The 144,179-nt window shown below is 42.9% G+C and overlaps 5 protein-coding genes across 6 annotated transcripts; 3 read left to right on the forward strand and 2 right to left on the reverse strand.

Annotated features, from left to right (window-relative positions):
- The first annotated feature begins 14,375 nt into the window (after positions 1-14,375).
- Positions 14,376-57,305, forward strand: C5H6orf132 (chromosome 5 C6orf132 homolog). The gene is made up of 5 exons (XM_028734479.2): positions 14,376-14,913; positions 30,503-30,618; positions 45,565-45,640; positions 49,026-52,050; positions 53,202-57,305. The coding sequence occupies exons 1-5, from the start codon at positions 14,766-14,768 to the stop codon at positions 53,305-53,307; spliced, it is 3,471 nt and encodes a 1,156-aa protein (XP_028590312.2). The 5' UTR covers positions 14,376-14,765; the 3' UTR covers positions 53,308-57,305.
- A 6,221-nt stretch (positions 57,306-63,526) lies between these two features.
- Positions 63,527-71,305, reverse strand: WDR77 (WD repeat domain 77). Of its 2 annotated transcripts, XM_028734480.2 has the most exons (10): positions 71,072-71,301; positions 69,868-70,053; positions 68,889-69,030; positions 68,755-68,804; positions 67,506-67,576; positions 67,202-67,256; positions 66,421-66,492; positions 66,220-66,328; positions 65,911-65,979; positions 63,527-64,896 (listed from the first exon to the last, which is right to left on the reverse strand). In XM_028734480.2, exons 1-10 carry the CDS (start codon positions 71,208-71,210, stop codon positions 64,737-64,739), a joined length of 1,053 nt encoding a protein of 350 aa, XP_028590313.2. In that variant the 5' UTR covers positions 71,211-71,301; the 3' UTR covers positions 63,527-64,736. The 2 variants fall into 2 exon arrangements, with proteins under 2 accessions (XP_028590313.2, XP_077785183.1); XM_077929057.1 differs by lacking the exon at positions 66,421-66,492 and having other exon boundaries at positions 71,072-71,305.
- A 952-nt stretch (positions 71,306-72,257) lies between these two features.
- On the forward strand, positions 72,258-81,347 carry ATP5PB (ATP synthase peripheral stalk-membrane subunit b). Its single transcript, XM_028734481.2, has 7 exons — positions 72,258-72,409; positions 72,499-72,544; positions 75,715-75,860; positions 76,554-76,717; positions 77,961-78,086; positions 80,318-80,497; positions 81,216-81,347. Exons 1-7 carry the CDS (start codon positions 72,379-72,381, stop codon positions 81,285-81,287), a joined length of 765 nt encoding a protein of 254 aa, XP_028590314.2. The 5' UTR covers positions 72,258-72,378; the 3' UTR covers positions 81,288-81,347.
- A 4,834-nt stretch (positions 81,348-86,181) lies between these two features.
- On the reverse strand, positions 86,182-90,892 carry LOC114599925 (adenosine receptor A3-like). Its single transcript, XM_028735765.2, has 2 exons — positions 90,564-90,892; positions 86,182-86,800 (listed from the first exon to the last, which is right to left on the reverse strand). The coding sequence occupies exons 1-2, from the start codon at positions 90,890-90,892 to the stop codon at positions 86,200-86,202; spliced, it is 930 nt and encodes a 309-aa protein (XP_028591598.2). The 3' UTR covers positions 86,182-86,199.
- Positions 90,893-97,148: 6,256 nt separating this feature from the next.
- Positions 97,149-100,505, forward strand: LOC114599363 (adenosine receptor A3-like). Its single transcript, XM_028734483.2, has 2 exons — positions 97,149-98,317; positions 98,533-100,505. Exons 1-2 carry the CDS (start codon positions 97,989-97,991, stop codon positions 99,155-99,157), a joined length of 954 nt encoding a protein of 317 aa, XP_028590316.2. The 5' UTR covers positions 97,149-97,988; the 3' UTR covers positions 99,158-100,505.
- Positions 100,506-144,179: the final 43,674 nt, after the last annotated feature.

A 144,179-nucleotide genomic window follows, 5' to 3' on the forward strand; every position in this document is an offset into this window, starting at 1 on the left:
GATCTGTAGAAAAGACTTTACAACCTGAAAAAGGAGAAGATGCACATACTTCTGTATTACCAAGAAAATCTTTAATATTTTTTTTTAAAAAAAATAAAAAATAGCATACTCCCTCCTAAAAGTTTATTAAGGTTGCTGGGAATCATAGTTTGGGGGTAAACAATAGTTACCATGATTTTCTTTTTGGTCAAAGCAACCCATATGTAGTCCTAAGAAGTTTTGTGTGCTATTCAGAAACATTGTAAGAGCCGATCAGCATAGTACTTTACAGCCAAATCATCTGTGCACTGTTTTAATTACTGTCAGTGCCACACAAATACATTACCGTATTTTTTGCTCTATAAGACTCACTTTTTCCCTCCTAAAAAGTAAGGGGAAATGTGTGTGCATCTTATGGTGCGAATGCAGGCTGCACAGCTGTCACAGAAGCCAGAACAGCAAGGGGGATTGCTGCTTTCACTGCTTAGCAATCCCTCTTGCTGTTCTGGCTTCTGAGATTCAGAATATTTTTTTTCTTGTTTTCCTCCTCCAAAAACTAGGTGTGTCTTGTGGTCTGGTGCGTCTTATAGAGCGAAAAATACAGTAATTAATATGTGGCTGCCAGGAAGTTTGCATAAACTTAAAAATAAGCTTTGTGTTGGGTTTGTTCCCCAAACAAGTCCTACACACTTGAGAAGTCACTGCTGTATAATTGTACCCTGGCTGTTGATGGAGTGCTATATAAATCATTTTGCTTCTTGCTTGCTTGGCTGTGACAGTCGTATCATTCTTAAAAATCTGAAGAATCTTAGAATGGGGACTACACCCTCTGGGTATGCACCATTTTTGTGCATACGCATAGCTGAGTTTCATGTGAGTTAGCGGCATGAATAACTTGCGTCATGTCATAACAAATACTTGCAGGAAAGGGAGTGTCCTGCTATTATGCAACCTCCGTGCTATATTTCTATCCATTTTGCAAATGATCAGTCCTAGAGACCATGACCTGCTTATTATAAGCATTGTGGCTGTCGCTGACTATATAGATCTGTGGAGGATGGGCACGTATAGGTATCATGCACCTATATTTGAGCAGCTTGCATTGTGTTTTCCAGAACCAATTGCATCTCACTAACTTCCAAGACACTTGAATACAGTTCCAGGGTTCTTCATTTCTTGAACAAGTATCACGTGTCACTGATTTAATACCCCCCTTTTTTACGTGTCTCCCCCTCCCCAATTACCTTTGCAATTTCTCCCCCACCACAACTCCTAGGGATCATTGTGGCAGAACTAGCCCTGAGCGTGATGTAGGGCTGGTTCCATCAACAACTTGTCGTGTTCTTCCCCTCCCTTTCATAACATGTAGTTATACTTAACTCACAACCTGATATCATCACATTGTAAGTTTCTCCACCCTGTTCCATTCTGCCATCTGCCAAGCATGTAACTGGATGAAGGATTGAAGACTAAAATAGGATGATCTTCAAACAGAGTAGGGTTGCACTGTGTTGTTCTGGATCCAAATATATATATCTCATTGTTTTCCACAGCAAACTACAGAAAAGTTCTGGAAGTCACAGTCCTATCACCAGACGTATGCAGGAGAATTCTGTTGCACGACTGCTCTTAGGGGATACCGCGTATGCACGAAGCATGGAGAATTCAGACAGATCTAATTTTAAAGATCCATTTTTTAAAATGGAGTTTTAATTCCAAGTAACAAAACATACCCATACAAAGAATACAGAGCTTAGCAGTTGTGCAGAAAAGAAAGAAAACTAGTGGCTGATGGTTGTAGTTTTAGATGTGCCAAGAAAGGCTGTCAAATGAAAGTGTCTCCATCAGTTTCCATGAGTTGATAAAGGGTTAACAAATGTTCAATTGTCTTAACAAGGTCATTTAAAGGATACCATGTCATTTAGAAGGTGTGAGTCTCTCCCCCTCCAACTCCAATCAATATTCTTTTTGTCAAATGGTTAATTTGTGATATGTAAGTACAATGTCCCATACTTGCAAAATTCAGGCTACAAAAAGATTTGCAATTAAAGTTTTCCAGTGTTTTGCAATCAAAAATTTAACTGCAGCTAATAAAAGGAGGATCATTTGATTGTTCAAAAAACGGAATAATTTGGGGGCAAAGCTACCACATGTGTTCTAGAGAGCCAGGTAAATTGCATTGCTGTCAGCAAAGGTTGGATGTGTTACGATTAATTCTACATAATCTGCCTGGGCACATTTACCAGCAATGTGGTGTCTTTAAAGCATTTTCTCACGCTCTAATTGAGATGGATCCAAATGGTAGTTTATTCCAAATTTGTTCCCAGTGTTCTTCCTCTAATACGTCTCCAAAATCTTTCCCCCATTTTTAATAAAGTGAGAGGAAGGGTAGCCAGTTGTGTGGGGATTTTATATACATGGGAGATGATTCCCTTTCCCAGTGTGTTGCTTGAGTTGAGTAGCTGCTCAAAACGATTTAAGCTGCATAATGCTTGAATCATTATATCTGGCTGATTTGGAAAATGTATGATCTGCTATATCTCTAACCAGCCGCATGGTATATCTCCCACTATAAAATTTATTTCTGGAAGTGAAATAGGTTTTTGATTAGTGTAGAAGTATCAGAGTTTAGTTTCCTACCTAGCATATAAGCCTGATTTGGCTGTTGTGCAAAAGGAAGAAAGCTGAGTTATTAGGACCCTCCTGTGGGGGGGGGGGGGGGATAAGTCACATTGGTGCCTGCTCATTGCTAGCCCATTGCAAACTGATTTGCATGAAACACCCTAATCATTTCTATTAGTCAAAACCAGTGCCGAATTTACGTATAAGCTAAACAAGCTATAGCTTAGGGCCCCACTCTCTTGGAGACTCCCCAAAAATATACTTCTTCTTAATTGTATTTCACTATTAATATACTTCTTAATTGTATTTCAGTTCAACAATTACTTTGATAAAATACATATTTTGTTATGTGCAAATGGCTTTAGATACCTATTACATCCATAAATTACCATATAGCATATATTCAACACAAAAAACAGCGGAAAAAACATTGTCCAAAAAACACTGACATCCATAGTATTAAACAGTTGGTGAAAATTGGAGCAACCCTTGATTAGTACCAAATTCTAATGTTCCCTTTTTGTCAGTGCAATATTAAATGCAATATTAATTGCACAGTGCCTAAGAAACCCAGCCTCTGGCAGGTGCTGTCAGAGAAGCACCTCATGACAAACTCTAGCTGTTCAACAAGGGGAAATGTCAATCAGTAGAATATCAACAGGCAACACCTCAAAGAATGGCAAGGTAACATCATTCCCTCCCATTTGAGTAACTGACAAGAAACTTAAATGCCAAGCTGTGCACTGTGAAGATCTGATACATATTTTTCTTTTGCACAGATTCATGAAAACTGTTAAATGTGTTTACTCATTATTACTGTTGGCTATATTCTGCTTAGATTTTCTAGCTCACAACTCTCATTGTTCAGCGTGTTCCAATTCGCCGCCGTGGTGCTGGTACCAACTGTGTTTTGACTGTTGTTGTATAAAACAAAGGTGTTTATTTCCACACCATAAAATGGGCAAGGAGCAAAGCACTCTCACACCTTGTGTTTGGTTAAACTAATATTCCCACTGCTGGTTTTTTTATTATTATTATCAAGATTTGATAATATGTTTGCATTTTCAACAAGCAGGGGTAGAAAAATACAAGGTCTGAACAATGTTATCACATAAAGAGAGCACAATGGCTTCTGAAGAAGTGAGAATAGATAGAGATGTGCACATACAACTAAATATATAAATTGCTGATGTTATGAGCAGGGGCAGAGAAACGGGGGTGTGGTGGGGGTGGTCTGTCCCGGTTGTCACCACTGAGGGGGGTGACAAAATGCCGGGTGGCACTCACCGCGGGGCCTGCAGCGCGCCCGAGCTACGCATCTCTCCTGGGACTGACGCAGTGGCTTGGGTACCCACAGGCTCTGCACTGCCCCAAACAGTCTGCCCGCTGCCTCCCCTTCAACTGTAGGACGGTTGAGTGGGAGGAGGCAGGCAGACTTCTTGGAGGCCTCCCGGAGTGCCCTGCCCTGCCCTACGGGCGGCTGGCCCCACCCCTAGGCACAGGGCGCACGCACCACCCCAGGTGCCCGATCGGCTTGCTCAGCTGCTGGTTATGAGTTGGGGAGGGGAGGAAGCAGGCTGTATGTGAGATCCTTCTGACTCCTGGATCCAGCAAATGTTAAAATATAAGCCAGACTAGCCTCCTGTGTTGAGGTGATCGCTTGGGTGATGGGCCATTAAGGGATACAAAGGAAAGGGGCTCTGTGGGAGATGGCAGATGGGTAGGGCTCCTCCCCATCTCAAGGTTAGTTAGAAGGATGAAGCAGAATTTAGAGTTGAGTTGCAGTGATGTGAGCCAGATGGAAAGCAGCAAGTTGGAAGACAGAGCAATGTTTGATGTCTCTTTGAATCCAAGCCTGTGGCTATGGAAGAAGCAAAACCTTTTTGGGGTGTTGATGCTGTGCAGAGCTGTCTTTCCCATTGGGCTTAGTGGCGCGTTGCGCCAGGGCACTGGCTTCTCAGGGGTGCCCCAGCGAGTAGGGGAGCTGCGCGGCTTTGCTGGCGGCCTCCCCTTTCCCTGCACGCCCACCAGCTGCGCCCCGTCAACCATATGGTTGAAGAGTGTGCAGCTTCCCTCCCAAGCCTCCGCGGGAGGAGAGTGATTCCCGCAGGGGCTTGGGAAAAGATTGACAACTCTGGGAAACGGGAGCAGGCGGAGGGATCTTTGCACCATGGTGCTGGATATGCTTAAGACGGCCCTGATGCTGTGAACCCCCCATCGTAGGCTCAGGTTGTATATATGTAAATAAACCATATATCCTAAAGACACCACAGTCTCCGCTGAGCCTCATTCCAAAAGGAAACATGAACCCTGGGCAAGTAGCTGGAACTCCTGCAATCTCACACTGCTTGGTGTGCAATACTATTTTTCGTTAACCCAAATTTGGCTGACTTTTGGGTTGTGTCAGGCACAACCGAAGAGTTGGTTAGATTTGGCATGAACAAAGTTTCCATCGGGGTTAATGTCAATTTGAAACCAGGTAATATGTATTGGGCCTGTGCAGTTGGTGTTGGAGACCTTTGGAGATCTGTATGAGAATGGTATGTTTTAAAATGAGAAAATTACCTACTTCAATTTACCTTAGTTCAAACTTGAGTGGTTTTATTTATCCATTAGATTTATATCCCACCCTTCATCCAAGGATCTCAGGGTTAAACGCCCGGCTTTATCCTCACATCAACCCCATGAAGTAGGTTAGGTTCAGAAAGAGTTACTTGCCCCAGGTCCCCCTGTGAATTTCACCCAGTGAGTACCCACGCTTCCCATGGCCCTACAGGCTCATGCAATTTGGTGAAGCATTATGTCCCATTGTTAATGTCTAAAAGGAAAAGTACACTGGCATTCCAGCATGTTTGGAAACTGCACCATCTGATATGGAAGCTCTGTTTCTAAACCCATGTGTGGAAAGGGATATAAAAATACTTTCTGTGTGTGCTCAGATGAACAGTTATCAAAATCACCTCTTCATGAGTTTGGGGGCTGAGCCTTAGCTTTAAAACAAAACAAAACAACATGATCTAAGCACTGGCAAGTCCTGGCTAATATTTTTTAAATCTTTTTGGAAGCTGCTGACCATGGTCAGATATTGTTATATGTATCTTGCTTCTTAGTTGTAAGTTGCCTTGGTTCAAAGGTTCATCCCTGCAGGGCAGGGTTGAACCTGGTTGCACAAATATATACATGTACCAAGCTGGCCTCCATGGATGAGATGCAAATAACCACAAAGCATCACATTTGATATATTTGTCTGCACACTTCAGGAATGTTCATCAGATATTTAAATACAGAGGGAGCGAGAAGACCTAAAAAAACAATGGAAGCTAAATTGAGTTCATTTATCTTTGGGGGTGTCCCAGTCTTAACATAATCAAACATGCTGAAATCTACAATGTGCTTTTAAGGGCAGGTTACAAAGCAGATTTCATGTACCTGGCTGGGTTTGCCCAGATGGAATGTGGCAAAATATCACTTGAACATGCAAGTTGTGTCACTCACGATATGCCCATGCACCAAGAGTTGGAAGCAAGAAGGGCTGACTGCATAGTGTATGCCATGGTGGAAAATTGGTGGGGGACCATTGTAGGTGAAAATGGATCTGGGCTCTGAGCACTGGTGGGATTTGGAAGCAATTTATGAGTGCTTAAGTCCTTTTCATAAGTGCCAGGCACGAACACATCCCCTACTCAGAGATCTAGCTGGCGGAGATGGTAGTATAGTACTATTACTGTGATTCCCATGCAGTTAGCCAATATGATTTGAGAGCTGAAAATAGTGCAGTTCTCTTTATATAGTTCTCTTTAAATAAATAGTGATGTTACTTATTAACTATGTTTCATCATTTCAGATAGATAGCATAATCACATAACATAGCTACAGTATGCAAGGCACATGCACAGACACATGGAAATAAAATAATAAAAGTGATTCTTACCAAGTCAGTTTCTTTCTCTTTGTTTAACTTTTTTACTTTCTTTTTTAATTGCAGACAGTACATTAAAACAAACAAATATAAAACGATCAAAGCATTTCAAAGATCACGTTGAAAGAGAAAAAGTGCAAGTGAATCGTGCATCTTCATTACACATTTTGGAAAAAATGTATCTACAAATGCCAAATACATAGCATGTTTTACAATAGCAGATTTGCAAAGTTAACAACAACCACCTTTAAACCTTAGAGAGAGCCGGTGATGTGATACCTAAATGAAAAATTTATCTCTGATTATGTTGCCTCTGACTACTCTGCAATGTTGTGTTAGTTTGTCTGCAAGCAAAACCTTCCAAACCCTATCATACCAGTTTTGCATAGTTAACAAATGATCACTTCTCCGTAAGAATGCAATCTCTGTCCAGGCTGCTACCAGGAAATCGGGTCCTCCCTTAAAGAGGGCACGTATTATGGTGAGACCTGAAAACTGACACCCTGTGTTGTGGGTGGGTATGATTGGTCAGCCACAACACCCGATTGGTAGGTCCCTAGTAGCTGGGTGCAATCTGGCCAATGGGATGCAGTCCAAATGGTTCGAGGGACCTATTAATGCCCATGCACGTGACCCAGAGCTTCCTCTTTCGGCGTGTGCATTCGGAACACCCGCCCACCTCTCCCTACTTTTAGGGCTTTGCGCTTGACCTTGCTATGCCGCTGTGTGTCGTCTGTCGTTGGGACAGGGGCATGGCAGGAATTTTCCCCACTTGGCTGGCTGGCTGTTGCCATTTGGGTTTCACCTGCCACGTATTAAATTGTCACAACTTGTAAGGTTGCGGATAGGCTCTGGTTCAGGTGATAGGGGTGGGAGAATGCTCTCGCCATCCCTATGCGAAGGCTATTTCGTTAAAGGAATCCAGGGACTCGATGGTTTGGTCAAACCCTGAGAGGGGGTTGTGCCCGTGCCTGAGTCCAGGGAGACATTTGGGTGGCGGAGATAGCCTGTTCCTGGCTTTCCGCTTATCCAGGTGCTCACCCTTGGCTGACTTATGCTGGAACCCTGGGTCAGCGCCACCTGCAACGGTTCAGGAAGCTAGTCGAACCAGAGCCTCTTTAATCAATAAAGTTGTGGCCTAAATTCTGCCACAAACCAAAACCAAAATTTGAGTCAAGTGTGAATTTATTTAGGGGGGAGGTTTCTGGGTCTGAACATGCAAATAGTTTATTAATGGCTTAAAGAAAATATATCCATTTGCTCCTCAAAATAACAATAGCAAGGCCAGACCTGGGTCTTTAACCACTGTACTCTTCAGAATTGTAGAAATCATGTGGAACAAAACATCCCCTAAACTTGCTTACAGCCTGACATTCCCACCATAAGTGAATAGAAGTCCCATTAGTAGAGCACCCCCACCAAGAAAGAGAGGAAATCAAGCCACAAATACAATGTCGGCACACTGGCTAATTTAAGTGCAAATATTCAGAAACCTCCAGTTTCTGAAAGCACCTGCAAAGATACCCACTTAAGGTATGTCCTATTTAAGGATGTTTGTAGGTTTCATGTTAGCAAAGACTAGTTATCCCGGGTCCAAACACCAGTACAGTGGTACCTCGGGTTAAGTACTTACCTCGTTCCGGAGGTCTGTTCTTAACCTGAAACTGTTCTTAATCTGAAGCACCACTTTAGCTAATGGGGCCTCCTGTTGCCGCCACACCGCCAGAGCCCGATTTCTGTTCTTATCCTGAAGCAAAGTTCTTAACCTGAAGCATTATTTCCGGGTTAGCGGAGTGTGTAACCTGAAGCGTATGTAACCTGAAGCGTATGTAACCCAAGGTACCACTGAATTTCAGACTCTTCGACTGCAGATGAACAGTATGTGTTCTTCCACTATTCCCACAATGCATTTGTACAATAATTTCCCCATTGTGACTTTTGAACAATGGTCAAAATGTGTCATGTAAATGGACTGCTGGGCCCTATGTGATTGTGTGTAAATATATAACTATAGTTCATTGTATCACCTGATTTAGATTAACAAGAAAGGGCCCACAATTATGCTCACCTGGAAGTATAAGTCATTAATGTGGAAGTGGTAAAAATTAACTTCTATTGATTTGAATGTCGTTGCAATATTCATGCATGGTTAACTGCAGAGAAAAATGGCGACAAATCACATGCTGAGGAGTACCAAGATGATATTGTACATAAACAGTGTACTAAGAAGTTTAGAAAACCAGTATACCTATAAAAGACATTCATATTCTACAACTTCCTAGCACAGCCAAAAATGGGATGGAAAGAGAAATGCCTTTTTGTTTGTTTGGGTGCTTGCATGCAGAACGGTCCCCCTCCAAACTTGGGGGTTCTTATTTGGTGCACCCAAGACAGGCAAGCCGTAGAAAGCACGCACCAAACATTTGGATTCTGTGCATGTTGGAATGACAGAATCTTGCTTTGGAAGTGCAGCCTACAGTATATAGGAAAGCCCATTGGTGGCCACTAAGTATAATGGTTGCATATTACTTTCAGTATCTTTTCCCTCCCCACTTTATTGTATGATGTATTGATCTACACTTTGGATGGAAGTGGATAGCTGAAAATGTTTAGTTATTTTATTGCTGGGTTTTACGGATCTGTTTTATAGATGAGTTGAGAGACATTTTTGCCTAAAAAGTGGCCCAAAAGTCAAATGAAAAGTCAAATAAAAGTCACAAAGGCACCTCCGCCAGCCACATCTTATTTTTAATGGGATAATCTTATCATAACTGAAAGGAACCATAGTTAGATCTTTTGGAAAATGCAAACAGAGCTAAGACTGGCTGGGCTGGCATCCATTCTTTGGATGATTAATGAGCAAATGATATTCACTTGTATTTGATATGAAAATTGGTTCAGGGGATCAATCGGAAAATTACAACTTTATGTTTATTGCTAGTTTGGGCTGGCTGTAACCCAGGGGCTTTCTACAATGACACACTCATTGCTCAGTGAAACCAAATCATGCACACTGTCTCTGGGCATGTACAGAATTCCAGATGAACTAAGCTACTCTGTAACAATTCTCATTTTAAATACTCTTTCAGATGGAAGGGTTTGCAAGTGCATCGGGATTCTGTGAGCTGATCACTGTTAATCCAAATAGGTAGGCATGGCTGACACAGCAGCTATGGTGAACAGTCAACCAAAACAGTGCCACCCCCACAAGGTTAATTTTCACCTTTCCCCCTTTTCTTTCCTGTTTTGGTAGCATAGCTACAGTGGAAGCTGCCATCTGAAAGCACCCTGATTTGCTTATCAGTTTTCCTTGGCATGCGGGAGGATCAACCAGGGACAGTGTGGGTGCTTGCAAAAGGCCCACAACAGACTCTCCCCGAAACCTTCCTGATGAAAGCCTTGCAGATTCTGATCAGCTGAACTGAACTGAATTTCTGAAATGATGGAGAGAGCTTAACCACAAGCCCAGGTCCAGATGTCACACTAAGCCAAAACTTGGTTTAGCTCAGCATGGTTTGGGAGTAAAAATAACCAAGGAGAAGGAAAGCAGCAACAGTGGTTGCTGACACTGTCCACTTGCTTCCAGTAAGACATAGTTTGGCTTAGTATGTCATGTGAACCAGGCCTCTCTCTCTCTTTCATCTTTGTCTTATTTGCTCAAATGTGCAAATATTTGCTTAGAACTCTCATAAATATCAGTGGAATTTGCTTCCAAATAACTGATACGGATCACTGCCTGAGGTACCCAGATGTACCCTGTGGTGCCCTCTTGTTACTTCCTCAGTCTTGCTGGAACGTTGTGATCAGCTTGTAGCAGGTGATAAAATGTGTCATGAACTTTCTGTGTTGGATCAGACCAGGACTGATTTGAGATAGTGTGAATGTGCTGTAAAACAATGGGTGGGGAGAAGGTGGATTGAGATCTGCTGTTGGAACTCCAGGAGTTTCTGATTCCCAGGAAGTCCTGAGTTCAAATCTATTTTTGACACAGCCACAAACACATTTAAGAAGCATTAGATAAGACAAGTGCCTGATTTATGTATAAGCTAAACAAGCTATAGCTTAGGGCCCCACTCCCTTGAGGACCCCCAAAAAATATACTTCTTCTTAATTGTATTTCACTATTCATATACTACTTCTTAATTGTATTTCAGTTCAACAATTACTTTGATAAAATACATATTCTGTTATGTGCAAATGGCTTTAGATACCTATTAGGTCCATAAATTACCATATAGCATATATTCAACACAAAAAACAGTGACAACTTGTTGTTGACAAAGGACAACTGGACACATAAAGGGCCCCATTACCTTCAGGAGCTTAGGGCCTCATCAAACCTAAATCCAGCTCTGGATAAGACACCATTCTCCCTGCCACTGACACTCATCTGTAACTTGGGGATAATGATTCTAGACTACCTTACAGGGCTGTTGTAAGGATTACTGTGATAATGCATGGGAAAGCCTGAAGCATGTTAGTGGTATTAGTGTTGCATTGAGGTTGGTTTTTTAAAATCATTTTTATTGGGGGGTTTTTTAAAAAAATATCTGTAATCATTACATTACTTTCAAATTTCAATTTCCCCCTTCCCCACTGACTTCCCTCAACTTCCATCCCTGGTTTATTACATCTCATATTACATTCTGTTGTTTATATATACTTCTATCTTGTCCTACTATGAGCTTTCTTATTTTTTATAAGTAAAATTGCAAATGTTTATTTAAGTCCTACCAATGACTATTTTTTTTGTTATTTCTGCAAATTTGATGTAAAAGGTTCCCATTCTTTTTCAAAATCACTATTGTCTTTTTCACACAGTTTATCAGTTAACTTTGCCAACTCTGCATAGTTCATCAACTTCTCTTGCCATTGTTCCTTTGATGGTATATCTGTGCTATCAGAATTCTTGCCGCTGTCATCACATACATAAATAATGTCTGTTTTTCTTTTGGCAGTTGACCTAAAATTCCTATCAAAAAAGCTTCTGGTTTTTTAATAAATGTCATTTTAAATATTTTTTTCAATTCATTATATATCATTTCCCAAAAGATTTGAATATTCTTACACTCCCACCACATATGGTAAAAGGTACCTTCCCCTTCTTTACATCTCCAACAATTATTTGTTCTGTTTTATACATTCTTGCCAATTTTGTTGGTGTAACATACCACCTGTACATCATCTTCATATAATTCTCTTGTAACAATATACAATCCGTAAACGTCAAGTCCACTTTCCAAAGTTTTGTCCAGTCATCAAATTGTATATTATGCCCAATATCCTGTGCCCATTTAATCATTACTGATTTAACTTCCTCATTTTTAGTTTCTCATTCCAGAAGTATGCCATATGCCTTTTTTAACAGTTTAGAGTTATCATCTATAACATCCCTTTGGAATTTGGAAACTGAATAGGCAAATCCTTTTTTATTATCCTCTTTAAAAATTTCATTCAGTTGTCTATGGTGCAACCAACTCTGTAGATATTCCTTTATTTTGTCATGCTCTTTCAATTTTAATTTCACTTCCTGTTCAATTAATAGTTCTCTATATGTTGGCCATATTCCTTTCTTTGAGGACATTTTGAGTGACAATGCTGCAACAGGTGATATCCACCACAGAGTTTTAGGTTCCAGTAACTCTTTATATTTTTCCCAGACCTTTAATAGGGACCTTCTTATGATGTGATTGTGGAATCCTTTATGTACCTTGTTGAAATTGCACTTGCTGGCCAATAGCCTACCAATGGAGCGCTATCCGTCCACCCCTGGATTAAGAGACAGAAATATAGTGTTAAAGTTAGGGGGAGGAAATTCTTATGGTAAAAGCTGCCTCATTGCCATAATATTTTCTTCAGTCTGTATTCCTTCACGAGCTTGTGGATTGTTGGGTTTCTCCAATTTACAAAAAGTGAATTGGAATTTTGAAATAATAAAGAAGAAAAAGCCTTTTGCTTGTTCTAAGTGTGATGAGTTCAAATGTGAAAAGATTCCCACATGTATTCTCATCTTTTTAATTTGGCCCAATTGACACAATGAAGCAACCATAACAGCTGGTACCTGCGGTGGAACTGTGGAAAAGATGTTAACATGTTTAGCTGAACTCGTCAGTAGAATTTTTTAGAACAGGGCCAAAATTTATCCAAATATATTTTTCTGAGGAAAACTTTATTTTTCTCACTCTCAACTCTTAGAAAAAAAAAAGTTGTTTTGCCAAACATTTTCTGAATATTCATTACCATTTTTTTGTGGTGGTCACAATTCCTCACCACCATCACAATGTCCTGGAATGATCCCAGGTCCAGCTCACTGTGAAGAGAACATAACGGTGGCCAGGCTGCCAGTGGAGTTACCACAACAGCAGCAAAACAAACCTTAGAAAAAAGAAGGAAAGAAACTGTGCTACTGCCACCACAAAGATCAAACTTCACCCACAAAGAAAGTGGAAAATTCCTCCTCCTCTGACAGAATATTTGGTGAAGTGATTCCCATCATCGCACACAATTTTGACACTGGCAAATAAGGTGGAGAATTTCAGGACAGCCTTTCCACTCTGCTTTATAATTTTTCTGCTGAAGTAAGTGAAGATGCACCAAAATGTGAGTTTCAGGATTAAAAATTTGAGTTTGAAATTCAAATGAAGAAACTGGATTCCAAACACTGCAATGCAGATTGTGCTCTACTTCTGGTTTTTAAATATTAATTTGCAGATTCACAGTGCTCAGTACTAACAATCTGGAGACTTTGTAGAGACATAAAAAGGTAAAGGTAAAGGACCCCGACGGTTAAGTCCAGTCACGAACAACTCATCTCACTTTATTGGCTGAGGGAGCCAGTGTACAGCTTCCTGTACGCTGGTCATGTGGCCAGCATGACAAAACCGCTTCTGGCAAAACCAGAGCAGTGCACAGAAACGCCATTTACCTTCCCGCCAGAGCAGTACCTATTTATCCACTTGCACTTTGACATGCTTTTGAACTGCTAGGTTGGCAGGAGCTGGGACCAAGCAACGGGAGCTCACCCCATCACAGGGATTCGAACTGGTGACCTTACGATCCACAAGCCCTAGACTCAGTAGTTTAGACCACAGCGTTACCCGCCATGCTTTGTAGAGACACAGAAGCTCCTAAATGGAGTGACTACACTAATACACATTTCAGAAGCCACAGGAGATCTTCTGATTTACTTCCCCCAAACACCTCCTGTTGGTTACTTGTCTCTGATGCTATAATTTAATGTACAAAAACTAGTAAATATGCCCTTCATAATTTCATGGGGGGACATCACAGCACATTTCCTGGGGGAGGCTCATGTAGACAGGGAAATGGCCATGTGATGAGGAAATAGCAGGTGTTGACATGTGTTAAACATGATGGAGGGGATGGAGATGAGTCTTCGTGAAGAGAGCATTTCCGTAGACCTCTTTCACCTCTCTCATTGTGAAAGCAACCTTTTCAATGTTCCCTCTGAAAGTCAATTAAAAAAAAAAAAAGATATTTTGCAAGGAGAGAATTTTCTAGTTGTTTCCTAGCCTTGGGGAGGTTGACCAAAGCCTTAGCTCAAACTTCTATAGAGTTTACAAAAGGAGAAATGCAGTGACTGTGGATAAGTAGGAAGTTCTTACAGTTGTATATTTTATATCTTTATTTAAAAATAATATTCATCTGACTGTAGCTGTAGATCACACACACACACACACACACTCACACACACACACACACAGCTTTAGAAACGTAACTTTCTCTGAGACTTACCAAACAGGAAAAGTGATAATCCTAAATCAATATTGGTGTGGTCAGTCGGAGAATTCATGTGTTTGAGACCAATGCTTTTTATTTATTTGGCTTTGTTTCTAAAAACCTGGGAGGCATTCTGGATTTTGCTGCGTTTTGTTTTTTAAACCAGGAAACATCGTAAACCTTTCAGTCCCCGTTGGACATGGCAATGCCTTAGGGAAGACCTCTACGAGCTCCCAGGCTTAAGAGCTGCCTTGGGTGTAACAATGGCTTATTGTAGCAGCACGGAAAGAATGTGAGCAAAGGAGCTGCTACGGGGTGTGGCCAGGTGAGAGCAGCCAGCCCTCTCTACCTGCTCAGGTGGCTTAGCTTTTAAAGAAGCTGAAAAGTTAGCTCAGCAGACGAGCACCTGCTGGAGCTCTGTGTGCTGGGTGGTAGCTGAGCAAAGTGGAAATATGTTTTGCTAGAGGGAGCGTTTGTAGACACGCCGGAGAAGGCAGCAGTCAGGATGAAGAAGAATCACTCTGTGCAGGGGACTATTAGCAGGCTCTTCGGGAAAAAACATGCCAGCAATAATTCCACCACTTCCCTCTACGTCACCAACCCCCCTTGGATCTTCACACAGGAGGTCACCACTGACAACCTGGCGAGAACTGGTCAGTATGGCTTCTCTTTTGTTTTGAGCTTTCAGGGAGAGGACTCGGAGGAGCCTGTTTGCCATTCCACTATCCACCCCCCCCCAATCAGGCTTCAGTTTGTAGGATATTCAACTGTGGGGGGCTACCGGCACACTCAGAGGTGGGGTGCGCAGTTTTGATGTTGCTCTGGATACTTCCATCAGGGCCTTGAGACAGCTTTATTAATAAACCGTGCTGTCGGAAAACAGCCTTTGGTAGGAATGACTGGATTAAGGAGAAACTTGTTGGAACCTGCAAAACTAAATTAGCAGCCTGTGATCCACTCTCTTTTTTTAAAAAAAAAAACAACCCCAAGAAGAATGTGCAGATTTCAGCAAGTCTCCTGTAGAGCAGGAATATGGGTGTAATGGAGCGTAAGACAAGTAGCAGATCCACCAGGCAGTTGTAAATAAATCTCTGACATATTTTTATGCGGGAGAGCATAACTGAAACCCAAAGACAGCTTTTACAGGGATATCTGGTAGGTCTCTCTGGTGTTGACAGCAGCAGATGTGTTTATTCTGCATATTGTATTTATTCTCTTGAAGTTTGTAATTGTGGAACAGCAAACTGGAGGCTCAGATGGGTGGGTGCCAACTCTGAATAGTGTCTGAACAGGCTGAGTGTCAGAAATCCCACACAAGAGCTGTTGGAACAAATGGAGGGTGTGCAGCCGAGTTCTTCATAGATGGCTCCTTTGGAGGCCACCAGTGTTGCGAAACTTGTAGCTGTGTGTGGTTCGCGCTAGGCAGTGGCACTGACTTTGTCGCAGTGTCCAGGACTGACATTTCAGAAGAAAGGGAGACCCAAGTAATAATAAGGGAGAATCAAATTCTCTGGGATGAAATGAAATGTGAAGCTTTGCCCTTTGGCTTGCTTCTAGTTCAAAGAATGAGTCACTTCTTTGCTGTGGGGGAAAAAAAGTTACTCAGTGTTTAATTAATAAGTTGTGCTCCAAGTCTGAGGCAGTATCTGCCAACACTGGAGCTCTTATAGGTGCTAAAGCTTCTTTCTGGTATCTGATCTTATAGGATGCTTTGCAGAATCGCAGAGCTCTGGGTCCAGGATTTCCCATGCGGTGGGCAAAGACTGAACGATAATGATAATATTGCACCCTCAGGATTTATCTGTTGCTCTTCTTCCTGTTCTCTGCTGCTGTTCTTGTTTCCCGTCCATGCACGCTTCCTTTTTCTGGGCTGTGGGTGTCCTTTGGGTTACGTAATAAACATGCAGAAACCTAAATATTGTTGAATCAAGATAGGCCTTCTTACACAAGGCAATGAGAAGCTGTCATTTCAGGCAGCATTTCCCCAAGTTCCATCTGTGTGACAAATGTCATTCTAAAATAAGTTCTAGGATGGAGAGGGGGATGGACCAGTTGGCCCAACAATAACTGCAAAAAACAAGAAGTGTGGTGTGGTTCTGTCTCTATTGGATCAAGAAGCCTCAGTTAGGGTATACAGTGTCAATCCTGAAAGAAAGAAGACCATGTGAGTAGGTTAAAAACTGTGTACATTCATCATTAGTTTAATAGCAAAAGCAATGAAGTAGGAGCAATTTTGGGAAGGGCTGCAGTTCAGTGATAGAGCATTGGCTTTGTAAGAAGAAGATCCAAAGTTCAATCTCCAGACAGGGCTGGGAATGTCCCCTCTCTTAAATGCTGGAGAGCCACTGCCACTCCGTGCAGACAGTATTGAGCCAGATGAATCTCACTCAGGAGAAGACACCTTCCTATGCTCCTATGACAGTTGTTTTAAATTGTTTTTAATATTGTGTTTTAAAGTTGTAACCTGCCCTGGGACCTTAGAGTGAAGGGCAGGAAACAAGCAAACAAACAAAACATTGGGCCCCCTTAGTAAATGGCTTAGAAGGCATTATTTTAGCTCACTTGATTTTGGATGGTCTGAGTTCACCTTCCTCATCCTGCTGCCATTCATGTGTTTTGGACTCCAGGCAATGCAAGGCAGCATGGCCAAGGATGTGGGATAATGGGAAATGTAGTCAAAAATCTTCTGAAGGCCACCAGGTGAGGGGAGTCTGCCCTGAGTGTTATCTTTGTGTTGTCCTCCATGCCCTTGGAGAACGTGTTGGTAAGCTTGCCATATGGTCAGTTCAAATAAGAAATGTGGCTTTCTCCCACCTTCCCTGGAGTCCATCTCATGAAGAACATTGTACAAAAAAATATTTGCTCCAGATGGACTGTGTGTGGACACATTCTGCAGTGGCCAACAGTCTCCCCACCACCATCCCGCCATCTCAACAGCTGCCAAAAGTTTCTACCACCCTGCCATTATGAAAATGGCTGCTAGTCACAATGGACTATATCAATGCAGTTTGATATGCAAGATTGCGTTGGGGGAATAAACTGTCAGAACCCGTTTGGATCAACCAGCCTACAGGTATATCCCCAAATCCAATCACCAACATATTCAAAGCCAAGCAGTCAACTGCTGGAATATTAACAAATGGTCCCACTTTGTGCCAACAGACTCACTCTGTGGCTTTTGAGTAACTTAACACCTTTCGCCCCCACTCTCAAACAAATTTGTGCTCTCACTCCAAGTGGTTTGAATGGTTGCCAACACCCACCCAGAGCAAGAAACCCCCACCCCTTATCCAGTCAAAACAGAGCAAAACATGCATATAAAAAGGAGGGGGGTGTCTGTGAGGATGGCTCTGGCCAGCGGCCACCTGTGATTTGCTGTGGAGCACTGTGGGAAAGTTATGCAGAGCTGTCCCAAGTCTGTACCGACTTCTACTGAGATAACTTGAAGAAGCTCCCAATTTGAGGAGCACCAGTGGGTCAAGATAACAGTGAGGTTACCCTAGGCCTGTGTTATACAACCACCTTAAATGTTTGCTGCATGCTTTTCATGCTGCATGGGCTAAAAGAGATTGAATGCTTTAATCCCCACCTTAGTTTGTGTCTGATGAGTTGCAAAGTAAACACAGGTTACCCAACCGGAGATGGGTGTGGGCTTGTGTGTGTCACTGACTCAGAGATTCCTGAATCTAGTCCCTGGCCCCGCCCTCTCTGCTACACCTCCCTTAAAGCTATGGATGCAATTGGCATAAAGAGAAAGCTACACCTCGCATGAGCAATGCAGCAAATCATAGAGTTGGAAGGGTCATATAGTCCAGTGTTCTGCAACACAGGAATCTTTTGCCCAACATGGGGCTCAACTCCACAACCCTGAGATTAAGAGTGTCATGTTCTACCAACTAAGCTATACTGACACAACATAGATGTGTCTTAGAAATAGTTCCAAACAACTATATATATATATATAAGATTATCTGAGAGGGTCAAGTTCAGGCAGAGGATTCTATTGAACTGGATTATGCCCCTTGGGCAAATGTAACCAGAAAACTAGAAACTTATCCATTATTTCACCATTTTTTCTTTATATCCTCAACAAGCATAACTGTTTGTTACCTTCTCTCTCCAAGTAAAAAATTGGGCATTATGGATGTTTATTGCTGAGGATGCTGCTCAAATGTTCCTTTTAGGGCCCAAAACATTTACTCTTTCATTTTTAACCAGGACTGTATGGGGAAGGGCAATTTTAGAGTTTTCAGAATGACTAGAAGCACACTTGGGGGGTGGGTGGAATCAGGCATTTAGGTAATAGTGACAGTTCAGTGGCTTTGTGTGGACACTGAGTGGGGGGGGGGCGAATGCAAGACTGAGGAGAACCCAATACACAATAAACAGCTGTTTGCAAACAAACTAGGAAATAGTGAAAGAGTAGATGTGAATCCCACTTTCCTAACAAGGTCGATTAGCATTTTCTACTGGTGCTGTGCAACTTCTCTGGCTGGATCACAAACCAATTTGGGCTGATTTGAGTTGACCCATGATTTGGTCAGAGTGGATTGAAGAAGCTCCGGGTTGGATCCTTTCTGTCATGAAAAAGCTAAAGCATTGTATCAGCTTTTGCAGCTGTGAAAGGAATGGACTGATGCATCTGAGCTTCAGCCACTTCCTTCTCCCCCACTCAACTACATATTTAATCGGTTGAAAAATGTGCCAGGCCCCCTATCTAGCTCAGGACCCAGATCTGGGTTGGGCCTGGACCATTCCAAATCAGATCAGGTCCCAAATAGGATCAGAGGGCCATGCACAGCCCTACCCTCTTAGTTTCAATAATTTTGAAATAATGTTGGCAATGACAGTGTGGGGTAAAAATAACTTGTTTTTTCTTGCTTCAGAGGGTAGGAATAGAATGAGTGGAATGGAAAAGAAAAGGGACTAGATTTTGGGTGCACTTCAGGAGAAACAGCGTGCGCACGCGCGCACACACACACACACACACACAGACACACAGAAACAGCCATGTAAAAATATGTAATAACCAGTATTTTCATTGGAGTTTCTTCCCGCTAAATAGTGCCATTTACCACTCCTATAGATAAAAACTCAGCCACCCTTGCAGTTACTTCCAGGTTAATGTCAGACAGATAGAATGTGATATTTTCTTTGTGCCGTGATGTTAGACTACCCAAAAAAGGGGATAGCACATGTTTGCGTAGCTGGTTGTACAATGGACCATAGAAAAGAATATGTTCTACTGTGGCCGGCGCATTCAAAGAACATCCGCAATGTCTATAATTTCTGGGGATGTTTAAATATCTGATGTTGGGCTGTCCTTTGTTGCATATATTTAAGCAGAGGCTGGCTGGCTATCAGTCAGGGATGCTATCATAGCAAGATTCCTACACAGGCAAGCGGTTAGACAGGATGATTTCCAAGGTCCCTACTCTAAAAAAAACAATTCCATGATTCTAAATAAATGTGTCCTGTCCTCTGTGTTCAGGGTTTATGCATAAAACTGGAATGTGAGGAATAGTTAGTGAAATAGGGTCCTACCAAATGGTCATACTAATGAACTGAGAGCACAGGGCATATTCACTTATTTATTTATATCTGAAAGAGATATGCCCACACTTTTAATGACAATCACCATTCCTAGTGAAACTACCAAAGTCATTGTGGCAGGGGGTGGGGCTAAAAAAAGCTAGCAAAGGTGCAGGTCCTCCCTGACCCTTCAACAGACTCTATTTTCGATTTATTTTACTGAACCAGGAAATAGTAGACATGTAGGCTGTACTGTATGTATTTACCAGTATGTGGATTGATTCAACTGAAGACCATTTTTCCTTTTTGGGGGCTGTTTACACTCTTCTCTGAGAGCATTCACTGATCTCATGCCCTGAACCCCCTCTTTGTTTGACTTCTCCCATGATGAGATATGAAACTAAAGTGACAGCAGTTGCCCATTGTGCCTGACAGTTTTCTTTGTCAGTCTCCGGAAGGCTTTGTCGTGTTTTCCTGACTCAAGGTGGCTTAGTTTGCAAAGTCGCATGTTAACTGAGGTTGTTTCCAGACAACCTGTTTACTTAGCGCTCATTCTGATCTGCTTACGGGGAGATTAGACAATATTGGTCGTTTATTGAGCATTAATTATGATTTGTTTACGGGGAGACTAGACAACATTGCATCAAGGAAATGTTATCGCACACTTTCCAGAGCATTTATTTTCCCATCCTTTCTCTTACTGCAAAAAGGCAGGTTTCCGAGGCAAGTTTTTTGTGCAAGAGTTCCAAATCAATTTTAACCACACAACCAGAATTTGCCAGTATTTGATTGAATCCCACCTGAAAATAGGGCCAATGGGGAAGCACCCCGAGGTTGTATGGTTCTGCATTAAGTGGAACTGGACAAATGCAAGCCACAGTGATGTTCTTCTGTACTGTCTCTTGCACAGCTTATTTTCACTTCTCTGCACCCTCCACAAGAGACTTTTTGCTTTAAAAACCAGCAAAAGGTGCTTGTGGTATCTTTTAAAGACTAACAGATTTATCATGGCAAAAGCTTTTGTAGACCATAGCCCATTTCACCAGTTGCAACTCCTTGTTGATTCTGCTTTCAGTAGATTTTGGGTCTTTTTTTATTTCTAAAGGGATTGTTGTCATCATAGTTTATTTGTATGCCACTTTTCCATGATAAATCGTGCTCAAAGCATCTAATAACACCAACAACATTATAATAAGAGAATGCACTAACAAGTACAGTCATATGAACAACAGACTAAGGAAAACTTCTCCTATCAATCAATATACAATAAAATTAAACAATCCACTGATCATTCATCATAAGGTCTACCAATAAAAATACAAGAGCATAATGCAGATAACAGCAAAAAATAATACATCTCTGAAGCTAAAGCTTGACCCCAACAATAACCCCTAAATAATACCCCTGTCGGGGTCTGCACACACCATACATTTGGAGCACATTCCTCACCCCAAGAACCCTGGAAACTAGTTCACTCCTCCCAGGTAACTCCTAACAATTCCCAGCATCCTTAACAAACTACAGTTCCTAGGATTCTTTTTTGCAGGGGCTGCTTTAAATTTATGGTATGTATGGAACCCATATCTTTAAGCACCAGGAGCAACAGAGGCAGCCTTCAGTGCTGAACTTGGTCAGGGCTCAGATGAAAAAGGTCAGACTTAAGAGCAGGGATCAGTTCTTGCAGGACTTCCAGGGAGATGGTCTCTGGCACTTTCTGCAGCAGCCTTTGTAGCTGGAGTCAGCCAGGACCCCAGCTTCCTGTATAAGACTGAAGCCAGTTCTGTGGTGCCCTCATATCAAGTGGACAAACCTGTTGGAATCTAAAATTTGAGGTTGCACTAGCAGAGCAAAGATTGACAGGGACTCTTGCTTCTTTTCAGTCCCTGCAGGACTTTGGCAGTTCTTACTGCCTTGGGCAGGGATGGCGTGAGGATCTGTGGACTGTCAACGATCTTGGAGGCGTAGACCTTGGCCAAATATACCAAAATCTGGAGAAAGCCAGCTGAGTTCTGTCATGTTATTCAAGTTGGTTTTTGCAGCTGACTCACATGCTGAACAGACATGCCCATACGGGTGTCAGTACGGGTATCATAGCTTTTGGTTCACAGGAGTGCCCTGTCTCTCCAATGTTCAGCCTCCTTCTCATTCCAGGCCAGCTGCTTGGCACAGGTTTTGCTCATGAGGATTTGTCCAGAGAGCTTAACACAGTAAATGATCTAAAGTAAAGGGTGTATTTAGCCTAGCAAAGGGAATAGGGGTAGACAGACTCCCAAAGACTTCTTTGGAGTTCAGTTCCTCTCCAATATGGGAGTCATTTTCTGCCTCCTATTTTCCCACTCTGTCTCCCCACCTCCAGTGTCAAATGCATTTTGTCCCCTTTTTAACCCCTTGGTGGAAGACACTGGAGGGAATTTAGAGCCAAGAAATGATGGGACGTGAAAGGGTTAAGCATAGTGTTGCCATATTTCAAAAAGTAGAATTCCTGACACCTGCAAATCCGGACGTATGGCAAGCCTAGTTAAGCATTCACTACCAGCTTAGGGTTGCCATATTTCAAAAAGTGAAGAAGATCTGGACACAAAAGTTGTTGAGCCTTTTTTGGCCAAAGTTATTCTGGCTATGTCTGGGAAATTCAAGACGTATGGCAACCCTATACTAACTGTTTCACAAAGTGAGCTGCATATATATTTAGTCCTTAAAACCACCTTAATTCTGTACTTATCTCTTTGTTGTTATTTCACTGGCCATTCCTTAAGTACCAGATGAGCTGAAGCAGATGACATGTTTGCTGAGCATTCAACCTCATTTGTTTGCAGAGAGATTAAATTATTTTGGCTATTGAATGAACTTTACTTTCCTTGAATGCAGGGAGGTTGCATGATGTTGCATCAAAGCAAGTGGTATCCCACACCTTTGAGTGCATTTCCCCATTGCTTTTCTTATTACAAAAAGTCGAATCTTCTGGGAAAGTGAGTTTGTTGGGCAAGACCTCCCAATCCACTATAATTGCACAACTTGAATTTGCCAGTATGTGATTGAATAGTGGCAGTCTGGAAGCACCCTTGCTGTTTGCATAGGGACATTTTCTGCACAGGGACATTTCTGCACCAGATCATTTCTTGGCACCTTTGTTTTTTTTGTTTTTGAAAGGTTTGTATAGATGCAGTTTTTCAGCAAACAACTTCCTACTAGAAGGCTATAGATGCAATTCATCTCACACATCCTTAAAAACTGGATACAATGCTGCATCAAAGTTTCTTAAGGCACCTGGTCTCCAGGTAAGGGCATTGAATGAAAGATGGGGACAGGTTGGTGGATACTGCAGCTGCCTGGTTTTCCCACGGCACCCTAAACCTGCCTTTGGCAAGCTGTTGCAACATAGGAAAGGCAGACGAGCCACCTGAATAGAGTCTGTGTGGGCAGAGACTGCACTGCTGTATAGGTAAAGAGAGCAGCTCACAGAGAACCTTTTTGTGAGTTTGTGAAAACATTGGAGCCTCTAGATTGCACAGGCATGAGATAAGAAATACGGGCTGTACATGGTACATATAATTCTCATGCATTATGATACAAGGCCAGTGCAATTTAGTAAGCGAAGAATGAAACTGATTTAGAAGATGTAGACTGTACAGCAGACTATTCCTAGGTAAGTGTGCACAGGATTCTAACCACGTGGCACAATCCTATACATGGTTACTCAGTCATAAATGCCATTCCATTCAATGGTCCTTACTCCCTAATAAGCATTTTAAGAATTTGATTAATAACATGAACATAACACTTGGGGAATATATGGGACAGGTTCCCATGTAGTGTGGTCTGCTCTCCAAGAAATGTTTGCTCTCAAATTGCAGTTCCCCTCCCTTTTACTAACTAGGTAATCTTTAAGGAAGTTTTTAATGTTTGATGTCTTACTGTGTTTTGATTTGTTGGAAACTGCCCAGAGTAGCTGGGGTAACCCAGTCAGATGGGTGTCATATAATTTATTTTTATTATTTTTATTCCCATTTAAACCGTCATTTTTGGCATGACCAACACAACAGGAATTAAACTAGTCATGTGACTGGTACAATATTACCTCATATGTACCATTTGGTGTACCTTGGATGTGATCCAACTGCAACAAACAGACATCCAAATTATAATTTGCCACCTTTTCAGAAAAGGTTCTAAAAATGGATGGAAGAAGTGATGAGCTGCAGTTTGGAGATGCGTTGAAAACATCACGCCAACTTGTTTATTGCCGTCAGCTTGGGTTGGTTTCCTTCTCTCATACAGTCGATTTAGAGGAAACCTTCTTTATGAAGATGTGTTGAATCAATGTTATGATGAGGTTATTTGTAGCAGGCAGGAACTTCACCCAGACTGCTAACTTCAAGGTTAACCTGATTATCTGCTCCCTTTTTAAAGCTTAATTTGGCCATCTAGAAAGGAAGCCAGGCAAAAGAGTCATAGACTTTGGGTGTCAGTAACCTCTAATATCATGACAGCCCAGACAACCAAGTATCTGAAGAATTTCGGCTTCAAGCAAGTGAGTAAGGCAAAAATAAATAGAAACAGGTATCGCCTTGAGAAGCATATGCCCAGTTTTTCTTCTTGCAATAGCGAGAAATGTGTGCTGCAATTTCTACACAAATGTCCATTGCTAGGAAAAGTGGCTAGAAGCTGTCTCAGCCTTTGGTTGAACACTGTGTGTATGTATACCTTTGCTGACTTAATCCTTTCTTGGAGGGGTAGGGAACTATTATATTCATCCACACTTATGTTATCCCCGCTCTTCCTGAGTGCTTTTGCCTGGCTGTCCTTGAACAGTGATAAGGCCTCTTGTTTGTCTGCCTGGAGAAAAGTGTGTGTGTGTGTGTGTGTGTGTGTGTGTGTGTGTGTGTGTGTGTGTGTGAAAGCTCTGACTTCTGCATGGTTGAAATGTTTCTTGTTGTATAATCACATCTGTTGTTCTGTCCACTTTGCCTCTCACCCAGTGCCGAATTTACATATAAGCTAAACAAGCTATAGCTTAGGGCCCCACTCTCTTGAGGGCCCCAAAAAAATTTAAAGGGAAAAAAAACCTGGATGTACATTTCCAAAATATAAGATAAGAAACAAATAAAATAAAACCTATATACAGCAACAGTGTTTTGTGTTCTGTAGGCTCCTATGATGTAAGTAATGGGCCCCGCTTGCTAGCCTGCTCCCTAAAATATCACTGGTTTCCTCATTTCTGTATGTAGGGTGCCTTCATTCTGCATGTGCAAATGGCTTTAGATACCTATTAGGTCCTATTAGCATGTACCGTATTCAACACAAAAAACAGCGACAAGTTGTTGTTGACAAAGGACAGCTGGACATATAAAGGGTCCCATTACCTTCAGTAGCTTAAGGCCTCATCAAGCCTAAATCTGGCCCTGCTTCGTGCTCTTACCCTGTCCACTGCTGCCATGTGGCCTCAGGGGATGTGGCACTCTGGCTGATAATGAAATTATCTTTCCACTCTCCCTCTCAGTCTTTCTAAGGCTGAATCAGCAATGAAATGTAATTGATAGGGTTGGGTGTGGGCCTTTCTTTCCATGTGGCAATCCATCCTGCTTTGTGGCTGATGGCGCATATTCTGCACGTTGCACCTTCCTCTCTGCTTGACTTTAACACATTCACTTTCTCAGTAGCAAAGTGCTGCAGAGCAGCCCTTTAAGCAGAGGTGGGGTTTATAGAAGCGGAGTGTCTCTGCTGATCATACCTGTTAATTCATAATGTTCAGCTGAGAACCTTATTAAAGTAAATTACAGGTTGTGGTGCTCATTACTAGAAAGAACAGCTCAGAGAGGTGTGGTCCCAAGGCAAGTGCTTAAGGATGGAAGCTAGGAAGTCCCCAAGATCTATTCTCAGCTCTGACACCAATTCCGTCATCAGGTTTCCTCCCCTGTCAGCTTTACAAGGGGAATAGTTACAATTAACATAATGTTTAGGAAGGATGTCTGTGCCCACAGAAGAGATCAGATACTTCAAATAGTTTCTCTTTCCAACAGGACTGGCTCCAGCGGCTATTACCATCAGGTATTTGCTGAGACTCAAGGACTCCAGAAATGCTTTTGTTTAAACATGACAGGGACCTCACAATAAACATTGCATATAGACTCTGTTTCCTCCAGATTGGGGGTATACCAAAACCTTGGAGTCATGGGCATTCAAATCATCATCATAAAATTCATAACCACTTAATGGTCAGAAGCCTCGGTTTACAAAATATTAAGGAGAAAATTATAATTATTATAATTGTTATTTTTTCAGTATATATCTTGCCTTTCATCCCAAAGGATTACAAAAACCTTTTAATGAAACATGATTCTTTATTATTTCCTCTTTTTTTTAAAGGCTGGATATTTCAGTGATTTTGCAAATGCAACATGACAGCAGAAATAGCGTTGACAGTATCTACACTGCACATTCTTTGTTTTGTTGACTTCGTTATTTTTTAATTCTGTGGTTTTATTTCTTTTCTATTTAGTGATCATTTGTTCATGTGGTGTTTTTGTAACCCACCATGGGCTCATTTGGTGAAGGGCAGACTATAAATTGTTTACCTCTGTTAGGAAGTGACGTTTTGGTGACTGCAGTTCCCATAATACAGCTGCATGCACAAAAATTGAGTAAACATCAGATCAGGAAGCTAGACGGAGGGCAGACTAGAGGTAGCAAAGGCCCTTCCTACAAAGGAATAAAAGGAAAGTGTTTTGTGTTCAGATTGCATTTCTTAACTGGTCTTCAGCAAAAGATTCTAGGGCAGCGCACAAAAAGTATTAATGCAACAGATGAATACAATTTCCAAAAAGAAGATAAAGGCAAACTAAAAATGTAAAACTGGGGAACAGAGAAGGTAGTTCTAACTGAAATATAACCCAGAGCCCCATTGACTTAAAATAGGACTTGCAGTGCAACTCTATACATCTCTATTCAGAATTAAGTCCTGTTAAGCTCAGTGAAGTGTATACAGAATTGCAACTTTGCTTATTTTTGAGTAGACATGTATAGGACTGTGCTCTTAATATGTTATACAGGTTTTATTAAGTTTGCCTTCACACCTACCTTGTATGGTTAGTCACTATTACTATAGGTGGAAAATGGAAACTGAGAGGGAGAATGTAGTTGACCTGAACTCTGGTTCATGAGCTATTTAAAATGATATATGTGTCTCTTGTGGAAAGGACATGGATTTAGGAAATAGATAGCATACCATCCTATGTCAATCAGTGATGGCTACATGAAAATCTGTTGCACAGTACATACTACAGAGGTGTAATTGGAAGGTCTCAAAAGTTGTGGTTATGCAGTAACATCGTCCCATACAATGACACAAGAGACCTGTATTGCCCTTAGCACCCATCTACACATGATTTTCATGCCTTTTCCTATGTGAAAATGCTTCCATGAAATTAATGTGTAATGGTTGAAGCACTCCTCAGTGTATTCAACCACTGAACTACACTGCTAGCAGTGTGTTGGGAGGATATAATATATAAGAATTTAATATATTAGATAACCAAGTAAAGGCTCCTCCACATTCCCAATGGTAATGTGCTGTCCCTTCAGCACTATTTTGGGTTGGGAATGGCAACTGGGATCTTCCAGTGGCAACTATATTTTGTGGTTGTCCCCTGTCTTTGGAATACTGTTTCTTAAGAGGCCAATCTTATAAGCCTTTTTTAAAGGGGGTGCAGGCTATTTGGAAGCTGTGTGGTGCACTGACTGAGTTTACTTGAAGGTTGACTTGACTTTAGCCTGCCGCCGCCACTGTTATCAAGAAATTTGATGTTGCTGGTTTTAAAGTGTTTTGTTCCAATGTCTTTTAATAGAAGTGAAATTTTGAATGAGTTAATCTATCAACATGTTTATTTGGGAGTTCTGCAGATTTTGATGGGATTTATTCCTGAATATGTGTGCGTAGCCTTAAAAAATTATACAGTAATGGATTAAAACTATACCCCAATTAATCTGGCAGCATTTTTAAAAAAGGAGTATTCTTAGTAAATATTATTGGGAAAACTTAATATTGAAAGTGGAATTTTGTGTTCACTTTCACAGATGAGGGGACCCTTCTGTGTCCTCCATTCTGCTCATATGTGGCAATCATCCACAAACATAAAGTATGCTTCTTGTTTTAGAAGTTTTCTTACATACAAATATTTGGAGGGAAATCAACTGATTTAATCAACTAAGTAGCTAAAACTCATACCAATCCAATTGGTTAAAATCTTACAGCTCTTTTATCTGTTTCCATATCTCTTGTGATATTAGCCAAAGTCCCTTAAGCTGGGACCCATAAGTCAGATAATAAAATGCAAAAGCAAACACCTTTCTAGTACTAACAGAGCGATAATGTGATAGTTTGATGCACCTGAATGGAGGAGCCAAGTTGTGCCCTAGGGCTGTCCCTACATTTAGGCACAGAAGGGTGACCTGCCTTGAGGACCAGATTTGGGGTAACATTAAATGACAGCCATTTGTCAACGATTGCTACCTTGTTTATTATCTTCTTGCCACCCTCTCAGTTTTCTGCCCCAGGCACCAAAACGTCTCAACCATCTGCATTCTGCACCCTCTGAATTGTTTCCTGTTCCTGGCTTTATGTGTACCTCCTCTGTATCCCTCTCTTACCTTGCCTGGCTGCAGCAGTGGCATGAGGAAGAGCCACTGCAGCTATTTGTCTTGTCTAACCTGGGGCTGGTGCCCAGTGGATGATGCTCTGTTTGCCCAACGAGTGGGCTGTGCAGAAACATTTCTACTGGTAATTATGAAGGGCGTAGGTGTCACCACGTGCATAGTTTCCTAATTCTTTCCATTCCTCATTGCCGTTCTTAGGAAAGAATGAAGCAGCCAGGCAAAGAAAACCCCGGCAGTTTCATGCAAAGCCTCACCCTGTACCTCCTACTGTGTACTCTATTAAATTCACTGAATGGAGAATTCACTTGTCTGAGAAGAATTCACTTGCTGTGTTTGGTGTTTGTTGCAAAGGCACCAGACAAAAGGCATTGCGGGTGCTGGCTGCAAAGCTGAAAGCAGTGATATTCTCAAGCAACACTGGGGACTTATTGTCCCTCTGTGGCCTGTGCCTGAATGATAAAGTAACCCAAGGCGCTTGTGTATTGAAAACAGACTCCCTGCCCATGGGGGTGTGCAGCAGCGGGGATGGTGTGGTTAGCGACACATTGCTTGCGCTCTGGCACAACAGTCCCATCCCTTCTCCTGCCAAAGCCTGTCAGCCAAAGGCCACCATTTGAGGGCCACTGAGAGCAGAAGCTGGTCTATCAGCTAAATCAGCCATCTGCTTTATATGCTAGAAATTGAATGGGGGAAATAAATGAAAAGTATTTTTTACCAAATTTTCACCAGATTCCTTGTTCTCATACTTAAAAAAAAAAAAAGTGGGGTGTTCTGGAGCTTGGCTCTCAGAACTCCTTTTTCTGCTGCTTTTTGTGCATACATGAGACCCAGCACAGCATATAGAATAATAAGAGTACAGTATTTTATTTCAGCAGAAGGTACCTTGGTGAGAATCCTCCTTCACAATGTTGTGTGTGTGAATGTGAATGTGAATGAACCTGTGATTCTAAATATTGTTGGACTGCAACTCCCATCATCCATGGCTATTCCCCATGCTGGCTGAGGCTGATGGGAGTTGGAGTCCTACAACATCCAGAGGTCCACAGGTCCCTGCACTAAGTGACCTTCAGGAAGCCACTACCTCTCATCCTAACCTCCCTCACAAGAGTTGCTTAATGAGTTAACTTAAGCTGCTTGAAGGAAAAGCTAAATGCTAACAGGATACCTGAGAACAGCAACAACATATGAAAACAGCACCATTTATGAATGATAGAAGTCATACATGCATATTTAGAGATTGTGGCTACCTTCAGTAATATACATGGGTGGACTGCCAATAGTATGCAACCATTAGTCACAATTTATACCAGTGCAAGCCATTCATAGGTGACTGTTGAATTTGAACCATTATATATTTTAGGAATGTAGCTGAGAATATGCTTTTTAAAGTGTTTTTTTAAAGATTACATTTTTAAAATGTCATATTTTTTTGGATAGCACTTTTATTATTTTGCTGTATGTATTCTTGCTGGCATGGATATGCCAGCAACACATTTGCAAGCACATGTCATCTATCTATCTATTCTATGGAGAGCTCAGTTGATGGCAGCTCTAGGTTTACATTTAGTAGCAAACTCCTATTTGCTTCTGCATAGTGTGTCAAATGGCCCTTAGGTCTTCTGCAAAAACCTATGAAGAGACCCTCAGCTCCAAGGGATTCTGTAAATCTCAGGTGCTTCTGAATTGTTGGTGCCCTGATGTGCCTGTTATTCTAACAGTCAGTTCGTCTGAGATACTTGCTTTCCATGCAAGCAAACCCTGAACATCCTTGGGCACTCTGTCAAACATAACAAGCAGGATCCGTTTGCAGGGGACAAACAAAAGTGGCTCCAATATGGAGCAATGCAGAAGAAATTACAGGCTTGACCAACTTAAATTGTCGTCTTGATAGCTATCTGATCCAAGATACCCATTTAAACTGTGACTCATGGATTTTTACATAAACTCATGGAGTTCTGCCCATTACCCTCAAGGTGATGGGGTTCGCGACCACGCCTTCAAAACAATGTGCGGTTTGTTTGCCTTTTGTTGCTAACTTGCTTCTCTTTCTTGTTTCAGGTGAAGTGGATGGCATTTATTATGGGGATAATCGCTTTGCTTCAGTGACAGATTCTGGAACAGCAACACTTAAGCCACGTCCAAGAGTCCGACCTTTGTTGACTTTCTTACCTCTTGTGAGTATTTGCTATGTGTAGCAGGTTGGTTTGGCTTTAGTTTGTATGGTATATATGGAACGCAGTTGCCATTTTGCTTCTATATAATGAGACGCAATGTAAGACAGAGGCGGGCAGAAGGTAGATTGGGATCCATTGCTAGTTTGGGGGTGACTTGCAGTAGATCTTCTGATGGGGCACTTTGAGTGGTGCCCCGTGCCCCTGAGGTTTGGTCAGCAGGCCCACACTAAAATAGAGAAGGGACAACCATATACAACACCTTGAGCTCCTTAGCTGTGTGGTAAACATTTTTGAGTAGGATGCAGTCAACCAGCTTACTAGGTGCTTACATGTACACTGTGGAAAAGTTACCACTTATTAAATGATTGCTGTGTCTACGTATGCTCACCAGCACACTGATCCAGTAAAAGCTGTTACTTAATGTTCTGCTTCAGATGGTAGGACATGGGCTTAAAAGGCTATCATGAGTGGAGAAATTTAAGCCACTGCAAACGACGTAGTATCCATACTTTCCTAACTTATCTCGCAAAAGAGAGAGAGAGAAAACACAAATGAAAAGTAGAACTGATGGAGAACTTCCTGGTGATGGTGCCCAAGGCAGAAAAGGCTTAGATGAGGTACAGGGAACATTCTCAGCATACATTCAACTGGTTCTCAACTTGGTTGACTGGATCTGCACCTTTCATGCAAATGCAATGGAAATCATTCTGGGCCTTGTGCTTTGTATGCGTGTTGAAGTTTTCCCTGTTGGTTGTGTCACAGCTTGGTAATCTTGACTTCAGTGACGCCTCAAATTAATCAAATGAATGACTAATAGACGTGGGGTGGGGGGAGAAGGAAAAAGCATAGAAGAAGGAGGAAGTGTGAGCAGGGATACTAATTTTGTAGATGAAGTGGCAAAATGAACATGAAAACTGTAGCCCTGTTCAGGTTTTCTTAAGCTGGACCTGTGGAGACAGTCCCACCACCTCCTTCAACTTTGACCTTCTCGCGTTGAGTGGGAAGGTCTGAAGGAGGATTATATGTATGTTCTGCTGAACACCATTACAATCCTCCACGACTCCATGAATACAATTTAAGAACTGTAGTCATCCCTCAATTTGAGTAATGATCATGCAGTGCATATGCTGGATGTTTCCTAAGGAGTAAGAGTGCTACTCTCTGAAGTTTACTTTTATCCAAGTGTGGCATGGAGAAACTTTATGGACTATATGGATTCTATGATTCTTCTCCAGTGCAAATGTAAATTCAGAACTTGGCACTGGGTGCAGAATTTGGTGTGCTTTCCCTTTTGAAACCCCCCCCCCCATTTTTTCTTAATTTTCATAATTTATACAGGTCTTGACATTATAGTTCCTTTATGCTGAATGCTATATTTTTTTAATATGCAAACTGCACAGCCTACGTGATTAATTGGCTGTTCCACTTCATTTGCTCTTTTTAACAATACTTTTGGGAACACAATCCCAGGGGTTCCTTGGTTTGTATTGTACTCATTTAATTTGTGTTGGGCACCAGCATTAGATTTGCTGCTTCTGGAACCATGACAACAAGAAGAAGCTGGAAATAGCATACAGTATCTTATTTCAGAGACAAATATTTAAGATAAATCAAGCAGAAATGCTGTGTGGTACTAAGTTTGCTATAGTTAAGTTGGCTGTTGGAGGGAGCAGACCAACAAATGCATTTTCCTAGTGAAATTTTAGTCTCATTTCCCTCTTTAGCTAACCAACCAGACAGACGTGGGTATCAGAAAGGGTTAGTGAGTGCTGGAGACCATTTAATTCTTGAGTGACTTATCCCTCTGAGACCCATTAATTCCACTTGTCTTCAAAGACCACATTAATACCACACTTTAAAGCACTATGATACTGTTTTAAATATTCATGGCTTCACCCAAAGAATTCTAGGAACTGTAGTTTAAGGGTGTTGAGAGTTGTTAAAGGTAAAGGTAAAGGTACCCCTGCCCGTACGGGCCAGTCTTGACAGACTCTAGGGTTGTGCGCCCATCTCACTCAAGAGGCCGGGGGCCAGCGCTGTCCGGAGACACTTCCGGGTCACGTGGCCAGCGTGACAAAGCTGCATCTGGCGAGCCAGCGCAGCACACGGAAACGCCGTTTACCTTCCCGCCAGTAAGCGGTCCCTATTTATCTACTTGCACCCGGGGGTGCTTTTGAACTGCTAGGTTGGCAGGCGCTGGGACCGAGCAACGGGAGCGCACCCTGCCACGGGGATTCGAACCGCCGACCTTTCGATCGGCAAGCCCTAGGCACTGAGGCTTTTACCCACAGCGCCACCCGCGTCCAGATTGAGAGTTGTTAGGAGGCCCCTATTCTCCTCCCAGAGCTACAATTTCCAGAGCTCCCTAGGAGGAGTGAAATCACTCTGTGAACTGTAGCTCTGTGAGAGGTGTAGGGTCTAAGAACTCTCAGCACCTTTAAGAAACCACAGCTTCCAGAATTCTTCGGGGGAAACCCTGACTAATTAATGTAGTATCACAGTGCTTTAAATGCATGGTGAGAATGTGGCCTAAGATGAGACCCATTAATTCCCCTTGCCCCTCTAAGATGAGACCCATTAACTGTTGACATTCTAAAAGCTCAGAGACAGCAAGAGAGTTTCCAGCTGCTGCAAAGCCTCCTGCCCTTTTGCTCAAGCAGTCCCTTCTCCCACCCTTCTCTTCAGTTCTGCTGACTACAGCAAGTACAAGAGAAGAGGCTGGGAAAGCACCACTTCTGCATATTATCCTGATAACACCAGTTTTTAAAACTGGTAGGCAAATAGCATGTTTATGATAAGAAAGTCTGTGCCTGTGTGGCTTTGCAGTTATAGACAGAAGGCCAAAATGGATCAGATAATTTTGTGTGTACGTGTGTGTATCAGATTTATCAACTGTTTGCCAGCCAGAAGCTGTTGATAAAATAAAATGGCATAAAGTACCAATGATTCAGACTCGAAAAACAAGATTAAACGCAAAAATACAGACTCTAAGACTGAGCAAATCTTGGAAATAGTTTTATTGTTTTATAACTATTTTAAGATTTGCTCAATTAATATTCCATAAATGACTAGGTAAAGGAAAACCAGCATAAACTCCTTCGGGAGTTGGCTAAAATAACAAGATACTAGCTGCCTGTATAATTTCTTCTAGACTAGAGGAGATTCCCATGATTTTGGAAAGTTCATGTCTGGGGGGAAATGAATCCTAAGCTAAATTGGGGTGGCTTCACATGCAATTTTGAATTTCTTATGCTCTATGCAGTGCTTATCTCCATGCAGAGAGGCACACATACTAAGCAGAATTCCACACCTGTTTTTCATTATGTGATTTGCCAGTGTCATCTTCAGCTGTGCTCTGCTAAAAACAAACCTGATATCCTGCATCACATATGGGCCTCTTGAAGTAGTGGGAGCGGCATTTCTCTGGAATTGTTATCCAGAATTGCTCTTAATCCAGTGCAAAGGCAATCTCTACTAAGAGCTGGTGGATCCCAAATGCATGTCCATCACTTGATAACTGCAGCATGTGTGAAAGGCCTGGCAAAGATCAAACGCCCCCAGTTGGACAGCCATAATGCTTTTCCATGGAGTCAGTTTGCACATCCAGCTGCAAGTCAACAAGTCGTGTGTTTTGTGATATGAAGACAGGATGCCTTGAATGTTCACTTCCAGTTCCTAATGCCTACCAGACAGACATGTGTTCAGCTGGATTCTGTTCCTTCTTGTGTTTCTTTAACTGAATTGTCCATTGAATAACTGCAATACCAAGAAGTGGTGCTGACTAGAGAAATGGCATGGGAGGGCATTATTAGAAGTCAGTGACGTTGAACAGATGGCTCCAAAGGCATCATTAAGTGGGAGGGAATATCATGGCTCAGGTGTCATTTAGGAAATAAAAGAATGAACTCTGAGGATGCCTCACATAATGCTGCTGAATGAAATGGAAATATTTCTGCATACATTTTGGGGTGAATTCATGCATGCATTTCACTTGGGGACTGCCCACTTGTTTACACTGTTGTGGAGAGAAACCACAACTGTTTCCCTTACAAGCATTGTCATGAAATAGATCCATGTTTGCTACATCAGAACTTACACTTTGACTACAGACACTTGAAGTTAAAGTGATAAAGAAATTAGGCGACCTATTTTTTTGGTAGAAGACCACTGGATTTTGAATCACATAGGTTTGACTAATTGTTTTGATTTGGGGGGGCAGTCTCTGAGCTCTAAACTGCATCAACACAATTCCTTTCCCGCTTCCTGCAGTCTTTAGCTAGTTGGGTGGGAAGCTTCAGGGTCACACATCAATGCAAAGGTGGGGATGACAAGAACCATTTGTTCTTTCTGGGCTTCCTGTGGAACCCTGAAAAGGTGGTATGCATCTTCCCCCAACAGTGAAATCTGCAGGCAAGTGCATATAACAAATCTTCATTTTAAAAAAGCAAAGAAAAACAGCCAGGAAATGATCCAGTTTTGCCTACAGGAGTGGCAGAGGGAAGGAGTGCTTAGCTCCTGCCCTGCTGTCCATTTCTCTACCCAAAAGCTCCCTGCCCAACTATACTGCTCCCCACTACCTGGGAGGGATCTAGATATGTTTCGATAAAGGTAGGAAAGCAAATGGGGGGTTTTGAACAGGAAGATGAGTGGTAGGAAGCAGCTAAGCTTGCTGCTACTTTACTCAAACCGTTTCCCCAGGCTACTTTCCACTTTAAAAATAAAATAAAAAATGCTGGGGCTTCATTATGTATATTTTAATATACATTGTTTGCCCTTGAAGCTCAATTTATCTCACTCTGGGAAAGATGTGAGCTGAGAACATTTCTGACCTATTCACCCTGGTGTGGAACAAAATAGCAGCCTCCTCCCATTGGGCCCAGAGATATGGGAGTGATGAGAAACACTCCAGCAGCTCCCGTGCTGATGAGGTAACATAAAATTATCCTAGTGTGGTTGCTTGAAGGCAAAGAGGACATCATCCTCAATTAACTAGGAAGCTTATGTGTAATGTGCACGCCCAGCGTAATTTGAAAACACTTTTCCACCACCGTTGCCAGAAGACAAGGTGGCCAACCAAGTGTTTCGGTGAGGAGGACAAGTGTGGCGGGCATGAGACTATTCATCCTGGGCAGCAGAAAAGACTAAGACTGGCTTTGCTCAGGAGGAATGACAATGCCTCCCTTTCTCCATATGCCAAACCCTGCATTTTTATCTTGTGGGATAGGTTAGGGTGAAAGAGGGTGACTGTCCCAGGGGAACTGTAGTGTAATTCTATGCATGTTTACTCAAAAGTCACTGTGTTCAGTCACTGGTAAGTGTGTTTAGGATTGCAGCTGTAGTAAATAAGCTACACAAATAAATAATAAGACCTGTGCCCCACTGCTTTCCCTTGGAAAACTCGCTCTTTAGCAATAAATCAGACCAAATGGCAATCCACAGAAAACCTGATTTGTTCCAACTTTGTGGTAAAGAGTGGGTTTCCGTGAGGAAAAGTGACAGTGGAAGTATGGATAAGCTGTAAGCAGATGGTGCTGTCAGGCAGTGCCACCGCCTGGGTTGGCTGTAAGTAAGAAGGCCTGCAAGTGAGCACTGGCTGAGAGCAAACTGAGGTTGGTGGAGCAGTGCCCCATTCACTCTAATGGACCAGTTCACATTGGTTTCAGGCAGATGCTATTCTTGTGAGCATGTATCTCGAACACCACAAAGATTAAAATAGTGGCGAAAGGAAGGGGAAATCCCACAGAGACATATTTGATGCATCTGTCCTCAAACTCACCCTTCCAGAAGATGCTTTTGTTTACAAAGAATGGCCACGTAGCTTCATTTCATGCATTTTTATGTAATGTGCAGTTAGGCTCTTCAGCATTGGGTTAAAGGGATAAGTGAGCCTAAAAAATGAAGTACGTGAGCCCAAGCCCATGTCTCCAGCCATGTATAAATTTGAAGCTTTCAAAGCTCCAAGCCCTTCCTTTAGACAGACATTGAGAGCTGTGCAATTCTGTCTCAGAAAGGAATGAGGGTTTGTCCAGCTGCCATGGATGTAGGTATGAGTCAATATTTGAACTGGCTTAAGAACTGTGTACACCCATCATTGGATAGAAGCCCATCCATATTCCTTTGCTTTGAAAATAACCCCCTGTAAAACTAAAACTTCCTTGCCACGCCCTGTATTGAACTTGGCATGTGTCTTGCGTCTGCCAAGTCTCTCACCTGTCTCACACATGCAGAGTGAAGCATCCAGGAAGCTTTTTTTTTCATATTTTTGTGAGAAATGAATTGTGTTCTAAGCAATGTTTGCCGGAGCATGTCTTGGCCAGCATCTGTAGCTGCAGATTTGCACAGGGCCAGTCTGCTTCTCTTGGGTCCCCTTGTGCATATCAGTTTGACTCATCTGTGCTCTGCCATCTCCTATGCCTGTCCCACCCCCCACAGTGCCAACCTCTGCTCTGTAAATCAGGTTAGGTGAAACCTGCTGACACATTGATTATTATTTAAATCTGCTCTCTTTTTTTTATAGAAGCAACAGCAACATCCTGCTAGTCGTTTGAAAATTTACTTGGGGCTTTTCACTGTCACTTTTGTGCCCTTTTAATATTGTTTTTAATAAAGCTTGAAAATGGGACTGTTTTTATAATTTCATTTTAAACTTTTTTGCCTTTGAGCCTTTCTGTTGAAGAATACCCTAGGTATAAATAACAAAATTAAGAACAACCCCTTGTCCCACTTTCTGCATATCCAGAGTTTCTCCTTCTACCACTTTGCTCCAATTGAAGGAGGAAGAGTATATGTAAGAGGAAGCAATGATATAAAAACTAGATTGGAACTTGCCAGATTCTTTTTCCAAAAAGAAATAAGAGAAGGTAGTTACTTGCATTACAATTAAGTAAAATAAGATGGGAAGAATGATGCTGCAATAAGCCTAAGCCATAAAACATTTAGAAACATTAAAAACAATGGAGCTAAAACCATAAAAACTTAACTAAAAGCTGGAGGGTTTGATTAATGCTGCCATCTTGTTTCTCCTCCCAGTTACTTGCATTAAGAATCTGGAAGCAGGGGGCCTCATGGGTCTGCCTAGTTCAGTATTGCCTTCCATGACTAGCAGTTCTTCTGTGTTTCAGGGAGGGAACATTCCCAGCTCTAGCTGAGTGAGGTTTTCTGCACGCAGGGCATGTGTTCTACCACCCATGATACTTTGGCTCTTCCCCTTTAGCGTAGTGATGGCCAAACATTAGAAGCAACCAAAAAGATGGGTTTCAGTGGCACCAGTGAAACTATGTGTGATCCAAGAATTGTGGCCTAGCATCCTTGAGTGCATGCCTTGGGTTGTATGCCACAGTTACATGGAACAGCAAGGTGTCTTTAGGCCCGTCTTGACACTTACGTTTGCGGGCCACGTGTTTGTTTTGTTGATTTCTGTCTCATTTTCCTTTACAAAATGGCCCAAAGCAGCTGTGAATATTGCCTCTGAAACTTCATTCAGCAGTGAACGTTACACTCTCTCAATAATAGTAAAACAAGACATCCAGTTCAAAAGACATCCCAAAGACACAATGGAATAAATATGTATCACTGCCCACCAAAATGGCAGATGGAGATGGAGCCAGGCAGGCAACATTTGGACAAGGGGAAGATTCAGCTGTCTTGGTCCATGACAGAATGGGCCCTGCCTCTTTTACACAGCCACCATACTTCCACAGAAAGAGGGGATGCAGAGAATGCCTCTGATGGTACATATGTGACAACGAGGGTCTTGTCTTATCCCGGTCCAAGGTGTATTCTACTCCCGAACATCCATCACGTAGCTTTTCAGTATTGCTATTAGACTTGTCCCACAGCGGATGGTTGATGCATTGAATTGCTCATGATTTACATTCTCCAAGCTTGAAAAGCTGGTTTTAAGTCGCCCTGTGTTGTGAAAGTGACCCTTGATGAGTCAGATAAATGTAAGGGTAAGGCTGCTCCTGCTACTACTGCTGACTCTTTATTCCACAGCACTCTCTAAAATATGAAGGTGACAAAGGGCTTACAAGACATATCCATGAGGAAATGACCAAATGATGAAGGAGGTGTATTTCTCAGTGGTCCCTAGAGAGCAGCTCAGTGCCAGGGATCATACTTTTCAGTTGAATTACCTAAAACCCAATTATTTTTTTTTAAGCTTTTCATGGTGATCACTTGCTCTGTTGTTGCTGGGTGGCTCTTTCTTTCTTTCTTTCTTTCTTTCTTTCTTTCTTTCTTTCTTTGGCACTTCCAGACTGTTGGGATTGAGTTTCATCATGGAAGAAAGGTAGTCTAAATTAATAAAACAAATAAAAGCACTCAATATGCGGTGAACAGCCTTCCTTGGCACAGCCCACAATGTTTTAATGGAGCCAAGTTTAACTGTTCCCATTGCGGGGGGGACGGGACCCATCAAACAAACCTCAACCTTGGCCTGGAATAATGCTTGTTAAATATTAACAGAATCTCTTAAGGTTAGCTTGAGAATTTGAAGTATTTTTGTGTTCAAATGTGTGTGCGTGTGCAACACTTGGAATTGTGAAATCAAGGGTCATATTTCACTGTACAATCAATAACCTTTTGTATGGGACTGCAGGTTATTTTTCAGCAAACTTTTATTTATTGTACTCTTGCAGACTTGTGGTTTGTATCATAACTTTCCTGTACTTTGAAGTGAAAAGAAACTTAATTCCTGAGTAGCCAGAGTTTCTTTCTTTTTAAAGAGAAATCCAAGGAATTTTTCAGAGCTATGGTGGTTTGGATTAAAGTGACATCCATGGTTTACAATAACAGTATTAGTTCTTGGAGCATCTTAAAGACTAACAAATATTTTGAAGTATAAACATTCATGGGCCAGAGGCCACTTCATCAGGTGCATGCAGTGGCGTAGCGTGGGGGGTGCAGGGGGTGCCGGCCGCACCGGGCGCAAATCTGGGGGTTAGGGTTAGGGGGCGCAAATCCACGGGTTAGGGGGTGCAATTTACTTGCCTTGCCCTGGGTGCTGACAACCCACACTACGCCACTGGGTGCATGTTGGTCTCTATAATGTTGGATAGAGACAATGTGATGTTCTAGAATAAAAGTTAACCCTTTGAAATAATGCACATGCGACACCTGTGCTTAATCCAAACAGCTTTGTCATGTTTCTATTCCCCATGGTTGCTGAAATTAGAAATGTGGTAGAATTATACACGTGCAAAGCAACAATTCCTAAATACAGGCATAATTTTACAGCATAAAAAGGAATCCAGATAGAAGGTCCTAGTGTAATAATAGATAACAAAGGAGAAGAGACTAAAGCATGGATGCCAGCGGAATTTTTTTCAGTTCAACGCTATAAACAATCAGTCATAACTAGCACCACAGCATGTCTACTATTTCTGGTAGATCTGGTGACTGAACAGCGTTGAGACCTGGGTAGACCTGGCCTCTGAGAAACATGTACCATTTCAGGTCTATCATCTTTCTTGTTTCTCAACAGTTAGACATGCTGTCCATCCATGAGTCTATCTGACATCCAGATGATGCCTTTCCATTCACAGCTGAAACTCTCAGTTCTTTTCCTCCTTCCCCTCAGCCCTTCCAGCCTTTAATTAATTGTCCAGTTAATACAATCAACTGCACTACATTACCCTTTTTTAAAAAAACCACACCAGAATTTAAAATAATAATAATACTGGATTACACTTCAGGGCTTTTACACACTGCACTTCTCTCTCTTCTCCTTCAAGCAGAATTAGTATAATAACACTGGATTACTTTGCAAGGCTGGCACAATAATCCACATTCTCTCTGACACAGCTCCACTTTCTGTAATATGGGTAAAATAATCATGGATTTTGAAGTGGTTTGCCCATTGTTGTAAGCCAGAGTTATGCTGGCATGTTATACTGGCTCCTGCAAAGGAGCTCACACTCACATAGCTCCTCACCAGGCTAAAAAGCACACGATAGCAGCAACTATGTCAAGAACTGGCTTAGTGGTCCATCTGAACCCAGGATCATCATCAAGGTCTCTCTTCTTTAACAACAACAACAACCTGCAACCATAAGACAGATCCGTGTGTTTGTGCTTGGTCATGGTTTGGCTAAGCATTGTATGTATCTGTATTGGTAAAATCGTTTTATAAAAAAATGTTTACAAACTCAGTGATGGGAAACCTTTCTCTCTTTTTTACATTTCATTTGGCATGAAATAAGACTTAGATTAGAAATATGGTTCCTTTCCTGCTACCTTCTGCTTTGGGAAGGAACCACAACCTTCCAGTCACAGCTTCTTTTATCATTTTCAGTGCATTATTATTATTAAAATCTATACCTCACCCTTTCCCTCTAAGGAGCTGAAGGTGGCAACATGGTTCTCCTTCTCCCCATTTTATTCTCACAACAGCCCTGTAAGGTAGGACTTGAATCCTGGTCGCCCAGGTCCTAGTGGCTTATGCTAACCACTACACCACATTGATTCTCTTCAATGAGGAAGCACTTCAACCCATAAGGTGCCAACTAGAGCAAAGGGCTGGCTGATGCTTTACTTCTTAATTTCAGTGGTGCCACACTCACCACACTGAACGTGTGTGTGTGTGTGTTTGTGTGTGTGTTTGTGTGTGTGTGTATATTAGCACTGCAGCAGCCAGCATAATAGAGATCATCAGCATCCCCATATCTGAAGAAGTGTGCATGCACACGAAAGCTCATACCAGTAACAAACTTAGTTGGCTTCTAAAGTGCTACTGGAAGGATTTTTTTTATTTTGTTTCAACTACGGCAGACCAACACGGCTACCTACCTGTAACTAGCATCCCCATGTTGGTGTAAGATGTTCCGATTTGGTGTGTCTGACACTTGCAAACAACTTTACATGAGAATTGACTGACTGAAGCAGGAAGTGTAGTGTTGGTTTTGGGGCGAGAATGGAAGAGGATCAAAGCATCATTGGGCACTTGGTTGAGAGGCATACCTTATACAATCGACTCTGCTAACAGCTCCAGACTCTTCCCAACTTTGAAGCCAGAGGCATTTCAGAGCTGCAGGATTTCCTTAAAGTAGGGAAGTAATGCTTCTCAAGCCCGCTAGTCACTGCAAGCTGAACCCAATCCTGCTATTCGTGTTCCTCTGTCCCAAAAAAATGTATAGCATGGGCCTAAGCAGGTTAGACATGCGGGTGAGACAGGTTTGGAGGTGTGTGCCAAGTGAATCAACTTTAGGCTTAATAATAGTTTCAGGTACATGAATACAGAAATGGTAGGTAGCCTTAAAATATAATGAAAGACAGAGGGTTGGCTTTGGTCTGTGACAGGCATGTGGGGAATGAGGGCAAAAGCTGAAATTGGTGTGAAAGATTTGTAAGAAGAGATAATTTCAGAAGAGGGTGGTTCCACAGCAGAGAGCAGGGCAATGGGAATGAGGAATTATGTGCACATTTTCGTAACGCCTAAGACATTGAAATTACTAACTTTTTAAAATGATAAAACAAACAAACATTTTCAAGTTTTATTTACAAAACTAGTAAAGTTTAAAAATATGCACATTTTCATAGCATGCAGTTAACACTGTGAAATTGAGACTACCAGATTAGATTTAAAAACAAAACTTGCCACAATTTATTACTGGCAAATGTTTTCATTCTGCTTCCACATTATTTGCAGGCCTACATAGGTTAGAAGGAAAGCTTTCCTCAGTTCAAGTTCTTTGGCCACACAGCTATTTCATTGGTTAGTAGGTTGTGGCCACTGCAAGGCAGGATACCATGACGTTTGTTCTGGTCTTCATCAACTGGTATAGCTCATTGCTTTACCAAAAAAGAAAGAGAGGGAAGGGAGGTTGTCACAATTTATCTGCTCTTTGACGTTCTGGTTTGAGTTGTATAGGGTGGTGTGTCTTTGGTTGCAGTCTCCTTGAATGATGAAAACTGCTCAGTGAAAAGCACAGATTTTTGGCTTAATAATTATCAGAGGGTGTATGCCTAGCAGAGCAGTTAAAAGCCCTTGAAACGAAGCAGAGCATTTTAATGCCACCAGTAAGAATTCCCATTTCCTCATTATTTGTAAGAACACCCAGTGTTAAAAGAATGCATGAGATGATGTAGAGTAAAAGCATTTTAGTGAAAAGCATCATAAGAGCACTTCTTGTTTTCCTTGAAACCGGTGCATTGCACTTAAGATGTCCAAAAAAGAGGACAGAACAATACAAAGATTTGCATAGTGTTTACATGTTAATTCATAGGTGCACATTTAGAAATAATTACTATAATTTAAATTCAAATAAAATACACCTCATCATAGAGACATGGTGACCCATGTTCTTGCTGGGGCTTCTGTCTGGGTGCTAAATGTTGATGGGCATCATCAAGACCTCTGCTGCTCTCTCTTCTTAGAGTTCTCGGTCTTTCAACAGGACTTTGATCAGACAGTCCCTCAAATAGAGAACATCCTCAAATAGAGGCCTTCTGCCAGCCTTTCACATAGACATTGATCTTCTGTAAAGAAGGACACAGGGCTTTTTTCAGCTGGAACTTACCAGGACTCAATTCCAGCACCTCTTAGGTGAGCACCATTGCCATTATAAGAGAACAAGGGAGGGGTTCATGGTGCATTCCGGACCTCGTTTTCTAGAAGGACATGTGGCCACCCCATATAATGCTTCTATCTAGTGGTCCCTCTCTGGTTCACACCAATGACCAGGGAACATGGTAGGATGAAGCGGCAGCTTGTGCGACATGCAAAGGTGGACTTTCTATGATGAGCACAAGTGTCTCCAAGAGGGAAAGGCACCTGCATTCTCCAGGCACACTTCTGGCATTTTCAGCTGTGTAACTGTGCTGAACTTGCTGCACTGGAAGCTACATTACGTATGTGTCTTAAAAATAGTGTGGGTGCTTAAAGATTTTCCAAATTATGTTTGCACCTGGGACTGCTTCATTTCTGATATGATGATCTGAGCTGTGCCTGTGTAGTAAAATAACAACTCTTGCCTTGATCAACTCATGTTTGCAGACACTGTGGAGTGTGTTGCCCCATGACTAGTAGTGGGGCAACTATAATACAGGGGTAGGGAACCCATGGTCCTCTAGATGTTGTCATACTGCAGCCCCCATCATCAGTGATTGTTGGCCATTCTGGCTGTGGGTGATGGGAGTGGGAATCCAACAACATCTTCAGGGTCCCAATTCCAGATGTGAATTAAACTGCTGAAGGAATGGTGTTGATGCAGGTTCATTGCACTTGGGTGGGGCAGAAACTCAGTGCTACTAAATAAGTCACTGTCCCCAAAAGAAGGAAGCATGACTTCAACTCCCGACACTGACCTCCTTGTAATTTAGATGCATTAGTGTAGGCTCAGAGAGTAGCAGAAGCATTAAATGCCTTTTTTTGTGGAATGATGGCAATAGTGAATCACCAGTGGAGAGGCGAGTTGAGTCCAATTCCATGGGGCTGGATTCCAGCAGAATCCCTTGTTCAGCGTTCTGGGCTGCTAAGACTGCTTTCTGGGAAAGAGCAGAGGAATTCATCCAGTATAGCCCAATATTATCTTGACATTTTCACAAGCATTGCAGACAATCTAGGTGATCAGGCTTAGCATCCTGATCCAAGCCAAGCTGCTGTGCAGGGAGGTTCGCCTGACACCTTCATTATATGCCTTTAGGCACCAGGCAATAATGTTCCACTTTGGTTGGTTGACATTCAATGCCCTTTTAAAATGTGTTGGGACAGGGGTTATTGGGTTGTTTTTGTTTTTATTTTAATTATATATTTTGTGTTTTTATCCTGTGAACTGCCCTGAGACCTGCGGGTATAGGGCAGTAAATTTATTATTATTATTATTAATCATAGTCATAAAGATCAGAGGGCAAAGCCCAGGCCAACTGCGAACTCTGCTTTGAGCTTTGCAAGGGAGCAGCCTACAAAGAGGGAACATGGCCAGGGGGGGTTTGCACTATCATGAAAACCATTTTGTAAAAGGGGGACCTTTTGACTTGTGAACAGAGCACATCTGGGAACCAACTTAGCATATTTCAGATCAATACATGAATCTGTTCATTTTGGACTAGTGTTGGAGAACCTGTGGGCCAGATCAGGCTGCCAACCAGGGGTCAGCAAACTTTTTCAGCAGGGGGCTGGTCCACTGTCCCTCAGACCTTGTGAGGGGCCGAACTATATATTTGGGGGGGGGGGGATGAACGAATTCCTATGCCCCACAAATAACCCAGAGATGCATTTTAAATAAAAGCACACATTCTACTCATGTAAAAACATGCTGATTCCCGGACCGTCCACGAGCCAGATTTAGAAGGCGATTGGGCCGGATCCGGCCCCCAGGCCTTAGTTTGCCTAAGTTTGCACACCAGTCTCAGACCTGAATTTCTTTTTTCTCTGATGGGAAACTTGAAAAGACTTTCTGAGATTAGAGCAGGGGAATTCAAAAGGGTTTGCTCCCAGCTGGGAAACTGGGAGACAGATTGCTTCCTGTACCCATGTGCTGTATGTATGTAGCTGGGCTGAGCATGTGAGCCATATGTATGTCTGCATGAGCATATATGTACTGTGTGCCATGAGAGGGATTCAGCCCTCTGAGGGATATCTATCCTGCAATGTGGTCCTTCAGCTGAGAAAGTTTAGCCACCCCTCCTTCAGGTCCTTTTCTTCAGAATTTTGTCATGTTGCTTAACGCTTAGCAATACACCAATAAGCAATTTACAAATATTTGCAGTGCAAAATCAATAAATAGCAAATGCCAAATAAATAACGAATTGCCAAAAGCCAGAGAACCATACATCAATGGAATTGACTCCTGTAATGCCAGGAGATGATAGATGTAGATAAATAGATTCTGGTTTGCTTTGAAACTGAAGCCTGTTGTTTGCCATGTGCTTAAATCTCTGAATGTTTCTGCCTTCCACCACTTGTTGTTTATGGTCTTTGAAGTCTGTTTTCCCAACGTTTTTCAGAATGCTCAAGAGCCTCATGGAGTGGCTGTGCCAACGCCATCAGTACCAGAAGGCTTTGAGGAAAAACCAGCTCTAGGTAAGATGACAGTTGTTAAGATGACAGTTGTTAAATCAGCAACTCTTGCTTTGCACATGTACACCATTGAATTCAGCTTGTCCCAGACCTTTGTACTGATGATCTTTTGACATCACTATTGACTTCCTTACAACGGCAGCACAATGACACACACTGTGGTACCGCACAGTCATAGGGACACAGAAGCTGGAGTCAGGTGATTGGTCCACCCACCTCAGTTTTCCCAGTACTGTATTGATGTATGGAAGTGAGAGCTGGACCATAAAGAAGGCTGATCGCCAAAGAATTGATGCTTTTGAATTATGGTGCTGGAGGAGGCTCTTGAGAGTCCCATGGACTGCAAGAAGAACAAACCTATCCATTCTGAAGGAAATCAGCCCTGAGTGCTCACTGGAAGGACAGATCCTGAAGCTGAGGCTCGGGAGGCAGTGGAAGACAGGAGTGCCTGGCGTGCTCTGGTCCATGGGGTCACGAAGAGTCGGACACGACTAAATGACTAAACAACAAACAACCTCAGTGTTATTGTCAACAAAGACTTGCAGTGACTTTGCAGGATTTCAAGCAGGGTTCTCTCTCAGCCCTACCTGGAGATGCTGGGGATTGAACCTGCAAAGCGAATGAGATACCAAAGCAATAATGAGCATTTAAATGTGGCATCCTGTTATTTTTTATAGCAGGACATTTTTAATGATCAATTAAAAACAAACCAGAAAGCACTTTACATTTATTTTAAAATATTCACCATTAGTTCAGTAGTTTCTGTTAGAACACGTTCCAGCTTGAGAACTTGTAGAAATCTATGCTGAACCTAAGTCCGACTCAGAGTAGACTCACTGAAAGCAATGGACTTAAGTTACTCATGATGACTAACTTTCGCCCATTTGTTTCCATAGGCCTACCTGGAGTATCACTTGGTTGGATATCACCCAAAATATTTAGTGTTGCTAACAGGAAGACAGCTTGGCACCGAGTTAAGGGCAGCTATCATAAAGCTGAATCAACCTCTTCAAGAGCACGTTCAGCTAGTTCCTGCAGTCAGGCAGCCATGGCAATTATCAGACATATTTAAAAATATAAAGTTACTTCCCTGTTAATAAGTCAGTCTTGTTTGCTACAGCCGCATATTCACTAGGAAACGGGAAAGTATTTGTCCTGCTTGTTTTGATATCAGCCCAGGAAAAAGCTGCCAGTCTTGCAGGCTCCAGTATCTGTTCCTGCATTGGGAGGAACATTTCCTGGACACCAGCTATGTGGAGTGCTGAATGTAGTTTCACAGAGCAGCTATTAGAAAAAAACCATTAGATTCCCATCGAGATTGCTTTGCTGGTTGTTCTAGAAAATCCAAATGTAGCTGTTACAGTGGTAGATGAATGTTTCTGTTGGGTCACCACCCAGCCTACACAAATGGTATGTTGGGGGCTGTTTAAACCAGAGCATCGACAGATGTGCCAGTCACCTGTGCCAGTCACCCTAAAATTAAAGCAGCGATGTTTCAAATCGGAAGGTGATCCAGCACCGGCAGCAAAAGAGCTGAGAAGAAGCAGTTTCAGGAGAAAACTGGTCATTCAAATGACTCCTGGGTTTCCATAATGTGTGGTTTTGCTCTGTAGCTCTAAACTAGATGTGACTTGCTCAGTGCATATTTGCATTTACTGTACAGGTTTTTAAAACTGCAGATAGCACTAGCTGGGCAAGGGTACTCCAAAGCAAACAGCATATTTCGTGGAAGGATCTTCCCCAAAACTGCAGCAGGGGACGATAGACTTCAACTCCCTCTCCTCACCTTTTGCGGTCCCAATAATCAGCTCCCACCCCCTACAGCTGATCTTGTTTTCATTTGTAAAAACCTGCTCAATTAGATGTAAATGTCCATTTAATGAACTACATCTTGTTTGGCCCTTACTCTGCCTCAGCAAAAGAAACAAGGCAGTTATCTAATTATCTGGGAGGTTGCATAGCTCAGTTGGTTACAGCGTGGCGCTGATAACACCATGGCTGCAGGTTTAATCCTCATATGGGGCAGCTGCATATTTCTGCATTGCAAGAGGTTGGACTAGATGATCCTCAGGGTCCCTTCCAACTCTATGATTCTATGGTTTTTTGATCCAGATGATTGAGCTCCCTCCAGTTACCTGCATAGACCTCCTTCGCATGCACAGGAGATTCTGAACCACATGTGAGCACACATGGTTCTCTGGAATGAGACAAGAACTGCTGTGTGGTTGCCATGTTACTGATAAAGTTTCCCTTTTGCATCTCCAATTTGTATCAGTTTCAGAATCTGAAAGAGTTTCTGAAAACTGATAAAAGCTATTTAGTTAGAAAAAACTGTCAGGGACCAAAGCAGCCTTCTCAGTTTCATGGAATTCCAAAACTTATCCAGTGCCCTCCATCAGCACAAGAATTATCACTTGCATAACAGAACTCAGCCCCCTCTCCTCTCCCTGCACACACCCTGCATCAGGGGTGCCAACATGAATAAAATATTGTGGGGGCCCCACCCCACATACTCAATCATATGGCATAGTGTACACACACCATTTGAATGGGAATGCCTATCAACTTTGTGCGTGCTTGGCCCCCTCAAATATTTTATTGTGGAGGCCAAAGCCCCAAGGGCCCCTAGGAGTTGGCTCCTATACCCTGCACCTTCCCCAAATTTGCTCCAAAGGGTTGGGGGGAACCCCTCCCCCCCGAGGGGTGGGGGAAGGGAGATCCAGTACGCAATTGCCAATCCTTGCGCTGACAGAATGAACGCTCACTCCTCCGATTGTGGGTGCCCTTTGCAGGACCGCGTTTAGCACCCCCGAGCCATGTGAGACTTGCCAGCTGGTTGTGCTGGCCCACCCCTCTGATGTCGCAGTTGTTGGGGGTTCCCACCAAACTCCGGTTCAAATAATCCAATCAGCGGCTTTGGTGGAGGTGGGGCCAGCCGAGCAGACCGCGAGTGAGCAGACTTCACTCCGGTCCGCTCAAGGTGAATAAAAGGGGGGCGGACAGAATGTGTTACTTAGAATGGAAGGATGGATGGAAACCAAAAGTAGAAACTATTATGAATGGACTTGTATGATTTTATGTCTGTTTCTTCACTTTTCAGTGAAAGGGGGCCATGTTTAGGGAAGCTTTTAATGTTTAATAGGTTATTGTATTTTAGTGTTTTATTGGAAGCTGTCCAGAGTGGCTGGGGAAACCCAGCCAGATGGGCGGGGTATAAATAATAAATTATTATTATTATTATTATTATTATTATTATTATTATTATTATCCCCGCCTACCCATCTTATGAGTCTCTCAGCATTGCCTAAAAGAAAATGTTTGCCTGCCTTAATGTTGACTAAAATGAGAGGCCACCTTAACACCACTGTCTGTGTTGTTTTCTCCCCAGGACTAGCTTCTCAGATCAATGGCAATTACAGAAAGTACAATTCGGTTCTTGATCTGAGGCCCAAGGCATTTGAAGAGAACTACTTGGATGATGAATACATTCCACCACCACCACCTGTTCCCCCTCCTCCACCACCAACGGTTGACGTACCACCACCTCCGATGGAAGTTCCACCTCCACCTCCCATGGAAGCTCCACCTCCACCTCCCATGGAAGCTCCACCTCCACCTTCTGTGGAACCCCCACCCCCACCAATGGTGCCTCCACCCCCGCCACCTCTTCCAGGAATGCCAGCGCCATCTCCTTCATCCCTGGCTCCACCTTCATTCTCATATTCCAATTTGTCTTCCCCCAGTACTCCATCCCCACCAGACTTCATTCCTCCTACTCCTCCGCCTCTGGCTTTTAGGGATGGCAAAGCCCCTCGTATGCCTCCCATTTCACCAGCGCTTCACACTCCACCATTCTCCAATGGTGTGTCCAAATGGAAATCTGAGACTGTTCTGAACCTGAGGCAGCCCGAAACCATTTCCCCCAATCCGAACCTTGCTTCTCCAAGCACTCCCACCCATAAGGCGTCACTATTGCCACAATCCAGCCCAGAGCCTCACCTTACCTTTCCCAGGTCATTAAAAGTACCTCCCCCAACTCCCGTGAGAACGTCCTCTATATCCTCGGCAGAAAAAGAATCCAGTCCAAGAGATGAGCAGCTCCCCAAGTTGACTCCTCATAGCCGACCTGCCCTGCCATCTAACTTTACTGTACGAAGTGCAGCCACGGTTCACCCAGAGGGAGAAGTTGCAGGGAAAGCCACCGTGGAAAAGCCTTCCATGTTAACCACAGAGGCTGGAAGTTCAAAACGGACATCAGATTCTAATGGCTCCTCTGCCTCCCTGCTGAAGCATGAGACACCACCAGGCAAAGAAACAGATTCTTCGGACTGGGCGTCCTCTGATGATGAAGACTGGAAGGAACGCAGCAACCTGGACAAGCTTAAGCATGAATTGTCTGCCCTGCTGTCCTCTTCGTGCAGAAAGGAAGACAGGCCACTAGACAGAACTGTATCTCCCAAGACTAAAGCCAACGTTACCAACAGCAACCAAGTTGTTCCAGATGAACCAAAACAAGCTAGGCCTGCCGTGACAAGCCCCAAATCACCAGCGGTTACAGAAAGCGAAAGGAAAGGAATCAGGCCTGCTAATACACCTTCCATGGGCAAAGCATCCCCCAGTGATGCTTCCTCAACACTAGACAACAAATCCACCTCTGTGCAAGCAAACAGTGTTTTGAAATTCAAAGATGAACTGGAAGCCTTGTTGTCACCAACCAAGGACGGGGGGCCACCTTTGGCTTTTGCAAACCTAAGACATACTCCCGAACCAAAGAAGCAAGTTACTCTTCAGTTTGGTGGCAGCCAGACCAATAGCAGCGAGCCCGGGCTTCCAAAACCCACAGCAAGTCCGAATACACCAACGAAGGAAGTGACAGAGAAAGAGCCTAAGATTTCTAGCACCTCTGCTGGCCACTCAGCACCTGACAACACTTGTAAACCCCCAGCCTCTCCTCTGAAACCAAAGAATGAACTCTTGGTTCCATCTGCGCCTTCACCAGCCTCTTCTGGCACGGCCTCACCTCTACTAAATGCATCTCCTAACACGGATTTCTCTCTTTTCCAATACAAGATGCATAGGACGAGGTTCGGTTCCATTGACAGCCTGGCTTCTGCGAGTTCTTCCCAAACGACAGAAGACGGAACCACCAGCACAAATAATAATGAAAACCAAAGAGACTCAGCTGAGCGCAGGCCCTCAGAGACATCCACATCCTCTTGGAAGACAGAGAAAATGAATAGTGAAGTTTTGGTTCACCCTGTTACAGGAGAAAAAGTAGAGAGGGGATCCCCAATGGCTCTCCTCTTAGCTGCACAACAGAGGGCCCAAAGAGGTAGATCTTCTGCCTCTGCCTCCCGACAGAACAGCTATTTGTCAGAGAGGCCCCAGTTCAAGTTATCAGAGAAGTTGCACAGCAACAGCCAGTCAGAGACTGGGTCACCCACTATTTACTACAGTGACTCCAAGCCCAACTCTGTCACGATTGTACCAAAGTCTCCTCAAAAGGAATCACTTGCAGCCTCCGAAAACAAGCAGCGTAATGGAGCAGGTATACCTGACAGCAGCAGCTTGGGCTTGTCAGAGGGGCAGAGGGATCAGAAGCCTCAGACATTTTCCAGTGCCTCAGAACAATGTGGGAATGCGCAGAAGGTCAAGGAGATGAATGTCTCCCAGAATCTTCCCTCATCAAACAGGCATGGGACTTCCATGTTAGTTCAAGGCCTCCTAAGTCACAGCAGGCAGGAAGCTCCCTTGCACTCTCTCACAGCACCCCAAAACCATGCCAAAGACAACAACGATGAGGTGGAAGAGGGTTTTGATTATGAGATCATTCCCCCTCCACCCGAGTTCAGCAACGATGCTCAAGTGGTCCCAGACGATTCTTCAAAAGGGGAGGAGAACCACAAAGCCTTTAATATCCCAGGTGGCAACCAGGCCTCAAATAAGCAACTTAATTCCAACCCTTCAAGCTATAACTACAGTAACAGTTATTCCCTGACATCCAAATCAATTCTGGAAAACAGCATGAGGCCCAGTGGATACAGTCACCATTACCCAGGTGGGAGCTACTCCTCTAGCTACCTCAGTTCCTATGACAACAGCCGTCCTCTGATCAAGAAGCGCCTTTATGTGACAGAGACGGATAGGTCGTATAGCCGGCCCACCATGTCTTCTCGCAGCATGAGCACACCCACCTCCTCCTACGGCCACAGTACAATGTCATACAACTCTCAGGCTGCGGAAGGGATGCGCAGGGCCAACTCCACTCACAGGAATGGTCCAAACAGCGCACAAGGGCGAAGGGTGTCCCTGGAATTACCTGGGAAGATGGTGACTTACAGTAATGCTGCCAGTGAAGCCATGTATAAAGGCCAGAACGGAGAGTACACTGCCAACACAGCAGCCGCTGGCAGGTATGTTCCGCTTGCCGTAAATGCAGGAATTGTGATGTGATCTGGGAGCTTCAAGGAAAGTGTTGCTGGCAAAGTGTAGGCAAGCAGGCGACAACTATAAAATCTTCCAGTACACACTGTCTAGTATGGGGGTGGGGAAATCTTTTTCAAGCCAGGGGCTCCATTCGCTTGCGGTGGGCAACCTTCCAGGGACCACCTGCCAGTAGTGGGTGGGGGCAAGGGATATGACTTCTATGTTTGTACTGTTGGCTCCACTCCAGCCGTGCAAAACTTAGAAGTGCTTATGTATGGCTCTCTGGACCCGAGGCTCTCCACCCCCGACCTAGTAGATCCAGTCCTTTCCCTCTCTCTAGAGAAGAGTAGAGAATCCCTGACGGGCCATTTTTTATCACAACATTCTTCTCAGTACCCCACATATATTTCTGCAATTCTCAGTACTCAATAAACACACAAGACGTAACAGGCTGTACTTTTGAATAAATAAGGTATACTATCCATTGTTTCAAATTGTAGATTTCAACGGAAGTCTCATAAAGTTCAATGAAAAAAGCAGAAGACCCAGTGGATCAGTTCATTTTATATTCCGTTCATGCATCAGGTCCATACATGTATAAGTGTCTATTCTACCTGTCAGTTCCTAGAGTCCAATAATCCACATGAAGGGTTGTTACAGTTCCACAGAATCCTTTCACAGAGTCTAAGACAAGGACTTCTGGAATATTAGCCTTGTTTCGCTAGCTGACTTATACAGAAGTGCAGTACCACTGCAAGCCCCAGCTCAACTTCTTTTCCGAGCTTGGCGGTGGCAGCACCTGGGGGGGGGGGGCAGGACATTCTGGGATCAAAGTAATTCTGGGATGTCCCAGGAAAATCATAACTCTTGAAGGGTATGTAGTCACAATACCAGATTTAGATAAAGAGCAAGGAAAACTGCACATGTGAAGCACTTTCCCTCTTAAAATCAGCATGTCTGTTTGGCAAGGTTATTGACTGCATAGAAAACATTCAAAATACGTTGAGCTGGGGCTGAGCAAAGATCATTTTCTTACTTTCCCACCCCATATTGCTTCTCAGGACTTTGCATTATATTGTATGATTAATTATTTCTATTCATGCGGTGACATTTTTGTTTTTCTCCCTTCCCTCTTCAGAGCCTCTCATGGAAATCAACAATATAGTGGAACTGCAAATACATTTACCGTCAGGCCTGGAGCACGACAACCCATTTCTTATTCGTACCAAGGAGGTCTTCGATAAGGCATGTACGAGGAAGCTGTATCGCCTTGCACCAGCTTTGGCCAAGTTATAGGCCTCGTCCTCTCTGCTTTGTTCTGGCTCTTCCTTTGATAGCTGTAAAATGAGGCACAAGAGGCTGTCCTAGACTGAAAGTAGTCCAAGCGTCCGCTTGTAAATAGACTGTTTGTAAGTTATTAGGGACAAGGTAAGAATGAGTTCTAAGGGCTTCTGTGCAAAATGGATAAGGGGGCAAATTATGCCACATAGTCACTCAGCAACCTTTGCTTAAAGCATTTAAGTAATTACATAGACTTCCTAGTGACTAGTGCCAGCTTGGCCTGTAGAAGATTATATCTAGACTAGCAGTTTATGGAAGAAATTTTCAGCACCATCTTCCTTCTTGAATGTGCATCTGACACTTCGAAGCAGCAAAGAAAGGATGGATGCCTTCATCCTAGCGGGAGGCAAGGAACAGAAGGGGAATCTAGCTGCAGAAAAGGAGAGCAGGAGCCAAGGTTAAGAGGGGGAGTTGAATGGCAGTGGCCCCAATATCTATGTGGGGCCAAGAATTGAAATTTGAAGAGCCTAGTGGTTGGAAGAAGATGGTATAGTAGTACGGAAGGGGAAGAAGGTTTAGAGGGATAAAGCAGAAGAAAGGAAGTAGATGAGAGGGACTAGGATTACTTACTTTTTCTGGTAGCTGTGGCTTTAACACAGGGATGGAGAACCTGTGGTCCTCCTGGTCATGTTGGACTTCAGTTTCCATCATCTCTTACCATTGTGGCTGAAGCTGATGGGAGTTGGAAGTCAACAACCTCTGGAAGGCCATTAGTTCTCGGTCCCTGCTTTAATAACTCCACAGAAAGAGAAAATTAAGCTGCAAGGATTTTTTTTTCATCACTGCATCTCCGTGTCAGAAAAAGCCAAACTTACTGGATTTCCATTTGTCATGCAAGTACAAAAGACACAGGAACCTTGAGAGAAATCTGCTAGCCTAGAAGGCATTGTCAGACACAGGTGTTATTGAATCCATTGGAAATAGTTGAGATTGCACCTTCTTCAGACAATTCTACAGGTCAATTTTTAGACTAGGAAGTTTAGCGTTTTGTATGAATCACCTCTAGAGAAAAGAATGAGACTTCACAGCATTCACTAATACCCATACAATACCCATACAGAATATTAAGAGTATTACTGTCACTTTAAAATGCAACTTGTTAATTGAATTTTGGGGAGAGGTTTTAATTAAGAAACTGCACCAGGATAAAATGAGTTGAAATGCCATATTTGCCAGAATGCAGTCTGGAGATCCTGTTTGTCTTAAAAGAACACATTCACTGTGACCCCTGACCTGTGCCTCCTTTGGTCCTTTCACCTTTGCCTTGCCTACTGTGGTGGAAAACTAATCACAGCAAGCAACAGGATATGGGCAGAAGAACAGAATGGGAGGCGTAAAAGGCTGTATCTTTCTTCTACTGTCCTGGAAATTTTTTAAGGAGATTGGACCCATCTCCTTCGCAGTCTGAACATCTTACATACAAAGTGACAAAAGATGTCAAAGTGGGCACCAAAAAATTTGGTTTTAAGGTGTGTGTGTTTTAACATTATGGGGCATTAAAAACTTTAGGTGCTGGCACCTATAAAAATTAAAGCCAAGTTATATATTGATGTATATCAAGGAAGCAATGCAGGTTTAAAGTTCAGCTCTGTAGATGTGAGCCTTGCAGCCTGATCCTTTGAGTAAGTTTTATTGAGTCAATGAGATTTACTTCCAAAAAGCTAAGTATGGGATTGTATTAATCCACCTTGGCTTGTTTGCCCATTTATGAGAGCTGTTCATTCTATGTGTTGAATTTGTTGGTCTGGTCTCTGTTTAATGACTGACAAGTGTCATGTTTTTGTCAGTGATTACATGATAAACCTGGGTAGCTTATTCCTAAATTAGCCCCATGTTGACACATGCAGCAGCAAAAAACCAAAAACACCCCACCTGGCAAAAAAATTTCTGTGGATTTTGCAAGAAAACTATTACATACCCAATTATTATTTATTGAAGTTACATCTCACCCTTCCTCTTGAATAGCTTTTCACACTTGTAGATAATACTGTAAACAATAAAATGTGCAGGATGGCTAACTTAAGACTATTGAATTCTGTGACTCTATTCAAAGTCTGACTTAGCTGGATACCACTCATATAAATCTTGCTGATTTGGCCTGAAAACAAACACTCTTTCCTGTCTCATTTAGTCTCGGCTCTGGTCCATTTATTTTGTTGTTGTTGATGACATCTGTCTGTCTCGGGAGACAATAGAAGAGTGCTCCTTTGGGGACAAAGTCAAACTCTCAGAGAGTTACAGCACCTGCTGTAGCTGTAGAAACCAATGCAGGAGAGACATGTTTTGTTGCAGCTGGAGCAGATGAAGACATCCAGTTGTGCTGCTGCAGATGCACCACTGTATTTCTTCTCTCTGCACTCCTCCCAGTGGCCATTCCTCCTCTGGTCACTTCAATTTATTTAGGTGGTTGGTATTACTCTGTTCCCTAGGACTGCTTCATACATACAGTGGCCAAGTACCACACAGGAAAGGGTTCCTGTACCTTTGAGTCCTGTATTTTAAGGGATTTTAGCTTGCCATGTCATGCTGCTACAGTTGCCTTTTTCATGCATTACTGCCCTGCCTCTGGCACTTGTTCTCTGCACATGAACCCATAAGCTTGGATCCAAGCCTAAGTTTTCTTAAAATATGTTCATAGAAGGAACGTTTCCCACCCTGTCCTTTCGCATGGTGTCCTATGCACTCACACATACCCAAATTCTCTCTGGAGGGTTGTTGGGGCCCTCTGAACAATATGGGATGAGTTGTGGGTGGGAAGGAAAGGATGGGAAACTTTATTTCCATGAGCTTCCTTAAGTTAACTTATATCAAGACCTGAACCATTATGTTTAGAAGCTGCAAAGCTCTCTCCATTATGCACACAAGTCCCTCGAGTGTCTTCCAAACATTATAGCCCCCCCGCCCGCCCCCCAATGTACAGCAGTGTTGGGGAAACGTAACATGAAACAGTCTCAATGCCTTATACTTGCATGCATTGTTTGCCTGTATTATTGATTTGGAGGCTGCCTTTTCCAGACATGCAATGTTCTAAATTAGTTGCTGCTAAGGGAATATCCATATGAGATAGGGGAACAAGCGACTTGTATTCTCAGCCCTTATCGAGGATTTTTCAATTCATTTCAGATTGCCAACACTTGTAAAAGATCACCCTACTTTCAAAAGTTATAAAGCTGAAACAAGCTCGTGTAGTAGTTTGCCATCATAAGGCAATGTAAAGAACTGTAAAATAGATGTAAAACATGTAGAGAATAAATTGTATTATGGAAAAATAAAGCACTTTGAGACAAGCATAGGGTTGCCATACCTCTGGAATTTCCCAGACATATCCGGAATACTGCAGTTGGCAGCAGTCCAGGCAGAAATCGGCTAAATGTCCGGGGAACACCCCCCCAACCCCAACCCCCCCCCCAATTCAACAACTTTGCCAAAAAGAGCTCAACAACTTTTCCTTCCAGAATTTCACTGTTTGGAATATGGCAACCCTAGACAAGCGTATTGAATGCACTTTTTAATTTTCCTCCATATGCAGCATCTCTTTAGTTCACTAACAGTGCAATCCTCTACAGGTTTACTCAGAAGTAAGTCTTGTGCAAGTTCAGTGGGGCTTGTTCCTAGGGAAGTGTGTATGGAATTGCATCCATACACCTTTCCAGATAATGTGTGTACACGTGTGGAAATAATTATATGTAAATTTCACGCAATATTCTAATGCCTTAAAATTAAGAATGATTCTCGACTATAGTCACTTAAAAAACAATTTTACAATAAGTGTGTGTACTTGTAGAAGCCATAGTGTGTTTATTTGCCATATATTATATGAACAATCATTTTTGATAGTGATAATATTCGATAAAAATGCAATAAATTCCAAACTACTTTTCTGCTCTGAGTAAAACAAGAATGCAAAAGTTACTGTTAGTGGCTATAATCAACAGTGAGTTGTGCATGAACAAAGTTCATAGAAACAACTACGCAGAGTACTAAACAAGCTGTAATACTGGCAGCCGTCACATCTATGTTGGACGCATTAATCCATGAAGGTGCATGATTCTGCGCATCATTATGCATGCTTCTTGTGTGATAGTGTGAAAAGAGCACAGCATGATATAGTTCATTGAAGAGCTTTGCACAGAAATGGTGAGCAATATCAATGCAAAATTAATACTCCCAACACTGAATATTTTGCCTCCCCTCCTTCAAATTGTGTCGGTGTTCTATGAACCACAGAACTCGGGATCAAAGCCTGACCGTTCCGTGGCATCCTATTGTTAACAGCACATGTCATCAGTAAACCCCGTTTTCAGAAGGTCTTCCTCTTAGATAAGACAGCATAGGATTCTAATCCACATATCCATATATTAAACATTTAAGTAGTACTGCCAAAGATTGGTACCCAATGCAACTGCTGTAGCAAAGAATATATTATAGTTATTTTTAAACATTAATGAACACCAAAGGAATCAGTAACTTACCACTTGTAAATTATTGCCAAAGCCTGCGAAGGGCTTCTGGTTTGCAGTACCTAGCCTATGAGAAATATTGGAAGCTTCATTTGTGGAAGAACAAATGTAATTTTGACTGCAATTGTGTAAAATGTCTGCTCTGACAAAAGTCCCATTGACAAGAGGTGATTTTGAAATTATTGGTTTTCTTTCATCCTGTGAGGCAACAAATTGAAATAAAAAGTTGAACTCCAAAGCTTAATTTTAAAAGTCAAGCTCCGGGGAGAACATCCCTGGAATCAAAGGAGAAATTGGATTTCTTCCAGAATCTGATGTCAGATGCCCCTGGCTCCATTGCTGTGGAATTTTTTGTGGTCATGGCCCTTTTCGGTACAGCCAAAAAAATGATGTACTGGGGATGGTTTGCAGCTGCATTCGGCTCCACCCCCCCCGGCTCCTCTTGATGTCCTGGCATTGAATGTATGACCAGCTCCCCCAATCACCCCCGCAAGCTGGCACATCTGGTCTTGGAGTGACTAGGATAAAATATATGGCTCCCGAAGGATCCAACTCCTTCCTAAACAGCCTAACAGCCCTCCAAACCCATAACAAATTTAAGCCATGACAGGAGATTGTTTCAAATGGGACGGAAAATACTTTCCTTGGGCAGGGACCCTGATAAAGAAAGAGGGAAGATTGCAGGAGCGCTCCTCCAACCTCATTTCCAACCCTGCTTGGACAGGCGCTACTGCCTTTGGTTGCCACCACACCCTACCATAGGATTGTACAGTAACTGTTCAACTAATAAATAATAATAAAAGGTTGTCTTCAATTGGAACACCCAAAACCAAAGCAATGTATTAAACCAAATTCAGCAAAACTATATCCATCGTTTCACTGCAGGTACTGCTTTGTATGCTGCAACATTACCAAGCCTTTGGATTAGAAGAAAATGCAACATAACCTAGTGGGTTGTTTCTTTTAAGATATGCATGGAATAAGGTGGCTTTTGTCAATGGTTTTTTTTTTTTTTTGGCCAGAGCTTATTGGACTCAGACTTTGTGTACATAAGCTTTGCTTCAAAGAATTTGGCTTACAGCTCTAGCCTGCAGCCCTCCTCGTTTTCATTCCAGAAAGCAGACAAAAATCTCCACATGATGCAGTGCAAGCACCGTACATGAAATGTACAGTACGTATAGCCTTGAAGTATTGCTTTCAGTTTTTAAAAAAGTAAAGCTATAATCCTTGCAGCTGTGCAGACATGCTTGTGGGAGAAGAATCATAAACTGGGAAGGGGAGGGGCACATAAAACTCTCTCATATTTTAAGCAGCCTGGTCTACGAGCTGTGCTGGATCAGGCCAATCTAGCCCAGCTTCCTGTTCTCACACTGGCCAACTAGATGCCTGTGGAAACCCTGTAAACAGATGAGCACAACACTCTCCCTACCAGTGCTCCCCAGTAGCTGGTGTTCAGAGGCATACCACTGCCATGCCAAGTTTGTTGCCATGCAGGTTGACAGAAAAAAGCATCAGGTTCAAAAGCATAGCTTTCAACTTACAGATTCGAAAATAAGGGATCAGCAGCCTCAAAAATAAGGGAACAGCAGCCAAAATAAGGGATTTTCCTAGCACAGGTAGCACAACTTCTGAGCCCCTCCGAGCCAAAGGCAGAAAGCCCAGCCAGCAGCCAAACAAAGCCTCAAGCAGTGGTTCCCACAGCACAGCAACCCAGCAAAGGGGATGCAGCAAGGAAAACCACCGTCACCTCTCCGCTGGGAAGCACTGAGCAAAGGCGAGTCCCCAGGCAACGCGGCCGATTTGATCGGCACAAGGCATGCAAGCTCCACCCCCCCAGTCGTTCTTAGACTCCTTATTGGGTGAGCAATGCAAGCAACACAGCTGGAGCCTCCCTCTTCTCTGGCCAGCAAGGAGGGAGGGAGAGGAGCTGCTTCCTTTGAAACCCGGGAAATTTAAGGGACATCATCAATAAGGGACAGCAGCGGGACATGGCGCTGGGATAAGGGACTTTCCCGCCAAATAAGGGACGGTTGACAGCTATGTTCGAATGATGCTGAATTTCAGCTGCCTTCCTTTTCAAACGACTCAAAACTTTCCTGCCCCAAACATCCTATGAAGCCAGACATGGGAAAGGGGTGTGCAGTTTACCCTGAACAGGCCTAATTAGGCCCACAAATTAATGCTTCCTACCACTGCTTTAGATACCATCTCATTCTGGTAGTGTACACAAACTCTGCTTTTGTAGGCAACTGGGGATAGGTTTTTGGCTTCCAGATAGATGATCCATATTAATCCAGCCTCCACCTCCCTCGCTGTTGTCTTTAATATCAAGACCAGATGAGTCATCTTAAGTAGAGATGCACATCTGATGGGGCAACATGAGCAGAAAAGCTTGTTCTGCTGCTTACGAAGACTCAAGCTATAAATAGAAAACACATGTCTTCAAAGCTGCCCATACAACTACTTTCAGCAAGCCCTAACAGGAGAGTCTTTTGAAATGGCGAATACTTGCATTAATCCTCTCAGAGGCACAAAACAAAACTCTCTGAAACTTAAAAAAACACCACAACCATCCTTAATTTTGTATAATGGGCATCTTAAGTGTACAAGTGTGTTCATGTCGTTTTAAAATGGCGGCAAAGGCACCGTAAGATCCCAGGAAGTTAGCAAAGAAAAGAGGCAGAATTTGACCAAACATGTTTGGGAAGCAACTTTTGGGATACTAAGCCGAGACCCAAACCTGACTCTCATCTGAAGCCTTGTGCCCAGAACACTATTAGATTCCACGCTCTACTGAAAACTGTCTATTTAAAAATCTTTGGAATCGATATTTCCCTTCTTCTGCACACAGCCAGGGAGCGTATTCATAACTGCTGAAAGAATTACTGAAAAAAATATTAGTAAAAACAATTAAAAGCAACTATTTAAAAGGTTTTTTTTAAATAAAAAAAATCAGCTATAGACTAAAAATAAATTAAAACACATGCCAGCATTTTGCATATGTAGGTAAGTTTGTCTAAACAAGAATGTGCTTAGCAGGTGCCGAAAAGCACAAAAAAAGCCCCTGCCCGGGGTCAAGTAGGCAGGGAGATCCACATTAAAATACCGATTTCTTACAAATGCAGAATGATTATTATGGGGTGTAAGTTTCACAGACTGAAGTGACTGACTGGGCAAATATGGGGCAAGGTTATAATGGAGGCAGACTGGTCCCAAGCTGTTAAGGGCTATATATATTAATAGTAACACTTTTTGAGCTTGGCCTGGTAGCAAATCAGAGCAGTTTTCTGCTCACAGATGTTATATGGTGACAAGGTCTCAGTCCATTCTGCACTAAGCGCAGCTTCCAGATCAAACTTCAGGGAAGTCCCACACATTGTAGGTCCGTCTGACAATCTTGCCAAAAGGGTTTCTACTCACAAGTGAGCAGCTGGGCCGGTCATAAACTACCCAATTAGGCTACTTACCTGCAATTCAAAAGATAGCAGAAAGGTTAAACCTTTTCTACAAAGGGCTGATCTTTGCTGTGTAATTTTCCACACTTTCAGAAAGCTGCAACGTTACTGTTCAAGCTAATTCTATCAACTAGCTCATACAGCAAACCCAACAAAGAATCTTGTGATGGGCAGCCCACCTGGTACCCTCCAGGTATTTTGGGCTACAGCTCTCACCATCCCTGACCAGGGGTCAAGCTGCCGGAGACTAATGGGAGTTGTAGACCAACAACCTCTGGAAGGCATTAGATTGGCTTCCCCTGCCCTAAAGACTAACAGGTTTATTGTGGTCTAAGTGTTTGCTAGATCTGAGGAAGTCGACTCATCTACAGTCTTTCAGGCACCTGTTGCAGTTTCTTTAGCAGGATTCATCAGAATGGAAGAGACAATGTGAGATAAAGTCACACATCAATATAAGTTTCCTCACCAAACTTTTCAGGTTATACTTACATGGGAATCTCACATTCAGCAAGGGAAACCTTTGACCATTTTAGACTAAGAAATAAGCAACAGCTGCCACCTTGTGGTACAGATAAAAACGCAGTATAGAAAAATGTACAAAGCTATCAAGGCAGAGTTCAGATACTAGGCAGGCACAGCAGGATGTGGCGGTGCTGTTTTGAGGTGCAGGATTCGAGACAACCCCTCCGCCACACTGAAGTGACATCGGTGATATATGTGGAGGCTCACATTTGCAAGACCTTTATTCCTTCCCATTTTTTAAAAGGGAAAATTGTGATGAAACACAAGTGGAACATGTGCACCACCTACCAGTGACTCATTACTCACACTGCAATTTGTGTACGTCGGAGGCCTGCCCTAATTTCTTGCTGAAAACTACCCACTCCACATGGACATAGGCCCTGAGGTTGATAGAAGCCCAGGCCACTTCCAGCTTTTGAAGCCTCTAACCATAATAAGAATAAAACATTACAACACCTGAACACAACATAAGGCACCAAAAGCAAAGCAGGGTACATTCAGCTAATGCTTTTCTAGCCGAGGTGCGTCACATTTTGGCCTGATGGGCATAAAAAAAGGTTGAGAATCATGTCCCCTGAATTAACAAGTGTCTAAATTTGAGACCCCCTTTGAGATTGAGCCCCTGGACCGAGTGGGTATCCTGCCCCACCCCCCGAATTGGCCCTGGTGAGAGGACAATATGGATTGAGGACCTGCTGTTTATTTCCTTAAAAAGTGGCTAATTTATGCTCCTCTCAAAATGGTGACTAGTGAAACATTTAGTTTAGTTCTTAGATACATAGGAGAAACACAGCTCATCAGACTGCAGTCATGGCCAGTGAATGTCTGAAACTGCCTCAGAATTAAAATGGAAAGAGCGTGGGGAGAAACATTTAGGACAAGTGTTAACCTGAAATTACAAAATGTTTGGTTTAGTGCTCCTCTCAGACTTAACAAGGTTTGTAATTTTTTTTTTTAAATGTAAAATTGTTTTCTCACAGGTTTTTCCTCCAGAAAATCTGGAAAATGTATTTTTCTTTCGCAAGAAAATACCATATAAGCTTCCGTTTAGAACATAAGGGAGGCCAGAAGAGCTCAGTCACATTCAGAAGACACTGTGGGGTAATTCATGGTCTTTATGTTGACATGTGGCCTTTATGTTGTTCAGAATCCACAGGAAACAGTACATCTTGTGAATGCAGACAACAGCTTAAGGATATACTTGCTTGACCTTGTGGGTGGGGTTTTTAAAGCTGTGCTTTGAGACTCAGGTCCAGTCATCCTGAGTGACAAGGTGCTACTGTAGGGTTATGGGGAGCTGAGGAACAGGACACAAGAGTACTATGCATGCCTTCTAGCCAACAGGCAACTTCAGGGTTACCTAAGAAAGCAATGGCTGAGCAATGGTCCAGGTCAAGAGGCCACTGAAACGAACAGGAATCATTTCCCCTCCAAGTCACTCTGGATGAATTGCAATTATGTGTGCATCTGAAGCCACTTAATATTTAATTATTTGAGTTCAGTGATGTTTTTAGGGAGGAAAGCTTTACAACTGAGCAAAAACAGGATCTGAAGTTTTATGGCCACGTAAGTGAGCACCTGACATCTTGAAATATCACTGCAAAGAGTGCAAAGTTCCATTTAGAAGAGGATTCGAAATAAGAGGCATAAGAGGACACTGTCAAATAAAACAGAAAATTGGCTCATTTAAAAATGAAAAGGGATTTATTTCAAAAACTGCCTTCCCTTTTGCGTGCGATCATCTCTATCCATTTCATGTCACAATCATCCTGGAGTAGTGCTTGCTGCCGACATCAAATAAGCAGTTTGTCTTCCTTTGCTCCAGAAAATCACGGAAGACAAGGGGATGCCTCCCAGCAGTTCTCCCATTACAAAACCATGATGTGTCACATCAGCATGCGCACCTTACATCTTCTACTCCACCATGGGACACGGGTGTGAATACATTAAACAAAACAAAATGTACAACATATGAGCCTTCCTGCTTGGAAACTGGCTGTAGACGCACAACAACAGTTGGGATTTCACATAACTACATAGATTTGCAAACACCAACGTTGTCAGTTTCTAATTCTGAGGGGGGGAAATGGCTTCATATCAGCTTATCTGCTTTGCTCTACATAATGTAACCTGAGAGCTGGGAGCAAGTAGGTCCGCAGGCTTCAGAAGCTGTAGAGCGGTGTGGTACCCACCCCATCCCAATCTTGCACACAATTCTCTGCAGCTCAGTTCAAACCCAATGTTCTACAAGAATGCTTTGTTGTCCCCGCTTCCAAGGACACAACCTAAAAACTAAGCCTTAGTTCAAACTTTCCACTGGTGGGGCTTATGAGCTCAATCTCACCCATTGCCTGGCTACACATATAGCATGCTTTCATGTCTATATCTACATAACTTTATCCCAGATGAGATTCCATATCACAATACACTGCATCCTCAAGATGGGACAATTTAGACCACTTTTGGCAGGATTACCTCACAGTCTCTCAAAGTCATAATTAAAACCCCAATGCAAGGCTGCCTCCCCCCAAAAAAGCCTACAAATTCCTGAAAGGTTGTATTAATTCCCCATTCAAAAAAGGGCTACACACACACACTTCTCTACAACTTTGGAGGTTCTAAAAAAATAGAACTAAATCAAAATGAACCCAATTCTTTATGATTTTGTACTGTGCTGTCACCATCAATCAGACTTCTGATGCTCAAAGAATCTCATTGGCTGCAACAGTGGTTGAAATGAGCTAGTGCTCACCTAACATGAAATTGCTACAGGACTTTTCTTCATCGCTGCAAAGGCCATATTCATCCCCAGGACTCGACCAAAACAAAAACAAAAAACCGAAAGCAAAAAAGATGCTATTCCAGGGAGAATGACCCCAAATGGAACACACAGATCTATGAAGTTATGTTGTTTTTTCCAGAAGGATGGTTATTCTGCGTCGGGACTGTATGATGGAGAACCTGATGGTCCCATCCAACCGTCGTCAGTGAGGCTTTGTTTAATGGTGACCACGATAAGCCTTTCACAAAGTCTCGATGGGACCGGTTTCTAAAACTGGGAAAGGTATAAAACATTAGTTCTGCTACCCCAGACACTTATCACTACAGCTCCAAATAATGAACAAACCTCCCCGAGCTGGCATTGTTTCTTGCAATTTATTAGAAATAGAAAATAATTGGACTCAAATGCGAATGCAAAATGAGATTGCAGATTCTAATGGCTTAAAAAAATAAAAATAGACAAAATAACTGCTCTAACAGCAGGATTGGGGTGAGGAATCTGTGACCCTCCAGATGTTGTTGGACTTCACCTTCCATCAGTCCCAAGCTAGCACAGCCCACGATCAGGAATGATGGGAGCTGGAGTCCAGCATCATCTAGTAGTTCCCTAGTCAAGCTGGAACATCAGTATCTCCAGGTTGAAGGTGCAAGAAACAATGCTCTGTAAGTGTCAATTCCTGGTTTCTATCTCTTCCTGGCTACAGTGTGGCTGATAAGAGAGGAAAGCCAATGTACATGGACAGCAGAGTAGGTACTGAACATGGTCCCCAACACCCATAATGGAAGACAATTTGCAAGGTAGCAAGATGGGCAGTGTTATTGCCTCACCCTTTTGCCTCAATTTAGTCTGTCTCTGCTATACAAAGATATACCAAGCTCAGTAAACCCAGTCCCTAATTCCCTTTCTTTATCTGACACTGCTGACCCGGGGGACGAGACCAAAAGGGTAAGGAAGCCCTCATTTCACTTCAACTCCTCAGCCACCTTCCAAGCAACTATCTCCACAGGGTAAGGAACCATCCCTCCTCCTTAGCCAGTGATGACAGCTTTGGTGGCCTTTGGCACTGACCAATGACTTCAGACATATTGCTAGTTATACATTTGTAATGGACCAAACGGATGCAGGAATTCATTTACGGTGCCGTTTTGGATTTGTCCAAGTGCATGCAGCTGCCACACCAGGTATTTCGCAGGATTGTGGCCAGTTTGTTGAAAATGTAACTGAGCCCAGAAGGAGGATACTGAGAAGAGAGCAGGGGAAGGATCGATGGGACGGTCTTGTACTCACACTTCTGAGAAGCTCGAGTCAAGAACAACTACTGAGCAGTCTTCACTGATGGAAGCCAACAGGGGTGAGCTAGAAGAGAAATGAAAAGTTTATGTTTACACATTTATTTATTTTTAGCTCCAATATGCCAAGCAAAATAAAAATGCATTCACTAGGAAAATTTGACCTTTCCCTAAGTCCTGTAGATGTGAACAAGCATTTCAGGAATTTACAGAGCTGCCAATCAAGAAACAATAATGTCTATTCAGTTCCCTGCCCCTGGCCAGGAAACCAATGCATGTATCTAGAAACTGATACTGCAGATCATACCTATGTGCAGAAAAAGCAAATCCGGTGACGCTTCGGGAGTGCACAGGTGAGCTTAGGGCAGAGTCTGTGTTCTTTGTGTCCACAAGGACAACAGTCCCACTTTCTTCACCTTCAAAACAGTAACATAGAGCAGCATTATTAGAGAGACACAAACATTTTCTTGCCCCGTCTGGAAAACAAGCATCAATAAATACTCCTTACCCAATACAAAAGTGTCCGTTCGATGTGGATGCCACACCAGGGAGGTAGGGAGGTTACTAAAGGCACTGCAGGCTACACAGGGAAGGGGGAAAAGGGAAATTCTGGTCAGTCTCAAAGTTCTCTAAAAGCTGACAGACTGTAGGGTTGGACTTAAAAGGGTGGGGATAGAAAGGAAAGACAGAAACTGCTCTTCCCACCAATTCCAGACAGCTCAATATTTATGGAATTCTGTAATAGAAGTATGTCTGCAAACCATGATTCTGAGCTCTGGAAGTATTCAACCATATAATTCTACTTGCATAAAAAGTACCACAAGCACAATGAGACTTCCACAACTGCATCATCCCCAAATCTGTTCAGGGAGTTGGGGGGAAATCCCAGAACAGAGACTTAGGGGGCATGCAGTGGGAGAGGGGGACCATTCCAAAGAACTAGAAGAAATCTTTGCAGTGACTAAACCATTTGCTTAGTGCTACACAGACTATAACTCTTAGTCCTAACTGTGTGTAAACTGGGGATAAAGGGAACTGTGAAAGGAGTGTGCAAACTCTCAGAACATGCCTCAGAAATTAATGGATCTCACTAAGTCAAGTTTTTTTTTAAATTTAAGTAGATCTATTCTGAGGAAAGCTTAGTTGAATGCCACTCAATAAAATTATTATTATTAGAATATTCCTTAAGTCATACTTAACTTTCTTCTGGGCAACAAGAACTCTGAATAAAATATTATTCAACTTAAACCACAGGAAATGCAGACATAATCTAACGCCCCAAAACATACCAATCCGAGTTGCTGGTTTTGGTGATCTGGTATCCCAGAGTAAAATCCTGCCATCCTAAAAAAGAATGAGATAAAATAAGCCTTAAAAGCAGAATTATCATAGTAGCGGGCAAGTATGGACCACCGTTTCCACCCTAAAAAGGAACTTTCTCAGTTTTATCAGGCCCCTCTCTCTATATATATATGTGTGTGTGTAATTCCATTAGCTTTGTGCTCATATCGACAATATCAAAGATATCCAAATCCTTTCACCTATAGGCTAAATTTGAATCTACAAAGTTCTAGAAACAAAAGTTGGTTTTACCTCTGCACAGGACAGGAACATGGTGTCTTTTCCAGGGCAGGAGGCCACACATGTCACTGGACTGGAATGAGCTGGCCAAAATTAAACAAAAAGCACATAATATACTACATTAATATGGGCTTGTCTAGGTGGTGATTCAAGGCTGGATGCATTGTGAGTAGAAGGCATTACTGCACATGAATGGAAGAGAAGGAGCCATTCACCCACAGGCAGCATGTTAAAATTGACAACTTAGCTTGAAGGGGGGCGGAAATAAGACAGGGCTAATAGCTAGTGTGTGAATCAAAGAGTCACAGTTAGCATCATGTGGCTCCCAAAGTAACATCTCAAAAGGCCTTCAGGAGGTCAGAAGGCTAACTTGGAATAATAGATCAAATGAAAAATGCTGGTGTGTGCAAAGCCAGTTACAAAAAATGGGGTTCTGGTTGCGTAGTTGCTGTTGCAAATTTTACTGTGAAACTCTAGATCAGATATATTCTGCTGGAATCACTGGGTTAATTTAGGGGTGGGTTTGTGTTCCTGCAAAAGCAATAACTACATTATACAAATCTCTAGAAAGATCACCTTGCTGCTTCTCCCCAAATTATACTGCCCAAGATTTAAGCTCTGGGAATGTGAACTTCTTTAGCCAATTTGATTCACCCTAAAAAACCCAAAGGAACTAAGTAGTATTAAATGACTCTTCTGCGGTTATATGTAGAATGGAAAGTGATCCCGCAAAGATCAATGACTTCCCACACAAAACATCCCACACAAGAGGGAGCAAAGGCGTGCCATTTTATTTTATCAAATACTACCTGCTGAGAAATTGTTTGCAATGACTGTGTTGTTAATCAGACAAGATTGTAAGTCTGTCTCATACATCCTCCCCCCTCCTGCTGTTTTGCTTTCATCTAGCATTCAGCAGTACTGTGATAATATGGGACACTAACAGCTTGAAAACATGCCCAGGGAAGCTCTACACATGTTGGAGAGAACATGCAACATGGATAAGACACACAGAAGCCACAGTGTTTCCTTCAACACTGTGGAAGGCGGTTGCAGGGGTGTTGAAGAGATTCAGATTGTTCTCTGCTGCTCAGTCATAAAGCTCATTATGTCAGCCACAGGGCTACCCATGTTCTCATACAGCCTGACACCTCGTGGCTATAAAACTGGGGGAATGGTTGGATCACATACAAGATCTGCTCGGGAGGAAGGGCGGGATAAAGTAATAAAAATAAAGAAATAAATCAAGCTTCGCACTCACCTCTGTAGGTGTTCAGTACTGTTTGTTGTGGGATGTCCCAGATCTTCACACTAGACATAAAATCCAGAGCAGGTTAAAAACTAGAACGGATACTTTTACAGTAAAGCAGAAAAGCAGCACCACAAAGGGATCACCTGAAGTCTTTGCTGCCACTGACGGCCTGTGTGTTGTTGGCAAGGACACTCACTGTTGTCACAATGTCGTCGTGCTCGTACTTACAGAATTTGTTCACAATCAAAGTTTCATTCTCATCTAGTTCCCAAAGTTCCACGGCACCTAAACAAAATGAGAATCAAAGTCAGCAGCAGAATACCTAATGAAAGCCCTACATACTTAGTAAGTAAGTGTTGAGCTCCATTACTTAATGTTATTGGTAAACCAAAGACGACTTATTCTACACCAGAAACAAAATCACACCCACCACCCAACTACTTTAGTAGCCCCAAAGCAGGGAACTCTGCTTTAAAGTGTCACACCTAGTTAAAGTAAAGCTAAAATGACAGGGTTGGATCCAGGAGTGTCCTTTCAGGCACAAGAAGCAGAAACTTCCATTCATGGAAAAGGAAGAGAAGCAATATTGACTGCTTTCCATTTCCCCCCACCAGCTCCTCCCATGCTATTCCATTAGATGATTTGCAGGGGGGAAATCAGCAAAAGAGACTCTTCTTCTTCCACTACCGGGCATCAGGAATGGCTGTTCCATGAGTTAATACTACTCACAAGACCTTAGGATCCAACCCACATATTTTATAGCAATTTGCAATGCACTTTTTATCCTGCAATGACAGTGCTTGTTTCAGACCTCAGTATCTTCAAAGATCTCATGTCAAATTATTTGATTGCTACGAAAGAGTGATTGTAGAAAATCCAAGATTTCCAGATGAATGTTCTTTAATGTTCTTGGAAGCAGCCAACCAAGTTACCATGATAAGAATTACAGTCCAAAAGAACTGGAAGGCAGTCATAAAGAGACATGTCACTTTTTGGTTTAAAAATTCTCTTTAGCATTGAGAACCACTTCAGAAAGGAAGCATAGCTTCATCCTTATGTGATCTTGGCCGTAATTTATAAGCCACTAAGAGGTTCCAGGGGACACACTTCCCTGATGCTCACCTGAATCTGAAGCTACCAAGATGCCTTTATCAGCGACCCATTTCAGATCTGCTACTCCTGCTTCAGTCTGAACTCCCGCAGAGCAAAAGCCTTCATTAGGAGCTTTCGATGGGTCCTTGAACACCCAAATAGAACCCACCCAGCAACGTCCACTCAAACTGGAAGCTCCCAGGAGCAAAGAACCATCTGGAAAATAAACAGAGTTAAGCTACAATGATATATTTGCAGTATGTGGCTCACCTAAATTTAGCATAAAGAGAAATGCTACCACTGATTAATTATTGAATGCCAAAGTTGATCTTGTTGCTATTCAAAACTCCTACATAACACAATCCCTTGGCAAAGGAATCACAATTCACCAGAACAACAGGCAAGGCCTAACACAACCGAAGGTGAAGCTCTGCTCGGAGCCCATCCTAGAATCCAGACTGTTATGGAAAAACATCTTGGGGGGGGGGGGGAATCCTATTGACAACATCCAAAATGTCACTTAATAAACGGCTGAAACAAAGCCTTACATGAAGGCAAATTGTGTAGTCTCATTTCTTTTTTAAAAAACATGTAACTGAATCTACTAGGGTTTTTGAGGGCAGCAGCTGGAACAAATCTGGCATGGTGGAGTAGTGTGAAGTTTTTTCTCAAGTGCACTGAATAGTCATTGAACATCAGTGAACAGGTAAAGCAACAGATAGAAATCCAGATAAAGCTCATTGTACTAAGCCCCTGAACCTGATTTTTCAATAACAGAGCTCAATCACCTTAAAGAAATGCTCCTCTGAACCTAGAAAGTGTAGCTACAGCTAACACTGACATCTACATATAAAGGGAAGAGCCACGCTTCACAGCTCGAGCATAAGCAATGTTCCACTTTCGAAGTGACCCACTGTAGGTAAGCGTTTTGGGACACAGTTGCAGGAAGACTTTGCAATAAAATAAATTTGAGGTTGCAACCTTGCAAAGTCCCATCACTTTCCACCCTGGGTCGACTGCAGACTAGGCAGAAAAGGGCTTTAACCGGGGAGGCGTCCCGAACTCCACGCGGGGCCACGAGCAGGGAAAGTAGCCCACAAGGGATGCCCGGCTCCTGCCCGGTGGGGGCCCCGGCTGACGCGGCAGCAACGGGGCGGGCGCCGAGCTCTGGATGCCTGGAGGGCGCGGGTCCCCCCGGTTGGCGCGGCGGGGGCAGCTCGCGACCGGCGCCTACCTGCCCGGTAGTGGGCCCCGTCCAGGTGCCGCTCCATGCAGGCGGGCGCGTTGGGCGGGATGCTCCACTCGGACCCGGCTTCTCCGTCGGCCGGCTGAGCCGGAGCCGCTTTAGCCGGAGCCGCCTTCGCTCCCTCCATGGCCGCAGAGACGCGCGCGGACAAACTTGGAGCGCAACCCACGTGCTCCCAGGACACCCCGTTCCGCCCCCCGCCCCGACAGCTCTCGGCGCCGCTGCTCTCGCGAGAACGCCCGAAGCTTCGTTTCTCCTCTCTCGCTCTCTCCCCCTCAGTTTCTTCTCCTCCTCCCCAATTTCCGGGTTATGAGTGGGTCTCGGACACCTGCTTCTCTCGCGATATTTTCTAAGCGATTAGCCCAGTGAAACCCAGAGAGATAGAAAGGGAAGAGTGAACATCTCAGAATTGACCTTTAATTCACCTTCAGCAACTCCGCGGTACCAAAGGGAGAGCACGGCGCGCCACATGTTTCTAAGAACGCTGGATCTCTATCTGTCCATTTAAAGGGGGCCACCTTTAATCCTGCAATCCTGAAATGTAGGCGGTGGGTGTGGGTGTGTGTCGGGGTGGTAATAGCCGACGCTCAGCCAGCGCCTCCCCACCTTCATCTGCTACACAGCGCCAACTTGGGTGGCATTTATTGATTTTTTTATTGCATAGCTACCCACTTTTTCTGTGGGGAGATAAAGGTGGCGCACATCGCCATCCCCTTTTCTTCCTGGTTATCCTCACATCGACCCTGCGAGGCTGCCTCAAGGTCAACCCAATGAGCTTCCTGGCTGAGCGGGGTCTCGAATCCGACACTGACCACACGCCACAACTGAGCAGAAGTTTGTGTGTGTGTAATATTTATATTAAAATATTTAAAATATATATATTTCAAAAAAAAACCAAGCTTTGCATTCGCTCTGCTGCATTAGCCCCGCCACAGACAATGCTGCAAATGCGGATTGTCCACCGCTTCCTATCGTTGCCCGTGGGAGGCAATACCCGGAAGTTCAGCCCCTGCGGCAACTCTATACCTCTTAGCTTTAGCTCTACCTTTACCTCTACCCCCCCTCCCTCTCTCTCCCGCCCCCCCTTTTGTTCTCGCGCGATTCTCCGCCCCGTCTCCGCGGTGACGCTCGCCGCATTGGTCCTGTCGGCCCAGCTGTTCCGATAGGTCCAGAAAACCACGGCGAAGAAGGCGAGACCTCTCGCGAGACCTCCTCCACGGAGGCTGCCATCTTGAGTTCTCTTCGCCGGGAGGGTCACAGGGACGGAGAGGGCGGCGGGAACAGCGGCAGCCGCGATGTTGTCTCGTTTGGCCGTGCGCGTCCTGGGTAAAGCGGGGGCTGCAGGGCGGGCGGGCTGCAGGGCTGTTGGGTTTCGGGGGGCTGTGCTTTGACTCTCTTGTTCTTGCCTCCCGCAGCCCCGGCTGGTGGCCTGAAGAGCTTGGCGCCCGCTCTGCCCGTGGGGTGAGTGAATGCAGGTGGTGAGGAGGGTGGCCTTGGAATAGGAAGAAGTGGGGGAGGAAGCAGCTGCTTTTCTCCGGGAAAAGCACAGGGAATAAAGAGGAGGTTAGGCTTCTACAGGAGGCCGCAGCGACGCAGGGATTGTGCAGGTTAGGAACGAGAATCCAGGCCACAAGAAGCGGAAAGGTGCAACTAAATGATATTGGTATAATGCAGTGGTGGCGAACCTTTTAGAGACCAAGTCCCCATCCTGCAACCCAAAACCCACTTATGTATCGCAAAGTGCCAACACGGCAATTTAACCTGGATACTGAGGTTTTAGTTTAGAGGGGAAAAAACCTCATACATTAGGGTTAATGTAACCATTTCCACTGATATATAATTTTATTTTTTCTCTAAAAAAATGTTTAGGAATACTCTCATTTTGACTCAAGAAAATCACCATCAGGAAAAATAAATAGAGTTCTAATTGGGGAAAATAAATACAGTGAATTTCTTCTTCTGTTAAATTTACAAAATGTTTAGGGGTATGCGTCCCCACAGAAAAAAAGCACTGGTATTACTCAAAAAAAAAAGTAGTGTTATGAGCCATCCAGTCATTGGTGTACACTGGAAGGCTGTACTAAGAGCCACCCTCCCTCTCCCAATTTTTAATATGGGATAATATTCGTTGTTTGTGTGTGCACATACAAATAAATATAAACAGATAAATAAACCCAGCCAGATGGGTGGGGTATAAATAATATATTACCATATTGGGGGATTCCATATTAAGAAAATGGGGGGAGATTGCCAAGAGTTTTTGAGCTTTCGGGGGGGGGGGGATTGCTTACAATCGCACAAGTCGCCGAACACACACATCGTTTCCACGCTCACTGCTGGCAGCCACAAATCGACCGCCAAATTGCCACAACGGCAGCCAATGGAAAACAGCCCTTGACACAGCAGCCAATCATCTGCACCATCGCCGCAGAGAATCTCCTGCTCGGGTCTTTCAGGAGCCCCAAAGAGTGGTGCTTCTCTCTCCCAGCCTGGAGCAGGAGGTGTGGCAGGCAAGTCATGGGCATGTCCCTTCGTGTGTGCGCGCTCTTGCCCAGACACCTGTCGCTTCCCTGCTCCCCTCCACACCTTCCGTGCCACCTGATTGGCGGACGCGCAACTCCCCAATGCTCTAGGGAGTATTTATCGTCCGCAGTGGCATGGGAGGGGGGAATGGCCGCCCACTTCGCCAACACCCAGCAACGGCCCTACTTTGGTGCTGAGTGCCGCCTTTTGCACGTGTGCCAAAGGTTCGTTAGCACTGGTATAATGTACAATGGATGCTTGGGTTGCGAATGTGATCCCTGCGGGAGGCGTGTTCGCAACCCGCAGCGCCGCGTCTGCGAACTCACGGATCGTGATTTGGTGCTTCTGCACATGCGCAAAGCGCAATTTAGCACTTTTGCACTAGCGCTGAAACCTGGAAGTAATCCGTTCCAGTACTTCTGGGTTCGGTGTGGTGCACAACCCGAAAAGTTCGGTGTGGTGCACAACCTGAAGCATCTGTAACCCAAGGTATGACTGTATTAACTCAGAAGGCTGTCATACAGCACAGTACCTTCAAGGCCTGCAAGGCCCTGAGCACAACCGGGTTGCCATCTGACAAAACTGATAACCTTCTGTAGAGGGGGATTGTCGGTTCTCCAGTGCCAAGATAGAAGTGAGATCTGATTTCTTTTGGTCAGTTTAGGGGAAGCCTCCATCTCCTGAACTGGTAGATCATCCTGAAGTCTGTTGAGTTCTTCTAAAGGCCTTGACTAATTAAAATGGAAAGTAATTGGGTTACGTTGCCTCTATAGCTGAAGGAGCGTCCCCACCCTCAGCGTTCAGCTCAGACCTTGAGATCCAGCTCTGAGGGGCTTATGGCGGTTCCCTCATTTTGAGAAGTGAAGCTACAGGGAACCAAGCAGTGGGTCTTCTTGGTAGTGGCGCCCGCCCTGTGGAGTGCCCTCCCATCAGATGTCAAGGAATAAACATCTATCTGACTTTTAGAAGACATCTGAAGGCAGCTCTGTACATCCTTTCATTGTCCTTAATGATTATAGCAATAGTTTATATGTATATGTCGTTCTGTTGTGCTCTCATGGTTCTTTTGCAAATAAGCCTTCACATTCCAGCCTTCACTTGCTCACACACATTTCAACTTTTAATTTTATTTCTATAATTTCAGTTACTACACTACTATGAATTTATACATGCAATTTCATTGACTGTATTTTTCTGCATTTCATTTCCCTCTGATCTCACTTTTTACATTCCCCCACCCCCAAATAAATTTGTGTGTATATGTGTGTGTGTGTGTGTGTGTGTGTACGCAACTGAGAATAACAGTTAAAATAGACTGTAATCTGTGCTTTAAGGTGCTAAAGGGCCCTTTAATTTTTTTATCATCAAGTTGCAGCTTGCATCTACTGTGTAGCAAGCAACTTCTAAACTGAGGAGAATTTTTACAACATGTTATGATTCAGTGTGAGGCACACGTAGTGCTCTCCCTTCACTGGGATACCAAACTTCAAGGGACTGTCTTGTTTAGGCACATTGGAAACATGCTTTTCTGTGTTAAAAGTGGTTTGTTTTGGTGTTGCTATCTTTGTTCTTGAAGTTTAGCCCTTCCTGTCTCTCTGTGATTGCTTTTTCTCCCCCACAATTTTTAGTCTGCTATTAAGTTATGCTTGCATAAGATGAAAGCATAAATATAATAGGGAGATTAATTTTATGCATGATTTTGGAGAATTTGGAGCCTTTTCCAAGTGCTACAGCTTGCACGGTTTATGGATGTGACAGTGAATTCCTAGGGAGACATACATTGTCACTACTGTATATACCTTATAATGCACGGTGAAGACCTGAATCCTTAAATATGCCTTTGGAGAAAGCTCAGTTGAGAAATCTGTTTTGTTTACTGATTCTATTATTATAATATTTGATAATGTTCTTTCACATTGGATTGATTTGTAACTCAAAGCTGCTAACAGCTTAGAGCTCCTTAATGAAGGTAAGATAGGATAGATTAAAAAAAAAAAATAAAACAGATGATTACTGAATATCCTGAAGCTATTAATTTCTATTTAGCCACAAGTATAACCTTTTTTGGGGAAGGATTTGGAAATATGGAATCCTTTTCTTCATTGCAGGGCAGTGCAAATATTCAGACCACTTCAGACAAGTCAGCAACACTTGGCTCCTGTGCCACCTCTTCCAGAGACAGGAGGAAAAGTCCGCCATGGAATATTCCCTGAAGAAATTTTCCAATTCTTATACCCTAAAACAGGAGTCACAGGTTAGCATGCCTGCATGAGTAAACTCATTGTGAAAGCCAGCTCTTAGTAAGAAACTTATATTTAAAAAGTATTATTTAATATTTTTATATCCAATTTTTGAACTGAAGTCCACAAATCACTTAACAGAGAAGGTGCCTCTGCTAATGATGTTCTGAAGTATGTTGTGTTGATAGCAACTTACAGCCAGCATAAGGAAAAGTACATCAGAATAGATGTGTGCCTTTAGAAATTTGCGTTGCATTTCCTATTTCAACTAAAATTGTCTGTGTTTATCACTTATTTTGTGTTTATTTTGAGCAATAAATGTAATCTCTATTTAGAACGGTGGCTGTCACAGATATGGCTGACATTCCAAAAGGGAGCTGTAGTACATATGTACAAGTTTATCTCTCCTTCCTTCCCTTATCTTTCTCTAAAAAAGAAGAGAGTGTGTTAAAAGGTGATAATGCAAGTATCATAAATTTAAATTAGTTATTAGGTTGTAATGTGATTTTGAAAGAAGTAGCACCTCTGATAACTTAGTTAGGGCTTTTGTTTTCTTGTTTGTGTGTCACAGTTCAAGGGCAACTGAGTTCTTTCCCCTGACAGATCTCATGTTCAGGGAGGGTAGCATATTCAATATTAAGGCAAATTTCCTTTATACTGAATGTCTCTATCGTCTTGTGTAATGGTATTGATTTGCTTGCTTTTAGGCCCCTATATGCTTGGGACTGGGCTTCTGCTCTATATGCTCTCTAAGGAACTTTACGTAGTTAACCATGAAACAATAGCTGGAGGTGTTATGGTGGGAATTATCATCTACATAATTAAGAAGTACGGTCCAGATGTAGCAGCTATTGCTGACAAACTCAATGAGGTAAGACAGCACGTTTATTGCTACTTAGTAAAAGAGTTCACATGTTAAAATTAATTTTTAAAAAAGGATACAGCTCAGCATACTATATATAGGATGCTGTCAGTCAAAATGTGAATCATGTCTTTTCCTTGTAAATAATGTGATCAACTAAGGAGTAGCTTCCAGTTCAGCACCATACCATCCCTCCACCATGCAGTCCTATGCCTCTTTACTGAAAGGTAAGCCCTACTGATTTCCATGTGGCTTGCTCTCACTATGCATAGGAGTTCAGTTTTATTGTAATATAATTGCAGTTTTTAGTGCAGTTCAACACTCCTTCATTATTTTGTAGCCTCATCCCTGATGTGCTATGGTAATAACCACAATAATAATCATATGCAGTCTCAAGACATCCAGAGAGATTCGAGTTTTCTAATGTTCAGTACAGTGATAACTTGGTTCTCGAAATTAATCCGTTCTGGGAGTCCGTTCAACTCCCGAAACTATTTGAAAACCAAGCTTCCTGCATTTAAGCGGAAGCCACATCGGACGTTCAGCTTCCAAAAAACGTTCGCAAACTGGAACACTTCTGGGTTTGTGGCATTCGGGAGCTGATTTGTTCAACAACTAAGCTGTTTAAGAACCAAGGTACCACTGTATAAGTACCTCCCAAATGAGTTAGATAGTTGGTTTAATGCTGTTACTAGGCATGCTGTCCAAACCTGGCATTCAGTGATTACAAATTAACTGAATTAGAATGAGGTCATTTTAGAAGAGATTGGGCAGGTCTCAATGTATTATTCCCCCCCCCCCCCCTATGCAAATGGAAAAGAGGGTATACTACACTTAAAAATACCTCTCTGGAGTAGAATTGCATGTGCTTGCTTATTTATTTATTTATTTATTTATTTCATTTCATTTATGCCACACCTTTTTCTCCAAAGAGCTCAGGGTGGGATACATTTCATCCTCATTTCATGCCCACAACAATCCTGTAAGGCACGTTAGGCTGGGAGGCAGTGAATGATTGGCCCAAAGTGAGCTTCAAGGCCAAGTGGGGATTTGAACCCTGGTCTCACAGGTCCTAGTCCAGCACTCTAACCATTACACCACGTCTTGAATCCTGCTAATATTCAGTATAATTGTTACCGTCATAACAATTACACAATGGCTTTTTTTCAACATCGCATCAAGGGAAAAGTGCATGATGTGAGTGCAAAACTGGATTTCTCTGAAGGTCAAACTAGCTTGTTTTTTATTTCAGGATGCTATAGCACAAGCAACAGCCGTGAAAAATGACATGATAGCTGAACACACTACGGCTATTGAAGAGGAGAAGAAAGAGCAGTGGAGGGTGGAGGGTCGTCACTATCTCTTTGATACCAAGCGGGTACAGTATTAAAATAAATACACAGTGTGTGAGATCCAGGGCACCATTGGCACAAGTCTGAGAGTTGACATTGTTGCACAAGTTTAGTTGTCAGTGAGGAGAATAATAATAATAATAATAATAATAATAATAATAATAGAAAATGTGCCATGGATTACATCAGTCACTAATGCAAGCCGTTCTTTGAATTTGGCTGCTGCAGTATAGCAAGAATTAGGCTCCTACTAGTGCAGGGGTCTGCAACCTTTAAGACAAAAAGAGCCACTTGGACCCGTTTCCGAAGAAAAAAAAACCTGGGAGCCGCAAAACCATTGCGACATTTAAAACAAATATATCTCCGGAGCCGCGATCTGACAGTGGGCAGGAAGGTGACGTCGGGACGGTGCGTGACTAACGCACGCATTGCCCCCATGCGATGTCACAGCCAGTACAGCGCCCGCCACAGTGGGGAGTGTCGGGGCGCACAATGCGTCTCCTCCCTTCGCTAGTATCCGCCCCGGAGCCGCGGCAAAGGTGTAAAAGAGCCACATGCGGCTCCGGAGCCGCGGGTTGCAGACCCCTGTACTAGTGGCATGGGTGTTGTGTGAGTGGGTGCTGCAGTTGGTTGTCACCCACTGTTATTGAAGAAGTAGTTGATGTACAATGTTTAAATAGCAAACTTTTAAAAATGTAATAGTAGCTTTAAAATGCCTCTGATGCTTTGCTTTGCTTCACTACTGTCAGTTACAGAATTGTAGAGTTGCAGGGGGACCCAAGGGTCATCATTTCCAACCCCCTGCAATGCAGGAATCTCAGCTAAAGCATCCATGACAGTTCGCCACCCAACCTCTGCTTAAAAGCCTCCAAGGAAGGGGAGTCCACCACGTGTTGTGGGAGTCTGTTCCACTGTCAAACAGCTGTTGCTGTCATCAAGTTCTTCCTGATGTTTAGTTGGAATCTCCTTTCTTGAAGCCATTGGTTTGGGTCCTACCCTCCGTAACAGGAGAAAACTAGCTTGCTCCATCCTATGATAGCAGTTCCAGAGTTTTGAACAGAAATATTCTAAGTACCTTTAAAGTATATCTCTGCCCAATATGAAAAAGAGATGGCAATTGCGGTATCACTAGACATTTATAAAATTTTGTTCGACTAAATTTGCTCATAACATATACTGTTAACATCAGGATATCATGATGATGAGATTTATGATTGAAACATTTAGCGCTGTCAACAAAAAATGGAATTTCAACCTTTGTGAATCAGGATCAGTGACTTGTGTTGGCAATCATATGCACAATCATAAGGGAGCAAGTTCCATTGAATTTAATGGGACTTCTATGTAGAGATACCGATCTCATTTAGTTAGTTAAAAGTTACATATTTCAGTAGAAAACTAAGTGACTTAAATCTTCAAACAAAAAGGAATATATGAAATCAAATATAAATTACACATTCATGTTTATAGGATAACACTCCAGTCAGAATTAAATTATTGTTTGAAAATGTATTAGAGAAAATGGATGGTGATGCACCTTTTAATCCCCTACCCTAAACCAGTATTTACAGATACAACATGCTTTTTATTTTGCATTTTTAGGTAGCTTAGGGTTTCGAAGATGAAGTACTGTCCATGTACTGTGGTTAAGGAATAATTCAAAAATATCTATCTGGTGATTGATTGATAAACATTATTAGTACAAAAAACCTGGAAAACATTTAGGACATGTATTTCCTTGCTGTTTGTGGAACTGGATCTTAAATAATGTCAGACAGTTGTGCTCTAATCTGAAGAATCATACAAAAATTCAAATATAAGTGGTACCAGACTCTATATATGACTAGAGGCTATTGGGGAAAATATATTTCATAGAGTTAAAGGCATGCTGGTATAGTATATTCCACTTGGCCCTATTATAGTAACAGGCTGGCTATATGGTCTTGTGGGAAAAACTTTTTGTGGAACTTTCCTTATGTTAAGTGTTATAAAAATAAGTATTGCATGTTATAAATAAGATGGAAAAAGCTAGTGGTTAAGGTCTAAATTTACTAACTATATGTGTGTTTGCAGGATGCAGATAAGAGGTATTTTCTAAACTGTTCTTCACATATATTTTTTAATATTTATATCTGTAAATTATTTAAACGGAAGAAATACAAGATTTTGTGCACATACCGCATGTTCATTTTGCAGAAATACTGTAGTCAAAGTTGTGCCCACAATGGAAAAGTGATTTCATTTCTTGCTTTTGTAGAACAATGTTGCTATAATGCTTGAGACAAACTACAGAGAGAGGCTGTTTACTGTATACACAGAAGTGAAGAAGCGGCTGGATTATCATGTGGCAATACAGCATCTCAGGCGGAATATGGAGCAAAATCACATGATCAACTGGGTTGAGCAAAACGTTAGGCAGAGTATTACAGCCCAACAGGTACTTGAAGCAGGCTTCTCTATAGGTTTCCCCTTGCAGTTACCTCCACAGTACAAAATAAGTTTGTGCCTAACCTACTGGAGGGTTTGTGTGTCCCTATGATATGATTAATGTTTAAGATGCTGCACATCTGTTTTTTCAAAGTTTCCATTGGAAGAGATTGCAAGAGCAGTGTCTTGGGGCACTGGTGTGGAGGGAATTTGTTGGAACTTAGCCAAATAATAGCCAGGCACTTGAATGGGAGATGTAGAGACTAATCTCAGTGTCCCTAAAGGAAAGGGACAGAGGCGAATCTTGTTCCTCGATAACAGTCTATGTGAGACTTGTACCAATCATAGGATTGGTAGCTTTTTTGGACTTGGGAGGATTGGGTGTGCATTCAGATCTTGTCAAACATCGGGGTTGGTCCTTAATTTATTTTTTGCCTTTATGGGCCCTAAAGCATTATTTTAAAAACACGTAGCTGCGCTCTCACCCTTTTTTGTGTGTGATATTATATCTAGCCTAAGTAGGTGCCTGGGTCTCAAGCTTTTTATTCCTGCACAATTTTAATCTTGATTCTAAGGAAGGGACTAAATACTGAGTTATGAAATAATCTGTTAGGTATAGCATATCGTTTCAGTGTGGTATGATTTCAAATAAAATTGCTCGTGTCATTCTCCATGAAGCTTTTTCCCTTCCAAGTTTCTTAAAGCATTCATTTGTTTCTGTATTGCAGGAGAAGGAGAGCATTGCTAAGTGCATCTTGGACCTGAAGGCATTGTCAAAGTCTGCACAGGCAACTGTTTAAACACAATTATGACCTCTTAAACCATATGATGGCAAATCTTAATTAAAACATACAAACCTTTTTGTTGGGCTTTCTCTCTGACAGCTTCGGAGTTAAATTTATTTAGGGTGTTCCATTAACTCCAGTTTAACTCTCACATAGAAATAATCAGGAAAGTGTATATAATTTGAGCAACTAATGGCAAGAGGTAGAATGAATGAAACTATGTTTTGGCTCGTGTCACTCTGCAACACTGTACAACTTGGTTTAAGTAGCAGGTAGAAAAAGACAATAAGCTGAAATACAACTTTTCACTTTGAATTAACAATGCAAACACTTTTTAATTTTAAAAAAACCAATCTGTTTCTTCTTCCCTTGCTCTTACAAGCATCTTCCCCCTCCCTCATATCTTCCCAACTTCTGTATCCTTCCCAATACTAGGGTTTCGTATCTTGAAGAGCAAAAAAGAGGACAGCCTGAGCTGCTGCCAGTCCAAGCCAGGGAAACGGGCATGCGGGGCTGCCCCCACTCGTGCATGCCTCTTTCCGCAGCTTGGGCTGGCAGCAGCTGTGGCGTGCAGAGGTGCCCAAGCCGCCACCCCCCCCCCCCCCCGGAAAAAAACTCCAAACCCAGACATCTCCTTTGAAATGTAAAAATCCCCCCAGATGGGTATGTTGGCCCCCCAAAAGAGGACGTCTGGGATTTCCTGGACCTATGGCAACCCTAACCTATACCCAATTTCCCTTAGTGCAGCATTCATTTCTATGATTAGTGAAAAACCTGTATTTTCACTACCTATTGCCTTAAACGTATCTCATCTATGCACGACCCTCTGGTTATGATGGAGCAATGCAAACAATCTTGCACTTAAACATCGTTATAGACTTACTCCACGCTGAACGTAGTTCTTCTGATTTGTGCTCTTGGAATGAACTTACTAGTTTTAACATTAATTTCCTAAAGATCTCTTTATGTCCATGAAGAAGTGCCATGTGATTATTGGTAAAGAGGTCTTTATTCTACGAAGGCACAATAATGGCCTTTCTTATGTACAGGAGGACACCTGTGGGGTAAGGCTTACTCCGATAATCTGTTGCTTACAGTAGCTCATGCAGATGTTTCCTTGTTCCCCACTGAGAAGATCAGCCACATTCTGATCTGCTCCCTGGTGATACCCATCAGCATATTATCATGAAGCTGTAATCTGATAGCATCCAAATCAGTTTTCTACAAGCTTAGAACATGTATGCTGTCATCATACATCATCCCCTATGCTCGTATGTTGGCACACATATGAAGGAAAGTGATTATGTAAACTGCCGTTGGTATTCTTGATGATTGCATAAAATATTTTCCTGTAGAAATCCTTAGAAGGTTCAGATTGGTGAGGATCACACCCAACATCAACATGTGCACACATTCTGCATCTAGGAAGAGTAGGCCCCTCTCAGATATGCTATCTTGATGGTCTGTGATCAGAACTACTTTTGCACCAGGGTCTCAGTACATTCTCAAACAACTCAATTACCTATAATTAAAGCCACTAGCTATGAGAAATCTGCTCGAATGGTCTTTGTGGGGTGGAATTGTCTCAGATTTATATTCTCTCCCTGTTGAAAGTGTTTGGGTGAAGTTTATGCACAAGTGATCGTGTCAGGTATTTCACTCAGAAAATTTCTGCACATGGCAGCATTTTCTGACACATCCTGTACCACCAAGTTCACAGCACGTTTTACACAGCCAACATACAGTGCTCATGGCTGTGCCTACCTTTACAAGAGCTTGCTTTCCACTGAGACATTCAGCAACATTTGATGCTTCTTCATAAAATCAGATGCCTGTCAATAGAGATCAAAGCAGCAGAGTACATTTTTCAAAACAGAAGAATTTTAGCAGTGATGGTATCATTTTAATAAAAGAATTTAAGGATTTAATCAGGAAAGTTAACATGGATACAATATTATTTGAATGAAGTATTTAAGACAGATAAGAAATGAGGGTCTGGGGAACAAATATCACAAACAGATCTGTTGGAATGTAATATTAAAGTGCTGTCCAAAATGTATAAGATACTATTGGATTGGACAACAGGATGAGCAAGTAAAATCTTCAATGATACATTGGGTAATAGATATTGGATACAATATAGATATGGAAGCATGGGAATGATTGTGGAATACAGATATAAAATTTACAGCATGCTATGGTTTAAGAGAAAACTATGAAAATGTTATGTAAAAAAGGTAAAGGGACCCCTGACCGTTAGATCCAGTCGTGGCTGACTCTGGGGTTGCGGCGCTCAATACCGAGTAAACTGGCAAAAATATATAAATCAAAATCAAGTAAGTGTTGGAAATGTAAAGAGAAAGAAGGTACTTTCTAGCATATGTGGTGGTCTTTGCAGTAAGGTTAAAGTTTACTGGGAAATGATATGTAATGAATTGAAAAATATGTTTAAAATAACATTTGTAAAAAAAAACAACCAGAAGCTTTCCTCCTGGGAATTCTAGGGGTAGAACTACCTAAAGAGTATAGGAATTTATTCATTTATGCAACTACAGTGGCAAGAATGTTATTTGCCCAAAATAAGAAGTCCCGACGAAAGAAGATTGGATACAAAACCTCATGGAATATGCAGAAATGGTGAAACTTACTTTTTTTAAAAAAAAAATCATGTTTATTAAAGTTTCCAAAAAATTCCAAAAAGAAAGAAAAAGAAAAGAAAAAGAAGCAGAAACATTTAAAACCATATTTTCGTTAACATCTTTTCAGGACTTCCCCCGCCCCTCCCCCTATTGTATTCCCTTTCCACTAAATTAGATCCCACAAGTTTTACCCCAAATTTAAAACTTATTACATTTAACCCAATATTCAAATTTAATTCATCTTATATAACCACTTTCCCTTAAATATCCACCTTTTTTCAACTTTTAAATTTTTCCTTCCCCTAAGAACGACCCCAGTTCCCTTCCACGATTTCCCCTTTTTAATACACATATAGATTAAAAGATATAAAAGAAAAAGAAAAGTTCAAGATATAATTTACACCCTTTGGATTCCAAATCTCCCTCCCCCCTTTTCCGGTATCGATCCCCGGTGACCAACAGCCTAACTACTATCAGCCTGGAGTCCTCACACCCCAACCAATCCCTCTTAGTTCCACTTTGCTGGTTTTTCTTAGTAATCTTTAATTTCAAAACACCCAATCTTAAAGAAAACTCTATCACAAGAAAGTCCATCTTTTCCATTCAGACCTCTATCTTTAAAAGTAAAAACTCAAATTCTGTTTCTTAATCCTTTTTTGGTCTGAATGTCCCAAATGTTCTATCTCAACTTAGTCCAATTCTTGTTTCCCTTTGTATCTTCCCTGTCAGGCCTTTGGCCTTCCTTGGTCTTTCACAATGATTTGGCTCCTCCTTCGTTCTCTTCCGAATCGTCTTGGGTTCCTTATTCTTTTTCCTCATTTTTCTCAGATTTCTTTCCCTGTTACGCTGCAAAAACATGCTAGTTCAGAAACTTCTGGTTCCTCTGCAGAGGCGTTATTTGTTCAGGAACAAAACTTACGTCAAGTCCCTTCCATTCTTCAATAGATATATCTATTGTCTCCTTTAATGTGGAGCCTCTGTAGACAAAATAAATGATTCATTTTTGCAGCTTTCCCAGGAGATAAGAAGTCCAGTCCAATTCCATGAGTAATTTTCCACTTACAGTTATTTTTGTAATGTCCTGAAGCCCCTCTAGGGGGATTGTAGTAACTTAGTTTCCTTCCAAATCACACCCAAAAGTCAAAGTAACTTGTTGTTCCTTATTTTTGACACTTTAGATCCAAATTGTAACAAATCTAGCCAGCAAAGTCCTCCTGACAAGTTCCTTTTTTTAATTCTCCAACTTTGACAGCTACTTTGACAGCTGTCAAAATCTTATATCTCTTCACCAGGCTCTCTCTCGGGTCGCTCCCGGTTCCCGGGGGGGGGGGGTTGCACTTTCATAATCCACTTTTCTCCTCCAGCACGATTCCTTGTAATTTCCCATCGTGGAGTTGATAACTTTTATCAATAAAAGAAAACAGACTCTTCCCTCGATCTTAGTTGTTGATTCCTTGCTTTAAATGTCTACAATAGGGGGGAGGCGGACTCCCTTTTTACGTCTCCCCCGCTTGTATCAAATCCAAATCCAAAAATAGAAATTTTCCCTTTTAGGTCCGATTTTCCAAATTACTCACGGGTTGTTATTTTCAGTCCGAATTTTCAATAGAAGTAGTCAGCGCTCTCCGACGAATGGCATGCGGCTTCGCTCGGCAGGGGTAGCGGAGGACTCATAGCACCACGCCACCCCCCATCCCCCGCTCCGGAGCCTTTCAAAAGGCTCCTTCGCGGGTCAGGGGGGGCGCAAACGGTGCCCGCCGAGTCACCATGTCCATGGGCATTCGCGCCCATGGTTTTGAAGGGTCCGGCGCGGCAAGACCCAGCCCCTACCGAGCAGGCTCCCTCCGGAGCTCGGAGGGAGTCCGCCATTCGGCGATGGCGCCAACCCGGAAGTGTCAGAAATGGTGAAACTTACTGGAAAAATAAGAAATCATGACAAACTTTATAAAAGATTGGAAATGGTTTATTGAATATGTACATTTGACACACTATGCCAATACTGGCACATCTTTGACGGCTTGCTCGGCCAAAATGTATATGTAGAACCAAAACACAGCAGATGTAGGTTGACAGAACCTCGGACTGCCAGCTGTGTTACTGGATGCTACAGCAGTGAACAGCAGGCATTAACAAGGGGTAGAGTTTGTTTCTGAAAAGTTTTCTTGACTGCTCCAGACCAAAACAACTGTTACATAAAGTCTCGGGAAGCAATAGCTCCCCTGTCAGTAACTTTATTGTATCTTGGGGCAGAAGACATAAAGCTAGACAAGGCCATCTGCATGAGGCAGCTATGAGTGTTCAGATATAGTTGCACTGGGCGATGTAGCATCTTCTGGATCCTTGTGCACGATATAGGTTCTTAAAATCTGGATGCAAGTTTCCCGGAACTTCTTTATCCTGAAAGTGTAGACGATGGGATTCATGACCGAGTTGGAATGCGTGAGAAGGATGCCCATGTATGTGAAAGGCTGAAAGTTCTGTATTTGGCCCAAATGCTCGATGCAGTTCAGAATGCACAGTGGCAGCCAACAAACAGCAAATAAGAAGAGGACCAGAGCCAGTGACTTGGCTGTTCTGAACTCCTGCCTATAAAATGACCTTTGCCCGTTGACATTCATTGAACAGGGCTGCAGCTTTGTGCGGATGAGGCAGAAGATCTTTGCATAAAGGATGCACATGACAATCAGTGGGATGAGGGTTCCGGCAAAGAAGCTCAAGTATATCATGTAGTCCATTTTTATCACATTTGTGAAGGTACAGTTAATGAAATCAGAGTTTTCTGGTTTTGGTTCTGCCCATCCAAACGGAACAAATCCCACCAGCAGCGACAAGAGCCAGATTGCTGCCAGAGCCCCACGGATTTTTTTCTGACTCCTTTGAATCCTATACCTGTTTTGAGGAGAGAAAAACAAACTCGCATCAAATGTGCAAGAGATTCTAATGTTGGTAGTCTTATTTCCTGATAGCACCCCCCTTTTTGCTTTAATTGTGCCGTTTTTCTTTTCTTTCCTTTTTATTGTTACTGGGGGTTTTTAAGGGCAAGCTGTATAAAATGTGAGACTATCCGGCTGAATTTATTGACAGCATTTTGCTGATCTGGAGCATTTTGCATATACTAACTTGGTTTTCAATAAACACCAATACAGTGGTACCTCCGGTTATGAACTTAATTCTTTCCAGAGGTCCGTCCTTAAGCTGAAACCGTTCTTAACATGAGGCACGCTTTTGCTAATGGGGCTTCCCGCTGCTGCCATGCCGCTGGCACGTGACTTCCACTCGCATTCTGGGGCAAAGTTCGCAATAAGGGGCATCTACTTCCAAGTTAGAGGAGCTCATTACCCAAAGCATTCGTAAGGAGACGGTACATAACACCAGGTTCCACTGTACTTAACAACAACAACAAAAATGCAACAGATACTTTAAAGTGGCTATGTTTAAACTGTGATACGGACTGTGGCTTTCTCAGAGAGACCAACAGAAAGCCATTTTAGTGAAGAGGAGGATATTGATCTTGCATTGTGTCCTCCCAAAGCAGGACTACAGTGGTACCTTCGTTCTCAAAATTAGTCGGTTCTGGAAGTCCGTTCCAAAACCAAGGCGGGCTTTCCCATAGAAAGTAATGCAAAATGGATTAATCCATTTCAGACTTTTAAAAACAACCCCTAAAACAGAAATTTAACATGAATTTTACTGTCTAACAAGACCATTGATCCATAAAATGAAAGCAATAAACAATGTACTGCAGTCATACAATCAATCAGTAGCTGAACTGGGTTCCACAGAGTCAGTCTCTCTCTCTCTCTCTCTCTCTCTCTCTCTCTCTCTCTCTCTCACACACACACACACAGCTGCAAAAACAAAAACGCAAAATAAATAGCAAAAACAGACCTCAGCGTAACACTCAAAACGGAAGTGTGGCACTCAAATCAGAAGCGTAACACTCAAAACGGAGCATGTTTGGCTTCTGAAAAAAGTCCACAAACCAGAACACTTACCTCCGAGTTTGCAGTGTTTGGGTTCCAAGTTGTTTGAGAACTAAAGTGTTGGAGAACCAAGGTACCACTGTATGGAGAGAAGATCTTAGCCATGGAAAGATTCCTTCCACACAGGAAGATTTCAGACCACTTTATTATTATTATATTTTACTTGTTTATTAAATTTATATCCTGCCCTTCTGCCAAGGAGCCTTCTATTACTCAGGAGTGCCCTTTCTATTCTGGCTCACTCACTGCTTTTACACAATGACAATGCCTCATTATAAACAATGAAGTGGTCTACTTCAGGGGTGGCAAAAAGTGGATGAGGAGGAAGAGGCAAATAGGTAGCTGTGTGATAAAACCTAGGCACAGGGAGCAAGCTGCCCTACCTCAAGTTAGACCATTGGTGCATCTAGCTCAGTATTTACAAGATGTGTAAAGTCACTGATGGTTGAAGTAGCATTCCCAATTCCATTACAGTGGTACCTTTGGTTACAAATGGAATCCGTTCCGGAGGTCCATACATTACCAGAAACCACTCATAGCATGAGGTGTGCCTCCGGCGTGCAATTTCCACTTGCATCCCAGGGCAAAGTTTGCAACCGGAAGCGGCTACTTCCAGGTTACTGGAGCTCATAACCCACGGCGTGCTCAACCAGAGGTGTTTGCAACCAGAGGTACCACTGTATAGGAATCTACCAGGATTCCTTCCAGCCTTGTGATAAAGAAAGCAGCTTGCTTCCTTCCTGCTCCTGGATATCTTAGGGGTCGAAGCAGACTAAACATTGAATACATTTCTAGGCGTAGGGCAACAAAACCATAGTGGTAACATGTCAATAGTCAAGTCAAATGCTGATTTATTTATTTTTTTAAAAAATTCTGAATATTTTTGAGAACTGCAAGAGAGGGCCTTCTCGGTAGTGGCACCTGCCCTGTGGAATGCCTTCCCATCAGATGTCAAAGAAATAAACAACTCTCTGACTTTTAGAAGACATCTGAAGGCAGCCCTGTTTAGGGAAGCTTTTAATATTTGATGAATTATTATATTTTAATATTTTTCTGGCCAGATGGGTGAGGTATAAATATATTATTATTATTATTATTATTATTATTATTATTATTATTATTATTATTATTAAAGATCCAGGGGGAGCTGATCATAGAATCTTACTGTTGGTTGCAGAAATTATTGAAAGGAACTAAGAGCGAATAGACAGCTTAAAACAACTGACTGGCTTGAAGAGGACTGAAAAATATTGGCATTAATGGAAAAGCTGACACAGAGAAGTTCTGGACCAAAGGGTTGTAGCTCAGTGGCAGGAAATCTGCACGCAGGGGTCCCAGATTCAATCTCTGGCATCTCCAGAGAGAAAGACGCCCACCTGAAAACCCGGACAGCTGCTGCCAGTCAGTGAGGACAGTGCTGAACTAGATAATCAATGGTCTGACTCAGTATAAAGCAACTTCCTCTGTTTCAAACGCTTTACCAGGAAATTGGATAAAGATTCTTTGGAATTATTCCTTAAACTGGAAACTAACCGGAACGCTATCCTTTATAGAACTATTGGAATGCTAGATATATTTGTCTTCATATAAATAATTGTGGAGGGCTGTACATCTGAATGTAACCATTAATCTCTATTGGAAGTGATGGATTTTATATATATATATATTTTAACAACCCAAAGGAATTGCATATTCTGTCTGAGCACGACTGGGTTATTTCCAATGCAACCATGCATGCTATGCATCATATTTCTCATGCCTTTTTTATTTTTAGAAATTTTCCGAATGGTACAATTGCAAATGTTTGCTTTTTGCTAAGCTTGCATCACTGTTTGCTTAAAACCTCAGGCTACTCTATGCTTTGCATGGCAAATTAAACAAAATGCATAAGCTTTCTATCATATGGGGAACTGCTAAACAGAAATGAAAGTTATGGCGCCCTTTTGAACAAGATTCTTATATTGGCAACAGTATTCATATTATTTAATTTAAAGCCAATTTAAAGCTGAAGAGTTAAAAACTATGCTCCTTCAAAAGAGTTCTAAAACCACCTCTGTATGTTGATTTTAGAACTGTTTTGAAGGAGCATAGGGTTAAGAACTTAATTCGTCCTGGAGGTCCGTTCTTAACCTGAAACTGTTCTTAACCTGAAGCACCACTTTAGCTAATGGGGCCTCCCGCTGCCGCCGTGCCGCCGTCATGCAATTTCTGTTCTCATCCTGAAGTAAAGTTCTTAACCTGAGGTACTATTTCTGAGTTAGCGGAGTCCATAACCTGAAGCGTCTGTAACCTGAAGCGTCTGTAACCGGAGGTACCACTGTATATATGTTTAACCCAGCTGAAAAATCAGCAGTCATCCGCGAAAAACAGGTGGAACACGGCAAACAAGGGGGAAGGCCAGCAGCAGAGTGGAAAAGCTTTCTACCTGCTTTCCACACACCAGGTGCCAGATTCAATACGCAGCATCTTCAGGTTTGGCTGGCAGAGAACCCAAGTCTGAAACTCTGGTGAGCCACAGCCAGTCAGTGCAAGCAATACTGAGACCAACAATCTGATTCAGTGCAAGGCAACTTCTATTAGTCCTTAAAATCTCTTATATCACCCAAGCATTTAAACAGTAATGTGCAAACCACCCCCGAGAAAAAAGTCGCTGACAAAGTAGAACTCACCGAGTAAGCAGCCGTAATCTCAGATACCTGTCGATCGCTATGGCGAGCAAGGACAGGATGGAGGCCTGAGTAAAAATCATGAGTTGACAACACATGAAAAGACAGGCATAATAGTGGATCTCGATTTTTAAGCTGACTACGATAGCCAGTGGCATGACGAGGCCAACACCAATATCAGCCAGGGCCAGCGAGATAACAAAGTAGAAGGTGGTCTTCTGAAAGGCTGGGTTTAGCTTCACGACCCAAATGACCAGAACATTGCCCAGGATAGCCAGCACTGCAATCACAGCCTCGAAGGCAATGTAAACTCCTTGCACAGGCTCAAGCATCTCGGTAACCAAGACGTTTTCCCCTCAAGGTGAAGAGAGTCCAGGATGAATAGGTGGGAGTCTTCTTCTGAAGCACAGCCAAAATAATTCTGACAGCTGGCTGCAGTTGCAGTTTCATGAGGGAGCAGCAGCAGAGCACCCCATAGCATTGTTTACTGTCAGAAATGACTCAGAACCACTTTCCACATTTGTCCGCAGATAAGCACTTTCTAATTCTTAGGAACTGAATCTTTGAAAAGGAAGTTACACTTTGCTTTCGGACTCTGATCTCCTCTGTGGTCTTGAAGGCAAGCATGGCTAAAGGATGGCAGGGATGGCCTTATTTTATTCTGGTTTCCTCATTTTTTTTAAAAAAAAACATATAGATACAAATATTAGATATCGACATATAGAAACTTTCAAGCACACTGCATAGCAAAGGACTCCGCTGAAGCTCTAGTCAAACTTGCCAATCTCATTTCCGCCATGGCTTGCCTATGATAGCTATGGAGGATGCAATGTCTGTTTCCTACTGTGTTTCCTCCATTACCTGTTGGGGCACATACACCTGACACCAACTAGAAAGCTTAATGTAGTGCAGGTGTGGGGAATCTTTGGTCTACCAGAAGTTGCTGAACTACAACTCCTATTATTCCTGGCCACTGGCTATGCTTGCTGAGGCTGAGGGGATTTGAAGTTCAGCAACATCTGGAGGGCCAGAGGTTCCTCACGACTGGTTTAGGTTAATGTATTTAGCTGCAATCATTTACCCACATCCCTGTGAAATCAATGACAGTTACTTGATCCCTGAGACTGTGTTGTCAGTACGGGTCTGTCCGCCCTTCCACTTGTCTCGTGCCTAGAAAGCACAGCCCAGGCAGGTTTCCCTTGCTCCACTCCTTTCCCAGTGGAAAAAATGCTCTTAAGCTCTAATTTGACGCACCTGGATGTAGTTTTAGCTTCCACCCCATAACGTCTGATGAGAGTTAGGTGGCACCAGAGATGTTAATTTTATATGCATTTGAGCTTTGCATAGAAATACTGCAGACTGTACCTCTTGTGTTTTGTGGCTTCACATATTGCTGCTCTTCTTCTTCTTCTTCTTCTTCTTCTTCTTCTTCTTCTTCTTCTTCAGATAAAAATATTATTGGACACTCACAATTTCCTTGAGTGGTGAGGCATTCCAAAGGTAGCCCTTCTAGTCACTTATGAATGAGAGAGACCACTGCAGATGGATGGTGACTTTGTAATACAGTCATATCTCAGAGGTCGAATGGAATCCACTCAGGAAGTCTGTTTGACTTCCAAAATGTTCGGAAACCAAGGCGCAGCTTCCAATTGGTTGCAGGAAGGTCCTGCAGTCAATCGGAAGCTGTGGAAGCTGCATCGGATGTTCAGGTTCCAAAGCACGTTCGCAAACCAGAACATTCACTTCTCGGTTTGCGGTGTTTGGGAGCCAAAACATTTGAGTCGCAAGGCATTTAACTTCCAAGGTACGACTGTATACAAGTAGAGTGGACAGTGGTGGGTAACCTTGGGGCCTAATCCAGCGCTGTAGGCTTCTCTTCCTGCCGCCAGATAGAGGTTTTTCAAGGATTGCTGTTTTCTCCAATTCAGCAGTAAAATACGGGTTTTCTTGGGGAAAGTGCCAGGACAGAAACAAAAAAAAACCTGCACGGACACAGGCCTGGAAAGCCAAGACCGGTGCCTAATAAGTGTGGAGCAAAAGTAAGTGTGGATGAGGCCTTTGCCTGGATGGGAAACTGAGAAGGTTGCTTCAGTGTGTGCAGCAATTAGCCTACTCTTACAAAGATAAAATTCCATTCATGCTTCTGACTACTTTTGCATCTGGCCTTGACCTCAGAAGGTTGCCCAAAAGAATGGCTTTTGGACTGAAAAAAGGTTCCCTATCCCTGAAGTGGAGTATAAATTGCAGGAAAGAGGCATTCCTACAAGGCCACAAATTTACTACCCTACCAGGTCCTTAAAGAGAGACCCTACACCCGCAAGGTGCCTTCAGTTAGCTCACTCTCTGCCTCAGCATCTTCCAAACTGCAAACCACTGTGTGTTCTCTCTCTCTCTCTCTCTCTCTCTCTCTCTCTCTCTCTCACACACACACACACACACACACACACACCCTCTTCCCAATTTTCTAGCTGTCCTAACCACACACTTTCTTTTTCCTCTTGCATTTTCTGTTTCTATAAATTACAGAGGCTTGTGGAGACATTTTGGTCAATATTCTGCTTTTTGATCAATCAGTTCTCTGCAATTTTCTGTGTGTAATGCGAATGTTACTATGGTTGAGTTTAATAAATAGTCTTATTTACAACAACATATTTCTTTACTATGCTGTGGAATGTAGGTGGAAATATAGATACATTAAAGAACACAAATTTGTCTCTGCACCTTTCTGTTTGCTTAAAGAAGGTAGATTTCCAAGAGGATGCTGATTATTATTTTCTGAAAAGGGGGTAGTAGGCCAAATAAGTTTGGGAACCTCTGCTTCAGGGTGTCAAATGATGTTGATAAAGTATTCTAGTTTAGGCTAAGTTAGACTTTGTTATTTTTGTGTGTATGTAGTTTCCCAAATCTTTCTGTTATTTGGGAACAGGGTTCCTACTATGCTGCTCTTTTAGTATTCTTAATAAAACATATATTTGTTACTTCTGTGTGGCTATTTGGTCAAAGCCTTGGTCTAAAGAACGCCTCAATTCTCTTTGGTCATAGTTGTTTATCTTGTTTGAGGCTTCAGGAAGAGGAGAGTGGGAACTCTGGTTCTTGTTCCCTGGAATCATGGCGTCCTGTATACACTCAGGTTTCTCCTTGGCTGTTAACAGGAGTGACATTTAGCATTACCTTGGGTAATGCAGGGTATTGGTTGGAAACTGAAGCCCTATAACCTTGACATGGTAGCTTTGAGGAGGTTTTCTCGGAGCTGTCTAATATTCGTTTTGTGATCTTGCAAGCGAGTGCAAGCAGATAACCAAGCAACTGTAGACACAGAGGAAGACTGAAAGAACATCTAACCTCAGTCTCTATAAATACAACCCATTTACTAGAAGTATTTTAACCACTATCTAAGGAAACATGATTTTAAGATTAGAAAACACAATATAAATACTAGCAACCCCCATCAACAAGAATAGGGAAACCAGTACCTAATGATCTTTGCAGATGATAGCTGTGCACAAAATCAGGATTGTGTGTGCTTGGGAAAACTTAAAATTAATAAGTACAGTTAACTTGGCAAAACCTGAATTTTAATAGTATTATTTTATTTTTCTTAAATTTTTATTTAGTTCACTAATATTTGTAACCATTGCATTCCTTGCTTATAGCTACCATGCTAAGAGAGGGAGACAGACTATATTATTTGTTCAAATTAGCTGTTTGCATTGCAGGTGATTGTTTAAAATATTAATATATCATCTTCAGACACTGCATATTTATAATAAAACAAAATACAAGGGATTGTATGCAACTCATTTCATCAGCACAAGGATTTCTGCTTGTGCAACAGAACTTCCCCACTTCCTATCCCAGCATGCATCCTGTGCCCTCCCCAAATTCACTCCAGAGAGTTGGAGAAATACCCAGAATAGATTTTAGGGGCTCACAGGGGGGAAGAATGTTGGGAAGTTCAAGTGTGCAAGCAGAAATCCTTGCACGAGTTAGTTGGATACCGCCCAATATTATTGGAATCAAAAAAATTACCAGTAGTCAGACTTAAAACCATAGCAGGCATCATGAATCAGCAAAAGCCAAGTTAAACAAAAAAGTTTTTAGCATGCATTAAACTTAACAATGTAGTTGATACATGCCTTTTTTTCTGGGTGGGGGATATTCCAGAGTATGGGAGCCACCACAGAAAAGGCTCTTTTCCTGGATGTTGCCAGTTGCACACCTGCAAGTTGCAATACAACCGGAAGGGCCTCTGAAGATAATCACAGTGGTCATTTCTAAGTGTTCATTTATTTTCTCTGGATTCATGTACAGTGGTACCTCGGTTGTCAAACACAATCCATTCCGGAAGACTGTTCAACTTCCGAAACGTTCGACAACCGAGGCACAAAGGGCAGTCGGCAAAGTAAATGGAAAAAATGCAACAACACGCAGAAGAAGCCGTTCAACTTCTGAGGTGCGTTTGAAAATGGAAGCAATTACTTCTGGGTCTTCGGCGTCCAGGTTCCAAATTGTTCAGCTTCCAAGATGCTTGAAAACCGAGGTACCACTGTACATTGATCAAAATTGTACTTGTCATGACTACCTTTGGATTCTTATTGCGATCAACATGCATTTGCATTTTGGGGAAGCATTTTAATCACATTAAAAATTCATCAGATTTGTATCTAAAAGGATTTGGAGTGACTAGAGGCTTGTGTGAAAGCAATGGGTAATATTCAGTTAAATTTTACTCAGGGAAGACCAATTGAAATTAATGGTTCTAATTTAAGTCATGTTGATTAATTTCAGAAGGTCTCCTCTGAGTAAAACTTAGTTGACCCTCACCTGATATGTTAGGTCCTCCTTTCTCTCAGAAAGGAGAATATGTTAGTGCTGCAGACCTCTTTAAATGGAAACACTGGACAAGCTGAGATGTGAGCCACCCCCATTTGCTAGGATGGAGACTGAAACCCATTTTTATTATTGATCTTGAATGTAGGTGAGGGGAATCTCTGGCCTGTGAGTCTAATTACAGCCATTAGGGCTCCCTATTTGCCTCACAAGGCTGTTTTGGCCAAGTCACAAGCACCTGCCCTGCACTTGACGTCATATATGCCAGCAGGTGTTGGGCAGGTAAAGACATGGTTTGGATGAAAGGGGTTGTGCAAACACCACCAAGCAGCTGATTGACGCTGCCTGCAAAGCCCCTTACCCAGTGCTGCCTATTGGCTTAGAGCTGGTGTTTGAGAAGCATGTACACAGGACTTCCCTAATGCCAGCAATCAGTGGATAGTCAACACTAGCGAAGTACTGCAAAAATGGCCACTGGTGCCATCATGATGTCAGGTGGTTGACAGGTGGTTCAAACTTGGCCTATGTGGTTGAGTGGAGATATGGACCTTACTTGCTAGCTAGCTCTCCGTGCATATATGACCTAGATTCCACATGTGGAAATGGAGAACAGAATAGCAGAAGTTTAGTGCTTGCTGGCAGAGATACGGTTTAGGATTTCCTGTTGCTATACTGATGTTGCCTTGGGACTAGCAGTATCAGCCTTTGTACGTTGGTACCTTGGTTTAAGAACAGCTTGGTTTATGGACAACTGGATTAAGAACGCTGCAAACCCAGAAGTAGGTGTTTTGGTTTGTGAACTTTGCCTTGGAATAAGAACATACTCCGCTTCCTGTTGAGTATATTCCATTTGTAAATTGAGTCCCCCGCTGCTATGGGAAAGCACACCTTGGTTTAAGAATGTTTCGGTTTAAGAACAGACTTCCAGAACGGATTAAATTTGTAAACCAAGGTACCACTGGTAGAACCTCTGCTTACAACTGCCTCAGGTTACAAACGCTTCAGGTTACAAACTCTGCTAACCTGGAAGAGTTACCTCGAGTTGAGTACTTTGCCCCAGGATGAGAACAGAAATCGTGCGCCGGCGGCACAGCAGCAGCAAGAGGCCCCATTAGCGAAAGCACGCCTCTAGTTAAGAACAGTTTCAGGTTAAGAACGGACCTCCGGAATGAATTAAGTTTGTAACTAGAGGTGCCACTGTAACTGGGTGGCAGGAATGTCGAGTTGGAGACAGAAGTATGGGGCCTTCTTTGGAATCTACTGCCCATTGTTGCCACTTTTATTTATTTTCATTTGTTAAATTTATATACCACCCTTCATCAAGAGACCACAAGAAAGTTTATAACATAGGTAAAGGTAAAGGTAAAGGTACCCCTGCCCGTACGGGCCAGTCTTGACAGACTCTAGGGTTGTGCGCTCATCTCACTCTATAGGCCGGGAGCCAGCGCTGTCCGCAGACACTTCTGGGTCACGTGGCCAGCGTGACAAGCTGCATCTTGCGAGCCAGCGCAGCACACGGAACGCTGTTTACCTTCCCGTTGGTAAGCGGTCCCTATTTATCTACTTGCACCCGAAGGTGCTTTCGAACTGCTAGGTTGGCAGGCGCTGGGACCGAACGACGGGAGCGCACCCCACTGCGGGGATTCGAACTGCCGACCTTTCGATCGGCAAGTCCTAGGCGCTGAGGCTTTAACCCACAGCGCCACCTGCGTCCCAAGCGGATAACATAACATTATAACATAGAACACATAATAAAAAGGCAATAACCCATCGCTCCTCACTTTAAAAGGCTATAGATTGATTGGCAAGTGAAGGCCTGGTTGAAAAGGAATGTTTTCACCTGGTGCCTCAATGTAAAGGGCACATTTATGTCCTGACACTTAAATGTTTTAACTTCCTCTTAAATATTTCTTTCACATAAAAACCAAGTTTGTAACTTCCTGTCAGGTTGGATGTTACTACATTGTTTCCTAAAGTTACCTCACCCCTTTATTGCTACATTTCATGGAAGTTGTTAAAATAAGATGTTTTTGAAAACTTCTTAGTAACCAACGTAACAGAGGGTGCCTAGGAACCTGTCATGAAAAGCGATCAAAATGCCATCCTTATCAAGCATGAGATGCTATCAGAAGCTTCAGGAAACCTATTGATAAAGTTAAATGATTTCTTTATCTTACAGATTTTCATTTCCTGTATTATCTTTATTTAAAGTACAGACCTTCAGACACACACACACACACACACACACACACACACGGCTTGTGCCAGTATTCAGTTTCTTATCAATACTTCAAATATGGGGTTTTTTTGTTTTGTTTCATAGCAACTTGCCAAAGCAGGTTGGAATGTGTGAAGCATTAACAGGAACTATTTTTCTCTGTGGGTTCCCGCATGAGAGCTACTCTTTGAGAGACAGAGTACAAGAGAACAGCTTACTTAACTTCTGCAATTCTACATGGTATCGGGAAGAGTTTTTTTTAAAAGGCCGGTTAGCAGGGAAAGCCTTAGATTCCACCTCTTCTACATCTTCTACATTGGGCTCTTGCTCTGTGAGGGCACCATAACTCAAAGTTGAAGAGGACCGAGAGAAGCTTGTCCATGAATACTTTGCACATTGTCTACATCATCGTTGAGGTGCTGATAGCAGTGACTGCCACCTTAGGAAATGCTCTAGTGATCTGCGTGGTGAGACGGATCCCAGCCTACCAGAACACCACTTTTTACTTCATTGTGTCCTTGGCACTGGCTGATATTGCCGTTGGGGTCCTTGTTGCCCCTCTGGCCGTTGTGCTGAGATTGGAGGTTGTTCTCCACTTCTACGCTTGCCTTTTCATCTGCTGCATCTTGATGATCTTTTGTCACGCTTCCATCATGTCCCTGCTGGCCATTGCAACAGACCGATATCTGAGAGTGAAACTGGCCATACGGTGAGTACCACGAAGTCATGGCTGTGGATTTTCATTGGAAAAGTTACAATATATTCCATGCACCAAAATAATGTCGTAGCACCTGTAATGCTCCTTGTGCTTTCTCCCAGCCTGCAGAAAATGAAAAAGACTGTCACAAATCATAGTATAGGGGCGGTGCTGCAAGCACAATCCCATCTGTAAAATATTTTAAACTAACCTGCTTTTTCAAATAGATACAAAGCAATGGTCACACGGAGAAGAATCTGGGCGGCTCTGAGTTTCTGCTGGATCACATCTCTATTGGTGGGGCTTGTGCCCATGTTTGGATGGAACCTAAGGAAGCCTGAAAACCCCATCTACTTGATGTGTTCTTACCCAAAGGTGATGAGCATGGATTACGTGGTGTACTTCAGCTTCTTCTCCTGGATCCTTGTCCCACTGCTGGTCATGTGTGCTCTCTACTCCGAGATCTTCAACATCCTCCAAACGAAGCTGAAACAAAACACAACATCCATGAAAGGAACACGGATCCTTTATGGGAGGGAGTTCAAGATGATCAAATCTTTGGCTCTGGTCCTCTTCTTGTTCATTGTGTGCTGGCTGCCTCTGCTCATTATCAACTCCATCTCACATTTCTGCCAAATATGTCGTGTCCCCCTGCCGGTCTTAGATGTGGCCATCCTGCTCTCCCATGCCAATTCTTCCCTAAATCCCATTGTGTATGCCTTGAGGATCAAAAGGTTCCGAAAAATGTATATCCTGATTTTGAAAACCCATGTCTTCTGCCTGAAACAAGAACCAGACACATCTAAAATGGAGAACACGTCCTCGGATCAGGTGATAGAAGAAAGTATCTGAAAAAACACTGAAAGAGTATTTCCTCACCAAAAGTCCTTGTTTTCTTTCTTCCACAGTGTGAGTATTTAGTATGACTGAATGAGAGACTCCAAGATAGTTGGAACACTGTAAATTCCATGCCCTCCCACATTTGTTAGATAACATTTGATTTCATTACTTTAATAGTATGAAAAATGTAGGTCTGTTTGTTGCAGAATAAAGAAACCAATGAATACAGGCCACTTTCATAGGTCTGGTGGCTACTGTGGTCTATTATTTAATTTTTGAAATGTTAACTTTAAAGTTGGTATTGAAAATTACCAACACAGGGTGGGGCCTGGTTGTCACAGGGACTGCATTCTCTTTCCTATGTTCTCCATTCAACATCTGAGGTCCTTTTCCATCTCATTCCCCAACTGAAGCATGACAGGTGACCAGAAGCAGCAGAGCCTTTCCAGTTGTGGCACCAACCTTATGGAATGTCCTTCTCAGGGCAGCCCACATGGCTCTCATCATTAAGCTTTTTTGTTTTTGTTTTGCTTAATTTGCTGGTCCAGCAGACTGCTTTGGGAAGCTGACTGGTGGCTTTTCCCTGTTCTTCATGCCACTGTGATGGAGCAATGCCTTTTTAAAAATGGATTTTTGTATCCTGCTTAGATACTTTAAAATATTAAGTGGTTTAGAAATGCAAAGAAAGATTGGCAAGGGGAAGCCACATCTTCTTGTCTATCCAAATGGGCTTTCATGTTCTCTGTTAGCAATTTTAGGAACCTGACCTCTCAGTTTCTCTCGTGCTCTGCCGTTTTCCTTCAGTTCCATTGGCATGTAACAAAGCTTATTGAGAACTAACCAGTTTCCCAGAACAAACCCTGGCTTAATTCACCATCCTTTTCATTCCTGATTGAATTTTGCTTGTACTGATGATGTTTAGTCTTTTTGGGGACGTAGTTTCAAATGCATGTCACTTCCTGATGTGCACATTGCCCTGTGGTGGCTCATTTGCTTCATCAGAATAGGCATCCCTAATAACCCTTGTGGCGTTTGCCCTCCTAGGTGGGTCATAAGGAAAGGGTTAAATGAGTGTGAAGTGATTGGCCAGTGGGAACCCAAGGGGAGGAGTTAGAGGTAGAGTTGGAGTTGTTGGGAAGTCAGTTGGGAGTTGGAGAAGGAAGAGGGAGGATAAGTCTGTGGGTTGGTTTAGTTTTGATGTGAGAGAGTGAGAGAAACTGTTAGGATAATCAGTTAGAAGTTATTAGGAAGGTATAGGTCAGTAAAGATACTAAGATTAAGAAACTGACAAGAAAAATGATCTGAAACCATAACCTTGTTAATGCTTATAAAATAAACTTGCTTATTTGATTTAATGTTAGCAGCTGTCTGGACTCCGTGTGTACCCGAGTGAAATGGGTTGGTGGCAGCGGGAAGCAATCACAGTGGTGGCACCGGGATCAATAGACCGTCAAACGTCCAGGGACCCTGTGGGATCACCACAACCCTAAAGCTTCACTTACGACAGGGGCCTCATTCCCTTGTGAACAAGTTTCCAGGGTCCACATTCTAGCGGTGGGTGGGGCCAGAGGGAAAAGTGGGCGGAGCAATGGATATATCTCTTCCCTATGTACAGTAGGTTACATTTCAGTCATGCAAAAACCTAGAGGGTTTTTACACACCCACACCCACCTGCTTTATCACAGTTCAAGGACTCATTCCAGCCAGGCAAAAGCAGTCTAGGAGTTTATGGAGCACAGTCAGTGAGGGGGGTTGCCTGGGGAGAAGGATTGTGTGGCTCAGAGAGAGAGAGACAGCCCAGGGTGAGTGCTGAAGACCAGATGGACAGACCTGAGATTCCTGACTCCCGACCATAGCAAAGTAGTGATAATAACAGGCATTACAAATTCATTTGAAAGCAAAGGTCTGTTAATTTAGGAAAGTAAGAAGCATTTACAGCAAACCTTCCTCAAGCCAATTGTACAGTTTTATGAGGTGCAGAATGATGACTCTACATGATTCACCTGTAAGGCTACAATACCTTGGAGAAATCCTCACTGGCCTCAGTGGGACTTATTTCTGAGCATAGACAGGATGACAGTGTACCGTAATTAACTCACTAAGGCTGCAGTACTAATCTGGAGCTTTGCAGAGCCTCAGAGCCACCAATGTATCTGCATCCTGGCTGCTCACAGTGATCAAAGCAGTTGATGGGGTGAGAGGAGGACAGTCAGGCCTGTTCAGACTTGATCAGGATGGTATAGCCATTGGATCCAAATCAGGCTTGATGCCTTAAGTGGCACAAACCACAAGAATATACTTTGTAAGGAGTTTTCATGGGGTGCAACAACAATAATATGAAAATGTTGAATCTTGCAAGAAAAGTGGCTTTTTTATCTATATAAAAGGACATCAGATGGGAGGAATAACAGAAAGCGAGAGTGTCGCTTTGCAACCTCTGAAAATCGACTGATGAACACCAAAAACATTTACAAAGGGTCAGACTGAAGTGGAAGGAAAAGTGAAGTCCACAGATACTCAGAGGTTGCATGAGTTCATGGCTACTCTATATTCTTTTCCTAAGGAAAACGAAAGTGACTATTTGCAACATTTTAACTAAAGGCAATTGCCCCTTTGCACATGACTCAGCTGACATGTTAAGATCTGCATCAGGGATCTTGAAGATGGTGGTGTCAAGTACAAAGAAGTTCAGTGGGCATATCTATCAACATTAGGCTTTTCACCACAGCTAAGAGAGCTAAACTTTGTTACTATCTCTATATTCAATGTCATTTTCCCTTTGAAGTTTAGCACTCTAACTTTCTTTAAGTTAGAAATGTGTTAGAATCTTGCTTTATGTTTGCCCAGCGCTCTCTCTCTTTCTCTCCCTCCTCCCCAGCTCTCTTGATTGATAGATGATAGATAGATAGATAGATAGATAGATAGATAGATAGATCGGTAGATAGATGATAGATAGATAGATGATAGATAGCATTCTATTGTTAAAACTAGCTCCATAATACATATCCTCTTTTCCTCTACTCTTTGTGAGGGTGCACATGTCTAGGCTGGGAGGGTTCAGATGCACATGTATGCGCACACAGAGGACAGTGTTCAGTTTGACCCAAGCTAAGAATCTTCTTTGGGGGAGCATGTTTTTGGCAGGGAAACATGGGTGGCGCTGTGGGTTAAACCACAGAGCCTAGGACTTGCCAATCAGAAGGTCGGCGGTTCGAATCCCCACGACGGGGTGAGCTCCCGTTGCTCGGTCCCTGCTCCTGCCAACCTAGCAATTCGAAAGCACGTCAAAGTGCAGGTAGATAAATAGGTACTGCTCCGGCGGGGAGGTAAACGGCGTTTCCATGCGCTGTTCTGGTTCGCTAGAAGCGGCTTAGTCATGCTGGCCACATGACCTGGAAGCTGTACGCTGGCTCCCTCGGCCAATAAAGCGAGATGAGCGCCGCAACCCCAGAGTCAGTCACGATTGGACATAATGGTCAGGGGTCCTTTACCTTTATAAGGGCCACACATGGTCTCCAAATGCACGTGTTCTCTCCATGTCTCCTTGTATGGCACCTAGCGTGATTCGTTTTTTCACTTCTTTTTGTTATGTTTCCAAGTGCTTTGTTGCACTTTCATTTCTTCTTTGTAAGCCACGTGGGGCATTTAAAATAACAATGGAATAAAATTCCTCTCACAGAGCTACGATCCCCAACACCCTTAACAAATGACAGTTCCTAGGATTCTCTGGGGGAAGCAATTTGCTTTACAAAGGTATGGTGTGTATACGGCGTTCCATGACGGTTATCCATCTGAAAATGTCAGCACATTACGGTCACAGAAGAACCTCCCTGGTGCATCTGCACCAGCGAAAGCGGACGCCTTCATCTGCCCCGGCTGCAACAAACATCTCTCCCCTATATTGGTCTGTACAGCCACAGATGGTGTTGTAACTCTCCAACAGTTTGCCTTCACCCCCGATGGCAAACTCCAGAGACAAACGAATACCAACAACAGTCAAAAGGTGCTTGGAAATAAATGACCACAAGATGGCAGCAGTTTCCTGTGAGAACCCCTGATCCTACGTGACTCCTCTGTTAAAAGTGTCTGTGCTGAATTCCACCAGTGGTGGTTGTTGGGTGGTCAGCTTCTATGAGAAGTGGTGAGTGTGCTGTCAGACTAACATCTTCCCACACCCACTTCCTGGTGGTAAGAAAACCCACATCCTCATTTAATCTGCTGTTTGTGCATACAGTGGTACCTCGGGTTAAGAACTTAATTCGTTCTGGAGGTCCGTTCTTAACCTGAAACTGTTCTTAACCTGAGGTACCACTTTAACTAATGGGGCCTCCCGCTGCCGCTGTGCCACCGCCGTGCAATTTCTGTTTTCATCCTGAAGCAAAGTTCTTAACCCAAGGTACTATTTCTGGGTGAGTGGACTCTGTAACCTGAAGGGTCTGTAATCTGAAGCATCTGTAACCCGAGGTACCACTGTATTCTGGAATGCACACATTGGCTTGCTTCCTTTCTTGCGTGTCATTAGTCCATAGGTCATCATCCCACAATATATGGAACCAGGAAAAGTACCATAGTGGATCCCAGATGTTCTTACCTCTATGTACATTTGACCTATGTGTACAAGTCTTTTAGACCCCTGCTACCCCTTGGATTTAATGGAGTTTTGGCCCCAATCTTTGTACATACGAACACACACACACCCCACACCAATCTAGCATCTTTCTTTGCCATACTGCTCAACAATAGCATTTTAAGCATCTGCTGAAGTCAGCTCTAGTCCTCAAAAAGCTTATGCCACAATAAATGTGTTCACATTGAAGGTACCACAAATCTCTTGTGTTGCTTTGACACCATAAAATTACCGTAACCTGGCAAGTCCTTTGGAGTGGATTCAAAGTTCTGGTTAGACAGGTTCCACTGCAACACAGTGTACCATCCACAAGTGAGTTGTTTTCAAATCCATACCAGAGCTCAACCAATAGCGGTTTCTCACTCCATTCCACTGAATTAATGGCCCTAGATTTTGAAGGGCATTCTGGTTATGGTTGTGGGAAGCAAGACATAAATTCAGTAGACCTAGACCTATTTTATGGCCTTAACAGCTGATTTCACTACTCTGCAAAGCATACATGTGCAACAGCAAAGCTCAGAGGACCCATTTCTGTGCTCTAGTCCAAAAGTCATTAACCTATTTAGACCCCAACTTCAATTTGGGAGCCCACTTCTTCATTTTGGAATGTATATTTGGATAGTGGGTTCACAAGTCCCACACCTTCCGGCTAGTATCAAAAGCATCTGGCCAGGATGTGGCCATGTTAGGCATATCAGTCCAAGTGAAAAAGACCCACAAGCACATCACAAACTGACTGTCTTTTGTACAGATGTCTCCCAGCATAAGTTTCCTGGCTGAAGTCGAACAACCCAGACATTAGGTTTGTGTTATTCTAAAATGGTGCAGCAAAGAGGATCTTTTCCCCAAACCCCCTGCAGACATACTCTTCATCTGGTTTGGTTTTTTTTTGTTTTTGTTTTGTTTTGTTTTTTGGCTTCTGGGAACTCCCCAAGACTGACAGCAAACCCGCTACCCAAGGCTGCTGAGGCAGACCTTCCCATTCTGCAAGCTGCACACTTCCCATTTCAATTGGCACCCATCCCTTCCGTTTCTAAACCGCCTTTAGAAAAATGGTGTCTCTCAAAATGGTTATTATTTTATCTATCTATCTATCTATCTATCTATCTATCTATCTATCATCTATTTATTTATTTATTTATTTATTTATTTATTTATTTATTTATTTATTTATAAAAACCCTCCTTGAGGTGAAGCGAGCACAGATTTAATTGCTTTTGCAGTTTCCCTTCTGCAACATAAGCTTTGCTCTCCTTGTTAATTTAATCAATTGAGCCCTTAAAAAATCAGCCAGACAGCTAGGAACGGACTCTGTCTCCATTACTAGCTTTCAGTTAACAACCCTTTAAGGACTGATGTCTCTCTAGGTATGGCTAGGAGAGGCTCCCTTTCTGAAATCGTACTGAGCTGCCGCCACTCAGCATAGACAATACTGAGAGACATGGGACAAAGGTCTGAGTGAGTAGAAGGGAGCTTCATGTGTTTGATATGTAACAGCAAACTTTGTGAGAGCTGAAGTAACAGTTGTCCAGGAACGGCTTTGCCAAAGAAATAGGTTTCAAGGAAGAACTTAAGGCAAGAAAGGGAGGTAGCTAATTGGATGGAGAAGGAGAGGCTGTTCAAATTATTTGGTGCAAAGCGGCACAATGCATGACTATGGGAGTGGAGAAATAAATAGAGACTTTTTTACAGTCACATATCCAACATACAACATAAAAATAAGACTTCAGAGAATCTCCTGGACTTCCCTCCACCCCTTTGTGGGTCCTATTGTTAATCATTTCCTCCTGCATCTTTTACGATGATCCAGTATTTTACCTCTCCATTGTATCCAAAATTCACCATTAAACTACAAGTGTTATTCCAACCATACCAAGGATTTTAACTGTTTACAATGGTTTTTAAGATAAATTATAAATTTTCCCCGTTCCTTATTGAATTTTGGTCTTCCTGATTTCTGATTCTTCAGGTCATTTAGCCATTTCTGCATAGTCCATCAACTTGATCTGCCATTCTTCTCTGCCAGGGGCTTCTTTCCATCACTGGGTGGAAAAAATAGAGACTTTTATTTTTAGCTTAGATGAGCTTACATCACCACAGGGGGATAACTAGCCAATGGCTTTAACTCACCATCAGTTCTGGGCTGATTACTTAGTTCAGCTAATGTTTATCAACTCCCTAAGGCTCTCCAATTCCAGAAACAAAGATTAGAGCCCATATAATGAAGGGTGTGTGTGTGTGTGTGTGTGTGTGTGTGTGTGTGTGACTTCAAAAATACAAAAAAGGTCAACAGCAGTGTGTTCTTCATTGTTAAATGATTTAAATAAATTTTAAGACAAAATCAAAACAACTGTCACTTTACAATTTTGTAAATGTTGCAGATTAAGTTTCTAACAATCCAGAGGTCCCTGTGTTGATTTGGGTATTTCTCTGCAAGATGATGAACCCAGAACATTGTAAACTACGTCAGCACGGGGTTTCTTGCTCTGAATATATATCTAAAGCTTGTTTCTGAGATTGCCTTGTTAGGCCAGGAGCAAAAATAGGCACAACAGTGAATTTAGGCTTGTTTCATCACACACGCCTCTCTGTTGCCCATCTAGGCAAGCAAGAGCCATTATGACCATTCAAGGACCAAATCCAGCCAGGCAACCATACTCATGAAGGTTGCAAGAGCTGGGCCAGTGCAGGATGCGGTCTGCAGAGAAGAGGTGTGGCTGAAAAGGTTGTGTCACCTGAGAAGAGTTCCAGGGGGGTGGCGGACAGAGAGGCTTGGAGGGCTGAATTTAGGCCCTCAGATCTTTGCCTCTCCACTCTTGCTCAACATCATGCATGTTCATGCTGGATTTATGCAAAGTACACTGTAGGCTTGTTTTGACAGAATGCAACTTACTTCTTGCTGATCAATGTGATACAAACTCCAGTGCAGGATCTGAAGAATTTTACATAACTACATCATGCAAAGTACCAGAAGATAAGATGAAGGGAGCCATCTATCTCCTGGACATCTGGGGGTGCCTAGTATACGCCTCCATCTTCCAGTTCTTCCTACTCTCTAATCTGGGATTACTAAGCCTTGGTTTATTTCCCAGTGGAATATCCTTATAGAAGTTGAGTCTCCTCATCACGTTCAGAATTAGGAGGAGAAAACAGCAAGCATTTATAAGCTCCAAAAGTTGGTTGGACACATGTGCAGTAATTTCATGGTCTCTGAACAGGGGAGCCCTGGAATTCTGTAGCTATAACTTCCAGGATGGTTCAGGAATTCGGTCTTTGATCTACAAAATGGCCTGATCCACACTTCTCAGACTAATATGCAGATAGACACTTAGTTCCTTGGTGGATTTACTATTCTCCAATTATGATGTGCTTCACTTTAAATGTATTAAAATAATACATTTCTACAGTATTTTGAAAGGAAGCACCCACTTAAATAATACCTACAGATTGTTTTCTTTGAAATCCTAAATTAATGTTGGCGAAACATGCAAAAGTGACATGGACCAGGTTCATCTATGCCTAAATTATTGCAGAAACAAACAGTTTATACCTATCAGAAGTTGTACAGTCAGTATTCCTGTGGAACTCCCTCCTGATCGAGATTAAACAAGCCTCCTTCCTGATGATTTTCAAGTGCTTTCCTGTTTAAGCAGGTATTTTAAGACAGTTAAAATATATTCCTGAGAATTAAGATCTTCTAGGGCGCTGTCAATTGTGCTCCACCTCTGAGAGCTATACGTTATGTGGAGGCATAGCAGAGTGCCTTTTCCTCCACGGTGCTCCAGTTATGCTTCAGCCTAGATAAAACCTAGTTTTTTACTCAGACATTTGGGCCATGTGGAGGGTATACATTCAGTATTTGACTGCTTATGCTGAATATTACTACAGTGGAACCTCCGTTGTCAAACGTACTGTATTTTTTCATGTCTAAGATGAGGTTTTTAAATTATATATCATTGTTAAAAATTGGCGGTCATCTTCTACACGGATAGTGCAGAGGGTGGTTGTATGATTGGTGGCAGCCGCGAGCAGGAGATTGTAATCGGTGATTGGGCAGTGATCGGTGGCTGCGGCAAGGCCTGCTGGCGATTGGCTGCTGCTGCAGCAAGTGGGTGGGCGATTGGCAGCTGCTGGCGGCAAGTGGGCAGATGATTGGTGGCTTCATTGAGGTGTGTGACTGGCAGCGTTGGTCAGGTGGGTGATCAATTGTCGGCACCCCCCCCCCCCCCATAAAAGCTCAACAACTCTGGGCAATCTCCCCCCATTTCCTAAATTTGGAGTTCCAAAAATTAGAGGTCAGGTTATACACGGGGGCGTGTTATACACAGGAAAATATGGTAATCTGTAATTACGTTCGACAACCAAGGCGCAATTGTCGGTTGGCAATGGAGAAACGTTTCTCAGAAGCCGTTCGACCTCTGAGGCGTCTTCAGAAATGGAAGCATTCATTTCTGGGTTGTCGGCGTTTGAAAGCCGAAACATTCAACTTCCAAAGCGTTCGACAGCCGAGGTTCCACTTTATTATGGATTATTATAGGCTTGTTCACACATTACACTGAATACGGGTACAAGTTCTCTGTATACATGGGTAAGTGTTTGTGTGAAAGAATTTACACTTCTTGACTGGTGCAGCTCAACAATTGTACAGGTACACAGACTGTACACTCATTGAACGTTCCATAGGAATAGCTGAATGAGTGTACAGATCAGCTATTTGTGTAGAGACAGATTGTACACTCACTGAATGTAATGAGTGAACACTCAACCAGTTTTAAGGTTTCAGGTGGCACTTAACTGTTTTACTGTTGAGATTAACCAATATGGGGCAGGGTAGAAATATTTTAATAAACGGATAAATGAAAAAAAGAAAAAAGAAAAGCTGAATCAGACAGAGACCGTAAGTCACCCGCCAGCCATTTATTCATCCGAATTAAATTAGTGGCTTTAATGTTGGCATGTGCGGCTGGAGGTCTGCAGCTAAACTGATGTGTAATTCTTTGTAATTTAGCTCTGCCTTCTATAAATGAAACAGTAACAGCGGCAAATTAATTAAGCCAACAGTAATCTCTGTAGAGCACAGTAATGAGAGAAGCTGGGAAAATTTTGCTGATGCCTCTGGATAAGAGAGGAAAACTTGATAGACTCTTTGCTTTTCCCACTACTGTGTCAGTCGGCACCTACAGGAAAGGAGATAAGATGTGCTGGCTGAGAGAATGCAATTTGTACCCAAAGCTCTGCTCAGCGACACACAGCTTTGTTTTTAGCAGAGACCCAGTGCTGCAGCTGGTGTCAGAGTGATCATAGCCTCATTGATTTCAATTACTGAGCTGCTCTCTTTTGACTTCCACTGGCTGGCAGCAGATTTACACCAGCCAGGCATCTGCCCCCTTTTTCTCTAAAGTGCCTGGCATGTGACGGTGTCTTAAAGAGGCACACAATGCATATGAATGGAGCATAAGATGACATGAAGGCAGATCTAAGAATATGGAATACTGGAAATAATGAAAGGGTCATAGCATAGACCAGGGGTCAGCAACCTTTTCCAGCCGTGGGCTGGTCCACTTTCCCTCAGACCATGTGGTGGACTGGACTATATTTTGAAAAAAATATATGAACGAATTCCTATACCCCACAAATAACCCAGAGATGCATTTTAAATAAAAGCACACATTCTACTCATGTAAAAACATGCTGATTCCCGGACTGTCCGCAGGCCGGATTGAGAAGGCGATTGGGCCGCATCCGGCCCACGGGCCTTAGTTTGCCTACCCTTGGCTTAGAGCCTCAGAGCTTCTGTTCTGCATGTCCCAGCTTTGAGTCATCTCTAGGCAGGGCTGGGGCAAAACTGTCTCTGAAATCCTGGAAAGCCACAGTCCATCAGTGTAGACAAGATTGAGCTCGATGGACATGGGGTCTGATTCGGTTTGAGGTATCTTCATATATGCCTAGCAGTGGGTTGCATCCAGATATAGTCCTGCTTAGAGTTGACCCCCACCCTGTGAAATCAATAGGACTTCAGTTGTCTCATTTATCTCAATGAGCCTGTTTTCAGCAGGTCTAGGACTGGATTCCTGCAACCCAACATTTATATTCATGAGCCATTTGACATGTTCTGTGCTAATATTGGGCATGAAAGACAAACCCATTTTTCAAAATTCAAGCTGTCGTTATGATATGAGGGTGCATTGGATCTGTTAGGCTAGCTACAGTCTCTGCAAAGGATGCTTGTTATGTTACCACTTTCAGTATTTATTTTTAAAATATATCCCACTGTGCCTTTGATGATGTATCCCCCCCCCCCAATACAGAAGAGTTTTCATTCAGTTACTGGTCGAATGGTGAAATTGGCTCAATGCAGCTGACATGGTAGGGATGGAGGAGACCTTCGTTCAGCTCACATTTTTGTGTAAACAGACCTTATTCTCACCTCCTGATCTAATAGATTGAAATTTGATTATTTCTTTGGTTTCACATTTCTTCAGATCTTACAGTGTAGTTCCTGGCTGAGAAAAGGTACCATAATGTATTTTAAAATGGAATATTTTAGGTTAAAATATGCTTAGAAATGTGTAAATTAAGGGGGAAAATAGATTTAAATACAATAATTTGTGTTAAGGTATGGGTTATATCCAATGCTAGTCCTATTCAGAGGAGGCCCATTGAAAGTAATACGTATAACCTCCTCAGTGTCATTAATTTCAATGGGTCTTAAGTTGGATGCAACGCTGTGGGAGGAATTCAACACTGTGCTCCATCACCGCAAGCATTTTGGCTTGCCAGGTGGAATGATCCCTTTTCCCCTCATCCCACACACTGCTCTGGGGGTTCTCAGGGAGTGCAAGGGAACACAGAGGGATGAGAGTGGGGAAAGCCCTATTGTGAAAGTGGAAATTCTTGGGTGGGCTTCCTCTGATGGGATTTGTTAGGTAAATCCCACCCCATGTATAATAAATACCGTGTGTGTGTGTGCGCGCGCGCGCACACAGAACTGGCACAGAACTGACATATGAATGAACACATGCAAAACTGATGTGGGCCAGAAGCCGTCCATCCTGAGCCGTCCATCCACAACCCCAGGCAGCTCTGTGAATGAATTCTAGTGAGCAATGATGAAAGTTGGTTTGATCATGATGCAAGGTGTTGGCATCATTCTTCATCTGATTCTGAATAATACCTGAAAAACTGGACAATAAACTGGCCCCAAAGTCTGAGCATCAGGAAAAGGGCATGTCTCTGAGTTAAAACCAGTTCCTGGGTTAAAGAGTTGTAAGAAACCTCCTTTTGGTGTGGGCTGTGTGTGTGTGTGTGTGTGTGTGTGTGTGTGTGTGTGTGTGTAATAAAGGATTCTTCCTGGCAAGCCTCCAGTTGGAGCCACATGTCAAGATAAGGTTCTTTGACACTGTGAAACTTTAGAGTATACCCTTCCCCTTTTAGCAAATACAAGAGTTTGCAGACTTGGCAAATATTGTCCCTCCCCGGAAAGATTTGACATTGTAAACAATGGCAGAGCCTCCTGCATCGCTCTCTCTCGGGGGATTTTGCCGGCGGCCTGGCTTGGGAGAGAGATTAATAGCACGACAACTTGACAGGTTTCAAAAACACAGATCCAACCTCTTGCGTGTGGATGTACACCAGGCCTGCGGGGTGGGCAGAAAGGGAATGGGGGTGAGCAGAAGTTTTACAAGTGTTTTTGGGCAGAGAGCCTCCGGGAGATGGACTGCCAGGTCTCCACTGCAAAGTTTGCTAAGCTCCTTGTAAGTACAGAGGACTTGCATGATATTTGCTGCTTCCATGTAGGGCGATGGTATTCTTTCGAGGGGAGAAGAACAATCACACTCCTAATGGCTGGCTGTTAGAATTCTTTCAGAGAGACTATGTGCAGATAGCCTCCTTCTCTCTTAGACCGATGAAAAACTCAGTCCTTGGGCACTGTCAATAGCAGCTGGGAGTCAGTACTATTTAGTTGTGCTATAAACTAAAGCGATGCAAAAGAAGGAAGGAATTTGAGACACCATTCTAGGGTCAGAAAGCCTTCATTTTACGGGAAGAGTTAAGGTGATTGCAAAGTCACTTGTATGCAAACAACAACATAGAAATCACAGGTTATAAGTGTTTGTCTTAACTTCCATTCCATGCAAGACATATATACATTCCACAGTCTCCTATTATATCATTAATATTATTTCTAGAGATGGGTGATCTCTCCCCTGTACTCTGCCCTGGTCTCAGATTGACTCGGAAGCAAGCCAGATTATTCCCTCTGTCCCATTGCAAAATAGCTTGACTTCTTTCCAATTTAAGCTCTTGGGTGGTAAACTACAGTTCTCAAGATTATTTGCGGGAGGTGCTTTAAATGAGCTTCAGAAGTACGGTGTGCATGCAGCCTTAATCTGAACCCACTTTACAGTAACTTGGAAATAAGATAAACTATTTCCATAATTGGGGCAGGGATTCCTCAGTTTATTTTTGAGCTAATCTGAGACAAGGGCAGGGAAAAGCCTATCCATTCCTGGAAATCATTACGACTCCTTGAGTTACCCACTTCCTTGTTTGTCCACTTTCATCTGCACTAGGAAGGCTCTCATCCAGACAAGGAAAGGTGATGCCAAGCCGTGTTTTCTCACCCAGCCACTTGTACTTGCTTCCAAGAACTTCCAAATGGCTTTGTATGCCATTGACCTACATATCTGCAGGTAGCTAACACCCTTTCTGACTCCTCAGGCTACATTTTTTCCTTTTCCATTAGTGCAGGCTGATGTTTCGCATTGCGACACATCGCACAAAGATGAATTGGCCCTTGTCTCATTGCATTAGGTCACACCAACGAAATCAAGTGGAAAGCACAATGCTTCCTTAAGTTTCTCTTGAATGCCTTTGCGCCGTACCAGATGGAGAGCAGGTGTCGCTGGCGCCTGGAATGACTGGAATTCCACTGCAAAAACACACATATAGGCAAACACAAACACACAACCTTTCTATCCTTGTTAGAAGAATGTACTGTTGTTTTATGCTTACATATATCTCCACCCCCCCTCCCCAAAGGGTCTTTCCTCTGTTGCATTAATCTCACTATTTCTTATGACAAGACACCTTTTCATGTTTTGTAGCATTTTTAAAAGTTTTTATTTATACTTTTCAAGTTTATACATTTCATTAGTTTTAAAATCAATTTAAGATTTCAAAGCAATTTAAGATTTCAAAGCTTCCCCCTCTTTCTGCAGCTCCTTAACAATTTTTTTAAATATCTTCTGCATATCCACATTCATTTAATTATCTACTTTAAATATATACTCTTATGAAACTGCAGGTTATTACAATAATCCTGCTCATGTTTTTATCTGTTTGCAATTTATCTGAAAATATTCAATAAACCATTTCCATTCTTTTATAAAAAGTCTGTTCTCTCGATTTCTTATTCTTCCGGTAAGTTTTGCCATTTCTGCATACAGTATTCCATAAGTTTTTGTATCCATTCTTCCTTTGCTGGAACTTCTGCTTCTTTCCATCATGTTTTGTAGCATTACCCAATTTAAAATAAAATGTGAAAAGCTAAGGTGTGTTAGGGATGCGGGTGGCGCTGTGGGTAAAACCTCAGCGCCTAGGACTTGCCGATCGCATGGTCGGCGGTTCGAATCCCCGTGGCGGGGTGCGCTCCCGTCGTTTGGTCCCAGCGCCTGCCAACCTAGCAGTTCGAAAGCACCCCCGGGTGCAAGTAGATAAATAGGGACCGCTTACTGGCGGGAAGGTAAACGGCGTTCCGTGTGCTGCGCTGGCTCGCCAGATGCAGCTTGTCACGCTGGCCACGTGACCCGGAAGTGTCTGCGGACAGCGCTGGCTCCTGGCCTCTTGAGTGAGATGAGCGCACAACCCTAGAGTCTGGCGAGACTGGCCCGTACGGGCAGGGGTACCTTTACCTTAAGGTGTGTTACAGTTTAGAAACATATGAGTTCCTTGAGCTCAGTAATGCCTGCAGCTCTCCAGGATTTCAGATGCACTTCTCCTCCAGCCATCCCTGGAGATACTAGGAATTGAATCTACAAAAACCCATTAAAAAGCCTACAGCTTCCAGGACAACTGAGGCTGAATGTCGCAAGAAGCCAGCAGGCTCCCTATGCAGCCCTGTAATGCGGCTGATTCTGGCTCAACTCCTCAGGATTATCCATTCATTGTTCTCCTCCTGACCACCGGTGGAGTGAGCTGTTGTCTGCAGAGTAGGAACCCTGACCATTTCCAACCCTTCCATAGCTTCAGCCATTCTAAAACCATCCTTCTAATTTGTTGTTTCTTTGCTGTTTGGATGCTCGTGGGATTTTCAGCCTTCAGAATATATCCTTTAATGTGAACATTGGGCTTATCAACGTGGGTCCTACACACCTGATGTTCAAAAAGCCAAATCTGCTTGAAAGCTGGGGACAGCCCGTCTAAAGGAAAAGCACACTTCCATTTGTCAGAGATTTTTCTCTCTCTCTTGCAGATATGTGAACTGAACTAACTGCCCCTAATGAGCTATATTCTGTTTTCTGGAGGATGTGATACCTAGACAGTGAGAATGTTGTCATTTGACTGTCATCTTTAATCAGCTGTGATTCTGTTTTAACTAGGGTTGCAAGCTTTAATCAATAGATTAATTATTTGAAGCTTTTGTTAGCGGAGCTGGGAGTTAAGGGCACACTTGTTTTGCACCTTTGAAGCTACCCTGTGTGCTATAATAGGGAATTAAAGGAAATATTAAATGTGATCTTTCCTCATAACAAATAATGTTTGATTTTGCTGTTTAAATGAAAATCTTGAGGTTTTAGCAATGCAGAATTTTAGCTGCGTGGTTAGATGTCATTTGTTGAAAAATATGACCCAGAGGCCCTTTTTGCTGCCGAAAGCCAACTTAGCTGACACAATATTAACATGCGGCTCCATTACCCAATAACATGGATGCCATTGTTTTATCCAGATTTTCCAGTACTTTCCCCACCTTGAAATCACACGAGGAAGAGAATGTTTTGTAATGGCCATTTTACCTCAGAGAAGTAAAACTAATCTCTCTCTGAGATATTGGGATGTATTCAGGGATGTATTCAGTGTCCATCATATTGAGAGTAGACTTGCTGAATTCAATAGGCATGACTGAGGTCCATTGATTTCAATAGGTCTACTCTGTAAAGAATTTGTTAGATACCACCTTATGTTTTTGACAAGGAGCAGGAAGAGGCAGGAGATGCTGGGAGCAGCACAAGTGACTTGGAGCTTTGGATCCCTAAGTCCCCCTAACAATAACCCTAAGTTAAACTATAGAATTTGCTACCTCAGCAGGTGGTGATAGGCACCAACTTGAACAGCTTTAAAAGGGGATTAGACAAATTCAAGGAGGAGAAGGCTATCAATGCCGAGTAGCTGAGTAGCCATGACACCTGCATGCTATTTCCAGGATTAGAGGCTGCCGTCATCCGAATACCAACTGATAAGGAATAACTGAGGGAGAGATACATTGTCCTCATGTCCTGCTTGTGAACTTCCCATCTGACTGGCCAGTGTGAGTGTCACCCTCTAGTCTTGACCTGGTACCAGGCAAGAAGTCCTCAAAGTACAAACCAGATATCCCACAGGTTGAAGAGGAACAAGCAAGGCCTCCTGAACCCAATACTGATAATCCCTTCTAGGGGTTCATACCCCTAGAACCGTCAGAGGAGGAGGAGGAGCTGCCCCCCCATATCCTTGAGCACCCTGAAGGCAAAAGCCTCAGGTCCACGCTGAAGACTTATGGCAAAGCATGCATCTACTCATGAGTAGAGGGGTATACTTGTGAGTAAGCAATCCTTGATACCCATTCACCACCAGCAGCTGTGGTTAGGAAGAAAGTGAGGAGGCCAGAGTATATAAGCCCTCCTTCTTTAGCCCTTCCAGTGTAGGTTATCTGGCTCCAGGTTTCCATGTGGTGCCTCTTGCGATGTTGACCATGGACCATTGCCTGGCTTTGTCCCTGGGTCATTTTTGGGCCTAGACTGATTATCCATGCTTGACTTTGGTTTGTTTGTACTGTGCTGTGATGTATCTGCAACCCTATCTTCACTGGTGAGTACTTTGGTGATGGCTTATATCTTCTGTGACATGGACCTTAGCCCCTGAGTGCATCCCCTGAAGCATGACATTGAGCTGATCTAGATGGGCCTTGGGTCTGATCCTGTAGGGCTCTTCTTGCATTCAGCCTCCTTTTTGGACTCTGAAGTCTCAATGCTAAATTCTGCTATGCTGCAGGGATGACAGACAGTGTTGGCTGGGGCTGATGGGAGCTGGAATCCAACAATGTTTGTGGAGGCTACAGGTTTCCTTCTCCAAGAGCAATCAAGAGACCCAAAAGGAGATTCCAGCTCTTTTTTTGCCTTTTGCCTACTGCTTTCACTTTGGTATATAAAATCCAATGAGCTTTGCTCCCTGCTCTGAATTGCATATCCACCCAAATCCATCTGGCCTGATGATAAAATAAACATTGTTTTGAAGAAGCAAACAGAAGTTAAGAAATAGTTTTTCTTTCTCCCCAGGCTCCTTTAAGAAAGCGCTTTGTTCCAGGGGGCTGATTCTCCTGCTTCCTCCTTAGACAGAGCCACGAAACGCATCGGAGTGATAATCGCTCTGCGAGCTTGTCTCCTACATAATGTTACAGGAAATTACTTCTCAATTTCTTTCCATTTACCTGCTATTATGCACCTGACAGGTGGCGGCAAACAAATGCTCCTTGGGGGCCCTGACAGGTGTCAATGAGAAGGGAAGACTCATTAAGCACACTGCTCCACAGATGAAGAAGGCTGGAGCAGAAGAAAAATGTCTAGGAAGCTGAAGATGTGTTGCTGTTTTGAATTAGCTCATTTAAGAGCCCCCCTCAAACTCCCTGGCCAAAGGGCTAGGCTCCCTCAATGTTGAGCGGGTGGAGAAGGCTCCCAGCGGTCAGATGTTGTGCTAGAGTGCCAAAGGTCCAGTGGCCTCTGGGGAACAACCATGCCCTCCTTCCAGGGCAGCCTGAACAGATGTGATCAAGCATTCCATCGCAAGTGCCTCCTGATAATATTAGTGTCCCAGGCAGCCCAGAATGTGCCTGGAAATGACAGGAGCAGGAAGCCATAACCTGCTATGGGGCCCAGTTCATAGCTGTCGGCTGTGATGGGTAATTCCAGAGACAGGAAAGGGTTCCAGGGCAAGATGACCAGGTGTGCCATAGGTGCTCCCTGATTCAGCTTCACTGCTGGTGGAAGGTAAAAAAAATCAGTGGGCTCTGGGAGCACCACTGCTGGGGTTGGGAAAAGTATTGGAGCAATACAGTTCAGACAAAACACAGTATTTGTGGGGGAAGATTTATTTTCAGAGGTTGCATTTTGTAGCATGCTTGCCCACTTCCCTTCTTTACTTCTGTGGGGTGCTCTACCCTGGCATCACTGTTTCTCAGAGTAGAGTTTGGTGTTTGAATCCTGAGGGATGTGTTAAGGGCCCCTTCCGGGCTGGTGTCTTTTGTGAGTGCATTCTGCAACATGGTACTGACACAATAACAGTGCCCTAGTGGTTGATTCATACTGCACCATCCACACACCATTCTGCTTTATTACCTGTTCTGCAATGTTTTCCCTCCCCTGCTTTATTGCTGCCTGGAGGGGCACTCTTGCACTGGAATGCAACAAAAGCAGGACAAAAACTGACAAAACCCCTGGGACGTTTGTGGTATGGAAAGGTCCAGGACTTACAGGGAAGCTGCAGGACACACAGCTTGGTAATGGAGAAGTATGACGGCAACAAAATATTTGCAGGCACAAGCAGTACTGAAAGTAGAATAGCATATATTGACCCCCACCTGAATACCGTAATTAGCACTCATAATAGTGAATGCAACTATAAGGGATGTCTTTCAACCTAGGAATGTGCTCAGGTTTCGAAGAGTGTCATGAAGTCAGGCTGTTTTGTGCAAACTAAGTGTAATAATAATAATAATAAATTAATTGTATGCCACCCATCTGATTGGGTTGCCTCAGCCAATCTGGGCATCTCCCAACAGAATATTAAAAACGATAAAACATCAAAGATCTTCCCTAAACATCAACATCAAAACTTCCCTAAACTTCCTTTCTCTACTGCTTCCCTTGCCACAGCCCCCCCTTGTGAGCTCTAAGCCCATATGTCATGTGTCCAGAGAGATAAAACCCTATGCTACACTACCCTTGTCATCTGAGTTATGCTCTCTGTGTAGGCTTTATGTCCTGGCCAGAGTGTGCTGTGATTAGATACCGAGTTACACCATCTTCTGCTGTGCTGAGACAATAGTGGGGCTTCCAAGATTTTCTTAGCATGAGTCAAAGCTGTAGCAGTGAAGGATTGTGGGTAGTGAATTGCAGCATTGTAGCTGATTCAAATCGGGATGCTGTGGGAAGAAGCAGCGGAAACAACCAGTCACCATGAACATGAAGTGATCATGCGCTTCCTGTACTATAGGAGCCAAAGTAATCCCTCACCCCATGTTCTTTTCCTGCATAGGAAGTTCAGACAAGGGTGAAAGATTTGAAAATAGCCTCCTTCCTGCAACATTCTACCAGTTTGCTCCACACATGGTAGAGCAAAACAAGTTCCTCAGACATTATCACCCAGGGGCCTTTTAGTGATAAATATGGTTTGAAAAGGATGCTGGGAATTGTTTAAGGGAGCTGGGAATTGTAGCTCTGTGGTGAGTAAACTATAGTTCCCATGATTCTTCGGGAGGAAGCTATGTGCTTTAAATGAGTGTAACAGTGAAAAAATCGGTGGATTAACCAGTAATGGGGAATCAATCCGCTGCCACCAGCACAGGCAGGCACCAGAATCATAGAGTTGGAGCATCACAAAAGCTTAGAGTGGAGAGGCCCTTGCAGGCCAACTGGCCTAATGCAGGCAATCCAGAGCTAGAGCATCTCCAACATGCTCTGCATTTGTTCCCCTCCTACCTGACAACTTCCAGGGAGGAAGAGACACCTCCCACCTGGTAGCTGCTTCCATTGCCAACCATTAAGATGTTTTCCCTAATGTTCAATCGAAACTTGAGCCCATTAAGTCCTGTACAGCAGCAGAGAACAATATTTTGCCCTCTTCTAGGTGACAGCCCTTTGGTTATTTGAAGAAGCTTATCATGTTGTCTCTTCCTTCCTTCCTCCAAGCTAGCCACTTCCAGTTCTTTCTACTTTTCCTCATAGGACTGGGTCTTCCTGGTGAAGCTCCATGTCCAGAACCAACCTAGAGCTCCATTCCAGTTGTAGTCTAGCTACACCTATAAAAGTTGCCTGTGGAGCAATCTCCAGTTCCAGGGCCCGACCTGGTCTTTCCCAGCCATTTTTTCTGGCCCCCCAAGACCTCATCTATTTGGCAGTGAAAGGGAGGGGAAATTAAGTCAACAATACACTTTGGTAGGCGAGTCCAGTGCCCAGCAGGGGTTCAGTTGGCCCCACCACTGACATGAGATCCATCATTTGATGAGCCAAGAGAGGACAATGATCTCCTCAGCGGATCTGTACAGATCATTGAAGAGCATGGCTGCATGCCTCTGTGTGGGTACATGGTGCAGCAAAGTGCAGCCACCCACCACTGGAATGCAGTCTCCCAGAGAGCTGGCCAAGGGTGAATGGAGCCTTTGGGCCAAAAAATAAGATTAACCAGCCCTTCTTTACACGATCCATCTCTTACATTTGCAGCACAGGCAACTGCAAGGTCTCTAGATGAGACTTTGCTCCCCAACAAAAGAGAAAAATATTGTGAGGGTCAGCCTTTAGGAATCCCCAGAGACAAGCTGTCCATTTCCTTTCAGGAAAGGTTTCAGGATGATGGTTCCTCTCTCACTAGAATATTTCAGCATAATAAGTTTGAAGAGAGCTTTGGAAAGGAAGCATATCTTATTTTAGATGCAACTTGTGTGTTTTGGAGTCTATCTTTTTCCACAACAGAAGTTGAAGGTTTTGAGAGTGCCTTTGATCTGTAAATGGTTCAGTGGCAACTGTTTTTCTTCTGAATAATCAGAAATACAAAATAGCCAACCCCCCCTTCTTGTTTTTAAAAAAGTGTAACAACAGCATACACCCATGGGAGAATGTTACTGATTTGAACTTGTTTAATACATGAAAGCTAAGCACATTCGATGCATGCTTACTTGAAAGTAAGTTCCACCATGTTCAGCGGTGCTTGCTTCCTCCTCCTTTTTGGAACCTAATTCTTCCTTCTAATGGCCCCAATGGCCTAGATTTTTCATAGCCATCACATACATTAACTTTTTGATGCTTAAAATAGCCCTGGCATTATCATCAACCCCATTTTGCAGATATGGGGCTGGGACTGAAAGAACAGCAGCTTGCTTTCGGCCACTTAGGCTTAATCCAATGCACACTTACTTGAGAGTACGGATGGAAGGATCAGTCAATTTCAGGTCTCTCAAGTTCTCCTTTTTCCAGTTTTGAATTCAGTTTTCCACATTTTGCAGCAATTTGTGTTTTTTTATTAATCTTCTTGAAATTTGCACATTAGGACAAATTTCTCCTAATAAACACATTTTTATATGCAGCTTTGATTAATGTATATTCATTTTTCCTAATACAATGCATTTTGTATGCAAATTTCATAAAAATCTTCATTTTTATGCACGCACGTCCATTTTTGTAAACAGTTCGAGAAGGTTAAGGCAAATTTCGAAGGATAGCTGAGTTTCAGACTGCATATTGTGCAGGAAAGTGGGAATGTGATATTCTGAATCAAATGAAATTGTGAAGCAAATTTCTCTTCCATTCCTACTTGGGAATAAAATTCTTCTGAACACAGCTGTTTACAAAGTATGGAATTGGCTGCTGTGAGGTTTGAACCAAGGATTTTTCAGTGCATATTCTTGGCACTACGCTATACTTGATCAGTTCCAGTGATGGTTCCTCCATCAGTCTCTTTTAAGCCATTTCACAGGCAAGTGCAAATTATAATGGGGCCGACATGGACTGCTTGATCCACACAAGAGGAGTTCTGTTGTGGGCCTGCAAAAACACGATACTGATTTGTTTTCCACACTTCTCCAGTAGCACCCAGGTTCAAAATCAGCAATGGAGGGGCCCGAGCTAGGATAGACACTTCAGTCTTCTCAGGATGGTGCGTAATAGGAACTTGTTAACTTAGGAAGCTATTATAGCAGGGAAACAAAGATTCTGCCCCTAGGTCAGGGGTCTGCAACCTTTAAGACAAAAAGAGCCACTTGGACCCGTTTCTGAAGAAAAAAACAACCTGGGAGCCGCAAAACCATTGCGACATTTAAAACAAATGTAACACTGCATATATTGTTTCTTACCTTAATGTCCGATCTGACAGTGGGCGGGAAGGTGACATCGGGACGGTGCGTGACTAACGCACGCACCTCCCCCATGCGACATCACAGCCAGTACAGCGCCCGCCACAGTGGGGAGTGTCGGGGCGCACAATGCGCCTCCTCCCCTTGCTAGTATCCGCCCCGGAGCCACGGCAAAGGTGTAAAAGAGCCACATGCGGCTCCGGAGCCGCGGGTTGCAGACCCCTGCCCTAGGTAGTTCAGCTAATGGACCAAGATGACCAAAACTGTGCAACCTGCAAAAATTACGGCACATCAGGGCAATACGTGTACAATTTATTCCTCTTTTGGTAGTCATGGCAAGGAACAAAAGAGCTAGGACACTGTAATCCTACCATTGCCCACTGGGACCATGCTCAGCTTCTCTTCTTCCATCCCAGGTTCTAATGGTTCACTGGGGATTGACCATGCCCTTCCTAGTCTATCTGCACAGACCTGAGGACTGGAATTATTTTTTTTAATAAAAAGGAAAAAAGAACGGGGACACCTTGAAGATGATGAATGGTGTGCTCTAGTTCTGTGCTTATGCAGATCCTATAGAACAGCCATGTGGAGGACAGTAAACCTGCTTCATCCTGCTCAAAGTGTTCAGTGTGATTGCATATAGTTTTATAGCTTCTCAGAAAGCCTGAGTGTGGGTGTGACCTGTAATCCCAGCGAGATCAAGCTGTTTCACCTTCCTCCTCTCAGTTTTCCCATCTCTTGTGAGTCCTGGTCTTAAAAAGTTATCCAGTCCCCAAGCCTGCCCAGTTTGCCCTGTCTGCCCCCGCTGGGATTGCCAACATTTCCTGGTGATTTGGCTTACAGCTAGATTTATAGCATCACTGTTTCCAAGACGAATGTGCTGTCATTCTTTGTGTTGCTGCTGTGATCTCAGAAACACCAGGGGAGTCTGCAACAGGAGTTTCTTTGAGCCCCAGCTGGGTGAGTGCTCTGAGCTTCCTTGCAATCTGCTTTGCTCAGTGAGAGGCTGGCTCCGGACAGAACATTCATTCTCAAGCAGGGCAGAAATTAATAGAGCTTATTGTTTGCCAAGTTATAATGTCATGATTTTGAGTAATGTAGGCAAACCATTGAGTGGCTATTTCATGCAGCCTGATGGCTCTTTGGAGGCTAGTTAAAAAAAAGAAAAGAATGCAGCATGGTGGAAGATCTTGCAGGAGATGATGATGGAACGGCTGGGAAGATTTTGCTCAAGATGAAATATTGAGAATGGGGATCAGAGCACAGTAAGATAAGGCACCCACTCCTTTACTTTTGTCTGTAGGATGGTGCTTAAAGACCCTAGGTAGGAGAAAATGGGGGGGGGGTGTAGGAATACAACTTTGAGTGTTTACCAGAGGAACTGAAGGTGCAATAGGTTAATGCATCTGGCTGTGGGCAGAATACCTGCATTTTAGGGGGTGACCCTTGGAATCTCTTCCAACCATAGCTGTCAACGTTTTCCCTTTTTTAAGGGAAATTCTCTTATTCCGAATAGGATTCCTCGCAAGAAAAGGGAAAAGTTGACAGCGATACTTCCAACTATGATTCCATGGTTCGTTCAAAGGTATCAACAAAGCAGAACCTTGTTTGGGTGGTCCCTTAACTTATCTGAGTGTTATAAATAAGTGTGTGTGTGTGTGTGTGTGTGTGTGTGTGTGAGAGAGAGAGAGAGAGAGAGAGAGAGAGAGAGAGAGAGAGAGAGAGAAACTGTCACTTAAGTGCAGCTGTAGTTCAGGTGATCTTAGTGCTGGATTGTAAGGTGTTGGCCATCTCCCAGCTGGTGTTTTACTGCATATGCATTCTGCAACATGTTATGGACACTGGTGGTGGTGTATTATTGGTGGAGTTATTTTGCTTCAGTTTGTTTTGTGATGCTTCACCAGTGCTACCACATTTCTGCTGCCTGGAGAGGCTGTTGGGCAGTGAAAGTGGAAGATAAAGAAACCAGATCATTTGTGATCCAGAAAACCCTATGGGATTGCAGCAGGAAGTTGTAGGATATGAACTGGTTGGAAAGGAAGCAGCGTGACTGCCGCAATTTTTGGAGGTATAAACAGTATTGAAAGCAGAATTGCGTGTGACTGCCGCAATGGCATTGTGAGCACAAATCATAATTAAAGCACAATAAAAAGGACATCTGGAGGGGCCCCTAGGGAGAGATCTTCAGAAAAAATAGCAAACATAGCAAGAAGCTTCATGCAAGAACATTGCAGCCCACTCGGGCAAAGAAAGACAGAATGAATGACAAGTGGGAAAGCAGTATGCAGGATAAACAGACTGAATGTAGGCCATCTCTTACATCAGATAGATCTAAGATGCAGCCTGATCGTATGAACATGGTTCTTTTCTGTGTTACATTGCCACATTCACTCCAGAGTAGCAGCTATGCGGCCTGGTAATTTTTGTGTTTTGTACTCTGCTTAAAATGCAACCTATGTGGAAGAAAATGTCTTAAATGTCATTTGCTGCAATGCATCTCTGTGCCTTTCTCTCTGCAGCTGTTTGCTAAACGCTAGCAAATATTTGGCTTTCTTATCTCGTGGAAGTCCAATTCATGGAGGAAATCCAGTTCCTCTGCCAGACTGGCATCAGGATGACGACATACAATATATGGCAATCATTACGGAAGCAAGTTAGATACGAGAGGCAGCACCGTAAGGGAATAATTCCCAGCACTTCAGGTTTCTAGGTGACCTAAAGCAAACTTTGTTTTAAATGGCTCCTAGAATAGCAGCATCACTATATCAAATGGGTAATTTGTAGGCAGTGGAAACTGGTCTTCAACAGTGCCATCTGCTAATTGTAAGCAGCCATTTTAGGCACAACCCTCCAGGATATTCTCTCTCTTAAGCTCACATCAAAGCTCTTGCACAGCTCCTGTTCATTTCAATGGAGCCTAAAGCAACACGACACCTTGCTATTTCTCACTATAAAATAAATGCACAGAGAAAATGTTTTTTGGGGGGTGGGGAGGAGGTGGATAAGCAAAATCACCTGTTAGATGAATTTGTTTGCTTTTTTCTGTACACTTTTAATATTTGCATTTTTTAATTACCCTCGCGTGGAGAAAGGAAACCAAGCTCCCTTCTCCAGGGTAATCCTAGACCTATAATGTCAACACTTGTTCCCACAGGAGGCAGCGATGGCTTTAAAAGAGGGCTGGACAAATTCATGAAGGCTATCAATGGCTACTACCCATGAAGGCTCTGCCCCCCTCCATAGCTGGAAGCAATAATGCTGCTGAACACCAGTTCTGAAAACCACAGGAGGGGAGAATGCTCTTGTGCTTGGGTTCTTCTTGGGAGTTTCCCACAGGCCTTTGTGATAACAGGATACTGGACTAGATGGGTCATTGGCCTGATCCAGCGGACTCCTATGTAAAAGATGTGATATGCATTTGGAACCAAGGAGAGGCGTCTAATATAGCAGCAGAGAAGTGGCGTTTGTTCATTCTTTCCTGGAATTGTGTGCTTATGTTGACTTGTTAAGAACAGAAAGAAATGCAAACAAGAAATTTAATGTTGAGGACCATATCCCATTCCTAGAGGAAATGTTCTGCTCCTATAATCTCACTGTGGGCTTTTTGGCTCCCATTTCACCTTTCAGAATTGTCCTCCATCATCTTGTCCTTATGCTTAATTTTCCATTGCCTTTCTTCAAATATTGGTTTAGCCATAGTAAATTATTTTCTTTGTTATGGCAGATATTCCCTGTTTAGTTTACTGCTCACATGCTTTACAAAGAGAAAATGAACCACAGATTACCACAAGAGGGACCGCTTAAGCCCTTTGTTTTGCAGAGCTGGCCATGAGCATGCCTTGAATGCAAAATGTCTCCTGTTAGACATTTGTCAAGTGGAATAAATATAAATTCTTAAAGTGAACCAATCCCGCAAGACAATATCTAAGGGCTTATCCACACCTACTTTTCACCCCTCTCTTTCCAGGCCCAGGTCCATGCTTTAAAGCTCTATGTCCAAGCACTCCCCCCCCCCTTTTGTCCTCAAGCTTTCCCTGTGAAATCTCACTCTTTAAAGCTGAACGAATGACAATTCAGATTATTCACAATTTAAAAAGTGGGTGTTTGCAGGGAAAGGTCTAGAGGGGGAAAAGAGCACTTGGACAAAGAGCTTAAAAGTTCAGACTGTGCCTGGAAAGCATGGAGGAAAGGTAAGTGTGGATAAGCCCTAATAGTTGAGCAAAGTGTAAATTATCTATAATTTTAAAACAACAAAGGCTTCAATATTATTCACACACGCAAGAGCAAGTCACATTGAATTTGGTATGACATACTCCTAAGCAAACATGCATAGGATTGGATGTTCCCTTTTTGAACCAAAGTAGTTTACTCTCCTTCAGTAGTAAAGTGTGTGTGTGTGTGTGTGTGTGTGTGTGTGTGTGTGTGTACCGTATTTTTCACTCTATAGGACGCACCAGACCACAAGACGCACCTAGTTTTTGGAGGAGGAAAACAAGAAAAAATATATTCTGAATCTCAGAAGCCAGAACAGCAAGAGGGATCGCTACGCAGTGAAAGCAGCAATCCCTCTTGCTGTTCTGGCTTCTGGGATAGCTGTGCAGCCTGCATTCGCTCCATAAGACGCACACACATTTCCCCTTACTTTTTAGAAGGGAAAAAGTGAGTCTTATAGAGCAAAAAATACTATATATATATATATATATATATATATATATATATATATATATATAAAATATCCAGCTGTATAGCAACCCATGCTGGCAGTGTCATTTTGGGTGTTTTTCCTTTTAAAAAGGCTAAAAAACCTTTCTGTCCGGATTTTCACTGTTTGAAAACCAGTTTGAAAACCCTAGCCGCTACTGATCAGTTATCTGCCCTTGTATAGGTAGGGCATATAATCAGGGCACCAACAGAGAACAACTGCCCACTAGGATTGTAATAAGGCTTTTTGTTGTTGCTGTTGTTTCATCCTGTATTTATTATATGCAGCACTGCTTCTTTTCTGCTGCAGTTTGTCTTCTGCAAAAAATAATACATTAGCCCCAGTGGGCAGCGGGATGAATAAATTACGGAATTTATACAATTTACTTTGAGGTGTAAAGTACATAAATATGTAAATTGTGTGTTACGTTATGTTGTCATTACAGTATTCCACCCCATTCATTTTAATGCAGAGGGAACACAATGTGCACGGCCAAGAAACATAATCAATTACAGTGGTACCTCGGCTTACATATCCTTCAGGTTACATACACTTCAGGTTACAGACTCCGCTAGCCTAGAAATAGTGCTTCAGGTTAAGAACTTTGCTTCAGGATGAGAACAGAAATCGTGCTCCGGCGGCGTGGCAGCAGCAGGAGGCCCCATTAGCTAAAGTGGTGCTTCAGGTTAAGTACGAACCTCCAGAACGAATTAAGTACTTAACCTGAGGTACCACTGTACGCATTTTTTGTAGACTGAAAGCAACAATAGTGAACACAGATCATATTCACTGGATTGACTTCCATTCTGAACATGGAACAAATAAGCAAACATCAGTGATTTCTGTTTTCCTTGGAATTCTCTGACATCCCTCCTGCCACACCCTCCCCCTGAGTCCTGTGACCCTGCTTGCTAGTGGTACTTCAGAGCAGCAACAGGAGAAGCTGCCTTGGCTCCCTCTACACGTCTTGGCCTCTCCCTCTGGTCAGCATAACAGATTGGGTTCAGAAGGACAAATTAAGCAAATGGGCAGCAGCCACAGGGGGAGTAGAAGTTTAGGCTATTCAAGAAGGGTGGCTCCCTGCAGGAATCTTCTCCAAGTGCGCCCCCAAGACATGGAGCCACCTCTGTTTAGAATACATTAGTAACTGTAGGGAAATGATAGGTTGACATATGAACAGGACTTGCTGTTCATGTGCACAATGTCTATTAAATCACTGTACCAAAGAGACTTCTGTGGTACTCTGATTTGAATAAATGATGTGGTTTTCTTGAACAAAGACGTAACGTTTTTTCATTGTTATTGCAGATTCCTGTGAAATTTATCAATTATCGGAAGGCAAGGTTGCCTTCCAACACTAATAAATATGTTGTGGTGAATCATGTAATATCTGCTTTTGGGATAATGTGATTTGAAAAATGCATTTAAAAAAAAAATGGTGACAGCTGCTATTATTTAGCAAGAAACAGTCAGGGTTTTATCACAAGTTGTGCCAGTTTCAAAATTACAAGATTAATGGTTTCCTAACGTGGTTTCCTAATGTGGTTCTTATACAACTTTTTTTATACAACTTTTTTCTTGCAAAAATACAATTCCCAAGAGCATTTGTTTAAGACACTGGATATTTCTGATCTGTATCTTAAGCTGAACATCATAAAGTGGGTGAAAAGTGTTGGTGAAAAGAAAAGGTAGTTGATCTGTGTCTTTTGAACTCCACAGACTCCAGTTTGCCAATCATCCTCCCGAAGGTGTGTTGAACATGTTCGGGGAGTTTGTATGACTCAGGTCATGCAATTCACAAGTTCAGTTCCACACATCTTCAGGGCTGAGGTTAATGTGATGTGGGAGGTCCAATGTCCTTTGTTTTGTTGATAAAGCAGTTTGGATTGGGGCTACAGCACTAGTGGTGGTAGGGAGGTTTAACTCTTTCTCCTCATCCCATTTTCTCTTGGAAAATTGCCCCCCCCCCATTCCCAAAATATGTATTGGCTACAGAGGGGCAAAAACAAGCTGCAATTGGGGGGGGGGAAGCAATAAATTCAATTATAATTGAATGGCAAACCTACCTAATTTGTACTTTTTGAAACAATACACTGAAACACAGCAGTCGTTCAAAATTCACACTTCTCTGAACTTTGCAATGCAGTTCTCCAGCTAGATAATGTGTAAAAGAATACACATATATACTGGGATAATATAGAAGTGCATATCTTAGTGAAAATAACATGCAAAGGTGCTTTATATTAGGCAAAAAATATGTGTAAATTAGGCAATATGTATTTGTATAAATATCCACACGGAGAGAAATTTGCTGATAGATTTGCATGAGGACTTTCTGTAAAAATTCACAAACTGATGGATAAATATGAATAACTGAACTACGACTGGAACAATGAGAAACTGAGGGAAACTGAAATTGACAGATTTTCCCATCCCCAGCTGAAATATGGGTACTTGCCTTTGTCCCCATGGTGGTTAATATCATTGCCCTGCCGTTGGTTGGGGCTGGAAAACAGTACAGGGTAGGGAGGCCATATGTCTGACTGAGAACTCTTCCTCCAACATCCCTTCGAATATAGGACTAGCCTCTATTCGAAGGGATGTTGGAGGAAGAGTTCTCTGTTAGAAGGGGTCCTCTACTGGAAGGGCCATCTGACCCAAGTCTAACTTAAAGGCAAATAATCATATGAGGGGAGAGCAGGGGCCCTGAAGCTGCCCATCAACACTTGCCGCCTGAATAGCAAGCTAAGTATGCACCTGGGTCAAAGTCTTTCCTGCAGTGGTTAGATGTATTGTATTCCTATTTATAGTATAGTAATTATTTGTGTCTATACAAATACACCAGCATGTGCAAGTTTCCTCCTCCTCCTCTGCTGTGCCTAGCACAGGCGCAAAAGCACCATGTTCAAAATCAGATTTCCCCCACTTGCTTTGAATAATAAATTATATACTTGTTGATCCTGTATTTTATTCTGTTAACCATCCTGAGATCTTACGATGAAGGGCGGTGAAAAATAATAATTTAATTAAAGAAAAAGACACTGAGAGATCTGATCTGTGATGTCATGTCTAGTTGTTGTTAATTTTATTTGCACCTTGTCCATGTGAATGAGTTGCCCCAGCCATTGATGCTAGTAGGTCCTGAAACAAAATGCGCCTTGTTGTAGTTGTTGTTAGAACTGGTTTTTGCACGCTCATCTCAGCTATGGATATTTTTTGCATGGTCCGATCCATACATGATGGTATACCTCTTGTATACCATCATGTATGGATAACTGATGACTGCCAGGTGAGCATGCAAATGATTAGAAAAAATGAAGTCCTATATTTAAGGGTATGCTGGCTCTGTCAAACCTGTGACGTCTCTTCTCTGCATGCAAGTCCTCACTTGCGTACTGTAGTCATAGGGTAATGAATGAGCATTCGGAAATCTACCCTTGGGCAACTCACTATCACTAAGGCAGGGAAGGGAACTTGTGACTGCAACACTCATGATCTCTGACCACTGACTTTGTTGTGGGTGCCTCATGGGAGGTCATGCAGCTCCCAGAGGACCACAGGTTTCCCACCTTTGCCCTCTAGGGAAGCCAGAGGCCAAAAAGAAAGGGGAAGGACAGGTTAGCAGGGGGAAAATCAGAAGGTTCTTAGCCCTGCTTGGCAAGGAGCAGCTTCTTCTATCCAACAGTGAAGAACACAGAACATATATACTCTAAAGAAAGCCACATTGAATTCAGTCTGCTTTGGGGTAAATGTGCTTAGGATTGCAGCCATTATTGCAATGACAGGTTGTTGTTTAGTGTGTATAGTGAACTTTCTTTTCTAATGCAAAAAACCATGCAGATCAAGTGAGGCAATTAAATTTTTAAATTTTTAAATGTAAGTCCACAATGGGGCAGTGCAGGAATGCAAAAATACTTTAAAATGGGGTTGGACAGGAGGGCTATATCAATGGCGAGTAGCCAAGATGGCTATGTTTTGCCTCCACAGTCGGAGGCAGCAGTGCTTTTGAATAGAAGTGGCAGGCAACCAGGGGAAAGGGGGGGTGCTCTTCTGCTCAAATCCTGCTTCTGGGTTTCCCACAGGCACCCAGTTGTCCACTGTGGACTAGATGGGCCATTGGCCTGATCCCCCACGTATCAATTATGTAAGCAGAAGTGACGTTGATGTAAGACCTCCAGCCACTCTTGCTTACTTATGGAGAGGCTGTGTCACAGATAGTTAAAGCCTTGGCAATATATTCGATGAGCCAGTAATTTGACAGTGCCCTCGCTCATTTTTCTCCTTCTTATATTGGACTGATATAAGCATGTAACACTCTAGAGGTTTTGTTGGACTTGATCAATGCTATTTTACTAAAAGATCAATAGAATGCTCTTTTAAAAAAGACACATAAAACATCGGCCATCTCTGCTTTCTTGATTTGGCTGTCATTTGGTGAGTGGAATTAAACTGGTTTGGTGTTAATAACCATCACTTGTTTACAATTTAATTGGAGTTGTGTTTTTTTTAAAAAAGAAAGGACTGCATGCTCTTGTTGTCCTTCAGCTCACTGAAATCAGTGAGTTGTTAGACTGATAAGATCTGCAATAAAATTCCAGGAGCTTGAGCCCCGTGTCATTGCCAGCCAAAGGAGACACGGGAGAGCCCAGGGAACAGGCACACACACAAATCACCTCCATCCTTTTCCCCACTGTGTCTCTTCATAACCAAGTAGCCTGGAAAGGTCACCGCTACATTCCCACCCACTCATGTTCATCGCTATTCAGAAACTGAGGTCTCTGGATTGGAGAGCTCTCAGATCAAATCCTGTCTTCTTGTTGAGCTGATCTTTGAAAGTGGCTGCTTCATTGCTATGCAGAAATAGGAAACAATGACTCTCTTCCAAGGGAGTGGCTGGCTGTGCTGTTGCCCAAGGCACTGGAGCCTCCTTGCTGGCAATCGTTCTCCTCCCACGACCCAAGAATAACATCCTTGCACCATGCAGCTCTCTATATTCCAGCTGTGTTAATGTGCGGCTCCACCTTCTCTGTAGGCTCATCATCACCTCCCTCCCCCACAGGAAAGGAAATGGCTCCCAGTCTATTTCCTGCCTAGTACATTTCCTGAACGCACAAGCCAGGAACTCGGTTCATGAGTAAGGCTGGAGGAGCAGACTGAAACCATGCCTAACAGGACCGGAGTGAGTAGAGATGGGCTAACGAGGAACCTCCAGACAGTGTTTCTTCAGCTTCTGACTCAGGGAGGAAACTGGGATTGACTGTCGGGTTGAGAAAGCCATTTGAAGTCAGACCTCACACACTGGAAATGCTCCATGAGTCAAGAGCAATCATGGCTTTACATGGTTTATAAGCAGGCAGTCCACAGAATTTACATGAGGGTGGTGACTGGTTGGGGTCTGGTGCTAATCTGATGAATGGAGGCGTGTGTGAAATAGAAAGAAGTAGGGAATTATTACTCACACCTGTGCTCTTAGGTTCCAAAAAAGGAGGGGGCTGGATTCAAGCATGTCTGGAAATCACCTTTGAAACTCAGATAACCCCAAGGGTTTGCAAGCTGGCCCTGCCTCCCAGGTGGAGTATTGCTGCTTTGAACAGTCATGTTATATGCAAAAACTGCTAAAAAAAATTCATGAAGATCTTGAAGCCCCACAGGGCTGGGCAATTTGCAATTTCAGATAGCCTTTTTATTTTTGTCATTACATCACCTATTTTAGGTCTGAGCACAGGTTCACGTTCCAATGCTGGAATTAGCCTTCATGCAAAACAATGTAATGGGCATAAGAATAATGAAATCTGAAAAACCACATTTGTCTTCTTTTTATTTGCACCTCGGTTCCACTTTCTCTTTTTCTAATGCATCTTCACCATCATGAGAGATTTCATTTTAAGTTCTGCAAAGGCTCTCAAGACAGAAAAGCCTACAGGCAGCCTTATATGGCACATGACACAGCATGTGGTTTGGAGGTCTAGTGGTTAGGAGGAGGAGAGCCTAGAATGAGGATCCTAGCTTGTGGGATGCACCAGGCCTGGGAAATTTAGCTTGACAGAAGATAGTTATTTTTGGCTCATTACATAAGGTGTCTGTGGACACATGCCACAGTGGATTAATGCGCTGAGAAGTCAGAATGAGAGGATTAGTACAACAATACATACCACAATAGCTCAGTGCAAGGGGATTGAGGCACATTTCTTAGTGGTGAGAGGGGACCTGCCAGTGGTTCTCAGGAGCCATGCAGATGGGTTCCTCAGGCTGAGAACGATGCGTGCCAGATAGCAGGAAGGACTGCTTGGTCAGGAGATGAATCAGCACAGATCACAAACAAACTGAACATCACACTAACAAGATTACAAAGTTTTAGAAATGTTGTTCCGGTGATGAAATATGACAGCACATCAAGCTGCAACAGATCACAAGTTGCGCTTGAACATGTTGGTGGTTTGGATGGAGCTATCTTACTCCAACCCTTCATCTCAAACTATCCGTTGCTGGTACAGCCTCAAATTGCACGTGACTGGCAATTTGGATGAGCAGCAGCAGGTATAACGCAGAATTTAGCTGTGCTACTCGTGCACTGAGATATTATTTAAATCGAAAGAGAACATTTTCACAAGCCTGAATGTTTTATGGAAATGGCCTGATTTTATAAAAAATGTTGTTCCTAGTGGTTTCCCCCCCCTTATTTTCCTTCCTAGAGTGTTGCTCCCTTCTATTGCAAGTCTGCAGCAACATGGTATCAATTGCATAAGTGCAGATCATGGAAGACAGAACAGCTCTCTCATAGTAACACAGGAGGCAGCCTTATACCAGGTGTTATCTACTCTGACCAGCAACAGCTCTCCAATGTCCCAGGAAGAGACAGTTTTCCTATCATATGCCACCATGTCTTTTTCAGTTGAAGATGCCAGGCAGGGATGGAACTTATGCTGTCGCAATAGAGAGCAGGCCAAACATTTTTGAAATTTGTGCTCACTGGGTACAAAATTAGGACTCCATGGAAGGAGGATGAGGTAACAATGTAGTGCATTAGAAATACAGTGACGTGGGATTGAGTCTTCCATAACTGAGGTATACCTGGCAAAAAAGAGTCAGGAAGACAGGGCACATTTCCCAGCCTCAAATGTCAGGTAGGCAGGAGGAGGAATCATTCAGATACTCAACCACTGCATTGATGCAGTCTTCCCAGCCAGTTGTTCCATGTCGGTTTCCACATGGAGAGTCACATGGTAGGAAACTTACCTTTCTCTGCAAACCACATTCCACATCAAAACTCATTCGCCACAGAGGGACTCTGAGACCAGGGCACGGTTATTGCCGGACAAAGGAAACCGCTCAGCACCACCGTAGGAATTAATAATTTAAAAATTGCTCTGCCAAGGGGGTGGGGAAGAGGGTTGTCTCAGTGTCATTGAAAGAATCCAGAGGCAGAGAGGGCGAAATGTGCCGTGTGCTGCAGCTTGTCTCAGTTCAGATACACGGAGTAAATCAAAAGTCTTCTAGATCTCAGCACTGGGAAGTTTATGAGGCATTCTGTCAGCTGAACTCCATGTTTTATAGCCTGCAACCTAGACCAATGTTTATGATGAATACTTTGTTACTCCTGTGAAATGGAAAAAATGCACTCTGCTTTCCTTTTTCAACAACTGCAGCTCTGGTGGATGAAAATCCGAGCATTTCCCAAAGCAGGAATTGAGTATATCTGCTGCACGAGGTTTTGGCATGCTGTCCTCTTCTCCTGCAAAGCCAGAGGGGAAATAAAGTATGCCTTCACAGTTGTAGAGACAGGATAAATCACTGGTAATTGAATTATGAAGGGGCCACTAGCACACAAGAGAAACAGGTAAGCCTGCATTAGTTGTTTTCTAGAGAATTGAGAGAAGTTGCCATTCTATCTTGGATGGGAGGGCTAGCTAGTCTTAGGTAGTATGATATCCCTGATCAAGACTTCGCTTTCCTAGGAAAGTCCTTAAACTCTTATTTTCTTATTGCCTTATATCAGGCCAGACTAGGGATAGACAAATCTGTTGATACCAAGTTCTCTCATTTTCCCAGTCTTAAGTTGAGTTTACCACATTCCCAGTTTGTGATTTTTTAAAAAATGCTCCTCATGAAAATTCACAAGCGTCTTAGTGCACATTTCTCCCAATGGCTCATAATATAAGTTTTTTGTTTGAAGGACTGTGTCACACAAGTCAGAGGAGTGTGCATTTTGAAGGATAGCTGTGTTTTGGTTTGTGTGTTGGTTCAGAAAGTGCCCATTTAGGCAGGTTCGCATTAAAATGTGAACTGAACCAACGTTCTCCCTATCCCTTTTGGTCCATCTAGCTCCTCATGGTCTCTGCTGGCTGGTAGTAGCTCTCCAGGGTCTCTGATGGAAGCCTTCCCCATCACTTACTACCTGAGATCCTTTTAGTTGGAGGTGCCAGAGTCTGAACCTGGAACCCTCTGCAGGCGAGGCATGTGCTGTATCACCAAGAAGTGTGGAACACGGCCCTCTTAGAACATGACCAGACTGGCTGTTTTTCCCCATGGATTTTGCTACTTAAAACCCATGAGGGGCAAGAAGAGCAGCCTGCTGACTTCTTGCTCCTCTTTTGTGCCCCACTTGTGTTCTGAATCACCTCCTTTTAAGACAGACAAGCTTTCCGATGAATGGCAGTCCCACATAGTTGGTGCTTCATTCCTTACCCTTCGCTATCAGAATTCTGGTCCCCCCTCCCCCTCTCCTTAATGCTGATTTTATGATGTTGTGCTCATTCAGTGAAACTGTTGATTTCTGCAGCATTTTTCTTTCCAAGCCGCAGCTAAAGCTGATTAGTTTAGAATCTTGGAAGCCAGTTGCCAAAGGACCCTGTCTCACCCCCACCTCTCCTTGTGAACATGCTTTTTGACACACTTTCTCTTCTGTACTGGAAGCTCATCCTAGAACAGTGAGACACCTTGTTTACGGTTTGTTGCCCCTCATTTAGTATTTCTCCAAGCGTTGCAGTGGGAGGGGGAATAATTTTTTGCATTTGTTGGCGCTGTGGTCTAAACCACTGAGCCTCTTGGGCTTGCCGATCAGAAGGCCGGCGGTTCGAATCTCCGCGATAGGGTGAGCTCCTGTTGCTTGGTCCGAGCTCCTGCCAACCTAGCAGTTCGAAAGCACGCCAAAAAGTGCAAGTAGATAAATAGGTACCGCTCCAGCTGGAAGGTAAACGGTGTTTCCGTGCGCTGCTCTGGTTTCATCAGAAGCGGTTTAGTCATGCTGGCCACATGACCCAGAAAAACTGTCTGCAGATAAACGCCGGCTCCCTCGGCCTGCAAAGCGAGATGAGCGGCACAACCCAAGTCGTCTGCAACTGGACTTAACTGTCAGGTGTCCTTTACCTTTACCTTTACCTTTTTTAGGTCTATATGCAACAAGTGCAGGTTCAGTTACAAAGCAAAGATCATGACTTTATTGAAGTCACTATAAATATGTATAACTGGCATGATATTGGGCAAGTGCAAAAGTCAGGAAGGCAAAGTGGCCATGAAGTTTGTGTGTGGGGTTTGGTCACAGGCAGAAAAAGTCGAGCAGGAGCCATAGGCTCTGTGTGGCTATGCTATTGAGGCTCAAGTTTAGAAGGGATTTGTGCATCAGTTTTATCTAGGTTTGAAAAATATTGCTCTTTCTCTTTTTTTGAGACATCACAGTTCTGAAGTATTCATTATTTTTGGTTTTCAACCTTGTAGTTTTAATTTCGTTGGTCTGCTTGTGTATCATCTAGCACAGCCTGCCAAAATAGACTAGCAGCACAATCCTATGCATGTTTACTTCGAAGTAAGTCCCATGCTGTTCAGTAGGCCTTCTTCCCAGAAAAGTGTGCAAAAGATTGCAGTCTATTAGAGTCTATCCAGTGCAGCATCCTGTTCCCAACAGTGACCCTGCGAGGCCTGTGTTTGGCTTGATCTCTTCTGATCTGTGACTGTTTGCAAGTCTGCAATTTCAATGCCCTGAAACAGAAAACTGGGGGAAGCTAGCTACATAGAGGAAGGCCATCTGTTACACTTCTCGTATCATACTCTGCTGTTTTTATCATAACTTCCTTCTATTGCTAAACACCAGGCTATTTTAAAACCCACCCAGTCTCATTTAAACAAACAGATACCTCCACGCAAAGCCTGAGCAATGTGGTAAAAGCTATGATGGGCCTCAGCCACAGTGAAGCCAGAAGTTGTGGGCTCTATAGCTGGCAGAATTGCAGTAAACACAGGGCTACCATTTGGGATTTAAATAGACTACAACTTCAAAAAAGTTGAAGCTGTGTCAACAGGTTTTGGGCCAGGCATTGGGAGTGTATCCTGGTTGATTATATTGGCAGGTTTAACCAAATCAGGGTGACCCTGCCCGAGATCACCTGGGTGGATCTATGGCTTGCTCACCTCCATCTGGGCATTTGGACAGAAGCATCTCCACAATCCTTTAAGGGGATACCCTGTTTCCCTGGACCAGCGGCTGGTGGTGGAGGTTCTGACCCGCTGTCCAACCAGACTAAGGATAAACCCCAGTGCCTTATCCACCATCAAGTTGTAATGATTGCTGTGAGGTAGGCAAAACCCCCATACAGGCCCAGTTTCTCTGAAGGCAAATTCTTCCCTGGCTCCAAATACAGTGACTGAATACTTTCATAGCAAGGTCTAAGACAGGCAGACCCACACATAGAGCTACAGGTGGCGAGTGGGGAGCCTGAGTTCCAACTGCGAGAGGAACCCCAGCATGGCTTTTTTTTATGTCCAAGGAGCAGACTAGACAGAAGTCATCCATCTTCTCTGCGTCCCCAGGTCACACCTTCAGGCTTTGACCATGATTAGTCAAAATCACAGGCACACCCTAGAATCCTGAGCGGCTGGTGGAAGAGGAAATGATGCCATCCTTTGGCTGCCCAGATACCAGACAGCGCCTGCAGCTGTGGTCTGCGGCAGGCTGCAACTGCTGCTTCCTGCAGCCTTAAGCGGCCAATATGCCAAGTAGATTGTTTTCCCTTTTGAAATGTGCACTTGTTTTTGCATAGGCAAGGTATCCACATACGAAGCATGGAAATGAAGGGCAGCCTTTTGGAGAGGTAGTTGTGTCCCTGGCGCATGCTGTGTATGTGGGGTGTGCATGCGCCCAGCAGAGGAATGTCTCAAAGACACTCTAATCATATGGCCCTCCTAAGTCTCCTGAAGTCTCCCTTCTATACAACTGTGCTGTGACCTGCTGTGGCTGTCCATTTGTCCCCATCCCATTTCCCAAGAAATACTGCAGTGTGAAATACCTTGGGGGAAGAGGATAGGAGAAAGGGCAAGAAGTAATATGTCCACTGGCTGCTGAACATAAACATTCCTCCACATGATAAGGGCTTAAAAGTATCAAATCATCCAGAAGCTAAAATGCATCAGTTGAAATCATTAAAATCATTGCATCACCTGCCTCCGTCCTTCATTGTTGGGATACTTCTGTTTATTGGGTCTTTAGCCTTAATTAGACCCCTGAGCCTTATGGAGAAAAATGATTATCTCCCAATTTGTCATTCTGTTGGACCAAACAAGACATCAGTTAAACAGCTAAGCACTGAAGCTCTTGTGTTATGCACTTGTGATTCACTCTGTTGGGGATGGTGACAGATGGTACTACTGTATCATTTTTTTGTTGTTGTTGTTCACACCCGCACCATGAACCGATATGAGAAAAATATTTTTTGTTGTGATCTGATTTGGGTTTCACAGAAGATACCCCCCCCCATTTATTTATTTTTTGCCTTTTGTAGACCAGGAGAAATAAAGGTTCGGTTTGGCTTCTGTTTAGGTTTTACTTCTAGCACTTCGTGCCCTCCTGTGAATACAGTTAGGTTTTTCCTTGCAGTTCTGTTTCTTGGTCTCTTGGAATGCCAGAGTTCGAGTGACTTTAGAGAGAAAGATTTACGAGGAGCAGGATCCCGCTGGGATAAGCCTTAGCAACAAGAAGATAGAAGAACAGCTTACGTGGCTTTAAACAGATGAAGCCAGGGAAGCAACCAGGTCAGTGGGGTGTGGGTCTTGAATCATCATGGGCCATCATCAGTGGCTTGCTTTATTCTAATCAGCATAAGCTCTGAATGTAAGGTAATGTAATAAAGACAACGCATGCTGTGAGATTTGGCATGCTTTATTGTTTGTGATATTTCCCCTTTCTGCACTCTAGCAAATAGCAGCAGAATGGCACCAATTAGTTACGTGGTGGTTGGTCTGAAAGGTAGAGGAGGGTGGAGCTGGAGCTGTAATGAATTGTGTTGGCCAAAAGCCATGATAATTTCTACCCTTTGAACAGCTTCTGTTTATTGCCCCAGTGTCAGATAGATTCCTTTCTCACAAGGGGTGGAGAGAAGGAAGCTTTAATTGTTGGTTTCCTTGGATTGCATCCAAAGGAGCGTTGAGTAATGTATCCCATCAGTGCAAGGATTTCCACTTAGTCTTGTGGGTGTTCTAACTTATACTGACTCCCACTGGTCCACTGAGTTCAAGTGCGTGCCCTGGGCAGTCCACACAGCTGACTTCACAATTTGTAAGGATTTTTGTTCCAGGGGGAAAAAAATACTATGCAAACCTAGTGGCTGAGCAGAAGGAAGCGGAAGAGCCCTTACTATGTGCTTGCTGTCTGCAAGCCACTTGGAGAGTACATAGTGTTATAAATGTTCCTTGTGTGATTTAATTTTGTTATAAAACTGAGAAGTAAACTCACCCAAGCAGGAGATCCTACTGTTGCTAACTGCACCTGCAATAGTGAAAGAGAGTAGACACCGCAGCTGCTTGCGGGTGGCCATCAAGGTCATGGGCTGAATAATTTGGTTGGAAAGCACCACATCAATTGAGTGAGAGAGTTCTCTCCTCATGCATAGTCACTCCACCATCCTTTCTGACAAGCCCATTTAGCCAGGTATGCTGCTGCTCTTGTCCCAAGATGACCCCTGCTCCTTTCTTAACTTATCCAAGTTCTCTTGTTTCTTCAATGTTTAAAAGGAAGAAGTAATGCTCAGGCCCTCTTTCTTCTTGAAAGCTGTCTGTTTGCACTGGAATGTACCAATTCTGAATCAAGAGAGATGAAGACTCCTTCATAGAAACACCAGAACGTGACCTTTTCACTCAGTATTATGTGCTTCCTCAATCAAAGCTGCATGCTCTATTTTCACTTTGCTTGAGCATTGTGTACCCTTCCACATTCTTCCCCCCCCATACAGGTGTGCCTGGGATTTTGTTTTCTGGGGTTCAAATATCTTCCATCAGGCTGGTGCTTCTGTGTATATGGAAGGGACCATATCTCAGTGGTAAAGCACATGATTTGCATGGTGAAAATAGCCCAGGTTCAATTCCTGTTATCTCCAGGGTGTGTGTGTGTGTGTGTGTGTGTGTGTGTGTGTGTGTTTAAAGGTGGTGGCAGATGATGGGAAAGCTCACTGCCTGAGATCCATTAGATCTGTTGCCTGTCAGAATAACACAATATCGGGGCTTTTTTTCCAGCTGGAACTCTCCAGAACTAAGTTCCAGAACCTCAGGTAGGTTCTGGCACCTCTCCATTGCCATTTTAAGAGAACAAGGGAGGTGTTCATGGTGAGTTCTGGCATGTCTTTTTCTAGTAAAATAGTACTGGGCTAAATGGATGACAATGTACACATGGCAAAACAAAGTGGGGGCAGATTTGCATAAAATATGTATATGGGAATTATGTGCATAGATGCAAATTTAGTCATAATTACTAAATTATGTTCAGCATCAGTGGAGAGGTGACTGGATATGGTGGAACACAGGTAGACAAAATTGTCTACCACCTCAAGCATGTGATCACCAGTGCTGATGCATGGAGTGATGGTAGATCCGTAGAAATGAATGAATGAACATGACTAAGTTAGGTCTTTTAATTTAAATAGGGCTACTCTGGGTAAAGCTTGGTTGAATAGCATCCTATGTTTCTGTCCTCAAAAGAGAATACTTTGTTCCTGGGCAAATGTGTAATTGTTGCCATTGAGATGCATGTAGAACATCACAGTGCATCATCAACAGTACTTACTGGACAGTACCTGTGATCTCACTAGTGATCAGTGACACAACTATACATCCACCCCACTGCTTATACCATCTTGTCAGTGTACAGCTATTATTTTCCCTCACTCACTGGAACATCACCTTGTTGTGATGAGTGGGTAATTTTAATGCAAGAACTGGGCAGGATTTCAATCTGTGGCCTGGGACTATTGGGAAAGAAGGAATTGGCAACAGCAACCAGAACGGAATCTTACTTTTGACTATATGTGCAGTGCACAACCTTGATATTACCAACACACTCTTTCAACAAAATAAATTAAAAACAACATGGAGGCACTCTTAGTCGAACCACTGGCACCTCTTAGACTATGTAATTTTGTGAGCTGAATATTGCTGCAAAGTGCTCCTTACCAGAGATATGACAAGTGCCAATGCTGGACAGATCACTGATTAATACATTCTATGATGGCTATCAAGATTATAACTCAACACAGGCTTCAAGGAAGGAAACCAAGGTGCAAAATGAACCCTCAAGCCCTTCAAGATCCTATTGAGCGGGATTGCTTCCAAATGACTCTTAAGGACCATCTGCTTTTGGAGTTCCCTGATAACATTGAGGAACACTAGACCAAGCTAAAAACATCCATTATTGTAGCCTGTGAACTATTGGATACCAGACCAAGAATCACCAGGACTAGTTTGATGAGAATGAGAGTGAGATTGAACGCATTATTGACAAGAAAAGGAAGGCCTTTCAGACCTGGCAAAGAGATAGAAACTGCGCCACTAGGGAAAAAAACCTATGCCAACACTAAGGCTGAGGTTTAAAGATGAACCAGAGAAGTAAAGAACACCTGGTGGATAAAAAAGCTCAAGAGATCCAGCACTTAGCCAACACTCATGATGCACAGAGCTTCTTTAAAGCCACAAAGACCATCTATGGGCCAATAAATCATGGCATATGATCCCTATGCTCAACAGATGGTACCACACTTCTAAAAGATAAAGAAGCTATTGCATTGCACTGGAAATAACATTACCAGCATTTCCTTAACTGCAACTCCCCCATAGCTGCTGAGGTCCTTTCATAAATACCGCAAAGACAAATTAGAGACGAGCTTGCAGTATCTCCAAATCTGGGAGAGTTGTGTACAACTAGTAACCAAATGAAAAACAACAAAGTCAGTGGACCTGATGGGATACCTGCCGAAGTCTTCAAAGTGGGCAGAACTGAACTTACACAACAACTTCACAAGCTCACCGAAAAATTTTGGGAGAGAAAAAAGATCCCTGCCGACTATAGGAATGCCAAAATTATCAACCTTTTTTAAAGAAGGAGATGGAACGGATTACGGAAACTATCAAGGCATCTCTTTATTAGCTGCAGCTAGCAAAATTCTTGCAAGGATCTTAGCAAACTGTCTCTTAACTATATCTGAGGCTACCCTTCCTGAATCCCAAAACAGTTTTTGACCTTCTAGGGGAACAGTGGACATGATTTTCACTGCTCAACAGCTTCAAGAAAAATGCAGAGCTCAAAACCAACCTCTGTATATGGCGTTTATTGACCTGACTAAGGCCTTCAACACTGTAAATTGCAATGCCCTGTGGACTGTCCTTCTGAAAATTGGCTGCCCAGATAAATTTGTGAGCATCGTTTGGCTCCTCCGTGATATGACAGCAACAATCACAGATAACAATGGCTCTAAAGTAAACCATTCACAGTGGGATCAGGTGTTAAACAGGGTTATGTTATCACCCCAACTCTATTTATTATCTTCATTGCCATGATCCTACACATTGTTGAAGGGAAACTCCCCACTGACGTAGAAATCATATATCGAACAGATGGAAAGCTCTTTAATTTGAGTAGGCGGAAAGCAAAGAGTAAGGTTACCATAACTTCCATCACAGAGCTTCAGTATGCTGATGACAACGTAGTGTGCACGCACTCAGAGGATTACCTCTAAGCTATCCTAAATATATTTGCAGAAGCTTACAAAAAGCTTGACCTATCGCTCAACATCACAAAAACCAAAAGTGCTGCACCAACACGCACAAAACAACCCCTCTGCAGCACTACAAAAGCCTTTACCAAAGGTGTCATGGACTTTGAAGACGCTCAAACTTAGGACAAAAGGGAGAAACTTGCTAAGAGGAAGGCATGTTTGGCAAACCCTCACCATGATCAACTCCCGCCTGGAAACCTATGTCCCCACTGTGAAAAGGCGTGTGGATCCAGAATTGGCCTCCACAGTCACCTATGGACACACTGTTAAGGCCGTGTTCATGGAAGACAATCTTACTCAGCTACAAGTGATTGCTGAAGAAGATTATTCTGAGAAATCAACGGATCCCCGTATCTATTTAGTCACACTTCTCCAAATTGTGCCACCATTGCTTAGAAACCCAAATTCACAGGAAGTAAATGGTCCGGACCTCACTCCTGTTGGTATTGAGGCTGCTTTCAGAACTTGACTGAGGGATCATCATGTCACTGGCATTGTCCAATCAAGTGTCCATCACTCGTGATGAGACATACTCACCCAATATGTCTACGTAATTATTGTCATTTTAATTTGCTGTGTAAACAACCAGAAAACGACCCTTGGGAGAAGCAGATCTTGGCTGTAATTTCAAGGAGACAACACACTCATGTTGCTTTTTACTTTTGCAGTTTCATTGAAAAGCATTTGTGAGAAGTAGGGCAATTAGTCAGAACAGGGACCATTGCAGACTTGTGATCAACACATGCTACCTAAAAGAGAGGTTGCCTTGGTGGAGGGGCAGTGAAACTTGTATTTGCCAAAACAATCCTGTGAGAAGCGTGGGCAAGACAAATTGGTGCTGTTATTTCTACTGCTGCGAAGCATGAAACTTAAGTTCATGGCTTAAGTTGTGGTAGTACTTCAAATAAAAGGATCTGTTAGTGTACTGGGGTTTTCCTTCATCCTACAGCCATACTCCTCTTACACCCTGGTTTTAGCAGCCCCTAGCAGTTATATATAAAAAGGAAATATCTGTACTGTTTAGACAGGGAGAAAGAATTCATCAATTCATGTTGAGGAATTGGCTCAACACTAGTTTCTATTTCAAGGGAAGAAAAAAGAAAACAACTGCTGGGCTAGAGATCTCAAATTAGTGCTGATCTAATGAAAGTTAGGAGCTGGGGTAACATGTAACAGGAAGTGGGTAAAGGGAAGAAACTTATGTGTGAGGCTGCAGGTGGCTTCTAATCACTGAATCAGCAAGCACAGTTTGCTCATGCAACCAAAAGGAAACAACATTTGCTTGGTTAGACTCAGTTCTGAACAGATCCTGTGTTAAGTTTTGCACATGTAAAATAATTTATCCTAAGATATTTTGATGGGACTCAAACTCCCACCATCAGAAATACTTGGTTTCTTGCTTCGGGGCCGAGAGAGGATGGAAAATGTCCATTCCACATTGGCATTCCTCCACCCCCACCCCCCAATGGAAAAATATGTCTGGAGGAGCACACGTGAAAGACATTGGCCTCTAACCAAAAAAGGAGTTAATATGCTTAAGCCTGCTTAGCTGTGGGCTGGATTTTGGTCATTATCTACCCATGTAAATTCCTTGGGTATTTTGCAGGCAATATTTCTGAGCTTGAGGAGGAGGAATCTCATCTTCTGTCCACTGATTCTTCTCCATCCTCAATGGCGGAACAAGAAATGTGGATTTGTGGGATTAAATAGGAAGGAATCTGTAGGAAATGTTTAGTGCTAAATAAGTCAGCGTGTGTTTTTTTTTTAAAAGGGCATTTGCACTACATTTTTGCAAGTGTACCTATAAAGTGTATGAGCTGTTCACACCACTGTCATTACATAGCAAGAGAATGCATTTGCCTTTTTAAATTTTCGGTATGTTTTTGGAGTATTGACCCAATAGTATATTAATGAACAAAACATTTAAAAATAATGTTGACAGTTTAGGGGGTTTGGTACTGCTGTGGCTGGCACTCTAACATGCTGTTGATTTTTTGCCCTTGATATGAGGATGGGCATTGCAGGAGTGTAATGCAGAATTTAACATCACATTAAGTGCTGTGTGGAACCACAGTGATAGACCTGCTTTTAGCTGATTGCAAAGCTGCTGTTAATAGTAAAAAACTCCAAAGGGTCCTTATAATGTGATGGGGAGCCAGTGTAAGCATCATTTGCTGCATCTTGTGAGAATGTCTGAGTTTGTTATATGCAAGAGAGAGGGCACCAGGAAGAAAGTTGCAATCAATTAAAGGAAATTAGAGGAAGGTCTAAAGAGTGCAGCAAAAGAGCTCTTTGATTAAATTCAACATGATAAGGACATAGGAACATAACAGCCTTCTGTATCAGGCCAATGGCCCATC

This window comes from Podarcis muralis, chromosome 5 (genome assembly GCF_964188315.1).
Source record: "Podarcis muralis chromosome 5, rPodMur119.hap1.1, whole genome shotgun sequence".
In the NCBI taxonomy this organism is placed as follows: domain Eukaryota; kingdom Metazoa; phylum Chordata; class Lepidosauria; order Squamata; family Lacertidae; genus Podarcis; species Podarcis muralis.

Excerpts from the sequence above, each read along its gene's own strand:
- C5H6orf132 (XM_028734479.2), top strand. The coding sequence starts at position 14,766 with ATGAAGAAGAATCACTCTGTGCAGGGGACTATTAGCAGGCTCTTCGGG. Across the intron at positions 45,641-49,025 it reads TGAGGAAAAACCAGCTCTAG|GACTAGCTTCTCAGATCAAT; the intron begins GTAAGATGACAG and ends TTTTCTCCCCAG. Across the intron at positions 52,051-53,201 it reads AACACAGCAGCCGCTGGCAG|AGCCTCTCATGGAAATCAAC; the intron begins GTATGTTCCGCT and ends TTCCCTCTTCAG.
- WDR77 (XM_028734480.2), bottom strand. The coding sequence starts at position 71,210 with ATGGAGGGAGCGAAGGCGGCTCCGGCTAAAGCGGCTCCGGCTCAGCCG. Across the intron at positions 69,031-69,867 it reads CTTGGTAGCTTCAGATTCAG|GTGCCGTGGAACTTTGGGAA; the intron begins GTGAGCATCAGG and ends CATTTTGTTTAG. Across the intron at positions 65,980-66,219 it reads TTTGCTTTTTCTGCACATAG|CTCACCCCTGTTGGCTTCCA; the intron begins GTATGATCTGCA and ends TTTCTCTTCTAG.
- ATP5PB (XM_028734481.2), top strand. The coding sequence starts at position 72,379 with ATGTTGTCTCGTTTGGCCGTGCGCGTCCTGG. Across the intron at positions 75,861-76,553 it reads CCCTAAAACAGGAGTCACAG|GCCCCTATATGCTTGGGACT; the intron begins GTTAGCATGCCT and ends GCTTGCTTTTAG. Across the intron at positions 80,498-81,215 it reads AGAGTATTACAGCCCAACAG|GAGAAGGAGAGCATTGCTAA; the intron begins GTACTTGAAGCA and ends TCTGTATTGCAG.
- LOC114599925 (XM_028735765.2), bottom strand. The coding sequence starts at position 90,892 with ATGCTTGAGCCTGTGCAAGGAGTTTACATTGCCTTCGAGGCTGTGATT. Across the intron at positions 86,801-90,563 it reads AGATTACGGCTGCTTACTCG|GTATAGGATTCAAAGGAGTC; the intron begins GTGAGTTCTACT and ends TCCTCAAAACAG.
- LOC114599363 (XM_028734483.2), top strand. The coding sequence starts at position 97,989 with ATGAATACTTTGCACATTGTCTACATCATCGTTGAGGTGCTGATAGCA. Across the intron at positions 98,318-98,532 it reads AGAGTGAAACTGGCCATACG|ATACAAAGCAATGGTCACAC; the intron begins GTGAGTACCACG and ends TTTTTCAAATAG.